The 144,179-nt window shown below is 41.5% G+C and overlaps 1 protein-coding gene across 4 annotated transcripts; it reads left to right on the top strand.

Annotated features, from left to right (window-relative positions):
- Nucleotides 1-50,483: 50,483 nt before the first annotated feature.
- VMA21 (vacuolar ATPase assembly factor VMA21) lies at nucleotides 50,484-114,266 on the top strand. Of its 4 annotated transcripts, XM_060183293.1 has the most exons (4): nucleotides 52,142-52,271; nucleotides 56,826-56,935; nucleotides 57,663-57,850; nucleotides 113,894-114,187. In XM_060183293.1, exons 1-3 carry the CDS (start codon nucleotides 52,207-52,209, stop codon nucleotides 57,803-57,805), a joined length of 318 nt encoding a protein of 105 aa, XP_060039276.1. In that variant the 5' UTR covers nucleotides 52,142-52,206; the 3' UTR covers nucleotides 57,806-57,850; nucleotides 113,894-114,187. The 4 variants fall into 4 exon arrangements, with proteins under 4 accessions (XP_007530545.1, XP_060039278.1, XP_060039276.1 ...); XM_007530483.3 differs by lacking the exons at nucleotides 52,142-52,271; nucleotides 113,894-114,187 and adding an exon at nucleotides 50,484-50,609 and having other exon boundaries at nucleotides 57,663-57,855; XM_060183292.1 differs by lacking the exon at nucleotides 113,894-114,187 and having other exon boundaries at nucleotides 57,663-57,855.
- Nucleotides 114,267-144,179: the final 29,913 nt, after the last annotated feature.

The raw sequence follows: 144,179 nt of genomic DNA, 5'->3' as shown, positions 1-144,179 counted from the left end.
AAAAGAGATTAAGAAATACTGAAAACAGGAACCAGGAAATGGTGCACCTGGTTAAGAACTTACATTACAATGTGCAAGGACCTGGGTTCAAGCCCCTAGTCCCCACCTGCAGAGGGAAAACTTCACGACTGGTGAATCAGGGCTGCAGGTGTCTCTTTGTCTCTCTCCTTCTCTACCTCCCCACCCTCTCTCAATTTCTCTCTGTCTCTGTCTGATAACAAATAAATACATATTTTTTAAGAGAAAATAGTTTTTAAAAATACTGAAAACCACAACAGAGACATATGGGATAACTTCAAACTAAGTAATATATGCATTATTGGCTTGCCAGAGAAAGAAAGAGAGGAAGTAGAAGGAAGGATATTACTGCTGAGAACTTCTCTACTGTAAACAGTATAAAGGACATACAGGTTCAAGAAATCAATAAAGTCCCACATAGAATTAACCTAGACCTAAAAAAACCAAGACACATTATATTTATAATGAAAAGGAATAAGGATAAAGAAAGGATCCTGAAGGCTGCAAGAGAAAAACAAAGAGTCACTTACAGAGGAAAACCCATAAGATTAGCAGCAGATTTCTCCAAACTCTAAAGTCCAGAAGAGAATAGCAAGATATAACTGGAGTGCTCAATGAGAAAGGCTTTCAAACAAGACTATTACATCCTTCCAGACTGTCATTCAGAATAGGAGTATTAGAAACCTTCTGAGACAAAAACAGTTGAAGGAATTAACTATCACCAAGCCTGTCCTAAATGAAGTTCTGAAAGGTCTCATATAAACAATCATAACATCACCATAAACATACCATATATCAGAACAATCTCAAAGTTTAGAGTAATGACATTAAAATATCTAAAATCTATAATATCAATAAAATGTCAATGGCCTGAATTCACCCATTAAGAGGCAGAGAGTAGGAAGATGGATCAGAAAACACAACCCAACCATATGCTGTCTGCAGGAATCCCACCTAACTCAACAAGACAAACACAGAATCAAAGTGAAAGGATGGAAAACTACCACACAAGCCAATGGACCACAAAAAAATGGCAGGGACAGCTATTCTCATTTGTGGTATGATAGACTTTAATAGTATTCTCTAATTCCATTCCAGGTGTTCCACTCCCCAATAAAGTCCCCAAACCTAGATATAGTCCAGGTCCCCTGAGATAGAACATAGGTTCACCCGTGCCAATAAACTAGGGGAAAAATATATACCTGAAAGCAGAAGTACACAAGAGCATGCAGGGAATACCCCCAACACTTCATCTGCACTATTCCAGTCTTTAGGTCCATGATTGTTCAACAATTTGTTTGGCTTTGTATGTTAACTCTCTTTTCAGCCACCAGGTTCCGGATGCCAGCAAGATGCTGACCAGACTTCCCTGGACAGACGACCCCATCAATGTGTACTGGAGCTCCACTTTCCCAGAGCCCTACCCTATTAGGGAAAGAGAGAGGCAGACTGGGAGTATGGATCGACCAGTCAACGCCCATGTTCAGTGGGGAAGCAATTACAGAAGCCAGACCTTCCACCCTCTGCAACCCACAACGACCCTGGATCCATACTCCCAGAGAGATAGAGAATGGGAAGGCTATCAGGGGAGGGGACGGGATATGGAGATCAGGTTATGGGAATTGTGCAGAATTGTACCCCTCTTATTCTATGGTTTTGTTAATGTCTCCTTTCTTAAATGAAAAAAAGAAAGATAAATTTAAAAAGATACGAGTAGACATTATGTAATGCTTAGAAGATCAATCAAGATGATTTCACAACTACTAACATCTATTCACCCAATGAGAGACTATCTAAATACATTGACTATCTACTGAAAGAGCCTCAGCAATATATTATCATCAACACAGTAATAGAAGGGGATTTAGTCCTGTTCCGGAGGCGGAGCTACGAGCAGCAGATCGCTTTCTCTCCTCTTCTCTCCTCTCCCGGATCAACTAGGAATACCAAAGGAGACCACTCGGACCAAAACAAGACAGGACTAGAATGACCACAGGAACCCAGTAAATCACCCGTGAGTACAAACACGCGTGGCTGGTGACAGAGAGGAGAGAGGGTCCTAAGGAGAGATTAAGTGACTGCTAACAGTTCAACAGTTTATCAGTGGAGACACCACCTCCAGTCTGCTCCACAACAGGGGACAGCTGAAGGGAGGAAAGGACTCCCCAGAGACTCACCAAGTGCAACTCTGAGTCTCCATTGCTACTACCCTCAGAATCTGGAGTAGCAACAGGGAGGGACACCAGGGAACAGAGATCTAACCGGGAAACTCAGGAGAAGACCTATACCTCGGTGGCATAGCTGAGGGGCTGTGAAAGTCTCTGTGCATAACCACTGGATTATCTCTGCCACACCCTGATTTATCTCTTGGTCAGGAGTCAGTGATTAAGCTAAGAAGCCTATTGACAGTTTAAAAGCCCTCAGGCTCCCATAGCCTGCAGGGAAGAAAAAAAAAGAGGCTTTTACACCACTGAGCTCCAACTCAGGGATTGAAAAAACTGTTAACTTCCACCACAGTAAAACCTTTAATTAAATTACTTCGACACAAGTCAATCCAGGCAATAGTGATCAATAATTTGAAAAGTACTGATAAAGGGAACTCATAACATAATATATAAAATGGTTAAAACAACAAGAAAAAATATTGGAGACTCGAACCAGGACAAGAGTCCAGCTAAAAGTCCTCCAGAGGGTGAAGGACAAAACAACGAGTTCAACATCCAAACATTAGCTAAGGAAATAATAACAGGAGTGAGTAAAGAATTTGAAAAAATTGTAATCAGAAATGCAGGAACAACAAATGAGAATATGGAAGAAAATTCTAATTATCTCATGGTTATTAGAGAGCTGAAAGCTGAAATCGCTGAGCTAAGAAGGCAACTAGCTGAACAAGCTAAAACAGTATCAGAGCAGGGCAACAAAATAGATGAACTCCAGAAAGCAGTAGAGGGCAGAGAGAATAGAATCTATGAGGCTGAAGACAGAATTAGCAAGACTGAGGATGAATTAGAGACAACTAAAAAAGAAGTAAGAGATCTCAAAAAGAGATGAAGAGATGTTGAAAACAACAACAGAGTCCTATGGGATGACTTCAAAAGAAACAATATACGCATTATTGGCTTACCAGAGGAAGAAAGAGAAGGAGAAGAAGAAAGCATTCTCCAGGCCATAACAGCTGAAAATTTCTCTAGTCTAGACAACACCAAAGACATAAAGATTCAAGAAGCCCAGAGGGTCCCAAACAGAATTAACCCAGACCTAAAGACACCAAGACATGTCATACTTAGAATGGAAAGGAATAAGGATAAAGAAAGGATCCTCAAGGCTGCAAGAGAAAAACAAAGAGTCACCTACAAAGGAAAACCCATAAGATTAGCAGCAGACTTCTCCATACAAACACTACAGGCCAGAAGAGAATGGCAAGATATCTATCGAGTGCTCAATGAGAAAGGCTTTCAGCCAAGAATACTATATCCTGCTAGACTGTCATTCATACTAGATGGAAGCATCAAAACCTTCTCAGACAAGCAACAGTTGAAGGAAGCAACCATCACCAAGCCTGCCCTGAAAGAAGTTCTGAAAGGTCTCCTATAAACAACCAGACCACCACAAATAGGACATATATCAAAACACTCTAAAACTCTTCAAGAATGGCGTTAAAATATCTTCAATCTTTGATATCAATAAATGTCAATGGCCTGAACTCACCTATTAAAAGACACAGAGTAGGAAGATGGATCAGAAAACACAACCCAACAATATGTTGTCTACAGGAAACTCACCTAACTCAACAAGACAAACAGACTTAAAGTGAAAGGATGGAAAACTATCATACAAGCCAATGGCCCACAAAAAAGGGCAGGAACAGCTATTCTCATATCTGACATGATAGACTTGAAAATAGATAAGATTAAAAAAGATAGGAATGGACACTACTTAATGCTCAGAGGATCAGTCAATCAAGAGGACTTAACAATTATTAACATCTATGCACCCAATGAGAAGCCATCTAAATACATCAAACTTCTACTGAAAGAGCTACAGCAATATATTAACAGTAACACAATCATAGTAGGGGACTTCAACACCCCACTATCTCAACTTGACAGATCATCCAGGAAGAAAATCAGTAAAGACATAAGGGAGCTAAATGAAGAGATAGATAAACTAGAACTATTGGACATTTTCAGAGTCATTCATCCTAAGAAACTGGAATACACATTTTATTCAAATCCACATGGATCATTCTCAAGGATAGACTATATGTTAGGCCACAAAGACAGCATCAGCCAATTCAAGAGCACTGAAATCATCCCAAGCATCTTCTCAGACCACAGTGAAATTAAACTAACACTTAACAATCAACAAAAGATTAGTAACAGTCCCAAAATGTGGAAGCTTAACAGTACACTTCTTAACAACGTCTGGGTCAAAGAGGAAATCAAAATGTTTCGAGAGTTCAATGAAAATGAAGACACAAGCTATCAAAATATTTGGGACACAGCTAAAGCAGTCCTAAGAGGGAAGTTCATAGCTATACAAGCACACATTAGGAAACAAGAAAAGGCACAAATAAACAGCCTGATTGCACATCTTAAAGACCTAGAAGAAGAACAACAAAGGAATCCTAAAGCAACCAGAAGGACAGAAATCACTAAAGTTAGGGCAGAAATCAATAACATTGAGAATAGGAAAACCATACAAAAGATCAATGAAAGTAAATGTTGGTTCTTTGAAAGAGTTAACAAAATCGACAAACCTTTAGCCAGACTCACAGAACAAAAAAGGGAGAAGACCCAAATAAATCGGATAGTAAATGAAAGAGGAGATATCACAACAGACATTGCAGAAATTCAACATATCATGTGAGGCTTCTATGAACAACTATATGCCACCAAGCTAGAGAACCTGGAAGAAATAAATGATTTCCTAGATACCTACCAACTTCCAAAATTAAGTAAAGAGGAAGTGGATAACATGAACAGGCCCATCACAGCTAATGAAATTGAAACAGTTATCAAAAATCTTCCCAAAAATAAAAGTCCTGGACCAGATGGTTTTACAAATGAATTCTACAAAACTTTCAAAGAAGAACTAATACCTCTACTTTTAAAAGTCTTCCAGAAGATTGAAGACACTGGAATACTCCCTGCCAGCTTCTATGAAGCCAACATCACCCTGATACCAAAAGCAGACAGGGACACAACCAAAAAAGAAAACTACAGACCAATATCTCTGATGAACATAGATGCAAAAATATTGAACAAAATTCTAGCCAACCGGGTACAGCAGTATATCAAAAAGATTGTTCATCATGACCAAGTGGGGTTTATCCCAGGCATGCAAGGTTGGTTTAATATACGTAAGTCAATCAATGTGATCCACCACATCAACAAAAGCAAGACCAAAAACCACATGGTCATATCAATAGATGCAGAGAAAGCCTTTGACAAAATACAACATCCCTTTATGATCAAAACACTACAAAAAATGGGAATAGATGGAAAATTCCTGAAGATAGTGGAGTCTATATATAGCAAACCTACAGCCAACATCATACTCAATGGTGAAAAACTGGAAGCATTTCCCATCAGATCAGGTACTAGACAGGGCTGCCCACTATCACCATTACTATTCAACATAGTGTTGGAAGTTCTTGCCATAGCAATCAGGCAGGAGCAAGGAATTAAAGGCATACAGATAGGAAGAGAAGAAGTCAAACTCTCCTTATTTGCAGATGACATGATAGTATACATGGAAAAACCTAAGGACTCCAGCAAGAAGCTTTTGGAAATCATCAGGCAATACAGTAATGTGTCAGGCTACAAAATTAACATTCAAAAGTCAGTGGCATTCCTCTATGCAAACACTAAGTTAGAAGAAATTGAAATCCAGAAATCAGTTCCTTTTCTATAGCAACAAAAACTATAAAATATCTAGGAGTAAACCTAACCAAAGAAGTGAAAGACTTGTATACTGAAAATTATGAGTCACTACTCAAAGAAATTGAAAAAGACACAAAGAAGTGGAAAAATCTTCCATGTTCATGGGTTGGTAGAATTAACATCATCAAAATGAATATATTACCCAGAGCCATCTACAAATTTAATGCTATCCCCATCAAGATCCCAAGCACATTTTTAGGAGAATAGAAAATATGCTACAAATGTTTATCTGGAACCAGAAAAGACCTAGAATTGCCAAAACAATCTTGAGAAAAAAGAACAGAACCGGAGGCATCACACTCCCAGATTTCAAACTGTATTATAGGGCCATTGTCATTAAAACTGCTTGGTACTGGAACATGAACAGACACACTGACCAGTGGAATAGAATTGAGAGCCCAGAAATGAGGCCCCATACCTATGGACATCTAATCTTTGACAAAGGGGCCCAGACTATTACATGGGGAAAGCAGAGTCTCTTCAACAAATGGTGTTGGAAACAATGGGTTGAAACATGCAGAAGAATGAAACTGAATCACTGTATTTCACCAAATACAAAAGTAAATTCCAAGTGGATCAAGGACTTGGATGTTAGACCAGAAACTATCAGATACTTAGAGGAAAATATTGGCAGAACTTTTTTCCGCATAAATTTTAAAGACATTTTCAATGAAACGAATCCAATTACAAGGAAGACTAAGGCAAGTATAAACCTATGGGACTACATCAAATTAAAAAGCTTCTTCACAGCAAAAGAAACCACTACCCAAACCAAGAGACACCTCACAGAATGGGAGAAGATCTTTACATGCCATACATCAGATAAGAGTTTAATAACCAACATATATAAAGAGCTTGCCAGACTCAACAACAAGACAACAAATAACCCCATCCAAAAATGGGGGGAGGACTTGGACAGAATATTCACCACAGAAGAGATCCAAAAGGCCGAGAAACACATGAAAAAATGCTCCAAGTCTCTGATTGTCAGAGAAATGCAAATAAAGACAACAATGAGATATCACTTCACTCCTGTGAGAATGTCATACATCAGAAAAGGTAACAGCAGCAAATGCTGGAGAGGGTGTGGGGTCAAAGTAACCCTCCTGCACTGCTGGTGGGAATGTAAATTGGTCCAACCTCTGTGGAGAACAGTCTGGAGAACTCTCACAAGGCTAGAAATGGACCTACCCTATGACCCTGCAATTCCTCTCCTGGGGATATATCCTAAGGAACCCAACACATCCATCCAAAAAGATATGTGTACACATATGTTCTTGGCAGCACAATTTATAATAGCCAAAACCTGGAAGCAACCCAGGTGTCCAACAACAGATGAGTGGCTGAGCAAGTTGTGGTATATATACACAATGGAATACTACTCAGCTGTAAAAAATGGTGATTTCACTGTTTTCAGCCGATCTTGGATGGACCTTGAAAAAATCATGTTGAGTGAAATAAGTCAGAAACAGAAGGATGAATATGGGATGATCTCACTCTCAGCCCGGAGTTGAAAAACAAGATTAGAAAAGAAAACATAAGTCGAACCTGAAATGAAATTGGAGTATTACACCAAAGTAAAAGACTCTGGGGTGGGTGGGTGGGTGGGGAGAATACAGGTCCATGAAAGATGATGAATGACATAGTGGGGGTTGTATTGTTAAATAGGAATCTGGGGAATGTTATGCATGTACAAACTATTGTATTTACTGTTGAATGTAAAACATTAATTCCACAATAAAGAAATAAATTATTTAAAAATAAGGGGGATTTAAACAGCCCTCTATCTCAACTTGACAGGCTATCTAGGCAGAGAATTAATAATTAAACAAGGAATTAATTGAAGAGATACATAAGCTAGAACGACTGGACATTTTCAAAGTCGTTCACCCCAAGAAACTGGAATATATATTCCTTTCAAGTCCACATGGAATATTCTCAAGGATAGACCATATGTTAAGCCACAAAGACAATGTCAAAAATTCAAGAACTCTGAAATCACCCCAAGCATCTCCTCAGACCACAATGGAGTTAAAGTAACACTTAACAAAAATTAGTAAAAATCCCAAAATATGGAAATTCAACAGTACACTACTTAAAAACTACTGGGTCAAAGTGGAAATAAAGGAAGAAATCAAAATGTTGTGAGAATTCAATGAAAATACAGAAGCTATCAAAATATTTGGGACACAGATAAGGCAGTACTGAGAGGGAAGTTCATAGCCATACAAAAACATATTGGGAAACAAGAAAAAGCTCAAATAAACAACCTGATCACACACATTAAAGACTTATAAGAAGAAGAACAAAGGAACCTAAAAGCAACCAGAAGTACTGAACTAGCTAAAATTAGGGCAGAAATAAATAACACTGAAAATAATAGAAACATACATATGATCAATGAAGCTAAAGGTTGGTTCTTCAAAAGAGTAAACAAAGTCAACAAACCATTAGCCAAAATCACAAAAGGGGAGATTACTCAAATAAACAGAATTATAAATGAAAGAGGATATCATATCAGACACCAAAGAAATCCAATATATCATGAAGGTGTCTATGAACAACTATATGCCACCAAGCTAGAGAACCTGGAAGAAATAGACAAGTTCCTGGATATCTACAAACTTCCAAAATTAAACAAAGAAGACCCTGAAAATATTAACAGGCCAATCACAGCCAAAGAAACTGAAACAGTTATCAAAACCTTCCAAACAGTAAAAGTCCTGGACTAGATGGTTTTATAAATGAATTATAGAAAACCTTCAAGGAAGAGTTAATACCTCTACTTTTGAAATTTTCCAGAAGATTGAAGACACAGAAATGCTGCCTTCCAACTTCTATGAAGTCAACATCACCCTGACACCAAAAGCAGACAAGGATACAACGAAAAAAAGAAAGCTGCAGACCAATATCTTTGATGAAAAATTTTCTGAAATATTGAGAAAATTTCTAGCCAACTAGATACAGCAGTATATTAAAAAGATTGTTCATCATGACCAAGTGTGATTTATCCCAGGGATGTAAGGTTGGTTTAATATACATAAGTAAATCAATGTGAGACATAGCATCAATAAAAGCAAGACTAAAAAAAAAACATGATCAAATCAATAGATGCAGAGAAAGCCTTTGACAAAATACAACATCCCTTTATGATCAAAACACTACAAAAATGGGAATAGATAAAAATTCCTCAAGATAGTGGAGTCCATATATAGCAAACCTATAGCCAACATCATACTCAATAGTGAAAAACTAGAAGCATTTCCCCTCAGATCAGGTACTAGACGGGGCTGCCCACTATCACCATTACTATTCAGCATAATGTTGGAAGTTATTGCCATAGCAATCAGGCAGCAGCAAGGAATTAAAGGGATACAGACTAAAAGAGAAGAAGTCAGACTCTCACTATCTGCAGACAAAATGATAGTATACATAGAAAAACCTAAATAATCCAGCAGGAAGATTTTGGATATTATCAGGCAATATTGTAAGGTTCCGGGCTACAAAATTAACATACAAAAGTCAGTGGTATTCCTATATGCAAACACTAAGTTAGCAGAAGAAGAAATCAAGAAATCAATCCCTTTTCCTATAGTAACAAACACAGTGAAATATCTAAGAATAAACCTAACAAAAGAAGTGAAAGACTTGTATACAGAAAATTATGTGTCAGTATTCAAGGAAATAGAAAAGACAAAAAAGTGGAAAGCTATTCCATGTTCATGGGTTGGAAGAATTAATATCATCAGAATGACTATTCTACCCAGAGTCATATATAAATTTAATGCAATACCCATCAAGATCCCAATCACATTTTTTGGAGAATAGAACAAAAGCTACTAATGTTTATCTGGAACCAGAAAAGACCTAGAATTACCAAATCAATCTTGAGAAGAATAGAACTGGAGGCATCACACTCCCAGATATCAAATTATATTATAGGGCCATTGAAATCAAAACTGCTTGGTACTAGAACACGAATAGACATACTGACCAGTGGAATAGAAATGAGAGTCCAGAATTAAACCCCACACCTATAGACATCTAGTCATTGACACCGGTGCCCAGACTATTTAATGGAGAATTGGAGTCTATTCAACAAATGGTGTTGGAAACAATGAGTTGAAACATGCAGAAGAATGAAACTGAACCACTAACTTTCACCAACCAGAAAAGTTACTTCCAAATGGATCAAGGATTTGGATGTTAGACCAGAAACTATCAGATATATAGAGGAAAATATTGGCAGTACTCTTTTCTGTATAAATTTTAAAGACATTTTCAATGAGACAAATCCAATTAAAAAGAAGACTAAAACAAAAATAAACCAGTGGGCCTACATCAAATAAAAAAGCTTCTGCACAGCAAAAGAAACCACCACCCAAACAAAAAGACCTCCCACAGAATGGAATTTTTTTTTTGCCTCTAGGGTTATTGCTGGTGCTTGGTGCCTACACTAGGAGTCCACTGCTCCTGGAGGCCATTTCCCCATTTTTGTTGCCTTATTGTTGTCATTATTGTTATTGTTGCCATTGATGCTGTTGTTGAATAGGACAGAGAGAAATCAGGAAAGGAGGGGAGACAGAGAGAGGGAGAGAAAGACAGACACCTGCAGACCTGCTATGCTGCCTGTGAAGTGACCCACTTACAGGTGGGGATCTGGGGGCTCTAACTGGGATGCTTACAGTAGTCCTTGCACTTTGTGCCATGTGCACTTAACCCCTGGAAAAGAGCTTTCCATGGCATACATCAGACAAGAGGCTAATAACCAAAATATATAAAGAGCTCACCAAACCCAGCAACAAGAAAACAAATGACCACATCCAAAAATTGGGAGAGGATATGAACGGAATATTCACTATAAAAGAGATCCAAAAGGCCAACAAACATATGAAAAATGCTGCCAGTCACTTGTCAGAGAAATGTAAATAAAGACAATAATGAGATACCACCTCACTCTTGTGAGAATGTCATACATCAAAAATGACAGTAGCAACAAATGCAAGAGAGGATGCAAGAACAAAGGAACCCTCCTGCACTGCTGGTGGGAATGTCAATTGGTCCAACCCCTGTGGAGAGCATTCAGGAGAACTCTCAGAAGGCTAGAAATAGACCTACCCTATGACCCTGTAATTCCTCCTCTGGGGATATATCCTAATGAACCCAACACACCCATCCGAAAAGATTTGTGTATACCTATGTTCACAGCACCACAATTTGTAATAGCCAAAACCTGGAGGCAACTCAGGGTTCCAACAACAGATGAGTGGCTGAGTAAGTTGTGGTCTATATACACAATGGAATACTACTCAGCTATTAAAAATGATGACTTCACCTCCATCACCCCATCCTAGATGGAGCTTGCAGGAATCATTTTATGTGAGATAAGTCAGAAAGAGATTAATATAGTATGACCTCACTCACAGGCAGAAGTTGAAATATACTACCATGACATCAATCTGCCTCCCTGGGAAGATGACCTCACCATTGTGTCCTGTAACCCCACTTCCCCAGATTCCTATCCCACTAGGAAAAGGTTGAGACAGACTAGGGGTGTGGGTTGACCTGTTAATGCCAATGTTCGTTGGAGAAGTAATTACAGAAGCCAGATCTCCATCCTTTTGTGCCCTTTAGAGATCTTTGGTCCATATCCCTAGAGGGATAAAGAATAGGGGAGCTTCCAATTTAGGGAATGGGAGATGGAACTCTGGTGGTGGCAATTGTATGAGTTACCCCTTCTCATCCCACAAAATTGTTGATCATTAGTAAATAACTAATAATAATTTTAAAAAGAAGTTTAAAAATAAGAAAAGACAAAGAAGAACTTGGACTGGGTTTGGTGTATTGCACCAAAGTAAAAGACTCTGGGGTGGTAGACAGGGTTCAGCTTCTGGAACATGATGGCAGAGGAGGACCTAGTGGTGGTTGAATTATTATGTGGAAAACTGAGAAGTGTTACACATGTAGAAATTACTGTATTTTTAATTTTTTTATTATCTTAATTTATTGGGTAGAGATAGCCAGAAATCAACAAGAAAGAGGGAGATAGAGAAGGAGAGAGACAGAAAGACACCTGTGTTGTAACCCCAACAGGAGTTTGGGACAATAACATACAGCTGACATCAGCCTTGGTAACAGCATGTAGTGATCTGCTCAGGTGCATGGTGGACTGTGGGTGGATCCAGTCTGTGCAGGTCTATAAGGCATTGTGGGTGCACTGAATAGACCGAAAAGCACAGCCAGCCAGAAGTCCGCTCTCTCTGGCTGCTGCTGCTTCACCTCGTCAGATGCATCTCAGTGTAGACTGCTCCATGTGTCTGCCATGGCTACTTCTTCTGGGAACTGAACACATGTGACTCAGCTAGCCAGCCAACTCTAAGGGTCTACAGGCATGAGCAACCTATACCTTGGTTGATAATTGCTTATCTCATGGGACTGAACTTTTGATAACTATTCAGAGAATTTATGGACCTAGCACATTCTATTTTGCAGTACCTAAAATATATGTCCCATACTTTTGCACTGCCTTAATAAACCTTGATTTATTTAAACCTGTTCCCAGTGCCCCACAGTAAATCCTTTACATGCTGAAGCTCAAATCTCCCTTTTAGTTTTGCATTACAACACACCTACAACACAGCTTCACCATTTGCAAAGCTTTCCCCTTATAGGTGGGGCTCAAACTCAGGCCCTTGAAACACTATAACATGTGCACCCAACCAGGTGAGACACCACCTAGTCCCAAACTACTGTATTTCACTGTTGACTGTAAACCATTATTCTGCCCCCAGTGAAGATTAAAAAAAAATAACACTTCATAACTATTAACAAAACTATTAACAAAAGACTGCAATTTAGTACTTCTTTCTGTTTATCTTCCATTTCTATCCCCCTAGAGATGTGCAGTCAAAATACTATGTTTCAAAATCTTTAAATAATTCTGTTCTGTATGATTATTCCATCAACCTGATATACAGATCACTTTACTGATTTTAATTTGTTTTCAATTTTGAAAGATTGATTTTTCTTTTTTATTTAATTTTGCATTTAAATTGTGTAAAATGTCAAATGGAGCTATATAAAAATTATAAAACTAGTAAGAATTGGAGGGATTTGACTTCCAACACTGTCTTCTATTCTTCTATTCCCATTCTCTCTTTACCTACAGACAAGCAGTTTTTACTACTTTTTCATTTATCCTTTCAGCCTCCCCCCCACACACACATGCGTGCATGTGTATGTCTCTGTGTGTGTCTGTGTTTGCTTTTTTGAATTCTCATTTCCTTTACACAAAAGATTGTCTCTTGGAAATAATCATTTTGCACCTTGCTTTCTCTGCTGAGCTGTGTGTCTTTAATACATAGCAGTCTATAGCAGTGCATCCTCATTATTTTTCAACACAATTCTGTGTAGATGGGCTTTAGTGTGCTCAACAATGGCTTAATGATAGACATTATGCTGCTCTCAGACATGTGTTTCTACAAATGAACACTGCTGAACAGTGATCCCATGCACATATCATGCTACATTATTTGATCTCTGGATAGAATCGTAGGTGTAGAATTTTGGGTTCAGAGGATAAAGGAGTATATCATCTTATGAAACCTTACCAATTTTTTACATCTAGGGGTTATGCCATTTTATAATGAAATTTCTTTTTTTTAAATTTTTATCTTATTTTGTTTAGAAATAGAAATAAATTGAGAAGGAAAATGGGAGACAACTGCAGCACTGCTTCACATATTTATTTATTATTTTAGTTTTAGTTTTAGTTTTCTTTTATTGAGAGACTAGTTTACAGTCAACAATAAAATATAGTAGTTTGTACATGTGTAACATTTCTCAGTCTTCCACATAACACTAACCTCACACCTAGGTCTTCTTCTGCCATCATGTTCCAGGATCTGAACACCACCCCCTCCAGCCCAGAGTCCTGTACTTTGGTGAAATACACCTGTTTATTTTTTTTAATTGCTAGGTCAGAAATAAGTTGAGAAAGAAGGGGAAACAGAGAGAATGAGACTCCTGCAGCAATGCTTTACCACTTGTGACACTCCCTCCGCCCCCGCCCACCTGCAGATGGGCACCAAAGGTTTGAACTCAGGTCCTTGTGCATGGTAGCATTTGTTATCTACCAGGTGCTCCACCATCTGGCCTCTAGAAGGAAATTTCTAGAAGCACAAATATGACCATGTCTCCCCTGCCTGAAACTCTTCTATGGGTTCTCCATTTCCCCAGGGGTTAAATTCACACTTTTCATAGGACTATGAGGATATTGTGACCATGTCCTGCTGGTCTTCCTAGCCTCACTCCATTGATGTCTTCTGCACTGAGCTCCCTGAATATATTCTTTACTTCTCTTGTGTCTTTTTTTTTTTTTAGTTTAGTTTAGTTATGGGTAATAATAAATAGAAGACTTTGGGAATATAAGATGCGACCAAGCATACTCTCAACAGCCAATTAATTTGCTCCATGGACTTACAGCTAGAGAAAGAAGAGAACAGACAGACAAACAGACAGACAGACGCAGAAGGATACATTGCTTCTAGCACTGTGCTATAATCCATGGCTCTCCCAGGTGCTGTCCACTGTGCTTTCATGTGGGCCTTAGGTTCTAACCTTCACCACCCACTCACATATGGCTGAATTAGGTGGCCCCTCTCTCAGTCCCCATAGCTTCCTTGGCTTCTCTTCTGAAAATGCTTCAAGGCCTCCTCCAGCTTACAGAACCCCTGCCTTCTAGCAGGGCACAGTCTAGTGGGGAAGATGGACTCCTTCCTGTGTGTGCAGATGAATCATTCTGCCGGGAGCTGTGGGGACTGAGAGAGGCACCACCTAATTCAGCCATGCAAGACTCCAGCTCTTGGGGGAAAAAAGTAAAATTCTGCTATTTGTGAAAGCATGGATGAACCTAGAGGATATTATAACTGACCAAAGACGAGCACATCTAGAATACAGTATGCTCACACTCACATGAGGAAGGTAAAGAGGCAGAACTTGTGAGTAAAATAAAACATAGAAACACCATATGAACAAAGGCTTGAGGGATGGGGAAGACAGTAGCATAATGGTTCTATAGAAGGACTTTCAAGCATGAGTCTCCAGAATTCCAGGTTCAATCCCCATGCACCACCATAAACCAGAGCTGATCAGGGCTCTGGTCTCTCTTATCTGTCTCTCTATCTTTTCTGTATCAGTCTCTCATTGGGCAAATGCTAGAAGAAGAAGTCATTCATTAAAATAAAAACAAATAAAATATTTTTAAAAATAAACAAAGCCCTGGTTCTTCAGGATGAAGGGGGAGGGCTGGAAATTTGAGCAAAAGAGCAATTTTATGGTGAGAGATAGAAACTTGACTTCCAGTGGAGAGGATAACACAGTTTGTACAGATGTAGACGTATTCAGCTGCACATCTAAAATGTACGTAATATTACAATGCGACTTCCATGTATCTTTGCAGGCATGATCACACAGAAAGCCAGAAGCTCAATTTACATTTTGTTTTTCCAATTTACAGTAAGTGTAACACACGATTCACAATTGTAAAATAAAACCTATAATTTCACAATTTAAAATGCCTCCCGTATGCCTCTCCCAATCCATATCAAATAATATTGCATCCACCGACCACAACCTAACCAACGCAACGATTGCCACCTCAACATGCTTCACCTCAGACTGTGTCCAGAGACTTCACGTGTGGAATGACAACCCTTCAGCTTCATTACTCGGGTGAGACCTTTCCTTTTATAGTATACTCTAATTTCATCTCAGGTGGTTCACTTTCTAACAAAGTCCCAAAACCTACATATAGACCAGGTTCTGTGAGAGAGAGCTTATGTGCACACGTATCCATAAACTACTGCAAAATATATACCTGAAAGGAGAAGTACACTAGAGTTTGCAGTGAGTACCTCCCTAACACTTCCTCTCCACTATTCCAAGCTTTGGGTCCATGATTGCTCAACAATTTGTTTGGCTTCATATGTTAACTCTCTTTTCTATCACCAGGTTCCAGATGCCACCAGGATGCTGGCCAGGCTTCCCTGGACTGAAGACCCCACCAATATGTCCTGGAGCTCAGCTTCCCTAGAGACCCACCCTACTAGGGAAAGAGAGAGGCAGACTGGGAGCATGGACCGACCAGTCAACGCCTATGTTCAGCGGGGAAGCAATTACAGAAGCCAGACCTTCTACCTTCTGCAACCCTCAATGACCCTGGGTCCATGCTCCCAGAGGGCTAGAGAATGGGAAAGCTATCAGGGGAGGGGGTGGGATATGGAGATTGGGTGGTGGGAATTGTGTGGAGTTGTACCCCTCCTACCCTATGGTTTTTTAAATTTATCCTTTCTTAAATTAAAAAAAAAATGCCAAACAGGGACTAGGCAGTGGCACACCTGGTTTAGCACACGACACAATGCATAAGAAGCCGGTTTCAAGCCCCCAGGTTCAAGCCCTTGGTCCCCACCTGTAGCTTCATGAGTAGTGCTGCAGGTCTCTCTCTCTCTCTCTGTCTATCTCTTTCTCTCTCTCTCTCTCCCTATCTACCTACCTTTCTGTCTCTACCTCTAGCTTTCTCATTTACCCCTCTCTGTCTCTATCCAAAATAAATGAACACATAAAATTATAAAGTATATTAAGCAATAAATGCTACTTCAAGAGAACATTTTTAGGAGAAATGTAAGAAGTAAGTCTTAGGCTACCATCAGAGAACATCTCAAGTTCAAGCAGAGTTTATTTCCCCTAACAGTCACTCATTCACTACTGCCGTCCCAACAAAAATTCCCTGTCCCCAGCCAGTACTTAGGAGGACTCTTCTATAACCCATTTCAGGGCTTGCTTGCCTGAGCTCTTGTCTACTGTGACTGCAGCACTGTCAGACTCCAGCCTTCTCTCCTAACTCCCTGGAACACAACAGTGTGACCTGAGTCTTACGACATATGAATTCTTCCTATGCTTCTGAGCACAAGCCCAGTCTCGGTCTTCAAAGAGAGTCAATTCTTCCCCTCATCCCAACTTCATAAACTCATGGTGTTTCAATGTTTCCCAGGCCTCATATATGTCTCAACATTCTAGCTGTCTGTCAGAGTGGGATAGCAAGTTTCCAAGTCCCTATAAGGGGGACTTCCACAGACTCTTCATAAGTTGCAGCCCAGGTCCTATCCATACACGAGAGATGGCTGTGTCTGGGTCTGCCTTCTGCAAAAGGCATCCTGGCAGAGGACAATCTTGGACAATAACTCAAAGCTATGATGGCCCGGGCATGGTCATGAGCATTTCAATGCACTTCCTGGTGGTCCACCAACCTTAGCCTTCCCCAGCCATGTCCTGAACTTCATTTGCCCAACTCCTGAAGGTGAGAACTTAGTACTTTAGTGTCTTCTTGGTAGTGACTTTGAAGGAAGCTTCAATCATGCCTAACTTTAGAAGAAGGAAGGTGTTGTTCTGTGCCACAGAGAGCTGAAAAATGAAATGGATGGTTTTGGAGGTCGGTGATATATCCCCACACCCTTTTGTCCAGGGTCCCTAAGTCCCTTGAGGATCCGGATGCCCAGAGAACCTTCCCTCAGCCCCTGCCCTCCAGGCAACACAGAATGGCTCTGCAGTGCCACCCAGAGGCCAGCAGTGTCTGTGGGCAGGGAGAGGTTTAGACTCTGGATGTGGGCTTTGGGTATTGCTGGGTAGTGGCTGGCACCCTGCAGGTCTGGAATTATGCTGAGCTGAGTAATATTTGCGGAAACCTATTTTCGAATGCAGCTGTACATTCATTCCCCTTGGAGTCTGCCTCCTGTAACTGCCTCCCAGTCCCTAGAGATGGCCACTGTGACATGGGAAGCTCTGGAGAAAACCAGGAGCCACCTCCAGATCTATAATCTTGGCAAAGGCAAGAGCATGTTCTGTAATAAGTCCACTTGCAAACGTGCAGAAAAGATTCAGCAGACACACTCACAATTGCATTCCCCAATTCCACGACTGCATACTGAATTAAAGTAGAGGGACCACTGATGTGGGTGTGGGGGCAGTTAGTTAGCCATTTCACAAAAGGACGCTCAAATCTCTACATCCCAGGGAGTCAGGCGGTAGCGCAGCAGGTTAAGCACAGGTGGCACAAAGCGCAAGGACTAGTGTAAGGATCCCAGTTTGAGCCTCCGGCTCCCCACCTGCAAGGGAGTCGCTTCACAAACCGTGAAGCAGGTCTGCAGGTGTCTTATCTTTCTCTCCCTCTCTTTGTCTTCCACTCCTCTCTCTATTTCTCTCTGTCCTATCTAACAACAACAACAATAATAACAAGAGCAACAAAAGGAAATAAATATTAAAAATATATTTTTAAAAAATATCTATATCCCATCATGCACTCTACTTGCCTCCAGACAGATTGAAAAGTCTAGTGCCATGTTAGAAGAAAAGGTTGGTAAATATTTTTATAAGCTTGGAGTGGGAGGCTATTCTAAATATAATACAGAAAGTAGAAATAAAGGGATTGGTAAAATTATTTCAAAATTTAAAAACTCTTGTGCATTAAAAGAGAAATCATCAAATGGATAGCCCAAGTACTTACAGGCATGAGGTCTTTATTTCAGTGTCCACAAGCGACATAGCTGTACTCTGGTTTGTTCTCAACCTTCTTCATAAATAAGTAAACAAACGTGTATAAATGAAAAGCCAAAATTCCTTTCTTAAAGACATGCCATATGTGAAAACCAGTAACTAATATTCTTAACATATAAGATGTTTTTATAGATAAACAAGAAAAGGAAAGACACCCTCCTCTACCCCTGTACCTGGGGAAATTGGAAAAATACAAGAAGTATCAACTCATCAATAGACAGGTGACTGAAAAATATGGTATGTCCAGTCCTTGTAGTAATCAAAGGAGTGATCATTAAATGACTTATAAATGTCATTTGTCCAACTACCAGAAGCACAGAAATGTCCAAGAGCAGACTGAGGCAGAGGGTATGACTGGTACAGAGACCAGGTTGGTCCCCACATTGTGGCAGAGGTGGTGTGGGAAAGGACAGACGCAAGTTGGCTTCATTGACTATAACCCTCAACAAACATGGCCCTGCCTTGTAGACATAAACTTCCCTTTTAGGGTTTGACCCTAATTCATAATGATGGAAGTATATAGAATTCAACTGCCCTTTAGAAACAGGGTAACGAAACAGCCCAAATATGCATACAGTGTAGCCACTTAAAATGATCAAAGAGATTTATTTTCAACAGCTCAGAAGTTTCTGCTATGTTACTAAGTGAGAAAATCAGGTTCAACGGACACCACATGCACAGTAGAATCCTTTTTATGCTAATAAAATAATGTGTATACTAGATAGATAAAAATAGATTGGATTAACAACTGAATATTAGTATTAGATGTCTCAGGGTGTGGAACAATAGTAACATTACATTTGGCCTTTTTTTCTGTTGGCTATTGGCATTTTCTTTGAAAGTAAAAACAGCTTACCACTCTCCTTTGTAGCTCACCCCCCCCTTCAGTTAACTTTTATTTTAAACTCACAAGAGCTTTGTTGTAAATGGTTCAAGACAGACAGAAGTATAAAGAGGTTTTCCTTCTCACTGCTTCATTCCCCAGAGGGAATCCCTGTGGAGAAGTTGGTGTACACTTTCACAGACAGCTGTATGGACACATAAACATGTATGTGTGCATTTTAATACAAATGGGATCACAGTATGTACACTATGCTGTGGCTTGCTTCTTTCACTAAACAATATGTCACAATGGATATGTTTCTATGTCAATATTACCTTCTGCTTCAGACAAGTCTGCATGCCTCTCAACAGCTGCACATTCTCAACTTGGGCAGACATGGCCACATCTTTTCTTTCTTATTACTCTCCAATGTGTGTGCATTGCTTGCTTAACAGGAACATAACAAAACAGTTCTTAGAAATAGGAAAAATAAAAATGTTAGGGAGAGAAAGAGGAAGGGTATGGAGTCCCGCTTTTCCTTCTTTTTGGTCCAGATTTTTAAAAATATTTCCCTTTTATTGTTTTATTGGACTGCAGTACAGATGTTGACACATGGGTACAATTTCTTATCTCCCTGTGATGGGTGTCTGCAAAACAGTCTCACTCCCAACTTAGGTCCTTTCCCATCTTATGTGCTGGGACTCCAAAGTCCCCACTTACCACCCAAGCCCTCTCCCTGTCCTCCTTTCCCAGGGTCCTTTGCTTTGGTGCAACACACTACCCCAGTACAAGTTTCATTTTTGTTCTTTCCTTTTCTGTCCTCGCTGCTTAATTTCCACCTGTGAGATCATCCAGTACTCATTCTTCTCTCATTGAGGTTTATGTCAGTTAACACGATTCCTCCAGACTCCTTATTTTTTTCTATCCACAACGACTTACTTTTCCATCATAAAATGTGGACATTCTGGTGATGTAAAAAGAGGGCAGAAGCCTTAAGCACATCATAGCAATAGTAAGATTAAGATAAGTGATGATCTCACACCTTGCTGCGGCACTCTTCCTGAGGTTCTCTGAAGCTCCTGTCTGTTTTCTGGTTCTGTTTTTTCCAGTGTAGGGGTGCCAAGTCTCCATGGCTTCTGAGCATGTGTCTGCATGCGCAGATGTGTCTTGCCTTTGCGTGTGGATTCAGCATGGATGGTGAACCCAACCATTCCAGAGATCACTGTATATGGGCCATTTGTCTGCTCTCCTTTCCACCCTGTCATTGAGCCAGATATCACCTTAGAAACACCGTGATTTGTCACTAAGAGGTTTTCAGCTCAAGTTGATCCCTAAGTATAACATTGAAGCATTGGACCTTCTGGCTTTGTCGTGCCAGTTTTGCAGACTAATGTATGTCCCTCCTCAAACTCAGCAGAGGACTCACCGTGGGGGCGTGGGGAGTAGGCAAAGACTCTGGACAACAATGGTGGGAGAGAAGGAGTGGAGATGCTACAGGATCCCTGATAGAAGTACAAACATCTCTCATCCAGCTGAAAGTTCTGGAACATAGAGGAAGAAGCTGGTGACAATCACACTGTGGCAGCATCATCAATGTGCCCTAGCAAGTGGGGCATATGACCCCCTTAATTATAAAATAAGGAGAGGTGGAGCCAAGATGGTGACTTGGAAGCAGCTGCTAGTGTGAGCTCCAACAACAACTGCTGGAAAGGGTAGGGATACGTGGCCTTCAGAAGGACGGTGAATAAGGGGTCCAAAGGGTGATATCAAGGAGGTGACTATAGCACAATTTGTGTTAGAAAACAGAGAAAAAACAAAGAAATTTTTTCTGATCCAAAAGGCTAACAAAAATATGAAAAACTGCTCTAGGTCACTGATTGTCAGAGAAATGCAAATTAAGACAACACTAAGATACCACCTCACTCCTGTAAGAATGGCATACATCAAAAAGGACAGCAGCAACAAATGCTGGAGAGGATGTGGGGACAGAGGAACCCTTTTTAAAATTTTTTTTTAATTTAAGAAAGGATAAATTTAAAAAAAACATAGGGTAGGAGGGGTACAACTCCACACAATTCCCACCACCCAATCTCCATATCCCACCTCCTCCCCCGATAGCTTTCCCATTCTCTATCCCTCTGGGAGCATGGACCCAGGGTCATTGAAGGTTGCAGAAGGTAGAAGGTCTGGCTTCTGTAATTGCTTCCCCACTGAACATGGGCGTTGACTGGTCGGTCCATGCTCCTAGTCTGCCTCTCTCTTTCCCTAGTAGGGTGGGTCTCTGGGGAAGCTGAGCTCCAGGACACATTGGTGGGGTCTTCAATCCAGGGAAGCCTAGCTACCATCCTGATGGCATCTGGAACCTGGTGATTGAAAAGAGAGTTAACATACAAAGCCAAACAAATTGTTGAGCAATCATGGACCCAAAGCTTGGAATAGTGGAGAGGAAGTGTTAGGGAGGTACTCACTGCAAACTCTAGTGTACTTCTCCTTTCAGGTATATATTTTGCAGTAGTTTATGGATACGTGTGCACATAAGCTCTCTCTCACAGAACCTGGTCTATATGTAGGTTTTGGGACTTTGTTAGAAAGTGAACCACCTGAGATGAAATTAGAGTATACTATAAAAGGAAAGGTCTCACCCGAGTAATGAAGCTGAAGGGTTGTCATTCCACACGTGAAGTCTCTGGACACAGTCTGAGGTGAAGCATGTTGAGGTGGCAATCATTGCGTTGGTTAGGTTGTGGTCGGCGGATGCAATATTATTTGACATGGATTGAGAGAGGCATACGGGAAAGTGGGCCCTATCCAAGGGTTCCAGGACTGGGGGAAGTAGGGGATCTATAGTGGAGATGTGAGGTTCCTGTTGTCTTAGGGTTCAAAAAGACAATCGATAGTTAATGTTATCATCACATTATTTGGTAATTGGGTTAACTTTGAAAAGTCCTTTTGTTATGGTTTTCTGTACAGTACCCAGTATCTTGTATAAAGTTGTGCTATTGGATGCTTCTGATCTACTTGGTAGAGGCTTTTGAGAGAGTCCACATAACAAATACACAGCCTATATATTAAAAAGATTTAGTTTGTGTTTGGAAAAACTTTGAGACATACAATTGATTTCCCCCCTCTCATATTAATTAACTAGTGATGTATATGTCTACATTTTGCTAGGAGTGTACATAAACACCATTCCCACCACCAAAAGACTGTGACCTATCCCTCCCACCCATTCCCACCCCCCACTGTCCCAGGAAGCTGCATGTCTACCAGCAATATAGCAAGGTGTCAGGCTCCAAAACCAATGTACAAAAATCAGTGGCATTACTTTATGCAAACACTAAATATGAAGATGAAGACATCCAGAAATCATACTCATTCACTGTTGCAGCAAAATCAATAAAATATCTAGGAATAAAGGTGTCCAAAGAAGTAAAAGACTTGTACACTGAAAACTATGAGTCACAGAAACAAAAATCAACTCCAAATGGATCAAAGACCTATATGTCAGACCATAAACAATCAAATACTTAGAGGAAAACATTGGTAAAACACTTTCCCACCTACACCTCAAGGACATCTTTGATGAATCAAACCCAATTGCAAGGAAGACTAAAGCAGAAACTAACCAATGGGACTACATCAAGTTGAAAAGCTTCTGCACATCCAAAGAAACTATTAAACAAACAAAGAGACCCCTCACAGAAAGGAAGAAGATCTTCCCATGCCATACATAAGACAAGAAACTAATCACCAAAATATATAAAGAGCTCAGCAAACTTAGCACCAAAAAAGCAAATGACCCCATCCAAAAATGGGCAGAGGATATGAACAAAACATTCACCTCAGAGGAGATCCACAAGGCTAACAAACATATGAAAAACTGCTCTAGGTCACTGATTGTCAGATAAATGCAAATTAAGACAACACTAAGATACCACCTCAATCCTGTAAGAATGGAATACATCAAAAAGGACAGCAGCAACAAATGCTGGAGAGGTTGTAGGGACAGAGGAACCCTTTTACATTGCTGGTGGGAATGTAAATTGGTACAGCCTCTGTGGAGAGCAGTCTGGAAAACTCTCGGAAGGCTAGACATGGACCTTCCATATGATCCAGTAATTCCTCTCTTGGGGTTATACCCCAAGAACTCCATAACACCCAAACAAAAAGAGGTGTGTACTCCTATGTTCATAGCAGCACAATTTATAATAGCTAAAACCTGGAAGCAATCCAGGTGCCCAACAACAGATGAGTGGCTGAGAAAGCTGTGGCATATATACACAATGGAATACTATGCAGCTATCAAGAACAATGAACCCACCTTCTCTGACCCATCTTGGATGGAGCTAGAAGGAATTATGTTAAGTGAGCTAAGTCAGAAAGATAAAGATGAGTATGGGATGATCCCACTCATCAACAGAAGTTGACTAAGAAGATCTGAAAGGGAGACTAAAAGCAGGACCTGATCAAATTGTAAGTAGGGCACCAAAGTAAAAGCCCTGTGGTGAGGGGTAGACATGCAGCTTCCTGGGACAGTGGGGGGGGGGTGGGAGTGGGTGGGAGGGATGGGTCACAGACTTTTGGTGGTGGGAATGGTGTTTATGTACACTCCTAGCAAAATGTAGTCATATAAATCACTAATTAATATGAGAGGGGAAAAATTAATTGTATGTCTCGAAGTTTTTCAAAACACAAACTCAATCTTTTCAATATATAGGCTATGTAATTGATATGCAGACTCTTTCAAAAGCCTAGATCAAGTAGATCAGAAGCAACCAATAGCACAGTCATATTCAAGGAACTGGGTACTGTACAGCAAACCCTAACAAAAGGACTTTTCAAAGTTAACCCAATTACCAATTAATGTGATGATAACATTAACTATCGATTGTCTTTTTGAACCCTAAGACAGCAGGAACCTCACATCTCCACTATAGAGCCCCTACTTCCCCCAGTCCTGGAACCCTTGGATAGGGCCCACTTTCCCGTATGCCTCTCCCAATCCATATCAAATAATATTGCATCTGCCAATCACAACCTAACCAACACGATGGCCACCTCAACATGCTTTACTTCAGACTGTGTCTAGAGACTTCACGTGTGGAATGACAACCCTTCAGCTTCATTATTCGGGTGAGTCCTTTCCTTTCATAGTATACTCTAATTCCATCTCAGGTGGTTCACTTTCTAACAAAGTCCCAAAACCTAGATATACACCAGTTTCTGTGAGGGAGAGCATATGTTCACACGTATCCATAAACTACTGCAAAATATATACCTGAAAGCAGAAGTACACTAGAGTTTGCAGTGAGTACCCCCCAACACTTCCTCTCCACTATTCCAAGCTTTGGGTACATGATTGCTCAACAATTTGTTTGGCTTCGTATATTAACTCTCTTTTCAGTCACCAGGTTCCAGATGTCATCAGGATGCCGGCCAGGCTTCCCTGGACTGAACACCCCACCAATGTGTCCTGGAGCTCCGCTTCCCCAGAGACACACCCTACTAGGGAAAGAGAGAGGCAGACTGGGAGTATGGACCAACCAGTCAACGCCCATGTTCAGCGGGGAAGCTAGTACAGAAGCCAGACCTTCTACCTTCTGCAACCCACAATGACCCTGGATCCATGCTCCCAGAGGGATAGAGAATGGGAAAGCTATCAGGGGAGGAGATGGGATATGGAGATTCGGTGGTGGGAATTGTGTGGAATTGTACCCCTCCTACCTTATGATTTTGTTAATTAATCCTTTCTTTTTTTTTTTTTTCCTCCTCCAGGGTTATTGCTGGGCTCGTTGCCTGCACCATGAATCCACCTCTCCTGGAGGCCATTTTTTCCCCCTTTTGTTGCCTTTGTTGTAGCTTCGTTGTGGTTATTATTATTGCCCTTGTTGACGCAATTTGTTGTTGGATAGGACAGAGAGAAATGGAGAGAGGAGGGGAAGACAGAGAAGGGGAGAGAAAGATAGACACCTGCAGACCTGCTTCACCGCCTGTGAAGCGACTCCCCTGCAGGTGGGGAGTCGGGGGCTCGAACCGGGATCCTTACGCTGGTCCCTGCGCTTTGCGCCACATGTGCTTAACCCACTGCGCCACCGCCCGACCCCCAATTAATCCTTTCTTAAATTAAAAAAAGAAGGAAAAAAGAAGAAAAATAAATAAAAGCTGTCATCAAATAAAAAAAAAGAAAACTATGAGTCACTACTCAAAGGAATAGAAACTGATACCAAAAAAAGGAAAGAGACCCCATGCTTATTGATCAGAGGAATAAATATCATCAAAATGAATATTCTCCCCAGAGCCATATTCAAATTTAATGTGATGCCCATCAAAGTTCCAGCAAACATCTTTAAGAGAATAGAAGAAAAACTACAATCATTTATCTGGAACCAGAAAAAACCTAGAATTGCCAAAACCATATTGAGGAAAAGAAACAGAAATGGAGGCATCACACTCCTAGATCTCAAACTATATTGTAAGGCCATCATCATCAAAACAGCCTGTTACTGAAACAAAAATAGGCACACAGAACAGTGGAAGAGAATTGAAAGCTCAGAACTAAACCCCCACACCTACTGACATCTAATCTTTGATAAGGGGGCCCAAAGTATTAAATGGAGGAAGGAGGCTCTCTTCAATAAATGGTGCTGGGAAAACTGGATTGAAACTTGCATAAGAATGAAATTGAACCACCTTATCTCACCAGAAACTAAAATCAACTCCAAGTGGATCAAGGACCTGGATCTTAGACCAGAAACTATCAAATACTTAGAGGAAAACATTGGTAAAACACTTTCCCACCTACACCTCAAGGACATCTTTGATGAAACAAACCCAATTGCAAGGAAGACTAAAGCAGAAACAAACTAATGGGACTACATCAAATTGAAAAGTTTCTGCATAGCCAAAGAAACTATCACAGAAAGAGACCCCTCACAGAAAGGGAGAAGATCTTCACATGCCATACATCAGACAAAAGACTAATCACCAAAATATACAAAGAGCTCAGCAAGCTTAGCACCAAAAAAGCAAATGACCCCATCCAAAAATGGGCAGAGGATATGAACAAGACATTCACTTCAGAGGAGATCCAAAAGGCTAACAAGCATATGAAAAACTGTTCCAGGTCGCTGTTTGTCAGAGAAATGCAAATAAAGACAACATCGAGATACCACCTGACTCCTGTGAGAATGGCATACATCAAAAAGGACAGCAGCAACAAATGCCAGAGAGGCTGTGGGGACAGAGGAACCCTTCTGCACTGCTGGTAGGAATGTAAATTGGTCCAGCTTCTCTGGAGAGCAGTCTGGAGAACTCTCACAAGGCTAGACATGGACCTTCTATATGACCCAGTAATTACTCTGCTGGGGATATACCCCAAGGACTCCATCACACCCAACCAAAAAGATATGTGTACACCTATGTTCATAGCAGCACAATTTGTAATAGCTAAAACCTGGAAGCAATCCAGGTACCCAACAACAGATGAGTGGCTGAGAAAGCTGTGGTATATATACACAATGGAATACTATGCAGCTATTAAGAACAATGAACCCACCTTCTCTGACCCATCTTGGATGGAGCTAGAAGGAATTATTTTAAGTGAGCTAAGTCAGAAAGATAAAGAAGAGTATGGGATGATCCCACTTATCAACAGAAGTTGAGAAAGAAGAACAGAAAGGGAAACTAAAAGCAGGATCTGACTAAATTGAGAGTAAGGCACCAAAGGAAAAACCTTGTGGTGAGGGGGAGGGTGGACCTTTGGCTTTCTGGGGCGGCAGGGGGGCGGGGTGAGTGGCTGGAATGGGACACAGTCTTTTGGTGGTGGGAATGGTGTTTATGTATACTCCTATTAAAGTGTAGTCATATAAATCACTATTTAATTAATATGTGAGGAGAAAATTGATTGTATGTCTTGACCTTTTTAAAACACAGGCTGAGTCTTTGATATGTGGACTCTCTCAAAAGCCTAAACCAGGTAGAACAGAATCAACCAGTGGCACAGCTATATACAAGATGTTGGGTATTATACAGCAAATCCTAACAAAGGGACTTTTCAAAGTTAACCCAATTACCAAATAATGTGATGATAACAATAACTATCCATTGTCTTCTTGAACCCTAAGACAACAGGAACCTCACATTTCCACTATAGAGCCTATATTTCCCCCAGTCCTGGAACCTTAGAGTGGGTCCCACTTTCCTGCATGCTTCTCTCAATACATATCAAATAATAATATTGCACTCCTGAGGGAAAGCAGGAGGCCAATAAGTATGAAAGGGAAAGACAACTATCAGTGGTTTCACTCACATGTGGGATGTATATCCCTAAAGCAAACAAACAGACAAAAATAATCTAAAACTAGAACAGACTCCGTGAAAAGAATAATGGTTAGCTGATGCACCAGGGGAGTGAGGGAGGGAGTAGAGAAGGGGCATTTTGATGGCATGATGGCACTGGGACTTTGACAGTGGGATTCCACACAGACTGTGCAGCATGTAGAGAGGTGATGCTGTGCATACCTGAAATAGTTTTTAAATGCTATTTGTGAATTATGTTTTATTTGATAGGACAGATAGAAATTGAAAAGGAATGGAGAGAGACAGACAGAGACTTGCAGACCTGCTTCACTGCTTGTGAACTGTGATCTCTGAAGTTGGAGGGGGACACTCGAACCCTGGTCCTTGTATACTGTAGTCTGTGCGCTCAACCAGGTGCCCCATCACTCAACCCCCCCCAGCCCAAATCTGAATGTATCACTTCCCAAGGGCTCATTCATAACATCTGCTGCAAAAATAAAACAAACACCAAGGAATAAAAACACTGGGAAGTTTGTGGAAAGGCTGCAGATGACTCCTAGCAGCTGGAAGTGGTGGCTGGGGTGGGGGTGGGGGGTGTCAGGTTCTGTGCTAGTGTTTGCTGCACCCCTTGAATAAATGATAGGGAAGCAGTTATTTCCCCAACCTCTGTGCCATTGCCTCCAGTGTCTACAGACTAGGACTTGCTCCTGGACCCTATGGCCTGCTGCAAGTCCCACTTAGTGGATCAGCACCACGCAATATGTCGGCCAGGCAGCCACTGAGAGTGGCTCACCTTCCTGTTTCATAACAGCAGTCACTTTAATGTGTGGGAAAGATGCCAGGAAGCATCCTCAGTGCCAGTGTGGGTCTCCTGAGGAAAAGCAGGAGGCCAAGAATGAGAGGTTGCTCTGAGGAGTTTAGACTGCAGAAAAAAAATGCCTTCAAGGGAAAGTGTTTGGAGCCATTTTATTAAAGGACCTGGCAGTCAGATTGCAGCTCAGGAAGAACAGAAGGAAACACAGAGCCATGGAAGGCACAGTGAAATGAGAGGCAGTGCTCAGAGTGCTGTGCTCTGGCTGGGAAGCTGTGCTCCCTGCTGATGTCTGTCACTCCCCGGGCATTGCCGCTGGAAGCCAAGGCAGAGGGCACCGCCCAGAGGGACCTGTCAGCAGTATCTGGAAGACCACACCATGCGGAACATGAGAATAAGCCCTTTGCTCTGTTTTACCTGGAGGATTCTTTCCTGGTGGAAGGGAATTGGGGGCAGGAAATCAAAGCCCTTGCCGCAGAACATTTCATGAACAGGGACTCTGAGCAGAAATAAAGATGGATGCAGCAAAATTCTCCTCTCCTCTGTTAATACTTTTTGTTGTTGTTCTTTCTTTCCTTCCTTCATTTCACTGTTTGTTTCACCAGAGATGTGCTCTGGATATTGGTGGAATTGAACCTGGAACCTCTTCCATGCAAGGCCTGTCCAGTCCTGCCTCCTAGATCTCTGCCTGCCACAGTTTCTCCCTTTGTTTATTGTGCCGTTAAAGACATGAAAGAGGGACAACCACTGGTGCTGCTTGGAAATCCACGTGACTAGGTAGCCCAGCACTTCAGAATCAGATAAGCACATGATACACAAAAGAACACCCTTTGAGTGTGAAATTGAGACTGTTTTTATGCAGAAATATTCATGGGGCCTTTCACAGAGCAATCACAGTCCTCATACAATTATCCAGGCCATTATCACAGTCTCACCACAGCGGCTGACTAGGAGGATGGGGGACAGGGACAGGGGCAGGCATGATTATCCTCATCTGAGAGAAAAGCAGATGGCAGCTGTTTCTGCCAAGTGACTTCTGGAGGAGAGCATGAGGAGCTGGCCCTGGAGGCAGCATGGGGGGTCCCCAGACCACTAGCTTCCTGCTTCCAGCAGCCTGCAGGGCCCCAACCCAGTCATCAGATTCACAGAAAAACAACACACCCACATGGGGGGGTACTGGGCTGTGGGTACTGGGAAATGGCCCTGACCAGTGGGGAGGGAGGAGGTACTTTCCCCCAGTGCCCCAGTACTCTCATTAACCACCCCCACCACAGGTCCCAGGATACATTGTGCTAGTGCTTTACCATAAGCATGAGTGCAGGCCACCCTCACACCACCACAAGGGGAAATAGGTTCCGTCATGCTGCTGTGGGCTTCACCAAAGAGAAGGCGGAGGCACAGAGATGTCAAGTGTCTTGCTGGAGGTCACATAGCTAGCAAGGTGGAGGTTGTTTTCACTCAGCTGGTTGGATTTCAGCATGCCTTAACCAAATCTCTTTGTTCCTGGCCCTTTTTTGTTCTAGTGAACCCATACAGATGTAGCTAACCGCTCCTGTATTCAATCTGCTAGTCCAAGGTGGGCAATTATTTTACCCACCCACCGGTTCCTGAGGAATTGCTCCTTGACTCCATGTAACGAACACACCTGGCAGCTACAATGCAACCATCTCTTCTTCCCAAGACATGACATTTCCTTTATCCCAGGAAGGGAGCTTTATTTTTAGGGGTGGCTTACTGGTATACAGTAAGTAGTCTTTGACACACAGGCACAACCTCTCATCTCCTCTGAGTAGGTGTCTTGGAGACACTCACTCCCCCAACCTAGCACCTTCTCCCCCATCATGCCCTAGGGCCCTACTGTGCCTTCATCCTGTACGTTTATCTTCTTCCTCCAAGTTCTTTATTTTGGTGCAGTACAGCACACGCAGTCCAAGGTTCACCTTATGTCCTCCTTTACCATCCTTTTTTCTTAAGTTCCACCACCCATGAGTGAAACCATTCTGTATTGGTCTTTCTCTTTCTGCTTTATCTCACTCAACATAACACCATCAAGTTCAAATCAAGATACGGCAAAGGAAATTAGCTCATTACTTTTAACAGCTGTATAGTATTCCACTGTGTATATGCACCACAGATTTCTTAAGTCACTCACTTGCCACTGGGCATCCAGGTTGCTCCCAGTTTGGGCTATCACAAACGTGATATGAACACTGTGCTGCTATGAACACTGGTGTGCATAGGACTTATTGGATAGGTGTCTGTTTACCACGAGTAATAACCAAAAGAAAGATTCCAGGTAATAATGGTGGCCCACTTTTAGCATTCTGTTGAACCTCCAGATTGTTTGCCACAAGGGTTGGACCAATTTACATTCCCATTATCACTGTAGGAGAGGAAGCTTGGTTTGTTGGTAGGGACTTGGGAACCTCACCACATGGGTCCTTGTGGATGGTAACATGTGTGCTCTACCAGATGCACCACCACCCGGCCTTATTGTCAATATTTCAACACTGAGCTGACTATCCTTGAACATAGTAATAGAGAGTATTAATGCTTGTTACATGTGAGGCAGTTTTCTAGAAATAACAAATGCTGAATCTGCCTGGTAGGAAGGCATCGTTTTCCCTGCACTGAGGTGCCATCAATTTGTCACACTCCAGGCAGACACAGACAGACATCTAGAGGACAACAGTTCTGTGATGAAGGAACTCTTTTTCTCAGTTTTCATATGAGGAGAAGAAGACGTGTTAGTTCTGTAGAACAATTGCCTGGCCACACAGTAGTGTGAAACACTCCATGAGTGTCCCAAAGAAACAGCTTCTCCTACCAGAAGCACATGAGGAAGCTGTTCCCCTTACCTTGTCACACTGGGAAGAAACAGGCTTTGAGACATGTGGCAGAATTAGGGGGTGAAAATGGCATGGTTCTACGAGTTCAGACTGACAGGGGCTCAGAGGATACACAGGCTCCTGTGCTAACTGTGAATATACATGGGTCCTGGGTCAGATTGATGTGGTAAACAGTTACACATATTTATATATTTTCTTCAAGTTTGAGAGCTACTTTCTGCCTTAATCCAGCTTTCTAGTTCTATTCTTAATTCTGACTACATCTTCCCAGACAATGTTTTTAGCCTAGTCCTATGTTGTTCAGGCAAAAATCACTATAGTCATGGACCCTGGAGAACATACCTAAAACAGCTTCTTACTACCCCAAAATCCCCATTCTCACCTGCTCTATTCAAACTTTCCATTTTCTGTTTATTAAATATTTTGTCCTGCCTCATAACTTATAGCCTTTTAGACACCAAGTTACAGATACTACTATGATTTCTTCCTGAATTCTCTGGACAGACGACATCACCAATGTGTCCCAGAACCTCCCTCCCCGGATCCCTACCCCACTAGGGAAAGAGAAACAGGCTGGGGGTACGGATCCACCTGCCAATGTCCATGTACAGCAAAGAAGCAATTACAGAAGCCAGACTGAACTTCAATTCCATCAGTACCCTGAGAGAGAAGAGGAAAAAGGAAAGACACTCAGAAGTAGTAATATGTGTAGGTGTGACTTAGAAGAGAAGGCAGGACCACAGAAAAAATGGGAAGATACATACAGATAGTCATAGAAATAATAGTCAACCCGTATCTGTGACTATGAAAAAACCACTGCAGTTTGCAGTGGAGCAATGGGAACACAGAACTCAGGTGGTGGGAACAGTATACAGATGTTACCTTGTTATATTGTTATTTTGTAAATCACTAATAAAAAATAAAAATGGCATTGTTTTCATTTCTTCCCTGGGACTTTTGAAGTAATTATTAGTTTATATTCCTTATTGGTGATTATTCTATTCAACTCTCCATCGAAGCTCCCCCTTACACACACACACACACACACACACACACACACACACACACACACACACACACATTTTCTTCCCAAGAGGTCAGTGTTTTATTATTACTAAAGATGATGTTGTATGTTAAGAGTATGATCCCTTGATCTATGATGTCCATCGTGAATGTTTATTGCCAACTGTATTTCTAGAGTTATGTTAGACCGTGGTAATTTATGTTGTGTCTGTGTAGAAATTTATGTTGTGACTGTGAATAGAAACCTAGCTTCTGAACCCTAAGACAGCAGGAACCTCACATCTTCACTATAGAGCCCCTACTTCCCCCAGTCCTGGAACCCTTGGATAGGGCCCACTTTCCCGTATGCATCTCCCAATCCAAACCAAATAATATTGCATCCGCCGATCACAACCTAACCAAAGCAACGATTGCCATCTCAACATGCTTCACCTCAGACTGTATCCAGAGACTTCACGTGTGGAATAACAACCCTTCAGCTTCATTACTCGGGTGAGACCTTTCCTTTAATAGTACACTCTAATTTCATCTCAGGTAGTTCACTTTCTAACAAAGTCCCATAACCTAGATATACACCAGTTTCTGTGAGAGAGAGCTTATGTGCACACGTATCCATAAACTACTGCAAAATATATACCTGAAAGCAGGATTACACTAGAGTTTGCAGTGAGTACCTCCCTAACACTTCCTCTCCACTATTCCAAGCTTGGGATCCATGATTGCTCAACAAATTGTTTGGCTTCATATGTTAACTCTCTTTTCTATCACCAGGTTCCAGATGCCACCAGGATGCTGGCTAGGCTTCCCTGGACTGAAGACCCCACCAATGTGTCCTGGAGCTCAGCTTCCCCAGAGACCCACCCTACTAGGGAAAGAGAGAGGCAGACTGGGAGTATGGACTGACCAGTCAATGCCCATGTTCAGCGGGGAAGCAATTACAGAAGCCAGACCTTCTACCTTCTGCAACCCTCAACGACCCTGGGTTCATGCTCCCAGAGGGCTAGAGAATGGGAAGGCTATCATGGGAGGGGGTGGGTTATGGGGATTGGGTGGTGGGAATTGTGTGGAGTTGTACCCCTCCTACCTTATGCTTTTGTTCACTAATCCTTTCTTAAATAAAAAATTTAAAAATAAAAAAATAAAAAAAGAAACCTAGCTTCTTTCATGTTTAGAGTCACTACTACAAGGTTATAAGCAGGCTGTCGCTTTTTGTGTGTTCATTCTGTGTCCAGTCATTTTGTTGAAATGTCTCATGTGTGCCAATTATTTTCCCATGGGCTCTTTGGGGTTTCCTGGGACCAACAAATGAAAGTAGGTGTACATCAAATGAGAGATGTGCATGGGAGTAAAAACTATGAATACAGCAAAACATCTTGTTCAAGGACTGAAAACCTCAACAATGTTGACATGGTCACACCCTTCCAAACTAATCTTCAAATTTGCTGAGACAAATACCAATACATTTTCTCATGGGACTTGAGAGGAATTCAAAACTCTACATAAGAACAGATGGCCTGGGGGAGGGGGCAGAGCCAAGATGGTGGTGTGAGGGCAACTCCTGACTTTCTCTCAGCAAAGCAGCTGTTTAAAACCTGGGGATTCTGAGTGAGGGCAAGATTTCCAGGCCAGTGGCGGAGGAAGTGTACAGGAGGGAGTGGTCAAAGTGGAACCAAGGAGGAGAGTCGCAGGTTACATATAGGCTGGCAACAGGCTGAAAAAAGGACAACACACATACCAGGTACTGAGCAGAGTTGCTCCACCAGGTTCCAAATGCTACCACGATGCCAACCTGACTTCCCTAGGCAGACGACCTCACCAATGTGTCCTGGAGCCCAGCCTGCCCAGAGCCCTGCCTCACTTGGGAAAGAGAGAGACAGTCTGGAAGTATGGGTCTACATGTCAACACCCATGTTCAGCAAGGAAGCAATTCCAGAAGCCAGAGTTCCACCTTCTGCACTCCATAATGATCCTGGGTCCATACTCCCAGACGGTTAAAGAATAGGAAAGCTATCAGGGGAGGGGATGGGATACGGAGTTCCAGTGGTGGGAATTATGTGGAATTGTACCCCTCTTATCCTATGGTCTTGTCATTATTTCCACTTTATAAATTAAAAAAAAATTTAAAGATGGCCTGGGGGCTGCAAAATAGTTCCATCAAATACAGCCCTGCTTTCCCATGTGCATGACCCAGATTTGAGCCCATACCCAACTACATTGCTGGAGGCTTCTATGCTTTGGTCTCTGTTTCTCTCTCTCTCTCTCTCTCTCTCTCTCTCTCTCTCTCTCTCTCTCTCTTCCTGCTTCTTTATCTTTACCTAAAATAAGACCCCCTCAAAAAGGAAAAGCATAACTTCTGAAAGAGAATGAGGGCAGAGGCTTAAGCTCACTAAATATCAACTTTCTGCAGAGACAGTGAAGGATCTGACCATTTGAAAACCGGTGATGAAAAAAAAAAGCAGCTGATTACATCCATGAAAAAGTGAAATTGCCTCTCCCTGCACATGCAGATCAATGCCTTATTAAGTTAAAGACTTACTGTGGGTCTCCAGGTACAGACAAGATGGAGTAAATAAATACCTACTCTCCCCACTAACTGCAGTGGAAAATCCTGGATGCCATACATAACCATCAAAAGACAGCGATGAAGAAAGAAAATGGACTGACTAGGGGCCTGTGGACTCAAGATGTGACCCAGAATTAAGTTCTCTGAATGCTGTTGCACTGGTTGTTTTGTTCATCTGCCTCATTTCCTGGATACTTGCTCCCAGAAACTCACTCCCAGAAAAGCTGATAGGATCAAAGAAGTCAGTCCTAAGAAAACCCTCTGAACAGCCTCTTTAAGATTGCTGAAAAGAGAGGGTCAGTGGGGGTGCATCTGTTAGACCACACATGTTACCATGTGCCAGTATCCCCTGTTCCCCACCTGTAGGAGGGAAAATTCACAAGTGGTGAAGCTGGGCTGCTACACAGCTGCATCTCTCTCTCTCTCCCTTCCATAGTATTTTTCTCTCTAGCCAATAAATTAATAATTAAGTAAAAAATCAAAACATTTCTGAAAAGACTCTTAGAAGACTTTAGACCACGCCTACTGTGCCCCAGCATCACAAGGCAACTATGCTGCCTTTCCACCTGGGCTGTAGACATAGGCCATCAACCCTATCAGAGGGAAAAAGGGCCACTCACCCTCCATCCACATCATGCTCCACTTTATTAAAAAATAAATTCACAAATAATCACAAAAGAGAATGAAACATCTCATTTGGATAGGGTACTGCTTTGTGTGTGAGTGGCCTAAGTTCAAACACAACCCCCACCACAATGAAGGAATATTCAGTGTTGTCTGTCTGTCTGCCTGCCTGCCTGTCTGTCTGTCTGTCTGTCTGTCTGTCTATCTATCTATCTATCTATCTATCTTTAAAAAAAATGAGGGCTGCAAGTCATGGAACCCTGGCATTCCACACAGATATGATGGACCTAGACCTTTAACAGATCCCTCTCTCCACCACCACTAGCCATTTCCTTCAGGAACAATATCATAAACCCTCCTGTGGGCCTCTACAAGACATTGCCCTCAATGTAAAACAACAGTGGCAGAAAGTACCCCACTCTGTGCAGTGGAAAACAGGTGCTGAAATGAGTGCAGCCTAGAATGTTCTAGCTATGACCATGGAATTTTGAGCTCAGACTGACAGGGATGCAGAGGTTACACATGCTCCTGTGCTAAATATGAAGAGAGATGAGCCCTAGGTCAGATTGATGGGGTTTACAGTTAATGGTATTTATATATTTTCCTTTATTTGGGAACTACTCTCTTCCTTGATCCAGCTTTATCATTCAGTTCTCAACTGTGACATTATCGTCCCAAACAATACTACTAGCACATCTGCATGTTAGCTATTGGGCTCAGTAAAAAAAATTAGTAGAGTCATGGGCCCCTTGGAATATACCTAAAATAGACTTCCTAGCTCCTTCCAACATGAAAACCCCAAATTTCATCTGCTATAATTTTACTTTAATGTTCCTGATTAGTACACATGTTCTGCTTTATATCTTAATGCTTTTCAGCCACCAACTTGCAGATGTTACCATGATGCCAACCTGACTTCCTTAGGGAGATGACCTCACCATTGAGTCCTAGAACCCAACCCACTAGGGAAAGATCGAAACAGGCTGAGACTATGGATCGACCTGTAAATGCCAATGTCTAGTAGAGAAGCAATTACAGAAGCCAGACCTCCCACCTTCTGCTCCCTGTAAAGATTTTTGGTCCATACTTCCATACTTCCAGAGGGATAAAGAATAGGGAACTTTCCAATGAAGGGGAGGGGATATGAAACTCTGGTGGTAGGAATTTAATGGAATTGTACCCCTATCATACCAAAACAATGTCAATCATTATTAAATCACTAATAAAATTATTTTAAAAACAGGGTCTGGATGGACAGTGGTGTACCTGGTATTGGACCTGGGCTTAAAGCCCCAGTCCCCACTTGCAGGGGGGAAGTTTCATGAGCAGTGAAGCAGGTCTGCAGGTTTCTTTCTCTCCGCATCTCAATCACCTCTTTCTCTCTAAATTTCCCTCTGGTTTTATCTACAATAAAAATTTTAAAAGAAACAAAAAATAAATAAAAAATTTATATAGAAATCATAAAACCATACAGTCTTTAGCAGAAAGCATACTAAGATTTTTTGTTGTTGTTATTTAAGATTCTTAGACATGGCACCAAAACCTTTTTTATTATGTGACTGTGAATTTTTTTCCTTTTTTATTTGGGGAGGTTAATTGTTTATAACCAATGAAGCTATTGGCACATATGTAAAATTTCTCAGTTTTATGCAAAACGCTCTCAGCCCCAGCCTAGGTCCTCATCCACTATTGTGCACTAGGATCTGACAGCAAACCCTCTCTTCCCCCAGAGCCCTTTACTTTGATGCAATACACCAAACCCAGTCCAATGTCTACTTTGTATTTACTCCTCTGCTCTTATTTTTCAACTTCTGTCTATTAGTGGGATCATCTCATATTCACCTTCACTTTCTGGCTCATCTCACTTAACATCATTCCTTCAAGTTACATCCAAGATGGGGTGAAGAAATTGAAATCACTGGTGGCTGGGCGGTAGTGCAGTGGGCTAAGTGCACATGGCATGAAGGGCAAGGACCCGCTCCCCACCTGCAGGGGGTCGCTTCACAAGTGGTGAAGCAGGTCTGCAGATATCTGTCTTTCTCTCCCCCTCTCTGTCTTCCCCTCTACTCCCCATTTCCCTCTGTCCTATCTGGCAACAACATCAGTAATAACAACAACAATGGCAACAAAATGGAAAAATGGTCTCCGGGAGCAGGGGATTCATTGTACAGGCACTGAGACCCAGCAGTAACCTTGTAGGAGAAAAAAGAAAGAAAAAGAAAAGAAAGTGAAATCACCATTCTTAATAGTTGAGTAGTGTCCCATTGTGTATATAGACCACATCTTTCTTAGCCACTCCTCTGTTACTGGACACCTAGGTTGTTTCCAGGTTTTGGCTATTACAAATTGTGCTGCTTTGAATATAGGTATACACAAACCTGTTTGGATGGGTGTATTTGACTCCTTTGGATATATCCCTGGGAGGGGAATTGCTGAGTCATAAGGTAGGCCCATTTCTAGCCTTCTTAGAGTTCTCCAGACAGCTCTCCCCAGTGGTTAGACACTAAAATCATAATCAGTAAAAACTGATAAACTGGATTGCTTCAAAAGTGAAAATTTTTGTTCTGTGAAAGAGACTGTCAAGAGAATAAAACGATTAGTTGTAGAAGAGAAGAAAGCACTTGCAAATCACATATCTGACAACGGACTTGTGTCCAGAATTACAAAGAAATCATTATAATCGGGAGTCGGGCGGTAGCGCAGCGGGTTAAGCGCACGTGGCGCAAAGCGCAAGGACCAGTGTAAGGATCCTTGTTCGAGCCCCCGGCTCCCCACCTGCAGGGGAGTCACTTCACAGACAGTGAGGCAGGTTTTCAGGTATCTATCTTTCTCTCCCCCTCTGTCTTCCCCTCCTCTCTCCATTTCTCTCTGTCCTATCCAACAACAATGACATCAACAACAACAATAATAATAACTACAACAACAATAAAACAAGGGCAACAAAAGAGGGAAATATCACACACACACACAGAGAGAGAGAGAGAGAGAGAGAGAGAGAGACTTCCGTCAGTCATTTAAGTAACCTCCCATACCCACAATCCCTTATGAGTTTGCTAACATCTGCCATATGCTCTTGAGGTCTGGCTGACGTCAGCTGTTTGCTAATTACGTTCATCTTCTATAATTCCAGCAGATTTCCTTTAAAATTAGTGCTTCCATGACCTTTGAATATATGTCTATGAGTGGAATTGCTGGATCATAAGGTATTTTTATATTAAAATCTTAGAGGATATGCCTTGCCCCACAGGACTGCCCCAGTTTGCATTCCCACCATCAGTGTACCAGCATTCCTTTTTCTCCACAAACTCGCCAGCATCTATTTTATCCAGTCACCTAATGCAGGTAATTCTCACCATGTGAAGTGACATCACAGCGCATTGTGGTTTTAATTTGCAGTTCTCTAGTAAGAAGTAACACTGAGCATTTTTCCTTCTTTATGGGACATCTCTCCTTTGGGTACATGTCAATTAAGACTATCCCATTTATAAATAAGTATAGAAAGGGGAAATACAAAGCAGAACTAGGACTGGGTTGGGTGTATTGCATCAAAGCAAGGGAAAATAAGGATGGGGTTTGGGAGGTCTTTGGGCTCTTGGTGTGTGATGGTGGAAAAGGGCCTAAGCTGGGGCTGAGAGTGATTTGCAGATACCTATTAGGGGGAGATGAGAAATTGTATTCATGTGTCAACAACGGTACTTACTGTAAACTATTAATCTCATTAATAAAAAGGGAAAAATAGAGAGATGCTGGGCAAGGGAGACAGCACAGCACCAAAATTTCCCTCAAGTGAGGTTGGTCCTGGGCTCAAAGCTGGGTCATGTACATGGCAAAGCAAGTCCACTACCCAGGTCAGCAACTTTACTGGCCCTGTCTGTTTTTATAGGACTGCTTTGTTTTTGTTGTTGAATTTATATGAGATGTTTACACATATTTGAATAGCTGTCCCCTGTGAGATGTATGGTGTGTAAACATGTTCTCCCAACTGCTAGGTTACTTTCTTTTCTTTTTTTTTTTTTTTTTTTTGCTTTTGTAGAAGTTTCTTTTGATTACAACAAAGTGAAAAACCTACTCATAAAGAGTATTGAACTCTGATTAAGATCTGCACTTTCCAATATCCTATACCATTTTTGATAGGTATGTTTTGGTTAAGTAACACTGTTTGAAGAAGATGAGTGAAGAATATAGGAATTCTCTGAGCTATTTCTAAAATTCTATAGACCTCATTTTACCTTAAAATATTTTCAAAAGCATTAAGGTAAAAGGTAAAGTGACAATATATATATATTTTAGAATGCAAAACCCAATCTTTATAACCTTGGCATGGGGAAAGATTTCTTAAACAAGAAGCAATGCAAAAGTCATAAGGGAAAACACTGATAATTTGAAGTATATACTAATAAGAACGTCTGTTCATCAAAATACCATATGTCATCTCCTGGGACAGCAGATGTCACGCCTTTTAAATAAAGTTAATCAAATAAGCAAAACTGGAATACATTACTCCAACCCACATAATATGTCACACCACTTTAAAGCAATTAAATCCGAAACACAAGATTCGTGTATATGATGCTCAATGAACACTGTGCAAAATGCTTAAGGAGCAGTCTGCCTAGGTTCAGATTCTAGCTTTTATTACCACATATTGATGTGACTTTGGTAAGTAAGTTAAGGTCATCGTACTCCAGCAGTCTTTGCATAAAGGGCAACTAACGCGCATGGCTCTGGCAAAATTTAAAGGAACTAATGCATATAATTGCATAAAACAGTACATGGAACATAGAGAGAGCAAGGCAAATGAAAGCACTATTATTCTTTTGAGGAGATGTGTGGCAGAGAGGTGTAATAGATGATAAGATCATGAGAGAATTTAAGCTCTAATATTCTAGACTGGGAATTTGTAATGGGTTTTCCAATACTAATTATATTATTAAAATTACAAAATAAAACACAAGATATTCTATCAGAGTCTAGTGAGAATGGGAAATGATTAAGAGAGAAATAAGAGAGGAGGTCGGGTGGTAGCGCAGGAGTTAAGCGCACATGGGGTTAAGCGCACATGGAGCAAAGCACAAGAACAGATGTCAGAATCCCAGTTCAAGCCCCCAGCTCCCCACCTGCAAGGGGGGGTCACTTCCTGAGTGGTGAAGCAGGTCTGCAGGTGTCTGTCTTTCTCTCCCCCTCTCTGTCTTCCCCTCCTCTCTCCATTTCTCTGCCCTATCTAACAATGATGACATAATAATAATAACCATAACAATGATAAAAGAACAAGGACAACAACAACAAAAGGGGAAAAATGTCCTCCAAGAGCAGTGGATATGCAGTTCACCAAGCCCCAGCAATAACCCTGGTGGCAGAGAGAGAGAGAGAGAGGGAGAGAAATAAGAGAGCCAAGATGTGGCAGATCAAGTAGAAACTCAATTTGCAAACACAAGGCTCAGAGTTCTATCATTGGCACTGAATATGCCAGTGCAATGTTCTAGTTATCTCTCTTTCCTAAATAAATATTTTAAAGAGAGAGAAAGAAAAAATATCTACCTGTTGGAGAAATTATAGGATGTTATATGCACTTTGGCAAAAGATTATTAAAGTCTGGGATATATAGAGAAAGGTGCTTGAGCAACTAACAAGGGAAAGACAAGTTAACAGCAAGAACAGCCACATATAAGCAAATGACATTGGTAGGCAGCTTGTGGGGGAGAAATTCATAAGGTCCACACACGTGAAAAAAAAAAGGCTAAATACGGTTGATAGGAGCTAGAGGCACAGCAAGACAGCCATGCTTGACTGATTTCCCATGGTTGTCAGAACAAAGTGCTATATGGCTTCAATGACAGAGCTGCACTCTTTCATAGTCCTGGAGACTGGATGTCCAAGATCAAGGGCCTGGCAGGCTTTGTTTCTCCTGAGCTCTCTGTCCTTGACCTACAGATAGCTGTACTGCCCTATTTCATTCTGTGGTTACCCTTTGGCCTCTGTGCTAATTTCTTCTCCTTTAAAGGCGTCAGCCATATTGGATTAAAGGTTATCCTGATGGCCTCATCATAACCTCACCACTACTTAAACACCCCAGCTCTAAGTACAGTCACATTTGGTGGTCCTAGGAATTAGGATACCAACATATGATTTTTGGTTAGGGACACAAGTCAGTTCACAACGTATACCCACCTGAATGGTAATGCCTTTCTCAAAAACAAACCCAAGTACATGTGAATCTGGACACATACTCATGCAAAGGAAGATTCATAACTACATGTTAGACATAGCAAGTATCCACAACCAGCAGGAACATTAATAAGCTGTAATAGATGTCTAAAGTGGGATCTGACAGATCCAAGAAAATAGGTAAATTATGGTTATAGGAAAAGCCAATCATTTTTACCTGAGATCTAATCTGGAGGTGGGAGAAGAAAATTTAAGTACAAGGGATATTGGAGAACTAATAGGGATAATGGGAAAATTGACTCTCCTGATTATGTCAACAATTACATGGCTATACACATTTTGTAAAGTTAATAGAAATGAACACCCCAAAATTATCAATTTCAGTCTAAGTAAATTATAGCACAATAAACAAAAGGATGATTCAAATTGACACCAGCACTGAAATGAATAAGATGAGAGTGTGATCAGTGCATACAGATGTTGAAAGTTGCCCTTGGACATTGGTAAGAAGAAAGTTTGCAGAGCAACAAGCAGTAGGAAGCAGGGAAAATAAAATGTGTGCAGTCATGTCTGTGCATGTATGTACATGCTCAGACACACAGACAAGTGCACTGGAAACAGTTTGTTTCAGGAAGGAAATAGATCAGAATGTTGACAGTTGATACCCATGAGCGTAGATATCAGTTTATCCACACCTTTCTTCCTTTATATTTGAACCTCAAAATTCTTTACTGAAACAATCGGCCTGTAGTAGCACATTGCAGTCTCAGGACACATATTCTTGCTGTCACCTGTGTGTCCCCTATTCCTCGGCTCATAGTTTCACATAGGCCATGCTCAGATGTGGCCAACCGCACAGTTCTTCCAGAACCATCCTTATAGACTCAAAAATGTTGGTGACCCAGAACTCCATCCAGTGGCAAGGACACAATCCCAAAGTTCAGTGGCCACCACCTGAGTCAACAAACCAGCTCAGGGGGAGGCATTGAGGCCTGAAGTGAATGGTGGGTGTGGCAAAGTCACCTTTGAACATAACTGTTGTGGGATGGTTATTATGTATGTGAGGCAGACAGAGAAGAAGGAACTTGGTCTTACAGCTTGTACTGGCCTCCAAGAAATTCAGAGAAGAACGAATCTCTCACAGAAAAAGAGCCTTCTGGGCTTCAGGCAGCCTCTACATTTTAGGATGCCCTCAATCAGCCCTCTGGCCTCTCCATGATGGAGGCAGCCCATCTTAGGGCAAAGCGACATGATCCCATGAGCCAGCTCAGGACTGCAAGGCCTGTTCAGCTGAGAGCTCGGGGCCTTGGCTCCCACAGGCACCTCTGTGCCAGCTGCCAGGGATTTCCTGAACTCACAGAGACCCAGCAGCTGCCAGGCTTGGTCACAAGTGTTTATTCTGTTGGGCTGGCAGAGGCCCTATGCCTAACTCCACATCAAACATTATCTTGCTCTCTGGGCACCTGATATCCAAGCATTTTCTCTCGAAAGATCCCCGCTGGGTGCCTTCGTGAGACTCGGAAGGTCTGCAAGGCAACCCATACCCAGCTATGGGTTCAAAAGATAGCATCAAGGGAGAAGCCTCTCTCAGGCCCCCAGTGACCTTCGGATCCAACTCCTCACCTGCCCTCAGCCACATTGGCTGCTCTTCCTAACCCCCACCTTCCTCCACTAGGACTTAAACTTGAGGACAGAAATCTCTGTCAGGCTGTCTCAGTGATATAGACACTATGTTCTGAGTGCCCCTAAACCACCAGCACTGTTTTCACAGTGCTTCCTATGTGACCAGCACTATGGGAAGCACCTGGCACCAACCGAGTCCACACAGCAAAACTGTGAGGAGGAGCACTGATGATCTCCATTTTCCCGCTCAAGAGACTGGGCTAGGGAGACCGTGCCATCATTTTGTATTTGAGCCTTTGAGGTTCCAGGTTCAATTCCTATCACCACCATAAGTCTGAGCTGGACAGTGCTTTGATTTAAAAGAAAAATAAAAAAGAAAGAAAGAAACTGAGGCATATATGAGGGATAGAGTAACTTGTCCAAGGTCGCTAGGAAGTGATGGTATAAGGATTTGAAGACCCATTTTCACCCTCAGCCTTGAAGGGATGGCATCCCCAAACACTGGTGTGGGAAACTTGCTCTGAATTCTACTACTGCTACCTCATCACTCATTACCCCAGCCCTCCAATGGGTCTCTGGGGGGGGGGCTCTTTGTGCTTTCTCAACACCCTCCTCCCCTCCCCCCAACTCTCCTTCCTTCCTCTCCTCCATTTCTTCTCCTTCCACCCTTCCCTCTAGCTATCTTGGAGAGAGAGTGCCATTGTAGGAAGAGGGTGCTAGCAGGCAAAAAGCCCCCTCTTCTGCCACTCTGTTCCTTGGACACTCTACCAGGTGCCCAGAACTCACTCAATGGGCAATGAGCAGGCAGGCCTGGGCCAGGGAGGCAGGGTGGTCACCTCACACGTCATAACTGAGGCCACACTGGTGGCAGCTAGGGCCTTAAGGAAGGTTTCACAACAGAAAGTGACATTTGAGCTCAACCTTTAAGAACAGCCAGGATTTACAGGGATGTCGGTGGGAAGTGTACTTAAAAAAAAAAAAAAAACCTTAAAATACCTAATGAAACAGTTTCTTAGACCTAGATACCCTCCTCGCCTACCTTCTATTACATGTCCCTGAATCACTCCAAGTCTAACTTTGTCTGACAAAGTAAGGACTACAAAAGCTAGATAAAGGCAAGAGACTGGCATCCTTTAAGGACTGCTCTTTGGCCACTAGCAGGCCACCCCATCACCTGAGGCCCTGGTCAGGGAGTCCTGGGATTCCCACACAGACATGATGGGCCTAGACCTCTAACAGCTCCCTCTCACCACTGTCACTGGTCATCTCCATCAGGAATAACATAATGGACCCCTTTGTGGACCTAGCCCTCAATGTGTAGGGGATGTTTCATTCTCTGAAGGGAGGTTGGGCAACATACTCTACCATTCAAAGAAGATGGGCCCTGAAATTAGTGCAGCTTGGTAGGTTCCTAGCCATGACCACAGCATGCAAGCTCAGACCTACAGGGATGCAGAGGTTACATAGGTTCCTGTTTGGAATATGGGTCCCAGATCAAGCCAATGGGGTTTATAGTTAACAATATTTATATACTTTCCCCTTATATGGGAACTACTTTCTTCTCTGATCCAGCTTTCTAGTCCTTTTTCCAACTATGACACCATTCCCCCAGACAATGCCTTGGGTCCACTTGAATGTTGTCAGGTTCAGGCAAAAACTGGTAAAGTCAAGGGCCCCCTGGAATATATCTAAAATAGACCTACTAGCTTCATTCCAAAATGAAGATGCCAAGTCTCATCTATAATATTTTTGCCTTTAGGTTCCTATTAAACAATTTGTTCTGCTTTATATTTATTTATAAAAAGAAAACACTGACAAAACCATAGGATAAGAGGGGTACAACTCTACACAGTTCCCACCACCAGAACTCCGTATCCCATCCCCTCCCCTGATAGCTTTCCCATTCTTTTTTTTATTATTATTCCCTTCTGTTACCCTAGTTGTCTTCTTCTTGTAGTTATTACTGTTGTCGTCGTCGTTGGATAGGACAGAGAAATGGAGAGAGGAGGGGAAGACAGAGGGAGAGAGAAAGACAGACACCTGCAGACCTGCTCTACCACCTATGAAGGGACTCCTCTGCAGGTGGGGAGCCGGGGCTCGAACTGGGATCCTTAAGCCAGTCCTTGCGCTTTGAGCCTCGTGCGCTTAACCCGCTGTGCTACCGCCGGACTCCCCTAGCTTTCCTATTCTTTAACCCTCTGGGAGTATGGACCCAAGGTCATTGTGGGATGCAGAAGGTCTGCTTTATATCTTAATGTTTTTTCAGCCACCAGGTTCCAGATGCTACCATGATGCCAACCGGACTTCCCTGGGCAGATGACCCCACTAATGTGTCCTGGAGCCCTGCCAGGACAGTGTCGCCAGAGCTCTGCCCCACTAGGGACAGAGAGAGATAGGCTGGGAGTATGGATCCCTGCCCATGTTCAGCAGGGAAGCAATTACAGAAGCCAGACCTTCCACCTTCTGCACACCATAATGACCCTGGGTTCATACTCCCAGAGGGACAAAGAATAGGAAAGCTATTAGGGGAGAGGATGGGATACAGAGCTCTGGTGGTGGGAATTATGTGGAATTGTACCCCTCTTATCCTGTGGTCTTGTCAATATTTCCATTTTAAATTTTTTATATTTATTTATTTTCTTTTGTTGCCCTTGTTTTTTATTGTTATTGTATTATTGTTGTTGTTATTGATGTTTGATGTGTTGTTGTTAGATAGGACAGAGAGAAATGGAGACAGGAGGTTAAGACAGAGAGGGGGGAGAAAGATAGACACCTGCAGACCTGCTTCACAACTGATGAAGCGACTCCCCTGCAGGTGGGGAGCCTGGGGCTTGAACCAGGATCCTTACGCCAGTCCTTGTGCTTTGTGCCACGTGCACTTAACCTGCTGCACTACTGCCAAACTCCCAATATTTCCATTTTATAAATAAACTTAAAAAACCATCACATCCATTTCAGGCATGTAGAATTAGAATTTGACATCAGTAGCTCCTGTATTACATCTGCCACCAAAAATCTTTGATTATTAACCTCAGGAATTACCTCCTTCGCCCAAAGGACCACTCCTCTGTTCATGTAGTCCGATAGTTTGCTTTCATTTTGTTTGTTACCTTCTCTTTCAGAAAGAGTGAAATCATCGAGCAGTTGTCTCTCTGTCTGTCCTGTTTCTCACAGCATTATACCCTCTACTCCCCTCAATGTTCCTGCAAATTGCAAAACCTCGTCTTTGGAATAATTTTTGAGAGACATACCAGGCACTGAACTCAGAGCCTCATATATGCAAAGTATACACTCTACCACAGCTCTATACTTGTGGCTCCCTGTTTTGCTTTGTTTGTTTACTTGTTTTGCTTTATTTTTGGATAGAGACAGATAAGTTAGAGGGAGAAAGGAGAGGTATAGAGGGAGAGAGACAGACAGAGAGAGATAGAGACCAGTAACACTGATTCTGCACTCATAAAGCCCCCACCCCCATGCAGGTGGGCTCGTGAAGCTTGAACCCAGGTCTTTCCACACTTTAGCACATGCACTCTATCAGGGATGTCACCGCCCAGCCCCAGGACCCTGTTTTGTTTCGTTTTTCTTGATGAATAGCTGTGGATGCATGTGTAAGTATACTGTTCCTGCCTCTGGGTTGCTGTGAGTGGGGCTGCGATACACATGGTCAGGAGAGATGACCCAGTATTAGAGTTCTCCTGTTCTTGGGTGAATAGTATACTGTGGTGGAAATGCAAACTTGTGCAACCACTATGGAAAATAGCTTGGAGTGCCTTCCTCAAATTCAAATTGGGTGACCTGAGAGGAGGCACAGTGGGAGAGCACAGATTTGTATGTCTGAGTTACTAAGCATAAGTCCTAGCACTGCATATGTGAGAGCAATACTCTAGTCCTCTCTTTATTTTTTATTTTTTTAAAAATATTTTGTTTATTAGATATATAGAGGTAAATTTAGATGTAAGGGGGAAATAAGAGACAGACAGAAACAGAGAGACACCTACAGCACTGCTTTACCCCTCACGAGGTTTCCACTCTGCAGGTGGGGACCAGGGCCTTGAACTTGTATCCTTGTACAAGGCAACATGTGCACTCATCCAGGTGTGCCAATGCCTGGCCCCTTTTTCATTATTACTTTTTAGATAGAGACAGAGAAGAAAGAAGGAGGAGGAAAAGAAGGAGGGAAGGAGGAGGAGAGGAGGAGGAGGGAATGAAGAGGAGGAGAGGAGGAGGAGAGGAGGAGAAAGAAAGAGAGAGAGAGAGAGAGAGAGAGAGAGAGAGAGAGAGAACGAACAACACCAAAGCTCCCTTCAATGTGGTTGGAGCCAAGCTTGAGCCAAGTGAGTTATTTTGCCAGTCTTGTCTGGTTCTCTCCTCTCCCTCTCCCCTCCCTCTCCCTCTCCCTCTCCCCTCCTCTCCTCCTCCTCCTCCTCCTCCTCCTCCTCCTCCTCCTCCTCCTCCTCTTCTTCTTCTTCTCTCATTCTCTCTCTCTCTCTCTCTCTCTCTCTCCCCCTACCTGATTGGTCACTGTATTTAATTTGGGTCCTACTACCACTCCCCTTCTGTGCATCAAGCCTTGGGCAGGGAAAGGTGCCACCACCCCACCCCCACTGGTGTTTCCCTATCTGGAAAATGAAAGGGCTGGATTCTGTGATCTTGCAGCTCCTTCCAGCTGCAGTGTTCTCAAGAGGATTTGAATGCCCTCCTTTTGATGCTCTGGGTTTTGTCGGAAAATGATTACCACAAAAATGTTTCCAGGTTGGTGCACTGGCTTGTGTCAGGGCCTCGCTGTTTGACAACTGCTGTGCAGACTTAAGTGATATTTACACACAAAAATGTTCAACTGGGGGATGCCATTATTTCCTTGGTGCCAGGAGCCAAGGATAACAGCCCAGTATAGGCCTTCCCTGGTAGGTGAAAAAAGAAAACTTCATTCATTTATTCACTGAAGCCCAACTGTGTACACAAATCTGTACTAGGTGCAAATATATATATGCTTGGTCTCAGCGCAGGCTCAGAGAACATCAAATCATTTGACTTGAGGAGGAAGTAGCTGGGCACCTAGCTGAAATGCAGCTGCCACCTCTTGTCCAGAGTCCAGCAAAGGGGCTAGGGGTCTTGCTGGCCTAGAGTAGCCCTTGCAGGAGAGGAAGCAAACTCCCGGCTGTATCTGACCCTGGACCTGCACCCCCGGCCCCCTCCACTGTGTTCTCCCAATTCCTTCTCCTTAGGAAAAGCCTTCCACACATGAAGGCAGAACTCCACCCGCTCTTCTTAGCCCTGGGCTTCTGCAGAGGCAGCTCTCCAGGAAGGGCACCTGTTATGCCATGGCTGTGACCCAGATTCAAAGCCTGGACTCCAGGGCACTGGGGGACACATTAGTGCTGTGGTTTTTCCCTGCCATTGTTCTATCTTTGTCATTTCTCTTCCCAGTGCACTGTTCACCTCTGTCTTACAGAGTTACCGGGATTGAATCTGGGACCTGGGAGCCTCAGGCATGACAGTCTGTTTGCATAATCATTATGCTATCTCCCCTGCCCTCTTGCTTCTCTCTTTCTAGTTGAAAAAAGCAGGTCTGTTTCAGTGAAGCTCTGGTTACAGCAAAAAAAAAAAAATCTGCTAGCCTTAGAGAAAGAGGAGACAAAGGACAGAGCAATAGCAAAGCACTACTCTACTATTTGTGGAGTCCTCTGTGATGCTGTCCATGGTGTCTCCACGTGATGCCAGAGATGAACTCCCCAGCCTTCTGCATCATGAGGCATGAGCTCTCCCCACTGAGCCATGCCTGGTCTCTAGGAAGCACTGCTTTGGATGGTGTGAGGTCACACTGTCCTGGGGATTCCCAGAGGTGTTATCTTAGGGACCATGTGTGGAGAGGCTCTGTGCCTTTCTCAGGGGAGACTGGGAATGCTGGCTCTTACCCTATCTCCTCCACCATCTCAAATTATCTCTATCTCTATTAATAAATAAATAAATAAATAAAACATTTTTAAAATTAAAAAGAAACAAATGTTGATGAGGCTGTAGAGTAGTAGGAACTCTGTTTACTGTTGGTGGGGCTGGAAACTGGTTCAGGCTCTGTGACATACAATATGGAAGTCCCTCAAAAAACTAGAGATAGAGCTTCTGACTGATCCAGCAGAAATCTTTGAATGGCTGCCTCCTGCAGTCAACTCTCAGGCTGATCTGGAATCAAGGGACTGAGCACTTCTCTCCAAATCAGCCTTCCTAGAAAAATGGCTGCCTAGAATGTTCTCAGCTGTGACCGTGGATTGCAATTTCAGACTGACAGGGACTCAAAAGTTACAAAGGCGCCTGTGCTAACTGAATATACATGGGCCCTGGGTCAGATTGATGTAGTAAATGGTTAATTTTATTTATATATTTTATTCAAGTTTGGGAGCTACTCTCTACCCTAATCCAGCTTTCTAGTTCTACTCTCAACACTGACACCATCTTCCCAGACAGTATGTTTAGCCCACCTCCACGTTAAGTATAAAGCTCAGGCAAAAATCACTAAAACCATGGACCCTAAGGAACATATGTAAAATAGACTTCCTGGCTTCTTACTATCCTAAAATCCCTATTCTAACCTGCTGTATTCCTGCCTCATAACTTACTGTCTTTCAAACACCAAATTCCAGATGCTACTATGATTCCATCCTGACCTCCCTGGGCAGACGACCTCACCAATGTGTCTTGGATTCTCACCACTCCAGAGCCCTACCCGACTAGGGAAAGATAGAAACAGGCTGGGGGGTATGGATCAACCTGTCAATATCCATGTCCAGCTGAGAAGCAATTATATAAGGCAGAACTCCCCCCCTCCCTAAGCCCCAGTCCCAGTCCCAGCCCCACGCCCGGGACCCAGACGAGAGGAGACAGCCCCTAAAGCTCAAGGGGCGGTGGGGAGACCATGGTGCGAGGCAAGTCCCGGCTCAACATGGAGTGGTCAAGCCACTCGCCTGGGCTGCTTATGGAGTGCCGGCCACTGAACACTGTGCGCTTGCCGAGAAGCCCAGCCATTAAGTCAGGTGACACCCGCGCCCCGCAGCAACGTCATCACTGCGCGCCTCCGATGTGCGCCGCTTCACCGCCGGGCTCTCGGCGGCACTTCCGGTGCGGTCCGCCGCCCGCTTCCAGCCAAGGTGCCTGTGCGCAGCCGCGGGTCCCCGCTGGCCTCCGAGCACCTTCCCTGGGCCTTGGCTGCCATGGAGCGCCTAGATAAGGCGGCGCCGAACGCGCTGCAGCCGCCCGAACTCAGGTAGTGTCGAGCGAGGCCTGGGCCGGGCGGGAACCCCAACCGCTAGATAGGACGGCGGGAAGTCGCGACCGCTAGATGGGCCGGCAGGGTTCTGGGGCGTCAGGCCTGCGCCTTCGGGGGTGGGGGGTCCCGGTAGGGGCAGTCGATTGGGGTCTGCTCGCCGGCTCTGGCCCTGAGCTGGACAAGCGGGACTGGTAGCAGGCCTGACGCTTCCACCGGTGCCGTGTTCTTCGCAACCCTATTGCAAACCTCTGTCCCCAGTGCAGGGGGAGCGCCCCCAGGCCAGGAACCGGTGTCTCCGTCTTTTGTGTCACCTCCAGGGCCTTTGCTGTCGGGACTTCCGTGTTCTTTTTGGAAATGGACGAATGTGAGGGAATAGAAGTTGGCCCTGGGTTGAGACTGCTGCACTTACAGAGTCTGTTGAATGGGGCTGGGGGGTGGGAGTAGGGAATGGGCAGAAGAGTGCGGGGAGGTCTGAGTAAGCCAGGTCAGCGATCCTTCATTTGGTAGCAAGAAGGTGGGGTGAAACTTAGTTACCATTTGTTGTTGCTCCACTTTGTATCAAGTTCAAGATACTTTGTAACATACCTTACCCGAATTGAGAAATATATATAATTTGCCTGATTTGAAAGATCATGAAATTCACTAAGTGATTTCACAAAATCACATGGTTAGGCCACACAATGAGGAAGTGTGCAAGCCAGCTTTGACCAAGCCTACTGACCTAAGCCTAGGATCTTTGGAGTTCCCGGAACCCTCAGCTCTCTCGCAGTGTCACTGAGCTTGTTCTCACTTGTTAGCTGGCGAGAATACCATCTGAGACTTATTAAGTACCCTTAGAATACAGGTTAGGCTTTCTAGACTAATTGTGAAATCTACTTGGCGTGGAAGTCTTGCTTGTGGGAGAAAAAGTACTGAGGTAAGCTCCATCTGTTCAGTGTTTGCTGCAGATGCCTGTATGAAGTGCGTAAGCTAGCTCTAGGTTGTTTTAAGTGTAATGTCACAGTCAGGCTCATCCTGAATTATTTTCTGTGAGACTGACTTCAGTTTTTTGTTGTTGTTGTTGTTTGTTTTATACTTTCCTGTTCATTTCTGACAAGTCTTAGCAAGTCATAGTTAGACACAGAGAACACTGATGACATCAGTTGTTTTGTTTGGGAAGAAATCACCAGTTATAGTGAAACTGGCTTGTTCTGGCAGAATTGCTAGCTCCAGCAGCCTGTGGCTGGAACCCAAGGAGAAACTGTGCTGTAAACACTAGACGTTCACTACCTTTCAGATAGATATGCGTGCGCTTAACTATGCGTACTCAACCGTAGATTTTTGAGATTCACAACCTACAACAGAAGTCAAAAGTTTGGGAGCATAAGCTAAAGACAAATGAGAAGGCATTGGAGATGAGTTACCCGTTCTTAAGGTGTGTAGAGTATATGTGTTGGCAGTGTACATGATAATGTTTGCTTGAAGATATGCTTCTGTTTTTTTTAAAAAAAATTTAATTTGATTCTTCCGCTTTTGTTTCCTTTGTTGTTTTATTGTTGTTGTAGTTGTTGTTATTGATGTCGTCGTGTTGGATAGGACAGAGAGAAATGGAGAGATGAGCGGAAGAAAGATAGACACCTGCAGACCTGCATCACCGCCTGTGAAGCGACTCCCCTGCAGGTGGGGAGCCGGGGGCTCGACCGGGATCCTTAAGCCATCCTTGCGCTTTGCTCCATGTGCCCTTAACCTGCTGTGCTACCACCCGACCCCCAAGATATGCTTCTGTTTTTACATAGTTTTTTTTTTTCTCAATGCCAGGTCGGATAATACCCAACAGTTGATCTAAAGGAAAAAGAAAATTAACCCTACCTTCCTCTAGGTTCTCATTTCTTCTGTATTCAGGTATATAATCTAAACTTTCCATAGCTAAGACACATTATGTATATTAACATTGGTTTGTGATTCTTTTTTTTCCTCCAGGGTTATTGCTGGGCTCGGTGCCTGCACCATGAATCTACTGCTCCTGGAGGCCATTTTTCCCACTTTTGTTGCTCTTGTTGTTGTAGCCTCATTGTGGTTATTATTATTGCCATTGTTGATGTTGTTCGTTGTTGTATAGGACAGAGAGAAATGGAGAGAGGAGGGGAAGACAGAGAGGGGGACAGAAATATAGACACCTGCAGACCTGCTTCACCACCTGTGAAGCGACACTCCCCTGCAGGTGGGGAGCCAGAGGCTCGAACCAGGATCCTTACTCTGGTCCTTGCGCTTTGCACCACATGCACTTAACCCACTGCGCCACCCCCCGACCCCCGGTTTGTGATTTTTTTAAGATGCACAGAAAGAGACCACTACACTCAGGTTCCCTTCATTGCTCTGTGAGCCATGCTCGAACCTGAGTTGCACACATTGCAAAGTGGTCTACTATTCCACATGAACTATTTTTGCTTGTCCTTTTTGCTTTATATTATCGTAAGACTTGGGAGTATAGTTTCATGCCCAATGTGTGTGTACACATCACTGTACACCACTACCAAAGTTCCTGTGCCATCATACCACTTGGAGCCCCAACTTTCCTCACTCCTTCCCTCTGATAATCATGGTTTTCACAGACTCTAAGAATCAGTTTGGTTACTACCATATATATATATATATATATATATATATATATATATATTTTTTTTTTTTTTTTTTTGCAAGTTCATAAAACATGCCTTAACTCACTAGAAAAACACCAAAGGATCAATTTTTTTTTGGATCCACAAAAATAGTGAGCACATTTTGACTTTGTGTATTTTTAAAAATTTTTATTTATAAAAAGGGAACACCAACAAAAAACACAGGATAAGAGGGGTACAACCCCACACAGTTCCCACCACCAGAACTCTGTATCCCCTCCCCTCCCCTGATAGCTATACTATTCTTTATCCTTCTGGGAGTATGGACCCAGGGTCATTATGGGGTGCAGAAGATAGAAGGCCTGGCTTCTGTAATTACTTCCCCACTATCGCAGACATTCATCGTCTTTGGATATTACACAATACTTTTTTTAAAAAATATTTTTATCTTTATTTGCTGGATAGAGACAGTCAGAAATTGAGAGGGAAGGGGGTGATAGGGAGAAAGACAGAGATACACTTTCAGCACTGCTTCACCACTTGTGAAGCTTTCCCCTTACAGGTGGGGACCAGGGGTTCAAACCTGGGTCCTTGTGCACTGTAACATGTGCACTCAACCAGGTGCGCCACCACCTGACCCCACAATAAAGACTTTTAAGAAGTTATTATCAGGACACAGGTTAAGAAAGCTTTTGTAGTTAGCTAAAAACTACAAAGCTCAGTGAGCACCTAAGTGGGACATGTTAAAAGATCATTGAAGTCCCAAAAGAAAACTGTGAGCATATCTACATAAATATTTATCCTTGCATATGTTTTAGATTTGAAAGAAAATATTTCTTTTAAAAAATATTTTTATTTATTTTTGGATAGAGCCAAATAAATTGATGGCAGGGGAAGAGAGAGACAGTGAGACACCTGCAGCTCTGCTTAACCACTCATGAAGCTTGTCAGCTATGCTTAACCACTCATGAAGCTTTCTCCCTGCAGGTGGGGACCAGGGGCTTGAACCTGGCTTCTGGCACACTAATGTGAGTGCTTGACCATGTGCGCCACCACCTGGCTTGCCATTCCTCCCCCCCCCCTTTACCTGGTCCCCTTTCCATTTCTTTCTTCCATCCATCCATCCATCCATCCATCCATCCATCCATCCATCCATCCATCCATATATCCCTCCCTCCCTCCTTCCCTTCTTCCTTCTGCCCTTTCTTTATTTCTTTCTTCCTTCCTTTCTTCCACATAGAGACAGAGAGATTAAGAGGCATTGAGTATAAGACACCACAGCATGGGAATTTCCTTCAGTCAGTGGGAGCCAGGCTTGAACAGCACATAAAACAGCCATGTGAACTAGTTTGCCCACCCCAAATAATTCGCTTGAAAGTCAGTATACATACATGATGGCATGTGCTCATGAATTTTACTGAATAATGGATTGCATACTTTAAAATGTTTGTTCATGCTTACTGTAAACTTGTGATGCTTCCTTTTTATTTTTTTTCTTTTTTCCGGGCTACCAGAAACTTCCTAGCAAAGTGCATACATGATGGTGAGAGCCTGAGTTCTAGAGGTGCTAGAGGAATATGCAGGGCCATGTAGGAAGCAGGCTGCTATGTTAAGGGCTCTAATAACTGGGGTGAAGTGAGCATAATTGGGCCCCGACCAAAGAGTCCTGAATTCTTGGGGCCAAGGTGTCAGGAAGCCTCTTTCTTAAAGAGAAATTTAAAGACATTTAAAAAGAGAAACTGAAGCGTCTAGCTGAGAATTTCAGAAAGAGAACAAAGCTCAGGTGTTTACTAGAATCAAAAAGTAGTGTGTTAGCTAGGCTGAGGATAGTTAGACTAGGAATAAGGGGCTGCTGGTAACGGTGCACCCAGTTGAGCACAGGTTACATGTGCAAGGGTTCAAACCTTCAGTCCCCACCTACTAGGTGGGGAAGATTCACAAATGATGAAACAGGTCTGCAGGTGTCTCTCTTTCTCTCCCCTCTCAATCTGTCTGTTCTATCAAGTAAAATCAATTAATTTAAAAAGATTAAAATAGGTAAATTAGGAACAAGAAAATGACCTTAAACTGTCTAGTTAAAGTCATAGGACTGAGCTGGCAAATTATAACTCATTTGGACAGTGCACTGCTTTGCCATGTGTGTGATGACCTTGGTTTGAGCTCAAACCTTCCACACTGAAAGAAGTTTCTGTGCTGTGGCCTCTCTCTTTCTCTACCCGTCTGCTTCTGTCTGAAAAAGTCAGTCCAGAGCAATGAAGTCTTGGAGATGATGAGGAAAAAAAAAAACAAGGAAAGAGAGAGAGAGAGAGAGAGAGAGAGAGAGAGGAAGGAAGGGAGAGAAAAGCCACAGGACTCACCAGTTTTATTATGTGGGAAGTAATATGTGTGGTTGGTCATGGATTCTTGCTGTTTCATTTTCACTAGTGTTGCTTGCTTACACTCATCCACAGGACAAACTTGGACACATAACTGCTTACTGAAAAGTCAGTAAAATGGTAATAGGAACACCGCAAATGGGAAGATGATTTTATTTTGGTGTACTGTTCACGTTTGCATATTTTTAATGCAATTGGGATAGTGTTTTCCAGGGCTTTGCAAGGTTATTCGGGGGGAAGGATCATTAGTATTTTCAGCTCTGAGACCGTATGATCCCAAGTTCATGCCTTTGCAGCTCTGGAGCAGTCTTAGCAAAGCTGTGGACCAACAGGTCCAGTTAAGCTTTATTTACAGAAATAGGCAGTGGGCCTACAGTCCTTTACTGTGCAGACTACTGGCACTTGTGATCTGTCTTGTTCATTTGTCATATGATGATTTTCTGGGTAATCATCAATCTTCTTTTTAATTTCTCCATAAAACAAGGCACATCATTTGCAAAGGAACGGTCCCATTATTGAGCATTTTTATGCTCCCAAGTTTTTATCTGTTTGTTTGTTTTTTGGTATCATTGTGTTGCTCTTTATAGTCTTACGTTGTATATAGCAGTTTATCACACTTCTTTTTCAGGGATCATAGAATTTCTAAAGCTTGATGCTCTTGTTCAGAATAGTTTTATTCTATTTTGTAATGAGACTTTTTTATTGGAGTATTGCCTTGACTTTTAATATAGTCTGTGGAAAATAGAATTCCCTGAATAGAAAGCATTGACTTTAAAGTAGTAGTGCATCCATTTCAGTGAATCTATGTCAAGTGTACTATAGCTACTTAATTACAAAGAAATTGAAGTTTCCTTCAGCTACCTTGAGATTGCCACAGGCTGCTTTTCCTTCTGAGTTTCATACCTTGCTTGGACTGTGTCCAGCTAGCCATCAGCAGCATGCTTTGTGAGGAGCATCCATTAGTAGATTCCTGCCTTCCTTCTCCTTTGCCACATCCATTGTAAAGTCCGTAGTTACAATGGGCCTTTGCACTTGCTCTCTCACTGGTCTGAGTGAGAGGCAGCTTAGCAGCTAGGGCTCTAGGACCTTCTGATTTTGAGTCTTTCTCTCATCGTTGCTTCCAGGGCAGGGACAGAGTTCCCGGGCATCTTCTCTGTGGGTATTTGCTCCCATCATAGACTAAGGAAGGCTTGGAAATGCTGGTACGGCTTCTGATTTTCTCTTTGTCTACTTTATTCCAGAAATGAAAGCTCATTATCATCTACCCTGAAGACGCTCCTGTTCTTCACAGCTTTAATGATCACTGTACCTATTGGGTTATATTTCACGACTAAATCTTATGTATTTGAAGGTAATTTTAGGCCATGAAACATGACATGTTCCCCTTAATGATATTTAAGAACCTATCCTATTATGACCTCTTTATGTCTGTGAATTGGATATTCTTAAATTTCATCTGTTGTGCTTTTCAAGAATTCTGTTGACTCCTAATGAGTCGGGTTTCATAAAATGAACTTTTTCACCACCTATGGTTATTTTAGTTTGACATTATATTCATTTTTGGCTTTCTGTGAAGTAGCTTACAGATCTTTCTTTTTCCAATTTGTTTTATTAGGGAGATAGTAATATAAGTGGCAGTTATTGTTACATGAGTACAATTTCTTATGTCCCAGTGACAGGTGTCTGCCCACTGAAACCACCACTGTGCACCGTGTTTCCAACCTTCTCCTAATTCCCTCCATTTTTTCATTTAAGATCCCTTAGAGCAGGAGTTGGCTGACATTAAGAAGGCCCATTTGGGGAAACGTACCTCCAGTGGCAGACACTGGAAGAGAAAATAGTCCTCTTTTTTATGTCAAAATTCCAAGATGAAGTGATAAATATGATTTTCATTCAAAATAATGTTCTTTAGATTGAAGGCAGTGCGATCTCTAAATGAACACTTTAAATGAATCACCCAAAGACTACTGTTTTTAATGTTCTGACTAGCTGAGTGGATAAATAATAAAATTAGCATGCTTTACTTTCTTTACTTTGATAATTTTTGGAATAAAACAGAAATTTTTTTCTCTTGATAGGCGCCCTTGGGATGTCCAATAGGGACAGCTATTTTTATGCTGCTATTGTCGCAGTGGTCGCCGTCCACGTGGTGCTGGCCCTCTTTGTTTATGTGGCCTGGAATGAAGGTTCAAGACAGTGGCGTGAAGGCAAACAGGATTAACGTGGACATCACCTTTTGAGCGCATTAAAGTGAATTTTTTAAATGGTAAATGCATTTGGGGTATTCATTTCAATAAAGTGAAAAGAACATGTAAAAATCAATCTTAACAAGTCACATATCACTAGTATAAATTTTGATTCTTCAAATATGGTGGTTTGTATCATCAATTTAAATGTATGAATGTCTCATTTTAAATGAGAGTTTAAAACCATTAAATTGGTTTCAAATAAGTATGTTGAATTAATTATACATTATGCTGTGAATTGCTTAATATCATGCAACAGCACTGTTTTATAGCATTATGTCTTTAGGTTGCTTTTACTCCCTAGATATAGTCAAATGTATACATTGATGAAATCTAATTTTTTTTATTATGGTGAAACACTTTCCCTAGCTATCATGAAAAGACTAGATCGCAGAATTTTGTCTTGTAAATTCTCCCAGAAAAATAAATAAATTCTGGCCCCTGGAATTAGTCAAAGTGTCACTGGGGAGCCTTGCATAATGTGTGGTTTCTTAGTCAACAGGACTCTTCCATTATATTGGTTTTTGGGGAAAACTAGGGTAAATCATTCCCATCTATGTCCAAGGACTGGCTTATTGGAGGAAATTGCAATTCCTGTGACCTGCCGGGTTACCCCACCTGCTCCCCAAAGGGCCTTACAGCCCAGTCCTTTGGTTTCAGACCAACTCTTTAAGGATTTGTTCTATCATTCAGCAGTGAAGACAGGCTTCTTGCAAGGCTTATGCAAATTCCTTTTACATGTTTCCTTACTGCTTTTTTTTTTTAAATGTACATGATAAGGATTGATATTTCAATGTATCCATTCTTGCATATTTGGGGAGTGTAAACAGCGAAGATAGTTGACTTTTGTCACCCAGAAGTATGGCTGTGATTTCTAGAGTGGTCTTTCTCATCAGACTTGTATGATCTCTGTGTAGCTAGGTGGTCCATGGGGTCCTTTGTACTGCAAAAATACACTGTGATTCTCTCTTTCTTTCAGGAATTTTAAACCTTATTCATGAAAATTGAGAACATGCACATGTTAGGCAGAGAGAGAGAGAAAGAGGGAGAAAGAGAGAGAGGAAGAAAGAGAGAGGGGGAGAGAGAGAAGAGAGAGAGAGAGAGAGAGAGAGATCCTCAGAGCTCTTACATCTCAGTGGGGCACTTCCCTTGGCAGAGAGCTGATATTTCTTTACTATTCTCAGTCTTATCTTCTTTCCAGTCACATGGATGTAGTCTGCAAAGATACCTGGGAAAATATATATTAAAACTAGAAGGAAATTTAAATTCCATGTAAAGTTACACCAATACACACCAATACACACTGAAAATGTGACTTCAGTTCATTTTCTACAACTTTACCTGGCAGCTATATGCATTATATCAGATGGGTAATTGGCTTTTTTCTAAGAAAAGTTCCTCATACAAAGACCTGGCTTCAAATGTTTGCCATTGTGGATTTGTTTACTCACGCCTATTTTTATGTTGCGGAATGGACAGAAGGAATAGAGATTGTTAGGAATAAAAATCAAATGATTATTTGTGTTTATTGTTGAGGGGAAAAAACACAAAAGATGGTTACTATAGAGCTATTTCTATTGATACAATTAAATGTCTACAGTTGAAATGTTTTATTTTAGCAGTTACTTGAAATGTAAAGTGCTTTGTTAAAGAAAGACTTCAGTTTTAGTGTGAAGTTGTACAGGTCTATAAAATTGTAGACTAACCCAGTTTTAATCTGTGATTCTATGTGGTACTTTTCTAGATGGCCTCTTAGATGCCTTGTCATATTTAAAATTATTCACCCAATTTCTTCTATAATGTCAAAGTTTTCTTGTACATTGAGGACCTTAGACTGTAAAATATTAATATCCTATATCAGATCATTTTTTGTTTTGAGTTCAGATGTTTGCTGAGTAGATAGTGATATGGGTATTTTTCTGCAAATATTTAAGTCAGGGATACTTACAGAAACAGTTGTGATTTCTTCTTGGAAAAAGTCCCAAGTGTTTGTAAGTTAGAATCAAGTGCTAGGATTGATATTTAAGTTTATTATCATATAGGCTTGTTTTCAAACTAGTTATTTTCCCCCTAGGGTTTTAACTGTTATTTCCCTAGTTTGCTGCTGCTGAAATATAGGACATCTGACATACAGATTTATTTTTCAATGTTTAGCTGATTTCCTGTTGCACAGTGTATATACTTCAACATGTATAGAAAGGAGTAATATCTGAGCCGTTATAGATAATTATTCATGGTAGTAATTATTGTTTGAAAACATTGTAAAAATGGCCTTAGTTTTCAAATGTCACTTGAATGACTAGTACAAGCTATGAATTTAATGCCATTTCTTGTGACACTTTTCCTTCTTCTCCATCAATTTTGCCCCCTCACCCTGAGTGTGATTTTTCCTCCTGCCGAGCTAAAACATGCAGTTTCTTGTAGAACACATCCCATGTCATTAGCTTTTCAGGAACATACTATTGTCCTTGTAACAGCAAAACTCAGTTTTGAGTTGAAAAGCTTAAAGCTTCCATTTATAAAATAAGACCTCGTAAAACAAAGCAAACAACAAAAACAAAACAATCTCTGTTTCATGGAAATCTGACAGAATAGCATTGCGAAAGTAAGCATTGCATCGTAGAAAATCTCATCAGCTTTGCCACAAGAGGCAACTGGTTGACTTGCTGGGTTTTTGCCTTTTTTTTTTTTTGTATTGTAAATGTCTTCTTATATCCAGATAGAGGACCCTTCTATTTAGATAATCCCATGTTCATTGTGCTATTGATGCCTAAGTGACGTTGCAGATTGTTCTTAGGCGTATTTACTAGGTAGCTTCACTTCCACAGAGAGTTTGCCATTGTCTTAGGTCAGCAGCAGACTTAGGCCCAGTCTTTCCTAGGTGTCAGGCAACATTAGCAATTCAGACTAGCTTCTTACATTGAAGAGAATTTGTTCAAGAATAGGACTGGAGCACCAGAGCAGCTTATTAATAACTTGGCAGGATTTTTTTTTTTTTTTTTGTAGGGGAAAAGGTCACCCGAGGAAATAAATTTTTTTCAGTGACGTTGGGAACCTAACAGTAAATATATATGACATGGAATCTATGAATAGCTTAAGCCTCTCTGTCCACTAAAACTGTCCACTTCCTGGGATCCCCATCACCCGGGCCATGCTTTCCTTGCCTGTTTAGTTGCTATGTGTACTTGAAACTAATACCTGCTTTCCTTTTAAAATGTTCTGTAAGTCATATTTGTCAGTTACAGACTAGTCTTCCTTTTACTCGTGACTTTTCACTGAGGAGTAATAATAGCAATAGCTAACAACATCTGCACAGCACCTTACAGTTTGCAAAAGTTCACATACTCTTTATTTTGAGTTTTGCATAGTGAACCTGTTACGAGATGCCTCTTGGCATCAGTGCTACAAATGTTAGAATCTTTAAACCACTAGTCACTGAATGTGCTGTAGTTTTGAATATTGAATAGTGCTCTGACTGGGGCAGGGCTTAGATGCGCTATGTCGAAAGCTGTGTGTACTTAGCGAAATGGGGGGCTGGAGTTCTTTCGCCACTTGAATCATATTTCCTTTTGTAAGTGATGCTTTTCTAACTGTTAACTGGATAGATTTTGTATTCATTGTATCCTAGCCTGTAATTTGTATAAATTTACCATCTGTTGTCATTAAAAAATGTTCATAATGCCACTTTGAGTGTCCTGATTCAATTACTAGTAAGTTCATTAGTCTCTAGTTTTCTACACTTGGCCTCTTTAAACCATAGAGAATTCATCCAAGGTAGTCATGGTAGACTAGTGCAGACTGATGTGGGGGAGTGAGGGAGAAAGAGACAGGAAGGGCCTGAGCTATTCCACCAGTGGTGGGCCACTCATACTGGTAAGTCATTGGGGAAAGTAAGATTCCTTATTTGTGACTTTCTGAAAAAAAAAAAAAGATAAGGGAGAAACAGCATAATGGTCATGTAAACTGTAATGGCTGAGGCTCTTAAGGTCCCAGGTTCAATCCCCTGTACCACCATAAGCCAGAGCTAAGAAGTGCTCTGGTTAAAAAAAATAAATAAAGTCACTGACTTGGTGGCTCCACTCTGGCTTCTGTGAATAATGCAGCTACAAACATAGAGGTGTATATGTCCCTTCTGACTGGTGTTTGAGTGCCCACTAGATAAATGCTCAGGAGGTCTTGCTGGGTCGTAAGGTACTTCCATTTTCATTTGGTTAAGGACTCTATACATTGTTCATGTCCTGGAACATGATGGCAGAGGAAGACCTAGGTGGGAGTGGGGGTGTTAGAGGGTTATTCAGAAACGTGAGAAATGTTACACATGTACAGCTACTATATTTTCCTGTCAACTCTAAACGTTTAATGCTCCAAATAAAGAAAAAAATTTCTCCATACAGTTTTCCAAAGGGGCTGTACCAGTTTGCATTCCCACCAGCACTGTAGATGTGCTCCCCCACTTTTTTTTTTTTACAACCTCTCCAACACCTGTCATTCCTGGTTTGTTGATGGAAACCATTCTGTCAGTTGTGAGATGCTATCTCAGTGTAGTTTTAATTTGCATTTCTCTAAGATAACTGAAGTGGAGCATTTCTTTACGTGTCTGTGGGCCATGTGTCTTCTTTAGGAAACTCTTTAGTTCTTTGGCCCACTTTATTACTGGGTCATTATTTCTTTTTTCTTTTGTAGAGATGTAGCAATTCAGTTTAAATGTTCACTATTAGTCACTTGCCGCATGTATGCTGTGTAAATATCTCCTCCCATTTACCAGTTGTCTGGATAACCTTGTGTAGTTTACTCCAGGACTCTGCTCTGCTCTGAAGCCCTGGAACACATCCCCTCTCTCAGCTGCCCCTACCCCAGTCTTCCCCACAGTCTGTGGTCCTTTGGAAACCCAGGGGCACACAGGAGGCACACTTTTCTGTCTGCACACAAGTCCGGCAGTAGAGTGGCTGGAAGTGTGCTTTGTGAACACAGCGCCCAGGGACTGCCCTGGCTTGAGGCCTCCTGGAACACAGGCAGGCCAGTGCTTCAATAGAAGCCTGCTGAGGACATGTGGCCCACTGTCAGTAGTGCTGACAGTCATTCTGGCTCTGGGTTCGAGGCCAGGCCAGTGCTCTACTGCAGCCACCAGAGCTGATCACATTTAGCTCTGGCCTGTTAATGCGCACATCCAGAATGAATCGGTAGAAATGAACTCTGCTTTCCTCACCTCTGAAAACTATAGAAATGTATGCCTTAAAGAGAAACACTATATTGCATAGCCAGATTTTGTTGCTTTACAAATATTCACATTAGAAGATGCAAATGTTTGTGGGCTATGAAAAATGAAATCTGTTCACATTTCCATATTCAATTTCCCCCCTAAAATTGGATGTAGTGCAGATTGAGAACTTTATGCATTTTTCCCTTAGCATTTCTGTTCGTTATTATGGGACAAACAGTCCTCTGCCTCTGCTAAGTGCTCACCCTTTGAACTCAACTGAAGCCAACTAGAATTATGAAAAGTTTAGGGACTAGACAGTAGCTCAGTCGGTAGGTCATGTTCCTTGCTGCTTTAAACCCTGGGTTCAACTCCAAGCACCTCATGGGAGTACCTTGGATGACACTAGAGCAGCTCCACGGATGCTGGAACAAGAGCTATTGTCTTTCTCTTCCTCTCTCCCTGTCTGCCTCTTACCCTCTCCCTCACTGCCTCTCCCTCTCCCTCTTTTGCTCCCTCAGTCCCTTCCTCCTTCCATCTCACCCCAAAAAGTAAAGAATGAAAAAAATTGTTTTGGAGGCCATTCATGGTGGAAGTGTGAATGCATAAGGCCCCAGGGCCTTGGTTAACTGGGAGATGCTCCATTTTTAAAAATTTTTTCATTGGGGGATTAATAGTTTACAGTAAAAAGTAAAATGCAATAGTTGGAACATGCATAGCATTTCCCAGTTTTTCCACATAGGAATTCAACCCCCACTAGGTCCTCCTCTGCCTTCATGTTCCAGGACCTGAACTCCCCCCACCCCCAGAGTCTTTTAGCCTTTGGTTAACTGGGAGATGCTACCTTTTTATTCAAAAAGTTATATTTATTTATTTATTTATTTATTGGATATAGACAGCCAGAAATCAAGAGGGAAGGGGACATAGGGAGACAGATACCTGTAGCCCTGCTTCCTCACTTATGAAGCTTCCCCTGTGCAGGTGTTTTTTTTTTATTTCTTTATTGGACGATTAATGGTTTACAGTTGAAAGTAAAATACAATAGTTTTTACATGTGTATCATTTCCCAGTTTTTTCTTTTTTTTACCAGAGCACTGTTCAGCTCTGGCTTATGGTGGCATGGGGGATTGAACCTGGGACTTTGGAGCCTCAGGCATGAGAGTCTGTTTGCTTAACCATTATGTTATCTATCCTCTTCCCTCATTTCCCAGTTTTCCACATAACAATTCAACCCCCACTAGGTCCTTTTCTGCCTTCATGCTTCAGGTCCTGAACTCACTCCTCCCAACCCCAGAACTTTTTTTAGCCCTTGGTTAACTGGGAGATGCTACATTTTAAAAAATTTCTTTCTTGGTGGATTAATAGTTTACAGTCGACAATAAAATACAATAGTTTTAACATGTGTATCATTTCCAAGTTTTCTACATAACAATTCAACCCCCACTAGGTCCTCCTCTGCCTTCATGTTCCAGAACCTGAAATCTCCTCCCCCCCACAGCCAAGGGTCTTTTACTTTGGTTTCTTCTTCTTCTTCTTCTTCTTCTTCTTCTTCTTCTTCTTCTTCTTCTTCTTCTTCTTCTTCTTCTTCTTCTCCTTCTCCTTCTCCTTCTCCTTCTCCTTCTCCTTCTCCTTCTCCTTCTCCTTCTCCTTCTCCTTCTCCTTCTCCTTCTCCTTCTCCTTCTCCTTCTCCTTCTCCTTCTCCTTCTCCTTCTCCTTCTCCTTCTCCTTCTTCTTCTAGCGTTTGCCCTTCTTCCTTAGCCAGTCAACAGCGTCAGGTTGAAAGCTGTCAGGAGCTGCTTGTTGCTGGCTTTGAAAGTGACTGGGATCCATGTGGATTCAGTCGGCTAGGAAGGATCGTCAGTTTCCCCAATGAATGGGTACTCACGGGATGCACCACGAGAAGGTCGATCCAATGCAATACACCAACTCCAGTCCAAGTTCTGCTTTGTGTTTTGTTTCCCTTCTGATCTTGTTTTTCAAGGTCTATGAATGAGACCATCCCGTATTCATCATTGTCTTTCTGTCTGAGCTCACATAAATAACGTGATTCCTTCAAACTCCATCCAAGATGGAGCTTTTTAATAGCTGAGTAGTATTCCATTGTGTATATAGACTGCGACTTGCTCAGCCACTCATCTGTTGTTGGATACCTGGGTTGCTTCCAGGTTTTGGCTATTACAAATTGTGCTGCTATGAACATAGGTTTACACAGATCTTTTGGGATGGGTATATTTGGTTCCTTAGGATATATCCCCAGGAGAGGAATTGCAGAGTCATAGGGTAGGTCCACTTCTAACCTTCTGAGAGTGGGAGATGATAAATTTAAGAGAAAATAATAATATTTGAGTGGGAAGTGTATAGAAGCTCAAAAAAACAAAAAAGAGCAAGTAAGAGAAGGCAGAACAGCTCCTCTAGCTTGACAGAAGGGCCTTGTCCCACCATGGCAGAATGAATTATAGACACCTCCAGGAGCCCCACTGCCTGCTAACAGGCTCTGTGTACCCTTTCCCCTTGGATAGGAGAACATGATGGGATGGTATAGTCACACACCACGTAAAGTTGGAGGTGGGTTGAGAAGTGCTTCCTTTGTGAGCATCCATCACAAGAAGTTACAGGCTGCCATGCACCTATTCTTGTATAGGAGTCGGTGTAAGTGTGTTGCTGGCTACCGGCCGAAACACAGTTATAGCAGGCTGGCTGCTTTAATTATTTTGCTGAGGTGGAGCCTTGTCACACGTGTGCTCCCAGGCTAAGCTGTGGTGACGCACCACAATTCCAAAGGTTCCTCTTGTACCATAGCACCTCCTATGCGGTGGCAGGGCTTGAAACTGAGCTGTGTGCATGGCATGGCAGGTGCCCTACCCTGTGAACTATCTCTTCGGCCTTTCCATGGCAGTTAACGGTATTGTCAGTGTGCCTGGACTTCCGTGGCAGAGAAACGCAGATGTGGTGGTTCAAGCAACACGGAAATCATTGTCTCCCATCCAGGGTTGAGGCCATGTTAGGACTGGCTTCTCTCTGGCTTGTAGATGACAGCCTCATCCCTGTGCCCTCGCTGGCTCTTCCCTCTGAATTCTTGTACTCTTATCATTTTAAAATTATAAATATGTATTCCTTTATTAAATAGAATGCATTCATTTATTTGGGTATACAAAGAAATAGAGAAGCAAGGGAGTGACAGACCCCAAAGACCTGCTTCACTGCTCTTGAGGCTTTCTCACTGCAGGTAGGAACTGAGTGAGGGCTTGAACCCAAGTACTTGTGCATGGTAACAGGTGCTCCCCCAACCTGCCCAAATCCTTCCCAGCCCTCCCTCCCCAGAGTCCTTTGCTTTTGTGCAATAAACTAAACCCAGCAGAAGCTTTTACTATGTTTTCCATTTCTGTTCTAATTTCTCAGTTGCTAAGATTGAGTATTCATCCTCCTCATTTTGGCTGATCTCATTGAACATGATTCTTCAAGCTCCACACAAGATAAGATGAAGGAGATGGCTTGGTTGTTTTTAACAGCTGGGTAATACATATTACAATTTTCTTGGCTACCCATCTATGCTTGGGCATTTGAGTTGCTTCCAAGTTTTGGTTATTACAAATTGTGCTGCCACGAACTGGTTATCCATAATCTCTATATAGGTGCATTTGCTTCCTTTGGCTGTATATCCAGGGGAGGGTCATAGAGGAGACCCATTTCTAGCCTTCTTTTTTTTAATTATTATTTTTTTTATTTGAGAAAGGATTAATTAACAAAACCATAGGATAGGAGGGGTACAACTCCACACAATTCCCACCACCCAATCTCCATATCCCACCCCCTCCCCTGATAGCCTTCTTAGATGTCTCCAGACTGTCTCCACAGGTGTAGGGCCAAATTGCATTCCCACTCACAGTGCTGGAGAGTAATTTTTCCCCTTTTTTGCCCTTGTTGTTTAACGTTGCTGTTATTATTATTGTTGTCATTGCTGTTGTTGTTGATAGGACAGAGAGAAATCAAGCGAGGAAGGGAAGACAAAGCGGGGGAGAGAAAGATAGACACATGCAGAACTGCTTCACCGCTTGTGAAGCGACCCCCCCTGCCAGTGGGGAGCCAGAGGCTCGAACTGGGATCCTTACACCAGTGCTCATGCTTTGCACCATGTGCGCTTAAACCGCTGCGCTACCGCCCGACCTTCCTAGGAGAGTTCTTTTACCCCCACAACTTCTCCAACATTTGTTGTTAATGTCCTTTCTGATTTATGACTCACAGAATTTCCGATGTACTCACAGGAATAAAGTGGTATCTCACTGTTGTCTTTATTTGCATTTGTCTGCTAATCAATGACTTTGAGCATTTTCTCAAAACTCTGTTGGCCCTCTGTATCACTTTCCAGGTGAAGGTTCTCTCCATGCCCTGTTCCTGTTTTCTTTTTCTTTTTTCTTTATGGGGGGGTTTAATGGTTTATATTTGGTAAGAAAATACAATAATTTGTACATGCATAACATTTTTCAGTTTTCCACATAACAATTCAATCCCCACTAGGTCCTCCTCTGCCATCATGTTCCAGGAGCTGAACCTTCCCCTCCTTTGTCCCTGTTTTATAATGGGGTTGTTTGTATTTTTGTTCTTCAGTTTACTGAGTTTGTTATTTTGGATATTAGTCTTTATCTGCTGTATATCTTATACAGACCTTCTCCCATTCTATAGGATGTCTTTCTATTTGGGTGCTGGTTCCCTTTGATGTGCAGAACTTTAGTTTGATGTAATCCCATTGTTTGTTTGTTTTGTTTTTGTTGTTGTTATTGTTGTTGGACTTGAGTCTTTTGAAGACATTTTTCTGTAATATAGATCATGAACGGTTCTGCCAATGTTTTCTTTTCTGTATTTGATGGTTTCTGATCTAATGTCCATGTCTTTGATTCACTTGGAATTGACTTTTGTGGATGGTGATATGTAGTGGTCCATTTTCACTCGTTTGCATATTTCAACCCAATTTTCTCCACCCCAACTTGTTGAAGAGACTCTTCTTTCCCCGTCTAATGTTTTCAGTCTCCTTGTCAGAAACTGCTTGTGCTGAGGTGTAGGATCTAATTTCTTTTTTTTTCCCACCGTTTAAAAAACTTATTTATAAAATGGAAACACTGACAAGACCATGGGATAAGAGGGGTATATTTCTATACAATTCCCACTACCAGAACTCCATACCCCATTCCCTCCCCTGATAACTTTCCTATTTTTACCCCTCTAGGAGTATGAACCCAGGATCATTATGGGGTACAGAAGGTGGAAGGTTTGGCTTTTATATTTGCTTCCCCTCTGAACATGGGTGTTGACAGGTCGGTCCATACTCCCATCTTGTCTCTCTTTTTACCTAATGGGGCATAGCTCTGGGGAAGTGAGGCTCCAGGACACATTACTGGGGTCGGTCGGCCCAGGGAGGTCTGGCTGGCATCATGGTATCATCTGGAACCTGGTGGCTGAAAAAGAGTTAAGATATAAAGCAGAACAAATTGTTGACTAATCATGAACCTAAAGTCAAGAATATTGTAGATGACGATTTGGGGTCTGTGTTTTGGAAAAAGCTGGTAGGTCTATTTTAGGTATATTCCAATTGGCCTGGGCCTTATATCTAATATACAGGTGACCTTAGTTATTGTCTGGGGGGATGGTGTCATAGTTGGAAAAGGGACCAGAAAGCTAGACCAGGGAAGAGAGTAGCTCCTAAATATGGGAAAAGTATATAAATATACTTATTTATATATTATATATACTTATAAATATATTGCTAACTGTAAACCCCAGCAATTTGATCTGGATCTAATTTCTGGGATTTCATTTCTATTTCATTGGTTTCCATGTCTCTGTTTGGATCCAGCTGTTTTGATTATAGTATGGGCTCTTAAAATTGGTGGGAAATTTTCTTTAAAGGAATAGAACAAAAGCTACAATACTTTATCTGGAACCAGAAAGTCCTAGGCTTACCAAAGCAATCTTGAGAAAAAAGAATATGGCTGGAGACAGCACACTTTCTGATCTCAAACTGTACTACAGGTTACCGTGATCAAAACTGCTTGGTATGGAACCAAAATAGACACACAGACCAGTGGAATAGAATTGAAAGCTTGTTTAGTTCTCAGCCAGATTTTTGCCTAAAATCCTGGTGATCTTTGTGGGCAGTTCAATATCTGATGCCCCCAAGTTCACAGGTTAATGCCTCAGAAGTTCCCTACCTTCTGTCCTCAGACTATGTTCTCTTCTCTGTAACTACAAAAATGGCACCAGCTGCCACTGAGTATGGCTTTTTAAGTCATGAGATTCTCTCCCTCATTCCTTTTCCATCAACTGACCACATATGCCTAAACCCAATTGTGGCTAAATGACTGACTTACTTTAAAGTCACAGTTGTTAAATTGGTAAGTTTTCAGATGATATTTTTTTTTTTAAATTTTTTTTTATATTTATTTATTTTCCCTTTTGTTGCCCTTGTTGTTTAACATTGTTGTGGTTATTGATGTCATTGTTGTTGGATAGGACAGAGAGAAATGGAGAGAGGAGGGCAAGACAGAGGGGGAGAGAAAGACAGACACCTGCAGACCTGCTTCACCGCCTGTGAAGCGACTCCCCTGCAGGTGGGGAGTCGGGGGCTCGAACCGGGATCCTTACGTCAGTCCTTGTGCTTTGTGCCACCTGCGCTTAACCCGCTGCGCCACCGCCCGACTCCCCTCAGATGATATTTTTTTTATATTTGTTGCTTTAGCTTTTGGATCCTAATGGCAAAGTGCCACTGTTGGGAAAGGGTGCCATCCATACCTCTGCAAGTTGGTTGGTTGTGGTTAATTTTTCTAGCAAATGTGGAAGACTGAGCCAAACTCAGGGCTTTAATTGTCAGATAGCTTTTTCACCTTAAACACTGGTGAGTCCTTATTGGTAGTTCACTAACCTGTACCCTTGATTTCACAGGTTAAGCACCCAGACCCACATTCCTGCCACCAGCAATGTGCCTTGCTTCTTAACCTCCCAAATGGCACCAGCTGTTACTAAGTATTACTTCTTAAGTCCTAACAGTCTCTCCCACACCTCTTTTCCATCCACCGACCACATATATCTGCATTCACCTGTGGTTTAATGAGTTTCTGAAGAAATCCAGAATATATTTTGTTGTGTCTTCAGGTAATTTTTTGTTGCACTATCTTGTTGATCAGGGGAGCTACATGAGGCAGCTGTTACTCCATGGTCACACCTCTGGAAAAGCCTCAGGAAAAAAAAAGCCTAATAACCAAAACATACAAAGAATTCAGCAAACTTTGCACCAAAAACACAAACAACTGCATTATAAAATGGGGCAAGGATATGGATCTAGAAGGGCCAACAGAAGAGACCCAAAGGGCCAACAGACAAATGAGAAAGTGCTCAAAATCACTGGTAATCAGAGAAATGCAAATAAAAACAATGAGATACTACTTTATATCTGTGAGAATGTCATTAAAAAAGACAGTGACTGGTTTTTTTTTTTTTTTGTCACAGGCTCTTTGGAATAGAACTAAAATAGGTCTACTAGCTATCTAAAAAATGGAGACACCCCCTCCAACTCTTCATCTGCACTATTTCAGCCTTTCTGTTCATTATTAGTAAACAACTTGTTTGGCTTTATATGTTAACTCTCTTCAGCCACCAGGTTGCAGATGCCAGCATGATGCCAACCAGAATTCCCTGGACAGACAACCCCACCCCACTAGGGAAAGAGAGAGACAGGCTGGGAGTATGGATTGACCTGTCAATGCCCATGTTCAGCGGGGAAGCAATTAAAGAAGCCAGACCTTCCCCCTTCTGCATCCCATAATGACCCTGGGTCCCTACTCCCAGAGGGATAAAGAATAGGAAAGCTATCAGGGGAGGAGATGCAATGTGGAATTCTGATGGTGAGAATTGTGTGGAGTTGTACCCCTCTTATCCTATGGTTTTGTCAATGTTTCTGTTTTATAAATAAATTTTTAAAAAAGGACAGTGACAGTGAATGTTGGGGAGTATGCAAGGAGGAAGGGACACTTCTACACTGCTGATGGGATTGTAAATTGGCTCAGCCCTTGTCGAAAACAGTTTGGAGATTTCTCAGAACATTAAAATGGACCTAACTTTTGACCCAGCAATTTCTCTCCCAGGGATTTATACCAAGGAACTGAAAAGACTGATTAGGAGAGCTCTGTGGGGGCCAGGTGGTACTGCATCTGGTTAAGCACACACAGTGCTCAAGGACCCCAGTTCAAGTCCCCAACCTCCACCTGCAGGGGTGAAACTCACAAGTGGTGAAACAGAGCTATAGGTGTCTCTCTGTCTCTTCCTTATCTCCCTTTTCTGCTCAATTTCTCTCTGTCTCTATCCAATATAAGTAAATCAAATATTAGAAGAAGATATATATGTATACCTATGTTCATAGCTGCACAGTTTGTAATAGCCAAAACTGGGAAGCAAGCCAGATGTCCTACATCAGATGTGTGGCTAAAAAAAGTTGTGGTATATATACACAATGGACTATTACTCAGCTGTTAAAAATGAAGAAGTTGTCTCCTTTGATCATCTTGGATGGAGCTTGGAGACATCATTTCAAGTGGGATAAGCTATAAGAGACAAATACTGTATGATCCCACTTATAGCTAGAAATTAAGTAATAAGGAAAGAGTTGGAAAACACAAAGTAAACGTGGCCTAAGTGTGGTGTATTGCACCAAAGCAAAGGTTTCAGGAGAAAAGGGGAGAAACACATAAAAATAAAGTCCTATAAAAGGAAGAAAGAAAAATCTCTTAAGTTGTAAATTAAAAAGCAGACCAGGCGGTGGTATACCTGGTTAAACACACACACTGCAATGTATGTGTATCTTGGTTGTGTGGGGTGATTAACACACAATACGAGCAGAAGCTGCAGCCCCTTTATGGGTAGTTTTTTGGCTAGTCATCAGCTCTTTAAAACAGCAGTGTCCCAATGGCAAAGCAAAGTTTACGGCAAAATTGAGTGGGAAATATAGTTACCATATTCTCCCCCACCCTAGCCCAGAACATCAGCACCTCAAACCAGAGAGGTGTATGTGTTCATTTCAGTAGTCACACACTGGACAGGAGGGCTCACACTCCCACCTATGCCGTCTGTGGTGGGGACAGATGTAGTCTGACCGGCATCAGCCATTGTGGGCTCACTGCCTTAAACATCCTACCTCCCTCTCCTCTAGTTCTGGGCAAGCACTCATGTTCTCACATTCTCCATAGGTTCTCCTTTTCCACAACAGCATTTGGTTGGAATCATGGCAGTGTGTCACATTTTCTGCTTGGTATCTCCCACCTGACAGTATTCACTAAACATTCTCCCTGTCTTTTCTGTGTCTGACAATTTATTTCTTCTTAGTTCTGAATAATGGTCCATGACCTGGACCTGGACCTGGATGTACCACAGTTTCTTAATTATTTCACCTTTTGATGGCTGTCCTGGTTGCTTCCAGGTTTGGGCAAATATGAGTAAAGCTGTGATAGCCCACCCATTTTCTGTTTCATTTGGTGAAATATGAGAAGCATACTTGCTGAATGTCATAGTAAGTTTTATGAAAGACTTTCAAACTGCTTCCCAAACTGACTGCACCATTTGCACTGCCACCAGCGGTGGGTGGGAGTTCTTACTTCTCTACATCATCACCAGCACTAGGGCTTGTCAGGGTGCGAGGCTTTCACCAGCCTCAGAGGGCTGGAATGGGATCTCATTGTTATTTTTATTGGCAGTCCCTTAATGACGTATGAGTTTGAGCTTTCATATGTTCAGTCTTCATTTGCAAGCTTTCTTTGGTGAGGCATTAAAGCGCATCTTGAGAATAAATGTTTTTAAACAATTAAGAAGCTAACAAACTTGACAGATGTTTTCAAAAGACTTCTTGTGGGAGTTGGGCGATGGCCAGTGGGTTAAGCGCACGTGGCGCCAAGCACAAGGACCAGTGTAAGGATCCCGGTTCGAGCCCCAGGCTCCCCACCTGCAAGGGAGTCGCTTCACAGGCGGTGAAGCAGGTCTGCAGGTGTCTGTCTTTCTCTCCCCCTCTGTCTTCCCCTCCTCTCTCCACTTCTTTCTGTCCTATCCAACAATAACGGCATCAAGAACCACAACAATGTTAAACAACAAGGGCAACAAAAAGGGAAAATAAATAAATAATAAGAAAAAGAAAGACATCTTGTTCATTTGGTTGCTGCTTTCCATTGTCACTAATAGGAAAGTTTTTTTTAAAACTCAAAGTCCGCAAATGAAATATATGAACCAAAATACTCAGTGTTTATGAAGCACATTGACTGAGGAGACAGATGAGGTGAGCCCCTTCTTGCGACCAAATGTGCTATCAGAGGCAGGTCCTTTCCCTTTCTGACTGTCACTGTCTTCTCTAAAGTGAAATGAATGGTTAAGATGTGTTCTAAAGTTCACGCAACTTTGGCTTTCTTACTTTCATATTTTCTGTCAGTTGGAGACATCTGATCCTTTGATTGCCTCATGGTACATTTAATCTTATCTGCTTGAAAATTTTCCATACTTCTCCTCTACTAAGATGAAGAACTTTCAATGAGGCTGAAACCTAGCAACCAACTCTCTTGAAATCCCTCACTGGATGTGTTAGACATGGAGTGTATCTGGGGAGAGTATATACCACAAAAATGGTAACCACGCTTCAACATTAATTTCATTTGGTGACTCACCCACTCTGTCATCCAAAGATGTCATTGATCTGAATCGTGACCTTTTCTTCTATCTCATATCATTAGAATAATGCCAGTAAAAGGGCAGTGACTCACCACTAGAGCAGATTCTTCCCGAGAAAATTAGCACAGCTTTGTCATGGAAATCTTGGCCAAAGGGTCTTTTATTAACTTTACCTGGTGATCAAGCCTGTCCTTCACCTTGCTTGTTAACGACCTCTTGTATAATATGTCCTGTGGATTTAATGCACCGGTCATGTTCTTTTGTTGATTCTCCCCGCTTCTGGCAGTGTTGCTGGCTTTGAAAGCATAAAGTAATTTTCCACCAAATCAACTGTTAATCATCATTGCTTCTGAAATTTGATGAGACCTGGGGGGGGGGTTGTTTTATACTGTGGAATAGTTTTCATATGTGGCTTAGCAATGCAAATTCCTCTATAGATATTATTATATGACACACATATAAATTGTGCGTCACTAGTTGTAGAAGTGAATTGAAAAGATTATTTTCCAGGTGCCAAATGAGCACAACGGGAAGAAAAATCTAGGAATTTCGGCATTCAGAATGAGGCCTAGTAATTAGACATAGTTTGCTTATAATTTCAACATGCCCTGGTTTTATTAAATTACATGTCATGATAATATTTAATAAAAATACTGTTTGCCATTTGTGTCTAATTCAATCCACACTTTTCTTGCCTACCAAACTGTGGAAGGCACTGGGTGTGGCTGTTTCTATTCTTTTTGTAAAATATTAACATTAGATTGTATGTGCTTGAAAACTTGATAAACACCTCACAATTTTGGAAGCCACCATTTTGTGCTCTATTTTTAAATCATATACATCTGAGATCCAGAAGGGAGAAGTAGAGCTGCCTTAAGGTCACACAGCAAGTCAGAGAAAAGGAGAGATGGCACCTCAGTTCTCTATCCGTCAGACGGACCCCCTTGTTTTATTAAGTAGTGACATCTGGTGTCATCTGGTTAAGAGGCACTTAGCATATTTAGAAACATCACTTTACCAAATAATACCTGTATGTAGTCTCTCGAACCTAAAGGATGTAAACCAAACTTTAAAAATTCCTCTAGGGCTGGGAAGAGGGCTCAACAAGTATAGCACATGCCTTCTTTGCCTGTGTGAGGCCCTGAGTTCCATCCCCTGCACCACATAAAAATGGAAGAACAGTGCTCTGATTTTGGTTTATCTCTGTGTCTCACATAAAAGATTTTTTAAATTCCCTTACTTATATGTCCCTTCTTGATCCCCAGGAAACAAGATACTTTGAAATTCATGTGCTTGTGAGTCAGCAAAATTAGTTTCCACAAGAGACATGTGAAACTGTGTCACAACATCATGAGACAACATGTATGGACTTCAGATGTTTTTTTTCTCCAAAGTTAGGGAATTCAGTCACTAATGTGAGATCGTGGGCACAGAGCCTTCTAGAAAGGAAGGGCTCAATCAACACTTTTTGGAGATGCTAGTAACTTATGAAGTACCCTCCTTTAGCTCCAGTTCCTCTAAGTTACTAGTTAGAGTCTGCTTTCCCTGCCTGTAAATCCATTTCCTAGGAGATAAGGATTTTGTTGTCTCTTAATGTTTATGTGCTTTCATGATAAGCTCGTCTCAGCTCAAAGTAGTTAGCTAAGTCAAGTGTTTATGTTTAAGAATAGTTTTAAAATGAATTCTAAGAAAACTTCAGGCAATTCAATAATTGGTTGAATCATCTAGTAATAGCAAAGCTTCTCAGGCTAAAGCAGCAGTATCTATGGCTTGCAGCTCTCCACAGGGAAGAGCCAGCTAGATTGGATTCCATCAGCGCATCCCAATGTGCGTAATGCTTGCGTTCCTTTTCCTGGGGGCTACTGCTCTGGAGCTCAGGCTTGTCATTCATTCCTGCAGATATTGATTTATCAAATATGAAATGAATATCTGCCAAAACCAGAGGGGCTGCAGTTGAGGGCGGGGGAGGCATGAAGGCACAAAGGACATGGTGTTTGAGTACAAGTGTTTTCCAGACTGGAGCTGGGAAGGGCGGGCAGGCAGCAGGGACACCACCATTCATAGGAGCTCGACAACGTGTCCGCAAGTGTTGAGGAAAGTCTACAGAAGACCTCGTGCAGGAGTTGACACCTGGCAACGTGGGGGGAAAAGAGGAGCTCACAATGCCTGTGTGGCCCCAGCAAAGCTATGACAGCAAGATGGGGAAGGGAAGTAAGTGGTCAGGGCCTGAGGAGGCAGTGGACTCAAACCCGGAGGCACTCGTGAGCTCTCTACATGAGCTGAGAAGCAGGCACTGAGGCCTGCAGGTGAAAGGAGTTCAGCTCATATTGGAACAGGGCTGCAGGGACTCAAGGACCAAATTGGGTGTGGATGAGAACATAGAACCCCATTTCAGTGAAGCTGAGAGGCTAGAAAGAGAGTGTCCCTCTTACAAGTAAACCAGCCAGCTGCAGGCCCCAGCACACCCGGGAATCTGCTAGGAAGGCTCTTTGGGGTGTGCTAGCTTGGGATCTGGGGGCAAATTCTTGGCTTTCACCTTGAACTTGCTCTTCACTTGGCTCCCTCTGCTGCAGTTTTGTTTTCCAGTAAACTGTCTTTGTTGTTGGAATAACTGATTGCTGTTGCTCGAGGTCAACACAAAGGACCAGGAGTTCAGCTGAGGGCTTCCAACCAGTGAGGGGCAGGATCAAACTTGTGCTGGAAAAAAGCTCCCTTGCCAACAGTATTAAGAAGTGCCCAAGGTTTGGCTTGCTGCCATGCTGTTGTTAATACAAACTGAGCTTTTTGGAGCTACTCTGGCCATGACTAAACACTCACTGACTTAGAGTAAGCAGGTTGGAAAATGAATGAATGAATGAATGAATGAATGAATTAATGAATGAATGAATACAGATTATCATGGGATATTAGAAACCTTTTGGATCTCTATACACAGGTTTGGTGATATTTTCATAACCAGAAATTTGCCCTTGGAACTTAACTTTTCCCTATTAAGTAGTGTAGAATAAAGTTGCATTCCTACTGTGGCAATTTGCTTTTTATTTTATTTTATTATTTTTTTATTTAAGAAAGGAGACATTAACAAAACCATAGAATTAGAGGGGTACGGTTCCGCACAATTCCCATAACCTGATCTCCACATCCCACCCCCTCTCCTGATAGCCTTCCCATTCTCTGTCTCTCTGGGAGTATGGATCCAGGGTTGTTGTCTGGGAGTATGGATCCAAGGTCATTGTGGGTTGCAGAGGATGGAAGTTCTGGCTTCTGTAATTGCTTCCCCACTGAACATGGGCGTTGACTGGTCGATCCATACTCTGTCTCTCTCTTTCCCTAGTAGGGTGGGGCTCTGAGGAAGTGGAACTCCAGTACACATTGATGGAGAATCTGTCCAGGGAAGTCTGGTCAGCATCTCACTGGCATCCGGAACCTGGTGGCTGAAAAGAGAGTTAACATACAAAGCCAAACAAATTGTTGAACAATCATGGACCTAAAGACTGGAATAGTGCAGATGAAGTGTTGGGGGGTATTCCGTGAACTTCTTAAAACACAGACTGAGTCTTTTTAATACATAGGCTGAGTCTTTGATATGCTGACTCTCTCAGAAGCCTAAACCAGAGAGAACAGAAGCAACCGACAACACAGCTATATACAAGATGCTGGGTACTATACCCCAAACCCTATCAAAGGGACTTTCCGAAGTTAACCCTATCACCAAATAATATGATAACAATAACTATCCATTGTCTTCTTGAACCCTAAGACAACAGGAACCTCACATTTCCACTATAGAGCCTATATTTCCCCCAGTCCTGGAACCTTAGGGTGGGGCCCACTTTCCTGCATGCTGCTCTCAATTCAAATCAAATAATATTGCATCCATGGATCACAACCTAATCAACACAACGAGTGCCACCCCAGCATGCTTCACTTCAGACTGTGACCAGAGACTTCAGGTGTGGAATGACAACTCTTCAGCTTCATCACTCGGGTGAGACCTTTCCTTTCATAGTATTCTCTAATTCTATTCCAGGTGTTCCACTCCCCAATAAAGTCCCCAAACCTAGATATAGTCCAGGTCCCCTGAGATAGAGTATAGGTTCACCCGTGCCCATAAACTAGGGGAAAAATACATATACCTGAAATCAGAAGTACACAAGGGCAATTTACTTTTTAAAAAAATATATATGTATATATTCATTTTTATTTAATAGAGACAGAGACAAATTGAGAGGGGAGAGAGAAGTGGAGAGACCTGCAAGCCCTGCTTCACCACTCATGAAGCTTCCCTTCTGCAGGTGGAGAACAGGGGCCTGACCCTGAGTCCCTGAGCATGGTAACATATGTGCTCAAGCAGGTGCACCACCACCCAGCCCTTCATACTGTGGCATTTTGTTTAAAGTAGCTTGTTTCCAAAAAACTATGAGAAACAAGTTTATGTTTACTTAGAGCTTTCTGCATTTCAAAATAAAATTTTAAGTAAAAGAAATTCTCTATCAATTATTGTAGTCTTGATAGTCAACTATAAGACAAATGGGGCAAAGGGTAGATAGCATAATGGTTATGCAAACAAACTCTCCTGCCTGAGCCTCCAGAGTTGCAGGTTCAAGCCCCCATACCACCATAAGCCAGAGCTAAACAGTGCTCTGACAAAAAAAAAAAAAAAAAACAGAAAACCAACTAAAAGACAATAAGAGGTGTATGAATAGGCTTATTTCATTTCTAATTTTTTGACTTCATTATTGGGGAATTAATGTTTTACATTCAACAGTAAATACAATAGTTTGTACATGCATAACATTTTCCGGCTTTCCATATAACAATACAACCCCCACTAGGTCCTGTCATCCTTGTTATTTTTATTTTTTTATGTTCTTTTTTAATTAATTTTTTATTTAAGAAAGGATAAATTAACAAAACCATAGGGTAGGAGGGACACAACGCCACACAATTCCCACCACCCAATCTCCATATCCCATACCCTCCCCTTTCCCATTCTCTATCCCTCTGGGAGCATGGACCCAGGGTTGTTGTGGGTGCAGAAGGTGGAAGGTCAGGCTTCTGTAATTGCTTCCCCGCTGAACATGGGCGTTGACTGGTTGGTCCATACCCCCAGTCTGCCTCTCTCTTTCCCTAGTAGGGTGGGTCTCTGGGGAAGCGTAGCTCCAGGACATATTGGTGGGGTCTTCAGTCCAGGGAAGCCTGGCTGGCATCCTGATGGCATGTGGAACCTGGTGACTGAAAAGAGAGTTAACATACAAAGCCAAACAAATTGTTGAGCAATCATGGACCCAAAGCTTGGAATAGTGGAGAGGAAGTGTTAGGGGGGTACTCACTGCAAACTCTAGTGTACTTCTGCTTTCAGGTATATATTTTGCAGTAGTTTATGGATATGTGTTAACATATGCTCTCTATCACAGAAACTGGTGTATATCTAGGTTTTGGGACTTTCTTAGAAAGTGAACCACCTGGGATGGAATTAGAGAATACTATGAAAGGAAAGGTCTCACCCAAGTAATGAAGCTGAAGGGTTGTCATTCCACACGTGAAGTCTCTGGACACAGTCTGAGCTGAAGCATGTTGAGGTGGCATTTGTGTTGATTAGGTTGAGATCGGCAGATGCAATATTATTTGATATGGATTGGAAGAGGCATACGGGAAAGTGGGCCCTATCCAAAGGTTCCAGGACTGAGGGAAGTAGAGGCTCTATAGTGCAGATGTGAGAGGATCCTGCTTTTTTAGGGTTCAAAAAGACAATGGATAGTTAATGTTATCATCACATTATTTGGTAATTAGATTAACTTAGAAAAGTCCTTTTGTTAGGGTTTGCTGTACAGTACCCAGTATCTTGTATATACCTGTGCTATTGGTTGCTTCTGATCTACTTGGGCTAGGCTTTTGAGAGAGTCTGCATATCAAATACACAGCCTGTATATTAAAAAGACTCAGTCTGTGTTTTAAAAACTTCTAGACATACAATTAATTTTCCCCCTCTCATATTAATTAACTAGTGATTTATATGACTACACTTCACTAGGAGTGTACATAAACACCATTACCACCACCAAAAGTCTGTGACCCATCCCTCCCACCCACTCCCACCCCTCACTGGCCCAGGAAGCTGCATGTCTACCCCTCACCACAGGGTTTTTACTTTGGTGCCCTACTTACAATTTAGTCAGGTCCTGCTTTTAGTTTCCCTTTCAGATCTTCTTAGTCAACTTCTGTTGATGAGTGGGATCATGCCATACTCATCTTTATCTTTCTGACTTAGCTCACTTAACATAATTCCTTCTAGCACTGTCCAAGATGGGTCAGAGAAGGTTGGTTCATTGTTTTTGATAGCTGCATAGTATTCCATTGTGTATATATACCACAGCTTTCTCAGCCACTCATCTGTTGTTGGGCATCTGGGTTGCTTCCAGGTTTTAGCTATTATGAATTGTGCTGCTATGAACATAGGAGTACACACCTGTTTTTGGTTGGGTGTTATGGAGTCCTTGGGGTATAACCCCAGGAGAGGAATTACGGGATCATATGGAAGGTCCATGTCTAGACTTGTGAGAGTTTTCCAGACTGCTCTCCACAGAGGCTGTACCAATTTCATTCCCACCAGCAGTGCAGAAGGGTTCCTGTATCCCCACAACCTCTCCAGCATTTGTTGCTGCTGTCCTTTTTGATGTATGCCATTCTTACAGGAGTGAGGTGATATCTTAATGTTGTCTTAATTTGCATTTCTCTGACAATCAGTGACCTAGAGCAGTTTTTCATATGTTTGTTAGCCTTTTGGATCTCCTCTGAGGTGAATGTTTTGTTCATATCCTCTGCCCATTTTTGGATGGGGTCATTTGCTTTTTTGGTGCTAAGTTTGCTGAGCTCTTTATATATTTTGGTGATTAGTTTCTTGTCTTATGTATGGCATGTGAAGATCTTCTCCCATTATTTGAGGGGTCTCTTTGTTTTTTTAATAGTTTTTTTGGATGTGCAGAAGCTTTTCTTTTTTTTTTCTTTTCTTTTTTAATTTTTTATTTAAGAAAGGATTAACGAACAAAACCATAAGGTAGGAGGGGTACAACTCCACACAATTCCCACCACCCAATCTCCTTAACCCACCCCCTCCCATGATAGCTTTCCCATTCTCTAGCCCTCTGGGAGCATGGACCCAGGGTCATTGAGGGCTGCAGAAGGTAGAAGGTCTGGCTTCTGTAATTGCTTCCCCGCTGAACATGGGCGTTGACTTGTCAGTCCATACACCCAGTCTGCCTCTCTCTTTCCCTAGTAAGGTGTGTCTCTGGGGAATCTGAGCTCCAGTACACATTGGTGGGGTCTTCAGTCCAGGGAAGCCTGGCCAGCATCCTGGTGGCATCTGGAACCTGGTGATTGAAAAGAGAGTTAACATACGAAGCCAAACAAATTGTTGAGCAATCATGGACCCAAAGCTTGGAATAGTGGAGAGGAAGTGTTAGGGAGGTACTCACTGGAAACTCTAGTGTACTTCTGCTTTCAGGTATATATTTTGCAGTAGTATATGCATATGTGTTAACATATGCTCTCTATCACAGAAACTGGTGTATATCTAGGTTATGGGACTTTGTTAGAAGGTGAACCACCTGAGATGAAATTAGAGTGTACTATAAAAGGAAAGGTCTCACCCAAGTAATGAATCTGAAGGGTTGTCATTCCACATGTGAAGTCTCTGGACACAGTCTGAGGTGAAGCATGTTGAGGTGGCAATCGTTGTGTTGGTTAGGTTGTGATCGGTGGATGCTATATTATTTGGTATGGATTGGGAGACGCATACGGGAAAGTGGGCCCTATCCAAGAGTTCCAGGACTGGGGTAAGTAGGGGCTCTATAGTGGAGATGTGAGGTTCCTGCTGTCTTCGGGTTCAAAAAGACAACCGATAGTTAATGTTATCATCACATTATTTGGTAATTGGGTTAACTTTGAAAAGTCCTTTTGTTATGGTTTCCTGTACAGTATCCAGTATCTTGTATATAGTTGTGCTATTGGATGCTTCTAATCTACTTGGTCTAGGCTTTTGAGAGAGTCCGCATATCAAATACACAGCCTATATATTAAAAAGATTCCGTTAGTGTTTTGAGAAACTTTGAGACTTACAACTGATTTTCCCCCTCATATTAATTAACTACTGATTTATATGTCTACATTTTGGTAGGAGTGTACATAAACACCATTCCCACCACCAAAAGACTGTGACCCATCCCTCCCACCCACTCCCACCCCCCACTGGCCCAGGAAGCTGCATGTCTACCCCTCACCATAGGGTTTTTACTTTGGTGCCCTACTTACAATTTGATCAGGTCCTGCTTTTAGTTTCCCTTTCAGATCTTCTTAATCAACTTCTGTTGATGAGTGGGATCATCCCATACTCATCTTTATCTTTCTGACTTAGTTCACTTAACATAATTCCTTCTAGCTCTGTCCAAGATGGGTCAGAGAAGGTGGGTTCATTGTTCTTGATAGCTGCATAGTATTCCATTGTGTATATATACCACAGCTTTCTCAGTCACTCATCTGTTGTTGGGCATCTGGGTTGCTTCCAGGTTTTAGCTATTATGAATTGTGCTGCTATGAACATAGGAGTACATACCTCTTTTTGGTTGGGTGTTATGGAGCTCTTGGGGCCAAGAGAGGAATTACTGGATCATGTGGAAGGTCCATGTCTAGCCTTGTGAGAGTTTTCCAGACTGCTCTCCACAGAGGCTGTACCAATTTACATTCCCACCAGCAATGTAAAAGGGTTCCTCTGTCCCCGCAACCTCTCCAGCATTTGTTGCTGCTGTCCTTTTTGATGTATGTCATTCTTACAGGATTGAGGTGGTATCTTATTGTTGTCATAATTTGCATTTTTCTGACAATCAGTGACCTAGAGCAGTTTTTCATATGTTTGTTAGCCTTTTGGATCTCCTCTGAGGTGAATGTTTTGTTCATATCCTCTGCCCATTTTTGTATGGGGTCATTTGCTTTTTTGGTGCTAAGTTTGCTGAGCTCTTTATATATTTTGGTGATTAGTTTCTTGTCAGATGTCTGGCATGTGAAGATCTTCTCCCATTCTGTGAGGGGTCTCTATGTTTGTTTAATAGTTTCTTTGGATGTGCAGAAGCTTTTCAATTTGATGTAGTCCCATTGGTTTGTTTCTGCTTTAGTCTTCCTTGCAATTGGGTTTGATTCATCAAAGATGTCCTTGAGGTGTAGGTGGGAAAGTGTTTTACCAATGTTTTCCTCTAATTATTTGATTGTTTCTTGTCTGACATCTAGGTCTTTGATCTATTTGGAGTTTTTTTTGTTTGTTTCTGGTGAGATAAAGTGGTTCAACTTCATTCTTCTGCATGTTACAACTCAGTTTTCCCAGCACCATTTATTGAAGAGAGCCTCCTTTTTCCATTTAATCCTTTGGGCCCCCTTATCAAAGATTAGATGTCCATAGGTGTTGGGATTTATTTCTGGGCTTTCAGTTCTGTTCCACTGGTCTGTGTGCCTATTTTTGTTCCAGTACCATGCTGTTTTGATGATGATGGCTTTATAATATAGTTTAAGGTCTGGGAGTGTGATGCCTCCATTTCTGTTTCTTTTCCTCAAGATGGTTTTGGCAATTCTAGGTGTTTTCTGGTTCCAGATAAATGATTGTAGTGTTTGTTCTTTTCTCTTAAAGAAGCTTCGTGGAACTTTGACGGGTATTGCATTAAATTTGTATATGGCTCTGGGGAGAATATTCATTTTGATGATATTTATTCTTCCAATCCATGAGCATGGGATATCTTTCCATTTCTTGGTATCAGTTTCTACTTCCTTGAGTAGCGACTCATAGTTTTCAGCATACAAGTCTTTCACTTCTTTGGTCAACTTTATTCCTAGGTATTTGATTGATTTTGCTGAAACAGTAAATGGGAGTGATTTCTGGATGTCTTCTTCTTCAGATTTAGTGTTTGCATAAAGAAATGCCTCTGATTTTTGTACATTGATTTTGTAGCCTGATACCTTGCTATATTGCCTAATAACTTCCAGTAGTTTTCTGCTGTATTCTTTAGGTCTTTCTATGTATACTATCATATCATCTGCAAATAGTGAGAGCTTGACTTCTTCCCTTCCAATCTGTATTCCTTTGATTTCTTTCTCTTGCCTGATTGCTATGGCAAGAACTTCCAATACTATGTTGAAGAGTAATGGTGACAGTGGACAGCCCTGTCTAGTCCCCGATCTGAGGGGGAATGTTTCAGCTTCTGTCCATTGAGTATGATGTTGACTGTAGGTTTGCTATATATAGACTCCACTATCTTGAGGAATTTCCCATCTATTCCCATTTTTTGTAGAGTTTTGAGCATGAGTGGGTGTTGGATTTTGTCAAAGGCTTTCTCTGCATCTATTGAGATAATCATGTGATTTTTGGCTTTGCTTTTATTGGTGTGGTGAATGACATTGATTGACTTACAGATGTTGAACCAGCCTTGCATTCCTGGGATGAATCCCACTTGGTCATGATGAACAATCTTTTTGATATGTTGCTGTAACCGGTTGGCCAAGATCTTGTTTAATATTTTGGCATTTATGTTCATCAGCGATATTGGTCTGTAGTTTTCCTTTTGTGTTCTGTCCCTATCAGCTTTTGGTGTAAGGGTGATGTTGGCTTCATAGAAGGTGGAAGGGAGTATCCCTGTTTCTTCAATCTTATGGAATAGCTTAAGAAGTATGGGTATTAACTGTTTCCTGAAAGTTTTGTAGAATTCGTTTGTGAAGCCATCTGGTCCAGGACTTTTGTTGTTGGGAAGATTCTTAATAACGGTTTCAATTTCTTTGTCTGTGATTGGTGCATTTAGATTTTGTAGTTATTCTTGTTTCAGTTTTGGAAGGGCATATGTTTCTAGGAATTGTTCCATTCCTTCCAGATTCTCTAGCTTGGTAGCGTATAGTTCTTCATAGAAGTTTCATATGATTCTCTGGATTTCTTTGGTGTCAGTTGTGATATCTCCTCCATCGTTTACAATTCTATTAATTTGAGTCTTCTCTCTTTTTTGTTTGGTGAGTCTGGCTAGGGGGTTGTCAATTTTGTTCAATCTTTCTAAGAAGCAACATTTGGCTTCATTGATCTTTTGTAGGGCTCTCTTATTTTCGATGCTGTTTATTTCTGCTCTAATTTTAGTGATTTCTGTCCTTCTGGTTGCTTTAGTGTTTCTTTGTTCCTCTTCCTCTAAGTCCTTGAGGTGTGCAGTAAGGTCGTTCATTTGAGCTTTTTCTTGTTGTTTAATATGTGATTGTATGGCTATGAGTTTCCCTCTCAGTACTGCTTTAGCTGTGTCCCAAATATTTTGATAGGTTGTGTCTTCATTTTCATTAGTTTCCAGGGACATTTGAATTTCCTGCTTGAGTGAGTCTCTGACACAGTGGTTCTTAAGGAGTATGTTGTTTAGTCTCCAAATTCTGTGACTTTTAATAATTTTCTGTTTGTTGTTAAATGTTAGTTTTACTCCACTGTTGTCTGAGAAGATACTTGCGATTATTTCGATGCTCTTGAATTTATTGATGCTGTCTTTGTGGCCTAACATATGGTCTATCCTTGAGTATGTGTTATGTGGATTTGAAAAGAAGGTGTATTCCAGTTTTTTGGGGTGAAGGACTCTGAAAATGTCCAGGAGGTCTAGTCTGTCAATCTCTTCATTTAATTCTCTTGTATCTTTGTTGGTTCTCTTCTTTGTTGATCTGTCTAAGTGTGAGAGTGGGGTATTGAAGTCTCCCACTATTATTGTATTACTATTGATATATTTTTGAAATTCTTTCACTAGGTGCTTGATGTATTTAGATGGTCCCTCATTGGGTGCATAGATGTTAATAATTGTTAAGTCTTCTTGGCTGATTGATCCTCTAATAATTATGTAATGTCCTTGCCTATCTTTTATTACTTTATTTAATTTAAAATCTATTGTGTCTGAGATAAGAATGGCTGTTCCTGCCCTTTTTTGTTGTCCGTTAGCCTGTATGATAGTTTTCCATCCTTTCACTTTAAGTTTGTATTTATCTTGTTGTGACAGATTCTTGCAAGCAGCATATGGTTGGATTATGTTTTCTGATCCATCCCCCCACTCTGTGCCTTTTGATGGGTGATTGTCAGGCTGGCTTCGTGGGCGGAGACAGACGACCAGGGACTCATGGCTGGGCTGTACGCAGTATCTCTTTATTCATGCAGAACGCAGCAGAATCTCAGCCAAGCTAAGCTAAACTCAACTAATATACTTGCCAAATAGGGTGTAAACAGGATGTGATGTAGAGAGGGTGGAGAGAAAAGTGACTGGTGAAAATCAGGGGGTGACAAGGAGAGGGGACGTAGCAGGCGAGAATTCTACCACAGAACCACCAATGCCCTGGAGGGAGGGTGGTGCTTAGTTAGTGATTTATGTAAATAGACCAAAGCTTTGAGTCGGATCAAACCAATGCCATACAGGCATGCCAGTGCTTAGTTAAGCAGGATTAGAGACAGAAGCCGGGGAAGCTGGAATACTACCCAACAGGTGAGTTTAATCCATTGACATTTATTGATATTATGGATTTAATGTATTGTAGTGCCATTGTTCAAAAATTTTTTTTGTGTGTGCTCTGATATATTGCAAGTATTATATTGATGTTCTTGTTTATAAGAGGTCTTTTAGAACCTCTTTCAGGGCCGGCTTGGTGATGGTTGCCTCCTTTAACTGTTGTTTGTCTAAGAAGGTTTTGATCCCTCCATCTAGTTTAAATAAAAGTCTAGCAGGATATATTATCCTTGGTTGAAACCCTTTTTCATTCAAGGCTCGATAGATATCTTTCCATTCTCTTCTGGCTTTTAGAGTTTGAGTGGAGAAGTCTGCAGATAGACTTATGGGTTTTCCCCTGTATGTGACTTTTTGTTTTTCTCTTGCAGCCTTTAGGAACCTTTCTTTATCCTTACTCCTTCTCATTGTGACCATGATGTGTCTTGGTGTCTTCAGGTCTGGTTTGATTCTGTTTGGAACTCTCTGGGCCTCTTGAATCTTGATGTCCTTTCTGTTATTCAGTTCTGTGAAGTTTTTTTCTATTATTTCCTCTAGAATGTTTGCTTCCCCTTCCTCTCTTTCTTCCTCTGGCAGGCCAATTATATGAATGTTACTTCTTTTGAGATCATCCCTTATGTCTCTGTTGTTTTCAGTGTCTCTCAATCTCTTTTTGAGCTCTTTTACGTTTTTATTAGTTTTCTCTAACTCATCCTCTGTCTGACTAATTCTGTTTTCTGCTTCTGTTATTCTGCTTTCCCTCCTTCAGCTTCTTTCTTCAGTTCAGGTATTTCAGTTTTCAGTTCTCTAATTGCCTCAAGATAATCTGTATTTTCCTTGGGGGTCTCAACTATTGTTTCCCTAATACTGCCATTCATTTCCCCCAATGCTGTTTTCATTTCTGTGATTAATAAGTTTATTATTGCTTGCATACTTTTCTTATCTATGGTTACTTCTGGATGATTTGTAGTTTCTTCTGGGCTCTCGTCTTCATTCATTGGAGTAGCAGTTTTATTTGTTTTTTGATCTACCCATTTTTTTGATTTGTGTGTTTCTTATTTTTATGCTGTTGTTCCTCTGTGTCTTGAGTACAAGCAACACTGTACTAAATACCTTTATGACAAATGCAATCCCTAACCTCAGGAATTACAATAGCAACTGAAGCAAGTATTGAGGCAGTTTAATCACTACCAATTAGCCAAACAATGTCTCCAGTCCGTGAAAAAATAGCAACCAAGTCCAGGTGAAGAAGAAAGAGACAGGAAAGAAGGAAGGGATAGCAAGAATAGACAAGTTATGCAAATCTACTATCCACTCTATATTTTAGGGGTAGCAAGAGGAGAAAGGGAAGTAGAGCAGAGATACACACATAGAGAACCCACTCTGAGTCAAGATTTCTTCCCCAGAATAATTCACAAATTCAGAAAGACAAAGAAGGAAGATATGTATGACAGGATAAAAAAAAAGAAAAACAAGAGAGAGAAAAGATAAGAAAAAGAGCTGTAATTAAAGAGCAGTGAAAGAAAATTTTTTAATTGATTACTTTATTTTTTATTTTATTTTTTAATTAGCTAGGAGGAGGAAGAAGGGGAGAGTCTGTAGAGGAGGTAGGAGTAATGAGACAATTTCCTTTCGCAATAAATAAGATGCCCATTACCCTAGCAATGAAAGATACCCTAAGAGTTAATTCTGGTCAACCTAAAGGAGGGGGGGAGAGATATGCCTTTATATTAATAATAAAATAGAGCAGGGAAAAAAATCCTGTCCCAGATTGCCTCAAGCCTCCTGAGCATAGGCAGCTGATAGTTAAGGGAAAAAAAAACCCTCAGCACTAGACATGAATAGCAGGAATACAGTTATGCATATCTACTACCCACTGTATCTTCTATGGGTAGCTAAAGGAGAAAGGGAAGTTGAGCAGAGTCCACTGAGTCAGATTTCTTCCCCCAAATAATTCCCAAACGTGTATCAGTGAGTTCAGAAAGCTGAAGGGGGAAGGAAGAAAAGATAAGAATGAGAAAAAGAAAAAAAGAGAAAAACAGGTAAGAAAAAGAACAGTAATAAAAGAGCAGTGAAAGAGTTTTTAATTTATTTTTAATTAGCTATGTGGGGGGGGGAGGGAGAGAATTGGTAGGGGCCGTAGGAAAAGTGAGACAAGTTATTTTAGCAGTGAATAAGACACTTGGTCCCCTAGCAATGGAAAATACACTGAGTTGATTCTGGTCAACCTGAAGGAGAGGGGAAAGGGGTACGTGTTTATCTTGTATTAATAATGAAATAGAACAGAGTAAAAAACCTGTCCTGTCTTCAGCTTGGATGGCTCCAGATTGCCTCTGGCCCCCTGAACAGAGGCAGCTGGTTAGGCTACTTAGAAAAAAGGCCAAAGGTTTCAGAAGGTAATAGACTTAGAATGAAAGACATCCCCTGGTGGGACAGGAATCTTGGTAAAGAAAGCAGCTCAGCAGGTGAGCCTGCTAGGAGCAGATCTCTGGTCCCCAGGGAGTGGTTATTGGGGGGGAAGGGGAGAGGGGGTGAGCTTCGGGAATAATTTAAAAGAAAATTTTTTTTTCCTTTTTAATCTTTTTTAACCCAAATTAAGTTATAGTCACCTCCTTGATGTTACCACTAGGACCCCTTATTGACTGGCCTACTAAAGGCAGAAAATCCTAGTTTCCAGTTGATGTGGTCGGAGCTCCAGCCACTAGCAGCTTCTCAGTCTGCCATCTTCCAGAAATTTTTATATTCTATCACAGAATTACATATCAACTGGGGTTTAAATCCACACCATCCCCACCAGCAGAGTTCTAAATCTTCACTCTCCCCACTGCAATCCACCAGTTCCCCTAAAGTTTTACACATGGCCAACCATCTTCTCTACATCTGTCTGTCCACATTTATACATAGCTACCCCTTCTTTTCCTGATTCAAACCTCTCTCCCTCTGAGGCACTCATGACATCATGACTACCTCCTTATGTGCCTCTCCTTTTCCTTCTCCTTTCTGGGTACTGGGTGGAGCTGGAGTTCAGAGCCCTCTTATCTTCATCCTATCATTTCTCCCTTGCTGGGAGTATGGATAAAGGTTATTTATGGGGAGCAGAAAGTAGGAGTTCTGGCTTCTGTTGTTAAAGGAAAAAAAATACCCACAGAACAGCTGAGTGTGTGTTACAGCTCCAAGTGTGTGTGTGTTATAGCTCCGAGTGTGTGTGTGTTACAGCTCCGAGTGTGTGTGTGTGTGTGTGTATTACAGCTCCGAGTGTGTGTTACAGCTCCGAGTGTGTGTGTGTTACAGCTCCGAGTGTGTGTGTTACAACTCGGAGTGTGTGTTACAGCTCCGAGTGTGTGTTACAGCTCCAAGTGTATGTGTTACAGCTCTGAGTGTGTGTGTGTTACAGCTCCGAGTGTGTGTGTGTGTGTGTGTGTGTGTTACAGCTCCGAGTGTGTGTTACAGCTCCAAGTGTGTGTTACAGCTCCAAGTGTGTGTGTGTTACAGCTCCGAGTGTGTGTGTGTTACAGCTCCAAGTGTGTGTTACAGCCCCGTGTGTGTTACAGCCCCGTGTGTGTTACAGCTCCGAGTGTGTGTGTTACATCTCCGAGTGTGTTACAGCTCCAAGTGTGTGTTACAGCTCCGAGTGTGTGTGTGTGTTACAGCTCCGAGTGTGTGTGTGTTACAGCTCCGAGTGTGTTACAGCCCCGAGTGTGTGTTACAGCTCCGAGTGTGTGTGTGTTACAGCTCCGAGTGTGTGTGTGTTACAGCTCCGAGTGTGTGTTACAGCCCCGAGTGTGTGTGTTACAGCTCCGAGTGTGTTACAGCTCCGAGTGTGTTACAGCTCCGAGTGTGTGTTACAGCTCCAAGTGTGTGTGTGTTACAGCTCCGAGTGTGTGTGTGTGTGTTACAGCTCTGAGTGTGTGTTACAGCTCCGAGTGTGTGTTACAGCTCCGAGTGTGTGTGTGTGTGTTACAGCTCCGAGTGTGTGTGTGTTACAGCTCCGAGTGTGTGTTACAGCCCCCAGTGTGTGTGTTACAGCTCCGAGTGTGTGTGTGTTACAGCTCCAAGTGTGTGTGTTACAGCTCCGAGTGTGTGTTACAGCTCCGAGTGTGTGTGTGTTACAGCTCCAAGTGTGTGTGTTACAGCTCCGAGTGTGTGTGTGTGTTACAGCTCCGAGTGTGTGTGTGTTACAGCTCCGAGTGTGTGTGTGTTACAGCTCCGAGTGTGTGTGTGTGTTACAGCTCCGAGTGTGTGTTACAGCTCCGAGTGTGTATGTGTTACAGCCCCGAGTGTGTATGTGTTACAGCTCCAAGTGTGTATGTGTTACAGCTCCGAGTGTGTGTGTGTTACAGCTCCGAGTGTGTGTGTGTGTTACAGCTCCGAGTGTGTGTGTGTGTTACAGCTCCGAGAGTGTGTGTGTGTGTTACAGCTCCGAGTGTGTGTGTGTTACAGCTCCGAGTGTGTTACAGCCCCGAGTGTGTGTGTTACAGCTCCGAGTGTGTGTGTTACAGCTCCGAGTGTGTGTTACAGCTCCGAGTGTGTATTTCAGCTTCGAGTGTATGCTTCAGCTCCGAGTGTGTGTTTCAGCTCCGAGTGAGAGTTCCACCTCCGAGTGAGAGTTTCAGCTCCAGGATGCAGCAAATCTAAATGACCAGTCTGAGGCCATGACCACATGAAGGACAAGGAAATACTTCATCACACCTCACTACTCAGAAGACTCAGATCTAGCCAGACCACCTGCGTGAGTTGGAAAGCCACTTATATACCCTTTGAGCTGGGCGTGGCACGCATTTGATTGGTTGCAAGGTGGTACATTTGATTGGTTACAAGGTGGTACATTTGATTGGTTACAAGGTGCACCAATCAGGTGTGTTCAAGGGTAATGTGCGAACGGATTGGCCACATTGTGATTCATCATATAAGACAAAGCATGAGGTGGATTGATTATGTTCCGCACCCAATCCAGACTGCCAAGATGCAAGTGAATACAAAAGGAAACACAATTTGGTTGGGTACACTGTGCGAAACAAAATGACTTAACCTGATTGGTTACATTTCTAGTCCCCTAGGTTTGCTAAAGTGCAGGAACAACAGACACACCTGTCTTGTCTATTGTGCAGTTGGGGAACATTTTATTTCACTGTAGTTGCTTCTCCTCTGAGCCTGAGCATTGACAGGTGATCCATATCCCCAGCCTGTATCTGTCTTTCCCTAGTGGACCAGAGGTCTGGAGTTGCAAGGGTCCAGGACACATTGGTGAGGTCGTCTACCCAGAGAAGTCGGGTTGGAGTCATGATAGCATCTGTAGCTTGGTGTCTGGAAGGTGGCATGACCTAAATTGAAACAAGATGGTTGATGAACAGGAACCAGAAGGAAGGATCAGAACAGATGAGATTAGGGATTTTAAGGTAGAAGAAAGGTAGGAGAACCATTTTAGGCATGTTCCTGGGGGTGTACAAGTACAGTATTTTTGCTTGAGTTTGGTAGCTATAGGCATTTTATTTTATTTTGGCCTCCAGGAAGATTGCTGGGGCTCAGTGCCAGCACTAAGAATCCACTGCTCCTGGAGGCCATTATTTTTTTTTTTTTCACTTTCTAAGGATGGAGAGAAATTGAGAGGTGAGAGAGAGGGAGAGAGGAAGACCTACTTCACTACTTGTGAAGAATTTCTACTACAGATGAGGAGTGGGAGCTCGAACCTGGGTATTTGCACATGGTGATATGTATGCTTAACAGGGGACATCGTTGCCCAGTCTCCCGATAGGCTTTTTATTATTACTCTCAAGTGTCAAAACACCATACTTGTGATTTGGTCCTGTTTATTAGTTTGTTTATTTAATTAGTTATTTTTGTTATTATTGTATTTATAAATTAAACAATACTGAAAGGACCATAGGATAAGAGGAGTAAAATTCCACACAATTCCCACCACCAGAGTTCCGTATCCCCTCCCCTCCCTTGAAAGCTTTCCTATTATTTATCCCTCTGGGAGCATGGACCCATGGTTATTATGGAGTACAGAAGGTAGAAGGTCTGGCTTCTGTAATTGCTTCCCCGCTGGACATGGGTGTTGGCAGGTTGATCCATACTCCCAGCCTGCCTCTCTCTTTCCCTAGTGGGTCAGGGCTCTGGAGAGGTGGGGTTCCAGGGTACATTCATGAGGTCCTTTGTCTGAGGAATTCAGGTTGGCATCATAGTAGCATATGCAACTTGGTGGCTGAAAAAGCATTAAGATATAAACCAGAATAAACTGCTTAATAGTCAGGAACATAAAGGCAAGAATATAGGAGGTGAGTTTTGGGATCTCCATTTTGGAGAAAGCTAGTAGATCTATTTTAGGTATATTCTAAGTGGCCCCTGACTTTACTGATTTTTTTTCCTGAGCCTGATAGCTAAACATAGTAAAAAACTCTGGATGGGTGGGGGGATAGATTTTTAGCTTCACTATAAGGGGTGGCGGTGCGGACACAGATCTTTGGTGGCAGGAAGGATGTTAATACACACTCCTGTTAACTTTTTTTTTATGACCCATCAGCTACCAATGTTCTTTTCCTTATTTTTGGTGATTGAACAAAATATGAATATCCCAGGGCCCCATCATTTCTTAATTTGTTTCCCAGATGATGGCAGCATACACTGGTGACCTAAATGGTGAAAATCACATGAAATTCAACTACAGTGTCTATAGAGAAAGTTCTATTGACACATGAATTCTTTTTCTTTTTTTTTAAAAGAGATTGGGGCCAGGCTGCTGCACCACCATGTTATATAGTGCACAAGGACCTAGGATCATGCCTCAGGTCCCCACCTGCAGGTGGGAAGTTTCACAAGCAGTGAAGCTGTGATAACCCCACCAATCTTTTTATATCATTCATTTTAATAAGAGAGATGCAGAGAGCATGAAACAGAGAGATAGACAAGAGCACTGCTCAGCTGTGTCTTCAGGTGGTGCTGGGGATTTGTCTTGGGACCTCAGTGCCTCAGGCATGACACTTTTTGCATGAACATTGTGCTGGCTCCCCAGCCTCTGTCTCTCTCTACTATATCTCCTCCTTACCTATCAACTTTTCTGTCTCTGTCCAAAATAAACTGATGAATATAGAGTTTGAGTTATAGAAGGAGTCCAGAAGGAAGTGTCTCCAGGCCTGGATGAATCAGTAGTGTGGTGGTGTGGGGCTTCATATGGCTCTCTACCTGCATGCTACCTTAGTTCTGCCATTTCTAGAGCTGCCATAGTTCCCAGCACCATGGATCCCAAGACAACACTCAAAGGCTGTAGTAGGGCAGGGACCCTTTCTCCTGTGCCTCTCAGTTTTGAACAGGGAAAATATTCATTCCCAGAAACCTTTGAGCAGATTCCATTGTGAGTCCCACAGGTTGACAACAGGTCACATGATCATCCTGAGGCTAAGGGGAGGTGTGGTTGTATTCCAGACTCCAGGGAAGGTTTGAGCTAGGAGGGAATCAGGGATGAGGCAGCAAGTGCATAGACAGTAGCATCAGCTCCAAGGATAAATGTAAGAGGCAAAAGGGGTTTGGGGGAGTTTAGTTAGGAGACCAAAGGATGGTGCCATCAATAGGGACAGAAGTGAGAGGCACCCTGGGGCCATAGGCATTGTGCATGTATAGGATTCCTGGATAAGTGAGAAGGACTGGATGGTGGAGAAAGATGTCGGATCAATCCAGACCCTCAGATTTTCAACGTGCACAACTGGGCTCCATCTCAGGAGATAGAGCATGCAGAGGATGGCTGCAGAGGTGAGGACTGAATCTCAGTGTTGCAGCTGTTTTTACCATATTTCCAAGGAATAGGTAAAGAAATAAAGCAAAGGAAGTGGTTTTGTTTACAAGAGCTCACAGCTTTACTTTTCTACCTGGAAGACATCATTATTCCTGATGAGTCATGAGGTGGAACAATGTCATTCTCCACAAAGTGCTTTCATTCCTAGTTCTCTAGTTAACCCCCAACTCCAGAGGACGGTGTGACAGGACACAGCTTTCTCTGTGTGGAATAACCAGCTGGGAAGACTGAGTGCTGGCCACTTGTTTACTTCTGTTCACCTTTAACATTTTTTCACCTAAGACTCCACTTAGTTTGTTTCCCTCTATAATGTCACATGAATGCTTTATGTTACAGCTCCCTTTTTAAAAAAAGAACACTTCCATGCCAAAAATCAGAGCATAATTTGCACTGTCACACGTGACTGTTTTGAATCATCTCTAAAAGCTTCTTTCCACAGCACATAACAAAATTAATTAAATTGCTTTTTGAAGCAAAGCTGCTTTGTTCCCTGCTGCAATGATGACTCATGCGGTCCGACTGAGTCTCATTTTGATTCCTCCCCCAGCAAATAATTTAAATGTGAGTTATAGACAGGCAAAGAAAAAGACCAAGTGAACCACATAAACAAACAGGCAGACAACTAGCTCTTTCTTGCCTATAAGCTAGCCTGGCTTGCGGGGTGGGGGGTGCCGTGACATCCTCCTGAGGGGAAAGCTGGCACACTGGCACTGCACTGTCTGGCGGTCAGCAGCCCGTGCCATGGAGTACATGGTACATGCGAGGCACCCATCCTGAGGGGACACATTGTGTTTGGCTCTGGGAGCTCTAGCTTGCAGGACATGGAGCCACTTGACATGTGGGTGGGCTCCTCGGACAACAGAGGCTACTTGGGTAAAGGTGAGGTGGGGTGGGGGATATTTTGTGGAACAGCATACGGCCCTGGCACCTGGAGGAATAGGATAGAGCCCAGCCCATGGGAGCCAGCTGTGGCAGGGAAAGGCAAGTTGAGGTGATGGCAAAACGTGGTGGGAGAAGGAGTGTCTTGGGCTGATGCTGTGCTGGTGAGCACTTTATCTCTTATAACCAGAAACTTCACAGCAATTGGAAGCATAGTGCCTGGCTTGCTGAGTGTCCACCAACCCGTCTTCCTCTGACAGGATGGAGAGGGACAGGTCAAAATTATCAGGAATCGTTACAGATTATGCCAGCAGATCAATCCAGGTAAATGTCTCCCATTCATTCATGTAACACTGCCACCATACATATGTGCATTTTATTGATGCCGGTTAGGTTTTTATTTCATTGCTTTTGAAAATAGAGGTTTTGCTTATTTTATTTTGTAAGGATACATTTATTTATTAATGTGAACAACAGAGGGAGGCAAAAGCATCATGCTGGCATCTGTAGTGATATGGATCAAACTCAGAACCTCATGCTTGAGAGTCCAACACTTTTTCCTCTGCACCACCTCCCAGGCTCTTTGTTTACCTGACTGAAAGAGAAGGGCCAGAGTGGTGCTCAGCTCTGGCATAAGATGGCGCAAGGGATCCAAGCTGGGGCCTCTAGGGCATCAGGCAGACAAGACCAATGTGCTATCACTGTGCTATCTCTCCAGATTGTTTTCCTGGTTTTGCTTTTTCACTATTTGTTGTGACACACACTGTTCCGTCACCTATGTTAATAACTGGTGATGCCACTGCTAACACGAGAGGGCGGACCTGCAGAGAGTGTGACGAGTGGGTTATTGGGGTGGACACAAGTGTCTTTGTTATCTGAAACACGATTTATCACTGGACTCCTGCCTAAAGATGTGCAATGCCTTTTTAATGGTCAGAAACACCAGAGGTATAGAGCCCAGGGACGGATGTTCAATACAGGCCACGGGGATTCACTTTCTAAAATATTCATTTTGCTGTAGCATTTTCAAGAGTTTTTGTCTCATAGGAAAGCAGTACCATTAGGGGAATATACATTGTCTGATGGTTTGGAAGAATAGGATGTTCATGGCTAATTCCCATAATCTGCTGGTGCAATCATGTCCTCAGAAGTCAGCGGAGGCAACATGCAGCGGCCACACATGAGTTTCTAGGAAGGTCAGCCTGAAACATGCTACAGGCTGGGATCCATTTGTTCTTATTTAGACACTCATCTAACTTGCTGTCAACTGGAACTGAACTGCTGTCAACTGCCACTGAATTTAAAATATTCTGGAGAGATACCAGTGCAAATTCTCTCCCGTAGCTGGCACCGACCACCTTAAGAAATGGCAAATTTCTTTCTAGGGTTGCACCTCACAGGAAAGCAGAGTAATTTACAACTATGAGCCTTGAATAGAGCTGCCTTTTGTGTCTGTACCCATATCATTACCTTTCCAGTCTCAGCGGGTCACTTCCTGAGCTGCTGGCTGACCTCACTGATTGACCGCAGGCCTGGAGCTGGACACACGTGTCTGAGTTAGAGCACTTTACCTGGCTTTGCACTCTGATGGCAGAGCAGAAAGTTTCCTGCTGTCATTTCCCATGGTCACTAGCCAAGAAAACTCTGAAAAGAAACTTCATGCTTCCTATATCTACAAACATTTCTTCCCAAGAGAATGTTCTAAGTGTTTGTCTTCTGTCTTCTATGAACTTTCCTTGTATGTCTCTTTAGTGATTTAACATTGATTCCCAACGTTATACAATTTTAAGAGTTTGGGTTCACACCTGTATATGCATATGAGACTCCCCACACTCATCACCCAAAATTGAGGACCATCTCACCAAAGACACTCCATTACCTGCCCCACACTCCCCCACTCCTCCCCTATAATAGCCACTGTGGCTTTCACACAGTCTAAGTGTCAAGCTTAATTATTATTTTTTTCCTTACACATTTTTTTCTGCATATCTACCAAGTTCTAGGATGCCTGATGGTAGTCTTCATCTAGTGAACTTGAGAAGGGAATTTCACAGCCACTTCAACCCAACTTAGAATACACAACAAGCTCCAAATATTAGGGATGGCTTACACAAATTCCAGAGACCTTCTTATATTTCAAAACCCAAGATTCATTCCTACTTTGTTCCTACTAAGAGTAAATAATAGAATGATTCATTATACAATAACTACTTGCTCATTATTCTTTAATGTTTTATTAATAACCTTATTATGAATTAGGGAAATGTGTAAGAAAGAAGATAGTATTGCTCTTTCTGCCTCCATAATAAACAACAGCAATTATCTGGTGGAATGCATCCTATCTCCACAGGGAATGACTGCTTGCTTCAGGACTCAACAAAATGAGAAATTATGACATCACTAAATCCACTTTGAAAATTAATATGAAGCTCTTGTCATGAAAATATGGATCTTCCCAATGGGGAAATATTTGACTAACATTAAGCACAAGAGAAATCACAAACATGTCGGGCTGTCATGTACCTGAGCTGTCAGTTTTGGTTCTGTACAAGGGACCCCAAGAGGCAGTTGCCCACCGTGAAAAAAAAAAACATGAACAAACAAGTCCCCCAAATCCAAATCAAAAGCAAATAAGACCCAGTTGTCACCCAGATTCTCTTTTTTGTCATTCTTTAAATTTGTGATTAATAATGAGTTACAAGAACAAAAGATTACAAGATATAGTACAAAACTACATCCATCACAGAGTTCTGTGTCCTTACCATCCCACCTTCCACATATACCACCATAGTTTTCACAAGTCTAAGAAACAGTTGATTTGTTTCTGTTTTTACAAGTTCATGTGTATGAGATCTAGACCCCAGATATGAGTGAAGCCATCTGTAGTTGCCTTTCATCTACCTCTTATTACACTAAGCATAATCACCTTTAATCCCATTATTTTGTTCTAAAGGATACAATATCATCTTTTTGATTGCACAGTATTATTTCATGGACTATATACCCTGTGACATCTTTTTTATTTCCCCCCAAGGCACATTCCATTTATTCCAACAAAGTTTCAAAATTCTTTGCAATTGTTTAAAAGACAGTTGTCACTCTTCAATCTAAAGAAGTGGAAAAAGTGTCAACAATTTAAGATGATTTTTATCTTCCCTTAAATTTCTATACTAGAGAACAAAAATTGGCAATGTTATTTTACCTTCTATTTTTTCTTAATTTTATTTATAAAATGGAAATATTGACAAGACTATAGGATGAGAGGGGTACATCGCCACACAATGCCCACCCCTAGAACTCCATATCCAACCTTCTCCTTTGATAGCTTCCCTATTCTTTATCCCTCTGGGAGTATGGACTCAGGATCATTGTGGGGTGCAGAAGGTGGAAGGTCTGGCTTCTGTAATTGCTTTTCCACTGAATGGGTCTCCATTTTGGAAAAAGCTAGTAGGTCTATTTTAGGTATATTCTAAGGCGCTCATCACTTTACAAGTTTTTACCTGAGCCTAACATCTAATATGCAGATGGGCCCAGATTATTGTCTGGGGAGATGGTGTCATAGTTGGAAAAAGGACTAGAAAGCTGGATCAGGGAAGAAAATAGCTCCCAAATATGGGGAAAGTGTATAAATGTCATTAACTGTAATCCCCATTGATTTGATTTCGGGACCATATTCAGCACAGAAGTCTTATGTAACCTCTGCATTCCTGTTGGTCTAAGCTCGCATTCTGTGGTCACGGCTAGGAACATTCCAGTCTGCACTAATTTCAGGACCTAGCTTCCTCAGGTGGTAGGTAGAGTATCTTGTCCAACCTCCCTACTATTGTTGATCCACACTTAGGGTCAGGTCCAATAGAGGCCCATGAATAGGTCCATTATGTTGCTCCTGGTGGAGATGATCAATGACAGTGGCAAGAGGGATCTGTTAGAGGTCTAGGCCCATCATGTCTGCGTGAGAATCCCAGGACTCCTTGACAAGCCCCTAGGTGATGGAGTGTCCTGGTTGTGATTAAAGAGTCATTATTAAAGTATTCCAATCTCTTGCCTCTATTCAGTTTTTGTAGTCCTTACTTTGTCTGATAAGGTTAGCTTTGAAGTGACTGAGGAAAATAATAGGAGGTAGGTGAGGAGGGTATCTAGATCTAAGTAGACACTGTTTCATTGGGTACATTATGGTGTCTTTTTAGGTCTTTCTACTTTCTTGATTCATTTATTGACTCACTGCAAAATATTGTGCACTCTGCTTTAAGGTATATATTTCCCTAACTTGTGGATACATGTACATATGCCTTATCTCATGGGACCTAGTCTATATATATAGATTTTGAGGTTTTGTTAAGAAGTGTGCCACCCGAAATAGAATTAAGGAATTCTGTAAGCTAGGAAAGGTCTCACTATAGTAATGAAGCTGGTGGGTTGACATTCCATGCCTGATGTCTCTGGACACTGTCCAAAGTGAAACATGCTGAGGTGGTACTAGTTGCATTGATTGGGTTGGGATCAGCAGATGCAGTATCAGTTAGTATGAACTGAGAGAAACGTGTAGGAAAGTGAGTCCCACCCTAGATGTTCCAGGCTTGGGGGAAATATGGGCTTTATAGAGAATGAGGAAGGTTCCTGCTATATTATGGTTTAAGAAGGCAATAGATAGTTATTGCTATAACCAAATTATTTGACAATTGATTGAACTTTGAAAATCGCTTTGTTAACATTGGCTGCATCATACAAGTCCTCACCATAATTTATGTCATTTTATGCTATTTATATATAGCTGTATCTAATAAGGTAACACCATCATTTGCTTCTGCTCCCCTTGTCTAAGATTTCAGGTGATTTAATATTTTAAAGGACAAGTTATTATTAGAAATGTATTAACAATTAGATCCCACTGTTAAAATTCAATCTGATTACCAGTTTGAAGTCTTAAGTCCTTAGATTGAAGGAACATATATTCAGCAAATTGTCTGTGCATCAAAAAGTTTGAGACGTTCAATCAATTTGCTTCCTCATATTAATTAATTATTTGAGACTGTAAGTTAATAGGAGTGTATATTAACACCATTCTCACCACCAAAGGTCTGTGTCCCTATATGCCCCCCAGTGAGGCTGAACGCATACCCTCACCCTCCATCTGGAGATTTTTACTTTGGTGCCATACTCCAAAGTCTGATTCTGTTTTGAGCTTCCCTTTCTGTTCTTTTTTCTCAACTTCTGTTTATGAGTGGGATCATCCCATTCTTGTCTTTGTCTTTCTGACTTAGCTCACTTAACACAATTCCTTCTAGCTCCATCCAAGATGGGCCAGAGAAAGAGGTTCATTATTCTTAATAGCTGTGTAGTATTCTATTGTGTAAGTATACCACAGCTTTATAAGCCATTCATCTGTTGTTGGGCACCTGGTTTGCTTCCAGATTTTAGCTATTACAAATTGTACTGCTATGAACATAGATGTACATGGATCTTTTTGGTTGGGTGTTATGGAGTCCTTAGGATATATTCCTAAGAGAGGAATTACTGGGTCCTAAGGGAGGTCTTTTTCTAGTCTTAGGAGAGGTCTCCAGACTGCTCTCCACAGAGGCTGGGCCAATTTACATTCCCACCAGCAATGTAGGAGGGTTCCTTTGTCCCCACAACCTCTCCAGCATTTGTTGCTGCTGTCCTTTTTGATGTATGGCATTCTCACAGGGGTGAGATGGCATCTCAATGTTGTCTTTATTTGCATTTCTCTGACAATCAATGACCTGGAGCAATTCTTCATGTTTGTTGACTTTGGGATTTCTTTTGTAGTGAATATTCTGTTCATATCCTATGCCCATTTTTGGATGGGGTCATTTGCTTTTTTGTTGCTAAGTTTTCTGTGCTCTTTGCATATTTTGGTTATTAGTTTCTTGTTTGATGTATGGCATGTAAAGATCTACCATTCTGTAGGGGGTCTCTTTGTTTATGTGATGGTTTCTTTTGCTATGCAGAAGCTTTTCAATTTGAGGTAGTCCCATTGGTTTGATTCTGCTTTGGTCTTCCTTACAGTGGGGTTAGGGTCACTGAAGATATCCTTGAGGTTTAGGTGGGAAAGAGTTCCACCAATGTTTTCCTCTAAGTATTTGATGGCTTCTGGTCTAACATCGAGGTCCTTGACTGATTTGGAGTTGACTTTTGTTTCTGGTGAGATAAAGTGGTTCAGTTTCATTATTCTTCATGCTTCAACCCAGTTTTCCCAGCACCATTTATTGAAGAGAGCCTCCTTCTTCCATTTAATAATTTGGGCCCCTTTATCAAAAATCAGATGTCCATAGGTGTGGCATATTAGTCCTGGAATTTTAATTCTGTTGCACTGGTCTGTGTACCTATTTTTTTTCCAGCACCAGGATGTTTGATCATGATGGCCTTAAAGAATAGTTTGATATCTGGGATTGTGATACCTCCATTTCAGTTTTTCCCCCTCAAGATTGTTTTGGCAATTCTAGGTGTTTTATGGTTCCAGTTAAATTATTATAAATTTTGCTCTTTTCTCTTAAAGAAACTTGTTGGGACTTTGATGGGTATCAAATTGAATTTATATATGGCTCTGGGTAGATTATTCATTTTGATGATGTTAATTCTTCCAATCCATGAGCATGGGATATTTTTTCCATTTCTTTGTTTCGTTTTCTATCTCTTTGAATAGCAACTCATCGTTTTCAGTATATAAGTCTTTCACTATTTTGGTCAGGCTTATTCCTAGATATTTTATTGAGTTTGCTATGACAGTGAATGGGAGTGTTTTCTGGATATCCTATTCTTCGATTTTAGTGTTTGCATAAAGTGTTTTAGTGTTTGCACTGATTTTTGTACATTGATTTTGTAGCCTGACACCTTGCTATATTGCCTGATGATTTCCAGTTCTTTCTGCTGGATTCTTTAGCATTTACTATGTACACTATCATATTATTTGCAAAGAGTGAGGGTTTGACTTCTTTTCCCATCTGTCTTCTTTTGATTCCTTTCTCTTGCCTGATTGCTATGGTGAGAATTTCTAATGCTTTGCTGAAGAGTAGTGGTGATAAGGGACATCCATGTCTAGTTCCCAATCTGATGGGGAATGCTTTCAGTTTCTGTCCATTGAGTATGATGTTGGCTGTAGGACTGCTTTATATAGACTTCACTCTCTTGAGGGATTTTCCATCTATTCCCATCTTTTGTAGTGTTTTGAGCATGAATGGATGTTAGATTTTGTCAAAGTCTTTCCCTGAACCTTTTGATCTAATCATGCGGTTTTTGGTTTTGCTATTATTGATGTGGTGAATGACATTGATTGACTTACATATGTTGAATCAGCATTGCATTCCTCCGATAAATCCCACTTGGTCGTGATGAACAATCTTTTTGATATACTGCTGTATACCTATACGGTTGGCTAGGATTTTGTTCAATATTTTAGTGTCTGTGTTCATCAGAGAACATAGGGGCAAACGCTAGAAGAAGAAGAAGAGAACATAGACATAATGGTATGTAGTTTTCCTTTTTTGTTGTGTCACTATTTGGTTTTGGTATCAGGGTGATGGTGGCTTCACAGAAGGTGGAGGAAAGTGTTCCTGTTTCTTTGATCTTTTGGAAAAAGCTTTAAAAATGTAGGTATTAACTATTTCCTGAAGGTTTTGTAGAATTCATTTCTAAAGCCATCTGGTCCTGCACTTTTGTTCTTGGGAAGACTCTTAATAACTGTTTTGATTTCTGTATCTTTGATTGGTCCATTTAGGTTTTATAGTTCTTCCTGGTTCAGTTTTGGAAGGGTGTATGTTTCTAGGAATTCTTCCATTTCTTTCAGATTCTCTAGCTTGGTGGCATATAGTTGTTCATAGAATGATTCTTTGGGTTTCTGTGGTGTTTGTTGTGATATCTCTATTGTTTACAATTCTATTTACTTGAGTCTCCCCCCATCCCCTTTTTTAGTGAGTCTGGATAAGGTTTTTTCAATTGTGTTTAATTTTTAAAACAACCAACATTTGGTTTCATTGATGTTTTGTATGGTCCTCTTATTTTTGATATTGTTTATTTCCACTTTAATGATTTCAGTGCTTCTGGCTGATTTAGTTGGCTTTTGTTCCTCTTCTTCTAAGTCCTTAAGGTGTGCAGTAAAGTAATTTATTTGAGCTTTTTTTTGTTGTTGTTCTCTAATGTGTGATTGTATGCTATGATTTTACTCTAAGTACTGCTTTAGCTGTGTTCAAAATATTTTCATAGCTTGTGTCTTCCTTTTCATTTGTTTCTAGGAACATTTTAATTTCTTTCTTGAGTGCCTCTTTGACCCAGCAGTTACTAGGCAGTATGTTGTTGAGTTTCCAAATTTTGTGACTTATAGTAATTTTCTGTTTGTCGTTGAGTGTTAGCTTTACTCCACTGTGGTCTGAGAAGATGCTTGGGATGATTTGAATGCTCTTGAATTTGTTGATACTGTCTTTGTGGCCTAACATGTAGTCTACCCATGAGGATGTGCTGTGTGGATTTGAAAAGAATGTGCATTCCAGTTTCTTGGGTTGAAGAAATCTGAAAATGTCCGGGAGGTTTAGTTTATCTATATATTTGATTAAATCTCTGGTTTCTTTGTTGATTCTTTGCTTATTGATCTGTCTATGTGTGAGAGTTGGGTGTTAAAGTCTCCTATTGTTATTGTATTACTATTTAACTATTTTCGCAGTTCTTTCAGTATGTGTTTGATGTATTTACATGGGCCCTTATTGGGTGCATAGATGTTAATAATTGTTAGATCTTCTTGGTTGATTGATCCTCTGTTCATTATATAATGGCCTTGCCTATATTTTATCACTTTCTTTAGTTTAAATTCTATTGTGTCAGAGATGAGAATGGCTGTTCCTGCCTTTTTTTGTGGCTCATTAGCCTGTATGATATTTTTCCATCCTTCCACTTTAAGTCTCTTTTTGTCTTGTTTGGTCAGGTGGGATTCTTGCAAGCAACATATAGTTGGGTTGTGTTTTCTGATCCATCCTTCTACTCTGTGCCTTTTAGTGAGTGAATTTAAGCCATGAACATTTATTGATATTTTAACTTTATGGTATTGCAGTACACTATTCAACATTTCTATCTGCTCTGATATATGGCAAGTATTATGGTGATATTCTTGTTTATAGGAGTTTTTAAATTTATTTATTTATTCACGAGAAAGATAGGAGGAGAGAAAGAACCAGCCATTGCTCTGGTACATGTGCTACTGGGGGTCAAACTCAAGATGTCATGCTTGAGAGTCCAGTGCCTTAGCCACTGTGTCACCTCCCGGACCACTATAGGAGGATTTTTAGAAACTCTTTCAGGGCAGGCTTGGTGATGGTTGCCTCCTTTAACTGGTGCCTGTCTGAGAAGATTTTTTTCGCTTCATCTAGTCTGAATGAAAGTCTAGCAGGATATATTTTCCTTGGTTGAAACCCTTTTACATTGAGAGCTCGATAGATATCTTGCCATTCTTTTATGGCTTTTAGAGTTTGAGTGGAGAAGTCTGCTGATAGTCTTATGGGTTTTCCCCTGTATGTTTGTTTGTTTTTCTCTGTTTGTTTTTCTCTTGCAGCCTTTAGGATCCTGTCTTTATCCTTACATCTTTTCATTGTAACTATGATGTGTCTTGTTGTCTTCAGGTCTGGTTTGATTCTGTTTGGGACTCTCTGTACCTCTTGAATCTTATTGTCCTTTCTGTTTTTTAGGTCTGGGAAGTTTTCTTCTGTTATTTCCTCTAGGATATTTATTTCCCCTTCCTCTCTTTCTTCCTCTGGTAAGCCAATTATTTGAATGTAACTTCTTTTGAGATCATCCCATATGTCTCTGTTGTTGCTTTCCGTGTCTCTCAATCTCTTTTTTAGCTCTTTTATCTGCTTCTTAGTTTTCTCTAACTCATACTTTGTCTGGCTAGTTCTGTTTTCTGCTTCTGTTAATCTGCTTTCCTTTCTCTGAGTTTCCTTCTTCAGTTCAGTTACTTTTTACCTATTTTTTACCTTGCTCAGTTACAGTAATAGCTTGTTCTACTAGCTTGCCTCTTTGCTCAGCTATTACGGCTTTCAGTTTTCTAATTACCTCGAGGTAGCTAGTATTTTCTTTGAGGGTCTCATCTGTTGTTTCCCTGTTTCTGATAGCTTTTTCTTCAATAGCTGTCCTTATTTTTATGATTAATAGGTCAATTATTGTTTGGATACTTTCCTTATTTATAGTTGCTTCTGACTTATTTTGAGTTTCTTCTGGGCTCCTGTCCTGATTCATTGTGGTAGCAGTTTTATTTACTCTCAATTCAACCATTTTTTAAAATTTACATATGTTGCATTTTTTTTTCCTGTCATTAAGTTGTTGTGTTGTTTGATTAGAAGCCACACTAAACTGAAGTCTTTTCAAAAACGAAGTCAAAAACCTCAGAAAGTACATCCAGAGTAACTGAAGCAAAGATTGATGCAGTTCAACCAAAACCAGTTCTCCAAGCAACACTTTCACTCCAAAAACTAAAACAAACAAACCAAAAGAACAGAAAGAAAAAAGACAAAGCAAGAATAGACAATTATGCAAATCAGTTATCAACTGTAAATTCTAAATATAGTGGAAAGAGAAAGGTAAGAAGGAAAGAGGCACACACACACTGAGAAAGAGAAAGAGTCCACTCTGAATCAAATTTCTTCCACAAGATAATTCACAAATGTGTGCTAGTGAATAGAGACAGAAAAAGGAAATGAAAGCAGTGAAAGGAAAGAGAATTTTTGGATCAGCTAGGAGAAATGAAAAAGAAAAGTGGAGAACAGAGAGAGAGAAAGAGAGAGAGAGAGAGAGAGAGAGAGAGAGAGAGAGCTGCAAGTTCCTCCCACAATGGCTAGCACACTCAGTCACTTATCAATGGAAAAAGCAACAACAGTTAATTTTGGTCAACCTGGAGAGGAAGGAAAACAGACACCCCAAATAGTAATAATAATAATAATAATAATAATAATAATAATAATAAGTAAAATAAAATTAAAAAGCTCTGTCAGTCTGCAGATTAGACTGCTCCAGACTGAGGGCACATAGCCTAGTCCCATTCCTAAACCAAGCAAAAACAATCAATTACAAGAAGCAACTATCAAACAAACTCAAGAGGTAGATGAAGAAAGACAGGTGATCTTACCAAGGCAAGGCAGAGGCTCTGATTGGTCAGGTATTCTGTCACTCTGATAGAGCTCAAGCTGCCTTCAAAAAGAAAAAAAAAGGCTTTATTTGGGGAGATATCCCCCCTCCTTTGGATCACACCCCTGCTGAGCCAGGAATCTTAATAAAGAAATTAGCAGCACAGGAAACCTGCCAAGCGCAGCTGGTATGAGGGTTGGTCCTGGGGTGGGGAAGTGCAGAAAGAAACAGCCAAGCCAACCCCCCCAGTGGAATCCCTATTTCCTTTGTCCTTTTTGGCCTCTGTTTGTCAGCCAAAAAGCGGATTATAGAACTATTCTTTGGTGCCACCCTGACCAGCTCTTGCTCTCCTCCTCCACCACTGGCCCCAAAATCTTACCCTCAACTAAGATTTCCAGGTTGAAAGCAGCTTCTTTGAAGAGCTCACAACAGGTGCTGCCTCCATGCCGCCATCTTGGCTCCTGTTTCAAATTCTTTTTTCATTATTGTTTCCAGGGTTATTTCTGGGGCTCTGTGCCAGCACTATGAATCTACCATTCCCAGTGGCCATTTTTCCTCTTTTTTTGTCTTCTATTTTATTTGATAGAATAGAGATAAATTGAGGGATGAGGGGGAGGTAGAGATGGAGAGAAAAAAGTAGACATCTGCTCAGACCTGCTTCACTGCTTAAGAAACTTCCTCCCATGCAGGTCAGGAGCATTCCATAACTTCTTTATCTAGTCATCTGATAATGGGCATTTAGGCTGCTTCTACTCTTTGGCTAATGTGAATAAAGCAGTTCTGAAAACAGGAATGCATATGTCCTTTTGAATTAATGTTTGAATGTCATTTGGATAAGTGCCTAAGAGTAGTACTGGTGGATCATAAGGTAATTACATTTGTATTTGTTTAGGGACCGTCCATATAGTCTTCCAAAGGGACTGTACCAGTTTGCATTCCCATCAGCAATATAGCAGAGTCCCCTTTTTTCCACAACCTCTCCAGCACCTGTCATTTCCTGTTTGCTGATGTAGGCCATTCTCACAGATGTGAAGTGAGATCTCAGTGCAGATTTAATTTGCATTTTCTCTTTTCTTTTTTTACTATTTATTTTGGATAGGACTTGAGAGGGGGAAAAAGATAGAGAGAAAGAGAGCCATCTGCAGTTCTGCTCCACTGCTTGTGAAACTTCCCCACCCCTACAGGAAGGGGCTGGGGCCTCAAACTGATGCTTGCACAGTTTAATGCATTGCTCTACCTGGTGTACCACTGCCACACCTGCATTTCTCTAATGATAAAGTAAGTGGAACATTTAAAATATATATATATGTGTGGGCCATGTGTGTCTCTTCTTTAGAAAAGTGTCTATTTAGTTCTTTGGTCCACTTTTTTATTGGGTTATTTTCTTTCTTTTATAAATCTATACCAATTCTTTATAGATGTTTCATATCAGTTGCTTGCCAGATGTGTGATATGCAAATGTCTGCCCATTTACTGGGTTGTCTGGCTATCCTTGTATAGTTTGCCATCTATGTGTTGAAGCTTTTTTATTTTGATATAATCCAATTTACTTACTCTTGTTTTCATTTCACATACCCATAGGGTTGAGTCTCCCAATTCATCCATGATGTGAAGTTCCTGCAATGTTTCACCAATGTTTTGTCCAATAAATTTTGGGTTTCTGGTCTAATATCCAGGCCTTTGATTATTTTGATTTGATTTTGGTGTATGGTGTTAGGTGGTGGTATAGTTTCACATCTTTACACGTGTTTATCCAATTTTCCCAATCACCATTTGTTGATAAGAACTTCTATCCCAGTTTTGGTCCATTTGTCATGTGTATGTGTATGTGTATGTGTGGGTTTATTTCTGGGCTTTTAATTCTGATCTATTGATCCTAAGTCTCCATTTTTTATTTCAGTACCATTGTATTTTAATCACTATTATTTTGCAACATAACCTGAACTTGGGAAGTGTGATACCTCCTTTTTTTTTTTTTTTTTCCTTTTTTCCTTTTTCCTCAGAAGTGCTTTGGCTATTTGTTGCTTTTTGTGGTTCCATATAAATTTCTGGACAAGTTGTTCAATTTCCTTGAAAAATTCCATTTGGGTCTTGATAAAGACTACATTGAAACTGTAGATTGCTTTTGGTATAATGGGCATTTTAATAATGCTTATTCTTCAGATTCATAAACAAGGACTTTTCTTCCATGTCTCTGTGTCATTCTCTATTTCATTTTTTTATTGGAAGTTTAATGACTTAATGTATATCTTTAGCAGATAAAATCCCCTCATCTTCTCTAGATAGGTTTCTAGGAGACAGCAGGACCCCAATGTCCTTTTATCCCATCTCTTTCTCTCCTCTTCCAGATTCCTTTGCTTTGGTGCAATACACCACAGCCAGTCCAAGTTTCACCTTATGTTTTGCTTTACAATCCTTTATTCCTAAGTTCCACTTCTATGTGAGATCATTCAGTATTGTTTTTTCTCTTTCTGGCTTGTCTCACTCTTTCTTTTATCAATATCCTATAGTTCTCCCTGTAAAGGTCCTTTGCCTCCTATGTAAGGTTCACCCCAATGTATTTCATCTTTTTTGATTCGATTGAAATGGGATTGAGTCTTTTGTTTCTTCTTCCTTTGACCACTTTTTGTATACTTTAATGCCACAGATTTATGTGTGTTTTTTGTATCATGCTACTGAATTTAATATTTACAGTAGTTTTTGGTGGAGTCTTTGGAGAGCTCTAGGTATATTGTTATGTCATAAGAAAATAGTGATAGTTTGATTTTGTCCGTTCCAATATGTATATCTTTGATTTATCTTTCTTTTTTAATTTTATTTTTAAATTTATATTTATAAAAAGGAAACACTGATAAAATCCATAGGATAAGAGGGCCGCTGATTTATCATTCTTGTCTGATTGCAGTGGCAAGACTACGTTGAATAATAGCGGTGATAGTGGGCTTCCTCGTCTGGTTTTTGACTAAGGCGAAAGCTTTTAGCTTTTCCCTACTGAGAATGATATTAGCTATAGGTTTGTCACAAAATGCCTCTTATTATGTTAAGGAATTGCCCTTCTATTCCCAATTTTTGGAAGGTCTTTGTCATAAATGGATATAGGACACTGTCAAATTCCTTTTTAGCATTCATTGTTATGACTGTATGATTTTTAATTTTTCTTTTTGATTATATGATGGATTATGTTGATTGGCTTGTTAATGTTAAACCATACCTGTTCCCCAGATTGAATCCTACTTGGTTTTGCTAGGTTGTTGAATATGATTGCCAAGATTTTGTTGAAGATCTTTTCATCAAAGTTCATCAGGAATATAAGCCTATAGATTCCTTTTTTGATAGAGGAATTTCCTGCTTTGAAATCAATATGATATTAGATTCATAAAACAAGTTTGGTAGTGTTTTCCCTTCTTCAATTTTCTGAAATAGTCTGACAAGAAAAGGTACTAGTTCTTTGAAAGTTTTATAGACTTTATTAGTAAAGTTTCTGGACCTGATTTGTTATTCTTTGAGCACTTTTTATTTTATGGACTGTGGACTGTCCTATTCTGTTGTTTTCGACGGGTTATGTTGTTTTCACCGGGCTGGCTTCACGGGCGGGTAACAGACGACCAGGGACTCATGGTTGAGCTGTAGGCAGTATCTCTTTATTCATGCAGGACGCAGCGCAATCTAAGCCGAGCTGAGCTAAACTAAAGGTACTGTAAAACTCACAATGCTGTCTTTATATATACTTGCGAAGTAGGGTGGAAACAGGATGTGACATAGAGAGGGTGAAGAGAAAAGTGACTGGTGAAAATCAGAGTGTGACAAAGAGGGGGCAGAGCAGGTGAGAATCCTATCACTGAACCACAAATGCCCTGGAGGGAGGGTGGAACTTGTTAACAGTGGTTATGTAAATAGAATGAAGTGGTTATGTAAATAGAATAGTGTTAAGCAGGGGGGATTTAAACCAAATGAAACAGAAAGGGTCTCATGCATTCCAACACTATTCAAGCTGTCTACTTCCCTTTGGTGTAAGCTTGGCAAGTGGTAAGATTCTAGGAATGCATTCATTCATCTAGGTTGTCTAATTTATTTGCATAGAGATGTTCGTAATATGATTCTTTGTATCTCTCCATCTTTGGTCATAACTTCATCTCTCTCATTTCAGGCTGTTTTTATCATAGCTTTCTCTCCTGTTTCTCTTGTTAGTCTAGACAGTGGTTTATCTACTTTATTTATCTTTTTAAAGAACCAGGTCTTGGCCTCATTAATCTTTTAGTTTGTCTTTCTAGTTTCTATTTCATTAATTTCTGCTCAGATTTTGACTGTTTCCTTCCTTTTGTTGACTTTTGGGTCTCTTTGCTGCTCCTTTTCTAGTTGGTCCAGTTGTGATATTAGATAGCTTACTTGAGATCTTCTCTGTTAGTGTATATATATATATATATATATATATATATATATATATATATATATGTGGTTTATTAGTTCTTTATTTTTTTACTTTATTTTATTCTTTTTTCTTTTACTTATTTAAAAAAGGAGACATTAACAAAACCATAGGATAAGAGGGGTACAACTCCACACAATTCCCACCACCAGTTCTCTGTATCCCATCCCCTCCCCTGATAGCTTTCCTATTCTTTATCCCTCTGGGAGTATGGACCTATTTTTATAAACTTTCCTCTTAGGAAAGCTTTTGCCACATCCTACAAGGTCTGGTAGTTGGCTTCTTTAATGTCCTTGTTCTCCAAGTAAATTTTAACTTCTCTTTTAATTTCTTTAGTGACCCAGATGTTATTCAAATGGATATTGTTTTATTATTTGGCCCCCATATGTTGGGTGTATTTATTTCCTTTTTTTCTTTTCTTTTCTGGTTGATGTCTAACATCAATACCTCATGGTAAGAAAAATATTTTTCATGATTTCAATATTTACATATTTATTAACACTGTCTTTGTGTTCCAACATATGGTCAATCTTTGTGAATGCTACTTGTGCATTTGATAATAATATATTTTTGGGGCATGAAATTCTCTGAATATATCATATGTCAAGTCACAGGTTGATGAACTCTGATGTTAATATAAGATTACACTGCCATGTTTCCAGCCCTGTGAAGTAACAGCATGGGAGAATTGCTTTTCTCTGATTGCTCAAAGAACAAGCAGAATGTATTTTCTTAGCCAACTACTGAGGCCTGAGTAGACCACATGGCTTTAGTTCTCAGTTTTTTTTTTCCTTAAACACTAGTGAATCCTTGTGGGCAGTTCAATCTGTTGATGTCCCTGAGTTCACAGGTTAAGTGCCTAGAAATTACCTATCTTTCTGACTCTGACAATTTTCTCTACTTTGTAACTACCAAAATGGTGCCAACCCCTAAAAATGCCTTAAGTCCAGAGACTCTCTTTCTCATCTCATATCCATCCACTGACCACAAATGTCTGAACTTGCCTATAACTAAGTGAATTTCTTCAGAAGTCAAAGTTGTAATTAGTTGATGTTTCAGGTGATTTTTTTCATTGCTTTAACTAGTTGATCAAGGGAGTGAGGTACCTCAGCTGCTACTCCCTGGCCCCATGTGCAGAAGCCTTCCCAATTCTTTTTAGATAGTCACATTCTACTTGCTGTCTTATGTGAATGTACCACCATGGCTTCAAAAGAGATCCTAGAATCTTATAGCCTATGAATCCAGAATTTGCTTAACATTCTTTCATAGAATAAATACCTTTTGCCAAGAAAGGTCCATGTGGAGGGTCACTGTGGGGACATTGAGTGAGCTTTTATCCAGCTGTGTTCAGTGTGTGCACATGTGTGTACTTGCATAACTGTGCACATGCATGTGTTATAGGCTGGTGAATTATTGAACACCCACTGTACTCTACCACCATTATCACCACTACTCTAGTTTCTGATATTCTTTCCAGGAAAAGCATGACCTCAAGGAACTTGACAAAAGGCAGGTCCATTTCCCACTCCTCTACTCTTGAAGAACTTAGAAACTCAGGGCTGGCCCAGAATAGGCCTGAGGTCACCAGCTGGACTAAAGCTACAGTAGAACCAAGCTTCCAAGTCAGGCCCTGCCATATGTGGACCTGGGCTGAGCTGTAGGCTACTCCACATTCACTTTTGCTCTTGGTCCCTCTGCCTGAGGAAATGTGGCTGGTCACTGTCACCACAACTCCTATGTCAGAAACTAGATAATTTCCTTTCTCTGATATTAATACAAACCTAACCCAAACTGAGGCTTTTGCATGAGTACTCTATGAACCTTTTATCCTTAAAGAATTTAGCGACATTTAGTGAGACTTAGACTAACTTGAGAAATCTTTTGTTGTTAATAGTAAGATTTATCCTTTTCTTTATCTAAACATAACTGGAAGCCTGGTAAAAATGTTGCACAGTTTTTTTTGAAGGCAGAAAACGTTTGAACTTGATTTAGCCATATGTTTTGGTACGAAATATTTGTCATATTGAGTAAATTGCTCCCAACTGTTTGGAACTTAATTGCTCTGGCAGAGTTGGGCTGTCTTATTTCAGAGCTTTTATCCACAGGTTTATCAGATCCCTTTGTGTAACTGGGTGCTCAGGAGTCAAGCTGGATACTGTATACTACACTAGCATATTTTGGAGACATAATTAATTAATTCAGTCAAGTTTGTTTTACTGCAAGTGCTTGGTTTGGTGTTATTTAATTATTGAAATCTGGGGGAGAAATAGTCTTTCAAAGCAAAGCCTGGGTTCAATGTGAGGAGTAGCCTCCAATCTTGAAAGCATATAGCAGGATTAATAAGACCCTTGTTGCAATGCCTTCTCTGTCAGCAGAACCACTAACCAGTTGCAAAAATCTCTCATCAGCTGTGGTGCTATGTCACCATAGGTGCCAAGGACTGACTGGGAGCACCATGGAACTACCCACACCATCTGCCAGGGCTTTGCTCTCCCCAGGACAGTCACAGAACTCAACCTCCACACACTGGCTGACTTGGATGCATGTGACATATGCCATTCTCTTCTGTTGAGCAAGCCACACTGAGAGCTGTGGTTTTCCAGGTCCTGGGCACAGCTATAGGGATATGGCACCATTTGTGTACAGTAATGGGGGAAAGAAAAGTGGTGAAGACAAGCAGGCCAATGCTACCTGGAAACTGGCCAGGGTTCTGTGGGTGAGGGAGGAAGAATCAGCTAACTCAGCCTGGAAAGGCATAATCAATGATCTGGGCATAATTCTAGAAGTTGATGATGTCTAGACTGAGCTTGTGTAAAATTTAACATGTCAGAGTTTTAATCACCGTATTTATATTTATTGCAAAAGACAACAGTTACCTCCAAAAATTGTAATGTTAACACCGGAGATAATTTCTGCTCATTATTTATCTTCAACAGAGCCTTGAGTAATTTGGTTCCAGCCCATTTCATTATAGTGTTGATAATAAAAATAAATAAATAATCCAGGCCAACATTACATGAAAAAAGGTCATTAGAAGACCTACTTTCATTTCATGTTGTGATGCTTAGTCACCATTTTTAAGAACCCATTGTGTACTGAATGCATGTCCTTCTAGTTTGTTGTCTCCTCTCCATAGACACAAATGCTGCAAGTTTAAGATTCTCTTACATAGTAAACAACTAATTTGTTGTTTCCCTAAAATTATAGCCCTTTCTCCAGCCATGACATCATCTCCCCAGACAATAACTTGGGTCCACCTGAACATTGGATGTCAGGCTCAGGAAGAAACTAGTATAGTCATGGCCTCTTTGGAATATAACTAAAATAGGCCTACTAGCTATCTACAAAATGGAGACCCCAAACTCTTCTGCACTATTCCACCTTTAGGTTCATGATTAATGAACACATTTTCCAGCTTTATATATAACTTTTTTTCAGCCACCAGGTTCCAGATGCTAACATGATGCCAACTGGACTTCCATGGGCAGACAACCACACCAATGTGTCCTGGAGCCCTGCTTCCCCAGAGCCCCACCCTACTAGGGAAAGAGAGAGGCAGGCTGGGAGTATGGATCCACCTAACAACTCCCATGTTCATCAGGGAAGCAATTACAGAAGCCAGACCTTCCACCTTCTGCATCCCATAATGACCCTGGGTCCATATTCCCAGAGGGATAAAGAATAGGAAAAATATCAGGGTGGGGGGTGGGGTGGGATATGGAATTCTGATGGTGGGAATTATGTGGAATTGTACCTCTCTTATCCTATGGTTTAGTCAATGTTTCCTTTTTATAAATAAAAATAAAAAATAGCTTAACAATTCTCAGTGGATATTTTTGTGCCATTAGACATTCTTGTACATGTCATTAAGCAATACATGTCATTAGATTTTATGTTATTAGATACTCCATTGCTTGGTGTACTTTAACTTATTAAAGTGATTGCTTATTGTGGGAATTTCAGATACTGTGAGGTTTTCATTCATTATTATTGAAAGAGATAGAGAAAGAAGGAGACTGATCAGAGCACCATTTGGCCGTTTTATGCATTTTATCCAGCTGAGGCTGGAACTCAAGGTCTCACACATAGATCTTCGGATCCCACATTTTCTTTCTTGGTAAGGATGATGCACATCCTTAACATGTACACTTTTTGGATATCTACAGTGATTTCCTTAGTACAGTTTCCTGGAGGCCTGACTATCTCAGTAGGTCTGTTCTTCATTGGTGGTGATGGAAACTTGTATATGTGCAGATGTGCAGTTTCAGCACTCCTAGGATGATTTTCTCATTTTTATTTCCAGTATATGAGAGGAGAGAGAGAGAGAGAGAGAGAGAGAGAGAGAGAATATACCAGCACTTCCCTGGTGCCATGGTACTCCCATTTGGTTGCAGTGCTTTGGACCTGGATCTGATGTGTGGTGACAAGACATGAATCCTACCAGTCTAGTCTACAGGGGACTGGAAAATCCAGTCCCTGTTCTCTTATAGTGTTGACAACAGAAAACTCTTTGGAATCGACAGGGTGTGTTTTCTCCCTCATGTAGATGTCCTGCTTCCTCTTCCCACCCTCTCTGGCTACCTCTTTGCCCTCTCCTTTGCCAGAACCTTTGCATCTAAGCAAGCACTAGGTGAGAGGACTGCTGCTACTGCTACTTGGCCTTTGCTGTTTCTTCCCTTGACCTGTCCGGTCTGCACCCTGTCTGCACTTTAGCCATAGCACTGTTCTCACAGCAAAAGTCAAACCATGTCACTCCTCTGCTCCAAACTTTCAGAGTGACTCCTGAATTGCTAATAACTTTCCACTCTCTGTTCTACCTCATCGCCTTCTAGCAACCCTTCCCCTGACACTCAGTGGCCAAGGCTAGGGTCCTCCTTGCTTCAAAGAAAGAGGAAGGTATATGCAGTGTTAATATCACACATGATCCAGAGACAGCAGAATGGATTTTGGTTATGCAAAAACATTGCCACCGCCCCCCCCCATTTTTTAACAATTAAAGAAATGTTGTTTTATACGTCTTTTATTATAGGGGTCCTGTTGCATATTTCTCTCAATTTGATGTCAGCACAACTTCCCCACCACCAAATTGCCCCTCAGTCTACCATCAAGCAGTGAGGCCACAACCCCCTTTCAAGCTTCTCTGCTTCTCTCTTTGGAAACCTTAGATCTTCTGAAATTGACCACATTTTATTATTGTTTCTGTCTCTCTCTCCTTAGAAAATAAGCTGTACTGGGGACCGGGTGGTGGCACCCCTAGTTAAGTGCATATGTTACCATGTACAAGAACCTAGATTTGAGTTCCCAGTCCCCACTTGCAAGAAGGACTCGTCATGAGTGGTGAAGCAGGTCTGCAGGTGTCTTTCTCTCTCCCTCTCTATCTCCTCCTCCCCTCTCATTTTCTCTCTGTCCTATCAAGTATAATAGAAAGAAGAAATGGAAAAAATGGCTGCTGGGAGTGGTGGATTCATAGTGCCAGTACTGAACCCCAGTGATAACCCTGGTGGCAATCAAAATATGTACCCATATGTCAACAACTATTCTATAAACCATGGTTTCCCTAATAAAATGATATGGGAAAATAAAGCCATTGCTTTCTAAGTATATGGATTCTAGGCAGAGCAGCCAACACCTCTTGTCACAGTGATCCAGAGCTTGAAGGACAGCCAAAAACATGCAGTGATGGACGGCTGAGGAAGCTGTCCTAGACAGAGAGATTGCTGTGCTGAGGCAGGGCAAGGCAGGGCTGGGGGGAGTAGTTTTCGCCTACTTGTTGAGTATTGTTTTGCATCTTAATTCTTAGGATCTGCCGGAAAAAGCTGTAATAATCAAATGTCAGTATTGAACACCCAAATTAGAGAACTACTTGTCTTGATTACAATATTCTTGAATCGAATAAAAAACAGCCATGACTTGAGAAATTGTAGAGCCTGGGAATGACAGTCCACCACCCCACTCATTTTGTAGGGGCGGGAGTGGGATAAGAGAATTCATCTGCCCTTAATGTTTTCCTGTGTGCTCTTGAGCAAGGTTGTTGTGATGAAGGATGCCAGAGTCAGTTTGGGTTCCGTGATGGATTTTCCAGAGATTTGTGGTCTTGAAAATAACACTGCCTCTCCACTATTCCAAGCTTTGGGCCCATGATTGCTCAACAATTTGTTTGGCCTCGTATGTTAACTCTCTTTTCAATCACCAGGTTCCAGATGCCACCAGGATGCTGGCCAGGCTTCCCTGGATTGAAGATCCCACCAATGTGTCCTGGAGCTCAGCTTCCCCAGAGACACACCCTACTAGGGAAAGAGAGAGGCAGACTGGGAGTATGGACCGGCCAGTCAACGCCCATATTCAGCGGGGAAGCAATTCCAGAAGCCAGACCTTCTACCTTCTGCAACCCTCAATGACCCTGGGTCCATGCTCCCAGAGGGATAGAGAATGGGAAAGCTATCAGGGGAGGGGGTGGGTTATGGAGATTGGGTGGTGGGAATTGTGTGGAGTTATACCCCTCCTACCTTATGGTTTTGTTAATTAATCCTTTCTTAAATAAAATTAAAAAAAGAAGTTTTAAATGTTCAAATAAATTTACCAATGTAAAAAAAAAGGAAAATGAGGGTTTTTGTTTTTTGCTATAAACATGGACTTGAAATATTTATTTAACAGTAAGTACTCCAAACATCAGCAATATGCTTCATGAGAGGGTTTTTTTTTTTTCATGAAAAAGTGGGTCCAGTTTTGTTAAATGGTGATATAGTGATTTGTACAAATTAGCTATGGGGATCAAATTGAGAAAGCTATTTTTTCTCTGTGAGATTTTTGTTATTTCTGTGGCTTTTTTATTTTATTTATTTTTGTATTTTTTTTATTGGTGGATTGATGTTTTACAGTCAACAGTAAATACAATAGTTTGTACATGCACAACATTTCTCAGTTTTCCACAAAACAATATATCCCCCACTAGGTCCTCTGCCATCCTGTTCCAGGACCTTTAACTTTGACTCTCTGTTTTTCTTATTGAGTTAGGTGGGATTCTTGCAGGTAATATATAGTTGGGTTGTTTTTTTCTGATCCATCTTCCTCCTCTGTGCCTTCTTTCTTAGTTTTCTCTGATTCATCCTCAATCTTGCTAATTCTGTTTTCTGCCTCATTTATACTATTACCCCTCCCCATCTGTTGTTTTCTGTAGCTCAGCTATTTTGTTACCCTGTTCTGAAAATGTATGTTCAGCTAGTTGTGCTTTTAGCTCAGCTATTTCAGCTTTCAGCTCTCTAATGACCTCAAGATAGTTAGTGCTTTCATTCAGAATCTCATTTGTTGTTTCTACATTTCTGATGACAATTATTTCAAATTATTTCCTCACTCCTGTGACTAATCCCTAAATTAATGTTTGCATGTTGATCTCATTCTTCTGTGCTTCTAATTTTGGGGGGCTTTTAGCTGGACTTTTGTCCTGGTTCATTTCTCCAATGTTTCTCCTTGGTTTAACCAGTATTATAGTATGTTGTGAGGTCCTTCTCTCAGTGCTTTTCAGTCCACTGATCACACTTGCCTGGATTGACTTGTGTCTAAGTAAGGTATTTAAAGAATTCACAGTTGTTTCAATGTTATCTCAATCCCTGAGTTGAATCACAGTGGCTGTTAAAGCCTCTTTTGTTCTTTTTCTTTTCTGTAAGCTATGGTAGCCTGGGGGCTTTTTACCTATAAGTAGGTTTTTTAACTTCTTCACTCAATCCTGACCACGAGATAAGGTTTGGTGGGGGGGGGGGATACCACAGTGGTTGTGCAAAAAGACTCCCACACTCTAAGAATCCAAAGTTCTGGGCTCCACTGAGCTTCTCTGCCAGCAGCTAGAGCCAAGCCGCGTAGCAATTCTGGGCCCTATGAGTTTCTAAACAAGTCCTATTTGTAGGTTCTGAGGCAGTTATTCACCATGTTTTCATCATGAGAACAATGTGGAAAGGCTCCCACTCTACAGCCCCATTACTAGACCAGTGGGGTATAGTTCTTCTCCTGAGTTTTGTGGTTAGTTCTCTGTCCCCTAATGGCAGCACAGGGACTCCCCCTGCTCCATCCTCTGAGGGCAGTAGCAATGGAGACTCAAAGTTGCATTTGGTGAGTCTTAATGGAGTCCTCTCCTCCCTTCAGCAATCTTGTTTTACACAGTCTGGAGGTGGATCCTCAGCTGGTAAAGTGCCAAACTGTTACCAGCTGCTTGGGAGCAGATATGTGCTTTAGCTCCAGGAATCTCTCCTTAGGCTCCTCGCTTTCCATGAGCCACATGTGTTTTCACTCACCAGTGACTTGATGGGTTCCTAAAGTAGTCCTAGTCTCATCTTGTTGCAGTCTCAGGTGATCTTTGATCCTGACCACGAGATAAGGTTTGGTGGGGGGGGGGATACCACAGTGGTTGTGCAAAAAGACTCCCACACTCTAAGAATCCAAAGTTCTGGGCTCCACTGAGCTTCTCTGCCAGCAGCTAGAGCCAAGCCGCGTAGCAATTCTGGGCCCTATGAGTTTCTAAACAAGTCCTATTTGTAGGTTCTGAGGCAGTTATTCACCATGTTTTCATCATGAGAACAATGTGGAAAGGCTCCCACTCTACAGCCCCATTACTAGACCAGTGGGGTATAGTTCTTCTCCTGAGTTTTGTGGTTAGTTCTCTGTCCCCTAATGGCAGCACAGGGACTCCCCCTGCTCCATCCTCTGAGGGCAGTAGCAATGGAGACTCAAAGTTGCATTTGGTGAGTCTTAATGGAGTCCTCTCCTCCCTTCAGCAATCTTGTTTTACACAGTCTGGAGGTGGATCCTCAGCTGGTAAAGTGCCAAACTGTTACCAGCTGCTTGGGAGCAGATATGTGCTTTAGCTCCAGGAATCTCTCCTTAGGCTCCTCGCTTTCCATGAGCCACATGTGTTTTCACTCACCAGTGACTTGATGGGTTCCTAAAGTAGTCCTAGTCTCATCTTGTTGCAGTCTCAGGTGATCTTTGATATTCCTAGTTGACCAGAGAGAAGAGAGGAAAGAAATACAGCTGCTGCTTCTCTGTAGCCCCGCCTCTCTTCACAAGAGATTTTCATTTAAGGCTTGTTAGTTAATTTCCTCCATCAGGGCTATTTTGAAATTAATATGTTATTTTTAGTGTCAGTAGAATATAGGTCTATACCAGTCAGTAGACTGTGAGCAAAATGCAGGCTATTTTAAACCTTTTTCAAAGAAAGAAAAAAGAAAGAAAAAAAGAAAGAAAGAAAAAAAGGAAGGAAGGAAGAGAAAAAGAAAAGGAAAAGAAGAAGGATCCGAAGAGAAAGCTATGAAACTAAATTGAAAGTGATTATAGATTCACAGGACTATGTGAGATGAAATTGCTTGTACACATCTACTTTTCATGGACCAACTTTCAGCCACTCAAATGGAACCTTCAGTTGTTATTTTCTTTCTTTTTTCAGTTTTCTTTTTTTTTTAATTTTTTATTTAAGAAAGGATTAGTGAACAAAAACATAAGGTAGGAGGGGTACAACTCCACACAATTCCCACCACCCAATCCCCATAACCCACTCCCTCCCATGGTAGCTTTCCCATTCTCTAGCCCTCTGGGAGCATGGACCCAGGGTCGTTGAGGGTTGCAGAAGGTAGAAGGTCTGGCTTCTGTAATTGCTTCCCCGCTGAACATGGGCGTTGACTGGTCGGTCCATACCCCCAGTCTGCCTCTCTCTTTCCCTAGTAAGGTGTGTCTCTGGGGAAGCTGACCTCCAGGACATATTGGTGGGGTCTTTAATCCAGGGAAGCCTGGCCAGCATCCTGGTGGCATCTGGAACCTGGTGATTGAAAAGAGAGTTAACATATGAAGCCAAACAATTTGTTGAGCAATCATGGATCCCAAGCTTGGAATAGTGGAGAGGAAGTGTTAGGGAGGTACTCACTGCAAACTCTAGTGTACTTCTGCTTTCAGGTATATATTTTGCAGTAGTTTATGGATACGTGTGCACATAAGCTCTCTCTCACAGAAACTGGTGTATATCTAGGTTATGGGACTTTGTTAGAAAGTGAACTACCTGAGATGAAATTAGAGTGTACTATAAAAGGAATGGTATCACCCGAGTAATGAAGCTGAAGGGTTGTCATTCCACACGTGAAGTCTCTGGATACAGTCTGAGGTGAAGCATGTTGAGGTGGCAATCGTTACTTTGGTTAGGTTGTGATCGGCGGATGCAATATTATTTGGTTTGGATTGGGAGATGCATACGGGAAAGTGGGCCCTATCCAAGGGTCCCAGGACTGGGGGAAGTAGGGGCTCTATAGTGAAGATGTGAGATTCCTGCTGTCTTAGGGTTCAAAAAGACAATCGATAGTTAATATTATCATCACAGTATTTGTTAATTGGGTTAACTTTGAGAAGTCCCTTTGTTATGGTTTGCTATACAGTACCCAGTATCTTGTATATAGCTGTGCTATTGGATGCTTCTAATCTACTTGGTCTAGGCTTTTGAGAGAGTCCGCATATCAAATACATAGCATATATATTAAAAAGATTCAGTTTGTCTTTTGAGAAACTTTGAGACATACAAGTGATTTCCCCCTCTCATATTAATTAACTACTGATTTATATGTCTACATTTTGCTAGGAGTGTACATAAACACCATTCCCACCACCAAAGGACTGTGACCCATCCCTCCCGCCCACTCCCACCCCCCACTGGCCCAGGAAGCTACATGTCTACCACTCACCACTGGGTTTTTACTTTGGTGCCCTACTTACAATTTGATCAGGTCCTGATTTTAGTTTCCCTTTCAGATCTTCTAAGTCAGCTTCTGTTGATGAGTGGGATCATCCCATACTCATCTTTATCTTTCTGACTTAGTTCACTTAACATAATTCCTTTTAGCTCTGTCCAAGATGGGTCAGAGAAGGTGGGTTCATTGTTCTTGAGAGCTGCATAGTATTCCATCGTGTATATATACCACAGCTTTCTCAGCCACTCATCTGTTGTTGGGCACCTGGGTAGCTTCCAGGTTTTAGCTATTATGAATTGTGCTGCTATGAACATAGGAGTACACACCTCTTTTTGGTTGGGTGTTATGGAGTCCTTGGGGTATAACCCCAGGAGAGGAATTACTGGGTCATATGGAAGGTCCATGTCTAGCCTTCTGAGAGTTTTCCAGACTGCTCTCCACAGAGGCTGTACCAATTTACATTCCCACCAGCAATGTAAAAGGGTTCCTCTGTCCCCACATCCTCTCCAGCATTTGTTGCTGCTGTCCTTTTTGATGTATGCCATTCTTACAGGAGTGAGGTGGTATCTTAGTGTTGTCTTAATTTGCATTTCTCTGACAATCAGTGACCTAGAGCAGTTTTTCATATGTTTGTTTGCCTTTTGGATCTCCTCTGTGGTGAATGTTTTGTTCATTTCCTCTGCCCATTTTTGGATGGGGTCATTTGCTTTTTTGCAGCTAAGTTTGCTGAGCTCTTTATATATTTTGGTGATTAGCTTCTTGTCTGATGTCTCGCATGTGAAGATCTTCTCCCATTCTGTGAGGGGTCTCTCTGTTTGTTTAATAGTTTCTTTGGATGTTCAGAAGCTTTTCAATTTGATGTAGTCCCATTGGTTTGTTTCTGCTTTAGTCTTCCTTGCAATTGGGTTTGATTCATCAAAGATGTCCTTGAGGTGTAGGTGGGAAACTGTTTTACCAATGTTTTCCTCTAAGTATTTGATTGTTTCTGGTCTGACATCTAGGTCTTTGATCCATTTGGAGTTGATTTTTGTTTCTGGCGAGATAAAGTGGTTCAATTTTATTCTTCTGCATGTTTCAACCCAGTTTTCCCAGCACCATTTATTGAAGAGAGCCTCCTTTTTCCATTTAATCCTTTGGGCCCCCTTATCAAAGATTAGATGCCCAAAGGTGTTGGGATTTACTTCTGGGCTTTCAATTCTGTTCCACTGGTCTGTGTGCCTATTTTTGTTCCAGTACCATGCTGTTTTGATGATGATGGCTTTATAATATAGTTTAAGGTCTGGGAGTGTGATGCCTCCATTTCTGTTTCTTTTCCAGTTGTTATTTTCTAAAACTCTTCACTTGCATTCTGGGAGGCATCAGAGTCAATAAGAAAATAACAGACTTGACTGAATTAGACCATGTCAATCAATGTATATTAGAGCTAGAAGCCTGGTCTGTTGTGAATCTTGAAGATATCTTGCAATAAAAAACAAGGCAGCACACGTTAGATCCACATCATAGAGGGACTTGGCATGTGCAACCATGGTCAAGTGCAGGCTGAAATCATTTGAGGAGTGTGTTCTGTGTCATACAGTCTGCCACTGTATGATGGTGTGGGGCTTTCCAAAGTGGAAGTGGTATGCAGCTTGTGCAGAGAATAAAGCCAGAAAATGGGGCTGGGCCGAGCACTGAGGTGTGAGTTGAGGGGGTATAGACTTAGGAGCAAGAAAACCCAAGTTCAAATTTGTCATGTCGGTCATGTCACAGCCACAGAGTTGGGTCAGTTATTTTCTGTTAACTTTTCTGAGCCTTGGTTTTCTGACTTGTATTTAGGGTCAATAATGGCGGCTACTGTTGTGAGGAGGGTGTGAGACATTAAGTATCAGCAGTTGGCAAGCCCTTTGTCAGAGCTGGTTATTTTCCTTCTTTAAAAAATAATATTTATTTACTTATTTATTCCCTTTTGTTGCCCTTGTAGTTTTATTGTTGTAGTTATTTTTGTTGTTATTGATGTCATTGTTGTTGGATAGGACAGAGAGGAAATGTAGAGAGGAGGAGAAGACAGAGAGGGGGGAAGACAGAGAGGGGAAGTGAAAGATAGACCCCTGCAGACTTGCTTCACTGCCTCCGAAGACACTCCACTGCAGGTGCGGAGCCAGGAGTTCGAACTGGAATCTTACAAGGGACCTTGCACTTTGTGCCATGTGCACTTAACCCACTGCACTACCGCCTGACTCCTGGTTATTTCCCTTCTATTCAATTCCTGTAGTGGTATGGTCCTGACATCCAGGGAAAGCAAGTAATGGCAATCTCTTTAGCTGTACCCCAAGGAGGGAGAAATCTCTTCTGAGTGTTGGGCGTGAAAAGAGACGGGGGACTGTGTTGTGGGAGTTGGAAAAGGCTTTCATGCTCAGAGGAAGCTTATACAGCACAGGGCCCCCAGTGATGGCTCAGACAAGTAGTGACCTGGGCAGTGACATGGTGCACAGCAGTGGAGTCAGACAGAGGAGGCTGATCCCAGCTCACAAGAACCTACCTACAGGGTGAGCGCCAGCCCTGAGCTCCACCAATCAATGGAAGGGCTGCCGGATCCATGGCCACACCAGCCTGTGACTCATTTGTAGCTCACTGGTGGCACACTGGTACACAGAGTCCAAAGGTCCACTGGCCTGCTGAGGCCCCAATAGGTTCTTTTTGGAGTGAGGCAGGGATGAATGGATAAGAATTACTTTTTTGAGTTTCTATTTTTTACATCATTTTAGTGATTTAATATTTTACAGTAAAGTTATTGATACATGTTGGTACAATTTCTCATCTCCCCATGAATGTCAGCAAAACACTCACTTCTATCTTCGATCCTTTTCCACCATCCTGCACCTCGATTCCACACCCTCTCAATCCCCTCCCTTCTCTTTCTTCTCTAGAATCTGCTGCTTTGGTGCAATACACCATACTCAATCCAAGTTGTACATTGTATTTTCCCCTTCTGATCTCATTTCTTAAGTTTCACTAGTAAGTGTGATCATCCAATTTATTTATTTATTTATTCCCTTTTGTTGCCCTTGTTTTATTGTTGTAGTTCTTGTTGTTGTTACTGATGTCGTTGTTGGTTAGGACAGAGAGAAATGGAGAGAGGAGGGGAAGACAGACAGGAGGAGAGAATGATAGACCCCTGCAGACCTGCTTCACCGCTTGTGAAGTGACTCCCCTGCAGGTCGGAGCCGGGGCTCGAACCGGGATTCTTACGCTGGTCCTTGCACTTTGCACCACGTGTGTTTAAACTGCACCACGTGCGCTTAACCTGCTGCGCCACCCCCGACTCCTGATCATCCAATATTTGTCCTTCTCTTTCTGGCCTATCACTTAACATGATTCCTTCAACAAAAGAGAGTACTTCATCATTTTTAACAGCTGAGTAGTATTCCATCACACACATTTTTTTCTTGGCCACTCATCTATAATTAACATATGAGTTTCTTCTAGGTCTGATCTCTTATGAATTGTGATGCTATGAACATATGTATACATAGATGTCTTTGGTTTGATGTGTTTGTTTCCTTTGGATAAACCCCCAGGAGAAGAATTGCTGGGTCATAGGATAGGTCCAGTTCTAGCCTTCTCCTGAGTCTCTAGACTGCTTTCCACAGTTTTTGGATCAATTTACATTCTCACCAGCAGTGCAGGAGTGTTCCTTTGCTGCCACAGAATAGACAAGAGTTTAACCAGGCCATTCTCTGCACATGGCTTTGCGGTGACCAAAGATGATCAGTGGTACTGTTCCCTTAGGGCCCCATGCCAGGAACTGAAGAGAGGAGAGGAGTTACATATACAGTAGGAGGAAGTAACAAATGGATGGCTGTCCTCGTTGCCTCCCTGTCTTTCCTGGCTTCTGTAGGGGATGCTATTACCTTGGCCCAAGATTCCAGAGTTCTCTCCACATAGTCTGTGTGCTTAAGCTATTATTATGCAGTAGATTTGTGTGACATAGGGTGGGGCAGATGATGTGCCCAAGGCCCTCCCCCGCACATCTGAGCTAGAGCCCTGCACTAGTGTCACTAGCTGCAGGGAGAGGAGACTCTCAGATCCCTCCCCTCCCCCTTTCTACACATCTTGTTAATGGAGTCTAGGGGTTACTTTCAAGCACAAGAACTTTGTAGTTGCAATCACAACTGGTCCTATGGCATTCCCCAGTAAAGGCCAACTAGTAGCTTAGTTTCCAAAGGTAGATCTTTCAGAAAAGAAGTTGGAAGAAGGCAATTCTGAAATATAAGCCACCTAGGGATAGTTTCAGGACACAGCGCTCTTTGAAATCAACCAGTCCTCAAGGGACAAATGCCATGTGGTTCCACTTGTGTGAGGTCCCTAGAGGCATCAGATCTGCAGAGGCAGGAAATAGACTAGTGGGGCCAGGGCCTTGGGGGAAGGGGATCCTGTGCATAATGGGGGCAGAGTTCAGTTTGGGAGGATACCAAAATTTCTGAGGGTGGCTGGGGGTGAGAGGCTTCACAACCCTGTGAGTGAACTTAATATCCCACTTAAGGTCACATTTAATACTTAAAAAGGGGAGGGGACATAGAGATGGGTGTGAAGATCTCAGCAAGGGAAAATTACATGCAGGTTGAGTAAGAAATTTGATCCTCAATATTTTTATTAAAAGAGAAAGTTATTTTTCAATCACATTTTGTAATGACCTGAGTCACCTCTCTTTACTTCCACCTTCTGCTTTCTCTTAGTTTGTCAAGGAAGTCAACTGGATTTGGATAGACAAAGGAATCCACTTCAGGTAGACTGTCTCACACACCATGGATGGATATATATAGGGGAGAACTGCACCATCAATACAAGACTTCGTGTGTTAGTCTTTGGAGGAAAGGAGCTCCTCTTACTGTCTTCTGCACAGCCTTTACCCCAGGCTTCTGCCACTTTCTAAGAACCAGTATTGTAGCCTCAACTGCATGACTGATATGTGAATTGGAGCCAATCCCTGTGAGACTATATGGTTTCTAGGAGCACTTCATTCCTGGGTCTGCGGACACCAACCTTACAGTCCCTTACCAGCACTAGTTTGCAGGATGTGTAAGCATACGGTTATAATAGGTTTAAGTGTATAATCTTCAAAAAAAGGTATGTTGACTTTCAAAGTCTCAGTAACACAGAACGGAAGCTATTGGTAGAGAACAAGGTTTAATAATTTTTATTAGCGATTTAACAGCTCTTTTGTATTACAAAAGTATACTATTTCAGGAGTCTAATTTTACACCCATACATGGTATATATAAGTTGCCATACTCTCCACCAAAGTATGCTACCCCCAGAAAACCACAAGGACTTACTCTTACCAAGTTTGAGACTGCTTATTATACATTTATTTATTACTTTATTTTAATATTATTTCATTGGGAGGTTAGCAGTTTACAGTACAGTTTATAGTTGGTGACACATGGGTACTATTTTTCAGTTCTCAGTGATAGGTGTTTGAAAAATGCTATTGTCCTCACCCAGATACTTTTCCACCATCATGTACTAGGACCCCAACTTAGCTCTCTACCTACCCTCCTTCCCCAGCATCCTTTTCTTAGGTGCCATACATCACACCCAGTCCAAGTTTCACCTTATGTTTTCCCTTATAGTCCTTGTTTCTTAAGTTCCATCTAGTAGTAAGATCATTTGGTATTCACCTTTCTCTCTTTGGCACATCTCATTTATTACTTATTTATTTTTCTTTATTGGGGGCATTAATGGTTTACAGCCCATAGCAAAATACAGTAGTTTGTACATGTGTAACATTTCTCACTTGTCCATATAACAAACACTCTAATCCCCTACCTAGGTCCTCCTCTGGTCTCATTTATTTTTAAAGTTCATTAGGTCATCATGTATGTTACACATATGAATGAAACCATCAGGTAGTTATCCTTCACCTTTTATTTCACAAAGTACTGTCACCTCCAGTGTCACTCATTTTGTTCCAAGTGATGCATTGTCATCATTTTTGACTGCAGAGTATGATTCCATCAAATATATCCCGCATAAGTTTTTTATCCAGTTGTCATTCATTGAGGTTGCCTTTGGCTATTGTGAACACTGGGATGCATATATTCCTTCAAATTAGTATTTTATGTCCTTTGGATATTTGCCTAGGAATGGAAAATATATGCTGGATCATAAGTATTTCCATATTTATTTGTCTGAGGGCTCTTCGAACTATTTCCCATAGGAGCTACACTAGTTCGCATTCCCAACAGTTTCAGACTTCCTTTTTCTCCACATCCCTGCTAACATGTGTCATTTCCTATTCTTACACATGTGAGGTATAATCTCATTGTGGTTTTAATCTTCATTTCTTTAATGATAAGTGAAATGGAGAATTTACCTCTTTTTCTTTTTTGTTGTCACCAGGGCTGCTATACTACTCTGTGCTAATCATTTCAAATATATATATTTTGAGAGAGACAGAGAAAGTAGAAGATATATTGCAACATCAAAGCTTCCTCCAATGCAGTAGGAGATCAGGGATGAACCCAGATAATACATGAGGCAAAACAGGTGTGAACTATTTTGTTGGGTCTGTGGAGCATTTTTTCATTTGTCTCTGGGTCATCTGAATGTCTTTAGAGAGCTATCTATTCAGATAAGTTTCCTATTTTTTAACTGTTTTTCTTTCTTTTTTTTTAATTTTATTTAAGAAAGGACTAATTAACAAAACCATAAGGTAGGAGGGGTATAACTCCACACAATTCCTACCACCCAATCTCCATAACACATCCCCTACCCTGATAGCTTTCCCATTCTCTATCCCTCTGGGAGCATGGACCCAGGGCCATTGAGGGTTGCAGAAGGTAGAAGGTCTGACTTCTGGAATTGCTTCCCCGCTGAATATGGGTGTTGACTGGTCGGTCCATACTCCCAGTCTGCCTCTCTCTTTCCCTAGTAGGGTGTGTCTCTGGGGAAGCTGAGCTCCAGGACACATTGGTGGGATCTTCAATCCAGGGAAGCCTGGCCAGCATCCTGGTGGCATCTGGAACCTGGTGATTGAAAAGAGAGTTAACATACGAGGCCAAACAAATTGTTGAGCAATCATGGGCCCAAAGCTTGGAATAGTGGAGAGGAAGTGTTAGGGAGGTACTCACTGCAAACTCTGCTTTTTTTTGTACTTCTACTTTCAGGTATATATTTTGCAGTAGTTTATGCATATGTGTGAACATAAGTTCTCTCTCACAGAAACTGGTGTATATCTAGGTTATGGGACTTTGTTAGAAAGTGAACTACCTGAGATGAAATTAGAGTGTACTATAAAAGGAAAGGTCTCACCCGAGTAATGAAGCCGAATTGTCATTCTACATGTGAAGTCTCTGGACACAGTCTGAGGTGAAGCATGTTGAGGTGGCAATCGTTGCGTTGGTTAGGTTGTGATCGGCGGATGCAATATTATTTGGTATGGATTGGTAGAGGCATACGGGAAAGTGGGCCCTATCCAAGAGTTCCAGGACTGGGGGAAGTAGGGGCTCTATAGTGGAGATGTGAGGTTCCTGCTGTCTTAGGGTTCAAAAAGACAATCGATAGTTAGTGTTATCATCACATTATTTGGTAATTGGGTTAACTTTGAAAAGTCCCTTTGTTATTGTTTGCTGTACAGTATCCAGTATCTTGTATATAGCTGTGCTATTGGATGCTTCTAATCTACTTGGTCTAGGCTTTTGAGAGAGTCCGCACATCACATACACAGCCTATATATTAAAAAGATTCAGTTTGTGTTTGGAAAAACTTTGAGACATACAATTGATTTTCCCCCTCTCATATTGATTAACTACTGATTTATATGTCTACATTTTGCTAGGAGTGTACATAAACACCATTCCCACCACCAAAAGCCTGTGACCCATCCCTCCCGCCCACTCCCACCCCCCACTGGCCCAGGAAGCTACATGTCTACCACTCACCACTGGGTTTTTACTTTGGTGCCCTACTTACAATTTGATCAGGTCCTGATTTTAGTTTCCCTTTCAGATCTTCTTAGTCAACTTCTGTTGATGAGTGGGATCATCCCATACTCAGCTTTATCTTTTTGACTTAGTTCACTTAACATAATTCCTTCTAGCTCTGTCCAAGATGGGTCAGAGAAGGTGGGTTCATTGTTCTTGAGAGCTGCATAGTATTCCATTGTGTATATATACCACAGCTTTCTCAGCCACTCATCTGTTGTTGGGCACCTGGGTAGCATCCAGGTTTTAGCTATTATGAATTGTGCTGCTATGAACATAGGAGTACATACCTCTTTTTGGTTGGGTGTTATGGAGTCCTTGAGGTATAACCCCAGGAGAGGAATTACTGGAGGTTGCCTTTGGCTATTGTGAACACTGGGATGCATATATTCCTTCAAATTAGTATTTTATGTCCTTTGGATATTTGCCTAGTAAGATCATTTGGTATTCACCATTCTCTCTTTGGCACATCTCATTTATTACTTATTTATTTTTCTTTATTGGGGGCATTAATGGTTTATAGCCCATAGCAAAATACAGTAGTTTGTACATGTGTAACATTTCTCACTTGTCCATATAACAAACACTCTAATCCCCTACCTAGGTCCTCCTCTGGTCTCATTTATTTTTAAAGTTCATTAGGTCATCATGTATGTTACACATATGAATGAAACCATCAGGTAGTTATCCTTCACCTTTTATTTCACAAAGTACTGTCACCTCCAGTGTCACTCATTTTGTTCCAAGTGATACATTGTCATCATTTTTGACTGCAGAGTATGATTCCATCAAATATATCCCGCATAAGTTTTTTATCCAGTTGTCATTCATTGAGCACTGAGGTTGCCTTTGGCTATTGTGAACACTGGGATGCATATATTCCTTCAAATTAGTATTTTATGTCCTTTGGATATTTGCCTAGGAATGGAAAATATATGCTGGATCATAAGTATTTCCATATTTATTTGTCTGAGGGCTCTTCGAACTATTTCCCAAGGAGCTACACCAGTTCGCATTCCCAACAGTTTCAGACTTCCTTTTTCTTCACATCCCTTCTAACATGTGTCATTTCCTATTCTTACACATGTGAGGTATAATCTCATTGTGGTTTTAATCTTCATTTCTTTAATGATAAGTGAAATGGAGCATTTACCACTGATTGTCAGAGAAATGCAAATTAAGACAACACTAAGATACCACCTCACTTCTGTAAGAATGGCATACATCAAAAAGGACAGCAGCAACAAATGCTGGAGAGGATGTGGGGATAGAGGAACCCTTTTATATTGCTGGTGGGAATGTAAATTGGTACAGCCTCTGTGGAGAGCAGTCTGGAAAACTCTCAGAAGGCTAGACATGGACCTTCCATATGATTGGAAGGGAAGAAGTCAAGCTCACACTATTTGCAGATGATATGATAGTATACATAGAAAGACCTAAGGAATCCAGCAGAAAATTACTGGAAGTTATTAGGCAATATAGCAAGGTATCAGGCTACAAAACCAATGTATAAGAATCATTGGCATTTCTTTATGCAAACACTAAATCTGAAGAATAAGACATACAGAAATCACTCCCATTTACTGTTTCAGCAAAATTAATCAAATACCTAGGAATAAAGTTGACCAAAGAAGTGAAAGACTTGTATGCTGAAAACTATGAGTCGCTACTCAAGGAAATAGAAACTGATACCAAGAAATGGAAAGATATCCCATGCTCATGGATTGGAAGAATAAATATCATCAAAATGAATATTCTCCCCAGAGCCATATACAAATTTAATGCAATAGCCATCAAAGTTCCACCAAGCTTGTTTAAGAGAATAGAACAAACACTACAATCATTTATCTGGAACCAGAAAACACCTAGAATTGCCAAAACCATCTTGAGGAAAAGAAACAGAAATGGAGGCATCACACTCCCAGACCTTAAACTATATTATAAAGCCATCATCATCAAAACAGCATGGTACTGGAACAGAAATAGGCACACAGATCAGTGGAACAGAATTGAAAGCCCAGAAATAAATCCCAACACCTATGGGCATCTAATCTTTGATAAGGGGGCCCAAAGGATTAAATGGAAAAAGGAGGCTCTCTTCAATAAATGGTGCTTGGAAAACTGGGTTGAAACTTGCAGAAGAATGAAATTGAACCACTTTATCTCACCAGAAACAAAAATCAACTCCAAATGGATCAAAGACCTAGATGTCAGACCAGAAACAATCAAATACTTAGAGGAAAACATTGGTAAAACACTTTCCCACCTACACCTCAAGGACATCTTTGATGAATCAAACCCAATTGCAAGAAGACTAAAGCAGAAACAAACCAATGGGACTACATCAAATTGAAAAGCTTCTGCACATCCAAAGAAACTATTAAACAAACAGAGAGACCCCTCACAGAATGGGAGAAGATCTTCACATGCCATACATCAGACAAGAAACTAATCACCAAAATATATAAAGAGCTCAGCAAACTTAGCACCGAAAAAGCAAATGACCCCATTCTTTCTTTCATTCTTCTTTTTTTTTTTTACTGTTGGGTTCTATGATTTCTTTCTTTATTTTTGTTAGTGATTTAATATTGATTTACAAAATTACAAGATAACAGGGGTTCAACTGTACACTGTTCCCCCCACCAGAGTTTTGGATCCCCAGTCGCTCCATTGTAAGATAAAGCTGTTCTCCTAAGGTTGCAGACATGAGTTACTTATTATCTTTACAACTATCTGTCTATATTTGTATATATTTCCCCATTTTTTAATGTGCCATCTTCTCTTCTTTTTAAAGTCACACATACACCTATTACTACATCCAAATGTTCCTCCCTTTTTCCTCCTCTCTCTCTGTGTCCTGATAGAGTTGAAGTTCAGAGCCCTCTAATCATCTTCCCCCTATCATTTCTCACCCACTGGAAGTATGGATCAAAATTATTTTGGGGTGCAGAAGATGGGAGTTCTGGCTTCTGTAAGTGCTTATCCACTAGATATGGGCATTGGCAGGACAATCCATACCCCACCCTATTTCTATCTTTTCTGAGTGGAGTAGGGATCTGGAGCAATGAGGTTACAAGACACATTTGTGAGGGCATGTGCCCAAGGAAGTCAGGATGGAAGCATGATAATGTCTGTAACTTGGTGGCTGAAAGGCGTCAAAATATAAAGTGTGAAAAAATGGCTAATGAACAGGAAACAAAAAGTAGGAGTAGAGCAGTTATGAGCAGAGATCTTAGGGTGGAAAGAAGCTTAGGAAGTCCATTTTAGGCATGTTCCTAAGGACCCAAGACTTGGTTTTTCTTTTTCTTTTCTTTCTTTTTTTTTTTTTTTTGCTTCAGTTTGATAGCTAACATGGTGTTGGACAAAAATATTGCCTGAGAAGATGGTGTCAGAATAGAGAAAAGGGCTAGAAAGTTTGATTATGGCAGAGAATAGTTCCTATTCTTGAAAAAAATCTATGAATAAATGAACTGTTTAATCCCATCTACCTGACCCAGGGCATATATATATATATATTTAGCACAAGAGCCTGTATAATCTCTGAGTCCCTGTTGGTCAAAGTTCACAGTCTGTGGTCACAGCCAGGAACATTCCAGGCTGCATTCATTTCAGGTCCAGTCTCCCTCGAGTGGCAGGACAGGATGACACAGCCTCTATCTGTGCTGCTTTATGGTGAGGTCAAGGTCCTGGGAAGGGCTGCAAGAAGGATCATGATGACATTCCCCTTGGAAGTGACCTGTAAGGATAGACAGAGGGATCCACTAGAGGTCTAGACCCATCTATAGGTGTGGGAATCAAAGGATTCCCTGACCAGTGCTCCAGATTATAGGGTGGTATGATGTTGACCAAAAAAATCATTGTTAAATGAGCTAGCCTCTTGCCCTTATCCAACTTTTGTAGCCCTCTCTTTATCTAATGACCTTAGGCTTTCTCCCAGTTGTTTAAGTGTTAGTTGCTGTATCCCAAACAGAATTAGGTTTTTGGGATCTGTCTTCTTTGGGCCTTTCTGCTAGATTGCCATGCTAATTTGGTCTAAGTATTATCAATCAGAGAATTTATAATGCCTTTTTTTCCAGGCAATTTTAAACTTTTATTAAAAAGAAAACATGTTAGGACATGAAAGAGAGAGAGGGAGAGAATGAGAGAGAGAAAAAGAGAGAGAGGAAAAAAGAAAGAAAAAGGTGACTGAAAATTGACTTACAGCCTTGATGGTCACATGATAGTCCTAGAAACCCCAGAAGTTCACCCCTTTAAAGCCAAAGGTGTCACCTACACATGCAACCACTTCCATTTCTGGGTGGTGCCTTTTCTCCCTCAGCATTCCATCCTCTAGAAGCGTGGACTCAAAATTCTTTTTGGAATGTTGAAGGACAGAGTTGCATGCTTCTGTAGCTTCTTCCTGTTGACATGTGGACAGTTGCCTGGTCAACCCATACTCATGGACAGACCTGTACTGTCCCTAATATTTCCCTAGTAGGATAGGGCTCTGAAGAGATGAGGGCTCTGGACACTACACCATGTGGTCATCTGTGCAGGGAGATCAGGGGGGTCATGACAGCACCTGGGACCCAATGGCCTCTCCAAGAATCCCAGGTTGAAAGCAGCTTCTTTGAGGTGCTTACACCAGGTGTTGTTTCCTAGTCGTCATCTTGGCTCTGCCCCCCTACTGCCTTTTTTAGGCATTTCTAGTTATTTAGTTTCTTTACACACTTTTTTTTTTGCTTTTCAACATTTATTTTATTTATAAAATGGCAACACTGACATGACCATAGGATAAGAGGGGTACACTTACCACCACCAGAACACCATATCCTATACCCTCCCCTGATAGCTTTCCTTTTTTTTATTATACAATTTTTAAAATTTATTTATTTATTCCCTTTTGTTGCCCTTGTTATATTGTTGTCATTGTCGTTGGATAGGACAGAGACAAATGGAGAGAGGAGGGGAAGACAGAGAGGGGGAGAGAAAGATAGACACCTGCAGACCTGCTTCACCTCTTGTGAGGCGACACCCCTGCAGGTGGGGAGCCAGGGGCTCGAACCGGGATCCTTAAGCCGGTCCTTGTGCTTTGTGCCACCTGTGCTTAACCCGCTGAGCTACAGCCCGACTCCTCCCAATAGCTTTCCTGTTCTTTATCCCTTTCAGAATACGGACCCAGGATCATTATAGGGTGCATAAGGTTCAAGGTCTGGCTTCTGTAATCGCTTCCTCACTGAACATGTGTGTTGGTAGGTGGATCCATATTCCCAGCCTATCTCTTTCTTTCCCTAGTGGGGCAGGGCTCCGGGGAAACAGGCCTCCAGGACACATTGGTGGGGTTGTCTGCCCAGGGAAGTCCGGTTGGCATCATGTTAGCATCTGGAACCTGGTGGCTGAAAGAAGAGTTAACATATAAAGCCATATAAATTGTTGATTAATCATGAACTTAAAGGCTGGAATATTTCAGATGAAGGTTTGTGGGGTCTCCATTTTGGAAATAGTAGGTCTATTTTAGGTATATTCCAAAGGGCCCATGCCTGAGCCTGACATCTGATGTGCAGTTGGACCCAAGTTATTGTCTGAGGGGATGATGTCATGGTTAGAAAAAAGGGCTAGAAAGCGATATCAGGGAAGAGAGTAGCTCTCAAATATGGGGAAAGTGTATAATTATTGTTGACTATAAACCCCATTTATTTCATCTGAGGTCCATATTCAGCATAGGAGCCTATGTAACCTCTGCATCCCTGTTGGTCTGAATTCACATTCTGTGGTCATTAGTAGGAACAATCCAAGTTGCACCAATTTCAGATCCCATCTTCCTCAGGTGGTAGATAGAGTATGTTATCCAATTCCCTTCGGAGGATGGAACATTCTCTACTATTGTTGATCCACATTGAAGGCAAGGTCCTAGGGGGGCCCCCAAAGGGTCCATTATTTTGATCCTGATGGAGATGATGAGTGACTATGGAGAGAAGGATCTATTCGAGGTCTAGACTCATCATGTCTGTGTGGGACTCCCAGGACTCCTCAACTAAGGCCCAGCTGATGGGGTGGCCTGATAGTGTATAGAGAGTCATCATTAAAGTATGCCAATCTCTTGCCCTTATTCAGCTTTTGCAGTCCTTACTTTGATAAGGTTAGCTTTGGAGTGACTGAGGGAGGTTTAATAGGAAGTATTTATGTCTAAGTAGAAGCTATTTCATTAGGTACTTTATGGTGTCTTTTTAGGTCTTTCTACTTGCTTGCTTCATTCATTGGCTCACTACAAACTATTGTGCACTTTTGCTTTCAGGTATATATTTTGCCCTAAATTATGGATACATGTGTACATATGCTGTATCTCATAGGCCCGGGTCTATATCTAGGTTTTGAGGCTTTGTTAGTAAGTGAACCATCTTAAATGGAATAAAGGAGTCCTGTGAGAAAAGAAAGGTCTCACCTGAATAGTGATGCTAAAGGGTTGACATTCCATGCATGACATCTCTGAACACAATCCGAAGTGAAGCATGCTGAGGTGGTACTCATTGCATTGAATAGGTTGGTATTAATAGATGCAGTATCAGTTGGTATGAATTGAGAGAAGCATGCAGGAAAGTGAGCCCCATCCTAGAGGTTCCAGAACTGGGGAGATATGGGCTTTATAGAGGAAGTTCCTGCTGTCTTAGGGTTTAAGAAGGCAATGAATAGTTATTGCTATAATCAAATTATTTGGCAATTGGGTTAACTTTGAAAATACCATTGTTAAGATTTGCTGTATCATACATAACCTCACTATAATGTATGCCCTTTGATGTCATATATATATGTATATATGTGTATATATATATATACATATATATATATATAGTATAAAGTAACACCACCAATTGTGTAATTCCTGTCCCAGAGATATACCCCAAAGACTCCATAACACCCAACTAAAAAGATATGTGTACACCTATGTTCATAGCAGCACAGTTCGTAATAGCTAAAAGCTGGAAGCAAACCAGGTGCCCAATAACAAATGAATGGTTGAGAAAGCTGTGGTATACAATGGAATATTACACAAGATATTAAGAAAAATGAACCCAACTTCTCTGACCCATCTTGGATGGAACTAGAAGGAATTATGTTCATTGAGCTAAATCAGAAAGACAAAGAGGAGAATGGGATGATCCCACTCATAAACAGATGTTGAGAAAGAAGAAGATAAAGGGAAACTCAAAGCAGGATCTGACTGAGTTTGGAGTAGGGCGCCAAAGTAACAATCTCTGGGTGGAGGGTAAGGGTGTATGTTCAGCTTCACTGGGGGGAGGGGAGCACTTGAAGGGACACAGTTTTTTTATGGTGGGAATGGTGTTTATGTACACTCCTAATAACTTGTAGACTTATAAATCACTATTTAATTAATATGAGAGGGAAAAATTTGGTTGGTTGTCTCTTCATACATTTTTATAGTAATCCCTTATCAGATGTGAGATATACAGATATCTTCTCCAAATTTTTTGGTTCCTTGTTTATTCCTGTGCAGTTTGCTTTTGATATGTAGAAGAATTTTAGCTTGATATAGTCCTATTCCTTTAATCTCGTTTTAGTCGTACTTGGTCATGTAATTGAGTCTCCAACCACATCACCACTGTTAAGGTCCTGAGGTGTTCCACTGATTTTTTTTTATTATGTAATTATAGTCTAATATCGAAGTCCTTCATCAGTTTGAGTTAATTTTGGTATATGGTATTAGGTGATGGTCTAGTTTTCACCACCACCTTCTTTTTTCTCCTCCTCCTCCTCCTCCTCCTCCTTCTTCTTCTTCTCCTTCTCCTCCTCTCCTCCTCTCCTCCTCCTCCTCCTCCTCCTCCTTCTTCTTTCTATATTTAGCTTCCAGTTTTCCCAGCATCATTTGAAGAAGAAAATTCTCTTTTCTCCATTAGATAGTTTTGGCTTCTTTATCATATACATTCAGTCTCCTATGTGTGTGGATTTATTTTTGAGCTATCTTTTTTGTTCCACTGAAGAGTGCCTGTGTTTATTCCAATGCCACACTGGTTTAAGTACCACTGGCTTGTAGTATTGCTAGGTGTTAGGGAGCATGAGGTTTCATTTTGTTTTTTCTTTTCTCTCAGAGTTGCTTTGTCTGTTCATGATCATTTATGATCCCACAAAAAATTTAGGATTTTTTGTTCAATCTCTTTGAAGAATGTTGTTAAGATTTTGACAGGGATTGCACTGAATTTAGAAATTGCTTCATGAACAACTCAATAGATCCCTTTGTGGGCCTCCATAGGACCTTGTCCTCAACATGGATCAATAATGGTAGAGAATGTTGCATCCTCCAAAGGAAGTCTGGAAAACATTATCTTCCACCTGAGGAAGATGGGTTCTGAAATTGGGGCAGCTTAGAACATTCCTACTCATGACCACAGAATGTAAGCTCAGATCTACAGGGATGCAGAGGTCACATAGGCTCCTAAGCTGAATATGGGCCCCAGATCATATCAAATCAATGGGGTTTATAGTCAACAATATTTATACACCTTTTCTATATTTGGGAGCTACTCTCTTCCCTGATCCAGCTTTCTGATCCTTTTTTCCAGCCATTATATCAACTCCCCCGACAATAACTTGGATCCACTTGCATATCAGATGTCAGACTCAGGAAAAAAAATAGTATAGTCGTGGGCCCTTTGGAATATAACTAATATAGGCCTACTAGCTATCTTCAAAATGGAGACCCCAAATCTTCATTTGCACTATTCCAGCCTTTAGGTTCATGATTATTCAACAATGTGTTTGGCTTTATATGTTAACTCTTCTTTCAGCCACCAGGTTCCAGATGCCAATATGATGCCAACCAGACTTCCTTGGGTAGATGACCCCACCAGTGTGTCCTGGAGACCTGCTTCCCCAGAGCCCTGCCCCACTAGGGAAAGAAAGAGATAGGCTGGGAGTATGGATCGACTTTCCAATGCCAATGTTCAGCATGGAAGCAGTTACAGAAGCCAGACCTTCCACCTTCTGCACCCTATAGTGACCCTGGGTCCATATTCCCAAAGGGATAAAGAATAGGAAAGCTATCAGGGGAGGGAATGGGATACGGAGTCCTGGTGGTGGGAATTGTGTGGAGCTGTACCCCTCTTATCCTATGGTGTTTGTCAGTGTTTCCTTTTCATAAATAAAACATTTTTTAAAAAAGTGGAACACACAATGCCTCTGAAATAGTATTGGGGTCCTTTGACAGGCTTTAGGGGTATCAGTTTCATTACTGCTTCAGGGGTTTATATAGTACTGAGTCTGAAATAAACATGGTGAGGAAGGCATTTTGACATTCATATTTCTTTTTCTGCTTTTTTTTCCTGTCCTCATAGGAACTTCACTTCTCCAGGCCAACTTTTTCAGAGTTGGGGGGGGGGGGAAGACAGCAAAGCACGGGAGCTGGACTTGAATATGGATTCCAATTTTGGCAAAACAGTTACCATCCCAAGTGAGCTGTTTTGCTGATCCATTGTGTCCATTTCATATATTTTTTAAAGCTCTTTGATGAAGTGAAGAAAATATTTAAATAATAAAGCATCAAATCTATGTATTGTATATTTTTCATATTGTTTGCAGAGCTGAAAAAATAATCTGGGACTGGGACAGTGACAGAGTACCTGCCTTGCATTTGGGTTGATCCTCAGCACCATCAACAGTAGACAGTGAGTGAGCAGTCCATGGATGATGGAGCAGTGATTTGCGTCCTTTGTCTCTATCTTGCTTTCTCAAAAAAAAAGAAAATAAAATGGGAAAAAATTGCTTCATGTATGGTGGCCATTTTTAATAGTTTCGGTTCTTACAGTCCACAAACAGGAGACATTTTTCCAGTGTGTGTGTGTGTGTGTGTGTGTGTGTGTGTGTGTTCCTTTCAACAGTGTGCTATGGTTTTCACTGTAGAGGACTTCACCTCTCTGTTAGCTTTACTCCAAGGTATTTAATCTTTTTGGTTCAGTTGTTAAAGATTGCTTCTTTCATTTCCTTTTCATCTGACTCATTGTATATGTAAAGAAATGCCACAGATTTGGGTATATTGATTTTATATCCTGTTTATAGTAGTACTTCTTTTGTATGGAGTCTTTAGGGTTTTCTATGTATATTATCATGCCACCTACAAACAGTGAAACCAGCTTTTTTTTCTTTCCAACTTGGATTCCATTAATATCCTTTTTTTGTCTGATTGCTTGACAAGAACTTTTAAGATTGTGTTGAACAAGAGTGGTGAGAGTGGTGGATATCCTTATTTAACTACATATTTTAGTATTTTTTTATTTATTGGGGGATTAATGTTTTACAGTTGATGGTAAAATATCATAGTTTGTACATGTGTAACATTTCTCAGTTTTCCACATAACAAACCCCCAGATTTTAGTATCGAGTTAGCCACAGGGTTGTCATCTATTTCCTTCTTTAAAGAATGATCCTTCTATTTATCATTTCTCAGTGTTTCTCATTTCTCAATGGTATTATCATAAGTGAGCATTGAATCTTGTCAGATGTATTCTCAGCATCAATTGAAATGACCACATGATTCTTATTTTTCTTTTTTGTTGATGTGGTGTATCATATTGATTAATTAACACATGTTGAACTACCCCTGCTTCCCAGAAATGCCACCCACTTTGACCTGGTGGATTATTATCTTTGTATGTTATTGAATTTAATTTACCAAGATTTTGTTGAGGATCTATGCATCAGCGTTCATTACGAATATGAGTTTATAATTTTTGTTTTTGGTAAACCATTCCTGCTTTGGGGATCAGCAGGATACAGGCCTCATAAAATGTATTTGGAAGTGTGACCCTCTACTTCATTGATTTGAAAGAGCTGGAATAAGAAAAATGTTAGTTCTTCTTTAAAAATCTTGTAGAACTTGTTGGAAAGTCATCCAGACCTGTGTTTTTATTCTTGGGGAGGCTTTTCATTACCACTTCATTTTTTGCACTCGGGGTTGACCTGTTCAAACTATCTACTTCCTCTCGAGATAGTCTTGGGAGGGGATATGACTCTGAGAATGTGTCCATTTTATCCAGGTTGTGCAATTTGTTTGCACACAGGTGTGTATAATCTCATCTAATCCTATATATTTCTATCACATTAGTTATACTTTTGCCTCTTTCATTCCCCATTGTTTTGTCATAGCTTTTGGGAGAGAACAACTTTCTGAAAAAAGTTTGTGTTTTGAATTTTATATGGGCACAAAATAGAGAGAGAGTATGAGAGACCATTAGCATCAGTCAGTGTATATGGCATCAGGATTTCAAACTCAGGCCCTTGAGTATGTCAATTCTGTGCTCTACCACGGAACCTCCTTGCTGGTCCCTGGAGAGAGCACTTTTACAGAGATACAATGAAGTCATTAGTGTGGGGCCTGATGTAATGGTCCAGGTGCTCTTATCAAAGGGGAAATTTGGACAATTGGTCCCATATGGAGGGACTAGCATGTGAAGAGACACAGGAAGGATGCTGTTTATACATCAAGGAAAGAATCTTCACTCTAGCTTCACTTCTAGCTTGTGGAACTGAAAAAAAATCTGTTGTTTAAACCATCCGGTTTATGGTACTTAGCATTTTTTTTTATGGAAGCCTTAGGAAAATAGCAGCAGGTTGAGCAGATTTTCCCCCAATCGTCCTCTGCTGGGAAATAACAGTGTGACATATGGCTGTTCTCAGCTACAGAGGGCCCCCGAGAATTCCTTGCATCTTGCTTCCCACAGCCCCCAACCCTGACATTAGAGGCTGTGTGTCACTGGGCCCTGGGGATAGTGAATCACGCTGCAGCAGGAACCTTCAGCTTGGTGCTCAGCCCTGCCACCTCTGAAAGGGCAGGCTTTCAAAGGGGAGGTGGGTGGGGCTGATGATGAAGGACTTCTTCAGCCAAGTGCTTCCAGCTCCCTTTGCACACAGCCCCTGTGTCAGGAGCCTGACCCCAGTGAGTCACCACAGAGAGGGTCACTGTTCTGATCGCCAACATCCTTGCTGCATTCCTGTCACGTACTAGGGAGACAGCGAGGTGCAGAGATGGAGAGGCTGCTCACAGGAACATTGTCACATGGTCGCATGGACTCCCACCCTCCTTAATCAGTATCACTAGCCCATTGCTAAGGTTTTAGTCCATCAACAGCCTCTCACCTCCTCTCAGTTCATTATTTGTTGTGGATGGAGTGTCTATTATGAGAAATATGTACTATCAGCAGCAGCCTTGACAGAAAATTATGTTCTGTAGTTAGCCGCTCCTAGCACCTCTGTTCAGCTCAGCATGATTTTCCAGCTTGGACCAGGCAAATTGCTCTCTGATTATTCTCTCCAGTTCAGCAGCTAAGGAGCCCTTTCCCAATCCAGTTTCTGGAGACTTGACCTAAAGAGGGTTTTGTCTAAAAAGCTTGATCATGAAAAATGAGACTAAGTGGCCCGGGGAACAAACTTCATCAAAGGATGATGTCTTCTTCACAGATTCTGATGGGATATTTTCTCTCCAAATCATTTCTGGATCTGTGTAGAATGTCCAGCCGCTGTGGTGGCCAATGTGCTGTGCTGATTTCCCACTGGGATCCTGAGGTTTTCCCACAAATGTTTTACCCATCCCTCCACCCCTAAGAATTCTAGGACACCGGGGAAGTAAGCTTTGAACAAACACTTGCCTAGTTCGGATTTACTTTTTCTTTTTTAATTCGTATGTTTTAATCAAAGGAATTTATTTGATCAGTAAAGAGAAAATGAGAGAGATATGGGAGATAGAGAGGGAGAAAGAAAGAGAGATACCTCCAGCATGCTTGATTGCTAGTGAAGCCTCTCCCTTGAAGGTGGGGACCTGGAGCTGGAACCTTGGTCCTTGTGCATTCTAAGCTGCGTGTTCAACCAGATGGGCCATCATCTGCCCCCCTAATTCTGTTTTCTCAGTTGTTCTGTCATCTACTGGGGTGCAGGCAATACACAAAATGAATATTTCTTTTAAAATTTTAATTTATTTACTATTAGATAGAAACAGAGAAATTGAGAGGGGAGAGGAAGATAGAGAAGGGGAGAGATAGAGAAATACCTGCAGGCCTGCTTCACCACTTGTGAAGTCCCCCCCGCCCCCGCAGGTGGGGACCAGGGGTTTGAGCCCAGGTTGTTGCTCCCTGTAACGTGTGCACTTAACCAGGTGCACCACCTCCTGGCCCCAGAAATGAATCTTTCTATATCACACTTATCCTTTGAATTTCAGATCCATAGAGCCACTTACTTCCTGGAAACCCCCTTCTAGAAGTTTCCCAGTTTCCTAGAACTTATCTTATGTAGGGAAATGAAAAAGGAAAAACCACTACCATCTTTTCTTCCCATATATTTTTTCTCAAGTATATGTAGCAGAGGAAGACATATCTTTAAGGTAAAATAACTGATTAAGAATCTGTGGGCTGTATACTCCATAGAATACTATTCTGTCGTTAAAAACATATCATCATGCCTTGTGTTTCTAAGCCTCACAGAATGGTATCATGCTATAGATTATCCTTCTGCCATTTGCTTTGATCGTCATCATGACCCTGGAGTCGATTTGCATTGATGTGTGTTATGCCTTTTGCACATGCGTTGTAACAGCTTATCACTATTCTGTTGTGGATTATTTATTCATCTTCCTGTGGATAAGTATTTTGGTATTTCCATTTCTCTGCTTTTACAGCATAGCTCTGAATATCCTTTCAAAAGTGGACTTATTGTGACAGAATGAGAGGAGAGACCCGACCACTGCTTGACTTTGGCATATGGTGGTGCTGGGGATTGAACCTGCCACCTTTGGGGCCTCAGACATGCAAGTTGGTGCTCTAACAAGCTCCTTGTGACATTAAAAAACAAAAACATTTCCAGACCTCTTAATATTCTTTTTTTGTAAACAGAATTTTATTTATTTATTTTAATTATGCTAGAAAGAGAGAAATAGGGTAGGGGGAGTCTCCTGGTAAGTTGTAAGTCTCCTGGTGTAATGTTTTCTCCAGGGCAATTTTTTTTGTTTTTTAAAACATTTTTATCATAGACTTAGAGAAAAGTCACACGCACACACACACACACACACACACAAACACACACACACACACACAGAGTTACCAAATCATATTCACTCAACCTCCCGTAGTATTAGTATCTTATACTTATAGTACAATCAAAGCCAAAAATTAGCGTTGACAAAATACTAAGTAAGCACTGATCTACAGACTGAATTTGATTCCTAGCAGTTTGAGCAGTGTTTTTCAAGCCTCATGTTGTGGCCCATGAATTTGGTGATTTAGCCTTGGTTCCTTAGCAGAGCCACGTGGGAAACTTTAAAAACTACTGACAGTGAGGTCACTCCCTCTTAGATATTCTAATTAGTTGGGGTCGTGGCCTGAGCAATAGAGATTTCAAAGCTCTCCAGATGGTTGTAATATATAGCCAAGTCTGAGAACTGCTGCATTAATGGATTATGAGATCCATGTAATGAATCGCACTGAGCATTAAACTATGAAATGGACTAGGATAGAAACTATCAGGAGGATTTGCATTCAGGGTAAGCATTCTAGTAGAAAATGTTTTCCTCAACTATAAATATACATTGGGCTGCAATTTGGAATGATTCCTTCCTTCTTTTCTTTTTATTTTATTTACTTATTTTTTATTGCCACCAAGGTTATCGCTGGGGCTCAGTACCACCACCACGAATCCACTGCTCTCAGCAGCCACCCCTCACCCTTTTTCTATTTTATTGGATAGGACAGAGAGAAATTGAGAGGGGAGGGGAGATAGAGAGGGAGAGAGAAAGATAGGCACCTGCAGACTTGCTTTGGCACTTGTGAATTGTACCTCCTGCAGGCAGGGATCCCAGGCTGGAACCTGGGTCCTTGTGCATGGTAACATGCGCAGTTAACCGAGTGTGCCACCTACCGGCTTCTGGAATAATTTAAAACTGTAATTCATAACCTAAACCTAACTCAAGCTGCAATCTAGTTATGAATTTAGGAGTGAAATTGTTAAGTCATAAAATACATGCATTCTTAACTTTACTGGATGCTTCCATATTGCTTCGTAAAGTGTTTT

This window comes from Erinaceus europaeus, chromosome X, assembly GCF_950295315.1.
Source record: "Erinaceus europaeus chromosome X, mEriEur2.1, whole genome shotgun sequence".
Classification (NCBI taxonomy): Eukaryota; Metazoa; Chordata; class Mammalia; order Eulipotyphla; family Erinaceidae; genus Erinaceus; species Erinaceus europaeus.
The sequence above is the reverse complement of the archived record's forward strand: the minus strand, read 5'-3'. Positions and strand labels throughout refer to the sequence as shown.

Coding starts and splice junctions, on each gene's coding strand:
- VMA21 (XM_060183293.1), top strand. CDS start 52,207: ATGAGCGGAAGAAAGATAGACACCTGCAGACCTGCATCACCGCCTGTG. Junction 52,272..56,825: donor GTGAAGCGACTCCCCTGCAG/GTGGGGAGCCGG, acceptor ACTTTATTCCAG/AAATGAAAGCTCATTATCAT. Junction 56,936..57,662: donor TAAATCTTATGTATTTGAAG/GTAATTTTAGGC, acceptor TTCTCTTGATAG/GCGCCCTTGGGATGTCCAAT.